The sequence below is a fragment of the Labrus mixtus genome, chromosome 8 (assembly GCF_963584025.1).
Source record: "Labrus mixtus chromosome 8, fLabMix1.1, whole genome shotgun sequence".
NCBI classification, from domain to species: domain Eukaryota; kingdom Metazoa; phylum Chordata; class Actinopteri; order Labriformes; family Labridae; genus Labrus; species Labrus mixtus.
Genome location: NC_083619.1, coordinates 8,868,414 through 9,011,820, shown reverse-complemented (window position 1 = coordinate 9,011,820; position 143,407 = coordinate 8,868,414). Strand labels below are relative to the sequence as shown.

At 40.6% G+C, this 143,407-nt stretch overlaps 7 protein-coding genes and 1 long non-coding RNA gene across 13 annotated transcripts in view; 3 read left to right on the top strand and 5 right to left on the bottom strand.

The window, feature by feature from the left end:
* gpr158b (G protein-coupled receptor 158b) overlaps window positions 1-11,008 on the bottom strand; it is a 77,174-nt gene extending 66,166 nt beyond the window's left edge. Inside the window, exons 1-2 of the mRNA XM_061043430.1 lie at window positions 9,887-11,008; window positions 58-163 (exon numbers count right to left, since the gene is read on the bottom strand). Of these exons, the coding sequence (XP_060899413.1) occupies window positions 58-163; window positions 9,887-10,746 (966 nt within the window). The 5' untranslated portion in view covers window positions 10,747-11,008. The remainder of the gene's footprint in view (window positions 1-57; window positions 164-9,886) is intronic.
* Window positions 11,009-21,930: 10,922 nt separating this feature from the next.
* Window positions 21,931-32,754, top strand: dis3l2 (DIS3 like 3'-5' exoribonuclease 2). Its single transcript, XM_061043433.1, has 21 exons — window positions 21,931-22,008; window positions 22,535-23,302; window positions 23,398-23,528; window positions 23,851-23,904; window positions 24,071-24,172; window positions 24,293-24,461; window positions 24,614-24,678; window positions 25,346-25,575; window positions 25,658-25,831; window positions 26,039-26,118; window positions 26,224-26,336; window positions 26,482-26,589; window positions 27,120-27,353; window positions 27,833-27,912; window positions 28,322-28,505; window positions 28,789-28,875; window positions 28,994-29,141; window positions 29,379-29,509; window positions 29,868-29,972; window positions 30,284-30,388; window positions 30,731-32,754. Exons 2-21 carry the CDS (start codon window positions 22,555-22,557, stop codon window positions 30,830-30,832), a joined length of 3,150 nt encoding a protein of 1,049 aa, XP_060899416.1. The 5' UTR covers window positions 21,931-22,008; window positions 22,535-22,554; the 3' UTR covers window positions 30,833-32,754.
* A 2,864-nt stretch (window positions 32,755-35,618) lies between these two features.
* LOC132978363 (unconventional myosin-VIIb-like) lies at window positions 35,619-66,393 on the top strand. Its single transcript, XM_061043502.1, has 50 exons — window positions 35,619-35,725; window positions 36,026-36,058; window positions 36,316-36,417; window positions 36,542-36,694; window positions 37,536-37,604; window positions 37,721-37,836; window positions 37,930-38,057; window positions 38,473-38,615; window positions 38,818-38,931; window positions 39,032-39,185; window positions 39,595-39,671; window positions 39,766-39,885; window positions 41,009-41,151; window positions 41,235-41,445; window positions 41,568-41,703; window positions 41,793-41,959; window positions 43,708-43,848; window positions 44,963-45,121; window positions 45,307-45,399; window positions 46,387-46,481; window positions 46,641-46,725; window positions 46,866-46,967; window positions 47,394-47,534; window positions 47,647-47,871; window positions 47,960-48,205; window positions 48,300-48,455; window positions 49,681-49,743; window positions 49,842-49,966; window positions 51,113-51,239; window positions 52,735-52,854; window positions 52,968-53,141; window positions 53,259-53,486; window positions 54,500-54,667; window positions 54,758-54,875; window positions 55,227-55,353; window positions 57,105-57,271; window positions 57,396-57,577; window positions 58,549-58,658; window positions 58,979-59,133; window positions 59,756-59,909; window positions 60,008-60,163; window positions 60,963-61,068; window positions 62,510-62,623; window positions 62,865-62,952; window positions 63,029-63,135; window positions 63,233-63,418; window positions 63,515-63,631; window positions 63,719-63,802; window positions 64,372-64,491; window positions 65,263-66,393. Exons 2-50 carry the CDS (start codon window positions 36,047-36,049, stop codon window positions 65,356-65,358), a joined length of 6,480 nt encoding a protein of 2,159 aa, XP_060899485.1. The 5' UTR covers window positions 35,619-35,725; window positions 36,026-36,046; the 3' UTR covers window positions 65,359-66,393.
* A 2,849-nt stretch (window positions 66,394-69,242) lies between these two features.
* LOC132978328 (serine/threonine-protein kinase tousled-like 1-B) lies at window positions 69,243-85,616 on the top strand. Of its 5 annotated transcripts, none has more exons than XM_061043440.1 (22): window positions 69,243-69,834; window positions 71,621-71,742; window positions 72,921-72,989; window positions 73,211-73,249; window positions 73,370-73,445; window positions 74,043-74,086; window positions 74,181-74,264; window positions 74,377-74,457; window positions 74,563-74,655; window positions 74,758-74,868; window positions 75,662-75,798; window positions 75,967-76,158; window positions 76,438-76,504; window positions 77,303-77,400; window positions 77,561-77,642; window positions 77,739-77,830; window positions 77,918-78,007; window positions 79,285-79,454; window positions 80,096-80,231; window positions 80,471-80,582; window positions 80,812-80,919; window positions 83,295-85,616. In XM_061043440.1, exons 1-22 carry the CDS (start codon window positions 69,708-69,710, stop codon window positions 83,442-83,444), a joined length of 2,280 nt encoding a protein of 759 aa, XP_060899423.1. In that variant the 5' UTR covers window positions 69,243-69,707; the 3' UTR covers window positions 83,445-85,616. The 5 variants fall into 5 exon arrangements, with proteins under 5 accessions (XP_060899423.1, XP_060899425.1, XP_060899422.1 ...); XM_061043439.1 differs by having other exon boundaries at window positions 69,244-69,834; window positions 74,175-74,264; XM_061043443.1 differs by lacking the exon at window positions 69,243-69,834 and adding an exon at window positions 69,860-70,776 and having other exon boundaries at window positions 74,175-74,264.
* Window positions 85,617-87,113: 1,497 nt separating this feature from the next.
* Window positions 87,114-93,408, bottom strand: LOC132978339 (Golgi reassembly-stacking protein 2-like). The gene is made up of 10 exons (XM_061043463.1): window positions 93,208-93,408; window positions 92,001-92,081; window positions 90,938-91,141; window positions 90,703-90,789; window positions 90,472-90,602; window positions 89,707-89,839; window positions 89,193-89,316; window positions 88,973-89,080; window positions 88,327-88,449; window positions 87,114-88,092 (listed from the first exon to the last, which is right to left on the bottom strand). Exons 1-10 carry the CDS (start codon window positions 93,391-93,393, stop codon window positions 87,821-87,823), a joined length of 1,449 nt encoding a protein of 482 aa, XP_060899446.1. The 5' UTR covers window positions 93,394-93,408; the 3' UTR covers window positions 87,114-87,820.
* A 3,802-nt stretch (window positions 93,409-97,210) lies between these two features.
* LOC132978800 (glutamate decarboxylase 1-like) lies at window positions 97,211-117,905 on the bottom strand. Of its 2 annotated transcripts, XM_061044113.1 has the most exons (17): window positions 117,629-117,905; window positions 116,537-116,656; window positions 114,584-114,640; window positions 112,866-113,003; window positions 112,011-112,253; window positions 110,178-110,268; window positions 104,833-104,945; window positions 103,973-104,088; window positions 103,609-103,688; window positions 102,891-102,945; window positions 102,664-102,780; window positions 102,514-102,578; window positions 101,876-101,954; window positions 101,464-101,613; window positions 101,201-101,308; window positions 100,929-101,018; window positions 97,211-100,054 (listed from the first exon to the last, which is right to left on the bottom strand). In XM_061044113.1, the coding sequence occupies exons 2-17, from the start codon at window positions 116,610-116,612 to the stop codon at window positions 99,881-99,883; spliced, it is 1,752 nt and encodes a 583-aa protein (XP_060900096.1). In that variant the 5' UTR covers window positions 116,613-116,656; window positions 117,629-117,905; the 3' UTR covers window positions 97,211-99,880. The 2 variants fall into 2 exon arrangements, with proteins under 2 accessions (XP_060900096.1, XP_060900097.1); XM_061044114.1 differs by lacking the exon at window positions 114,584-114,640.
* A 2,212-nt stretch (window positions 117,906-120,117) lies between these two features.
* LOC132978798 (uncharacterized) lies at window positions 120,118-122,548 on the bottom strand. Its single transcript, XR_009673994.1, has 3 exons — window positions 121,656-122,548; window positions 120,788-120,869; window positions 120,118-120,550 (listed from the first exon to the last, which is right to left on the bottom strand). It is a non-coding gene; the product is annotated as an uncharacterized LOC132978798 (long non-coding RNA).
* Window positions 122,549-124,222: 1,674 nt separating this feature from the next.
* erich2 (glutamate-rich 2) lies at window positions 124,223-126,832 on the bottom strand. The gene is made up of 6 exons (XM_061043724.1): window positions 126,798-126,832; window positions 126,649-126,709; window positions 124,946-125,055; window positions 124,693-124,750; window positions 124,510-124,581; window positions 124,223-124,428 (listed from the first exon to the last, which is right to left on the bottom strand). Exons 2-6 carry the CDS (start codon window positions 126,662-126,664, stop codon window positions 124,223-124,225), a joined length of 462 nt encoding a protein of 153 aa, XP_060899707.1. The 5' UTR covers window positions 126,665-126,709; window positions 126,798-126,832.
* Window positions 126,833-143,407: the final 16,575 nt, after the last annotated feature.

The window sequence follows — 143,407 nt, the reverse complement described above, 5'->3', positions numbered from 1 at the left end:
AAATAAAGTTTTCTGTCACTGCTGAAGGATGAAAAACACAATGTAGAACAGACTTACTTCCATACTGGTGAGATTACAGCGATGAGTCCCAGCAAACCAGCCACTGGTGGAGCACTGATCAATGTCCACATCCTGCAGGTTCACATCCACCCGAACGACCCCCCTGCAGACAACAGGAGAGGAAAAGAGGGAAGGAAGAAAGGGAAGGTCAGTCACAGAGTCATAAGTGTAGTTAGAGGGAAAAGTCAGAGAAGTAAGAGAAATCATGAGAAAAGATGCAAAATTTAAGACGAATCTCAGAGAAAGTGAAGCGAGGGGCAGGAGATTCAATAATTGATATGAAAAGGAAGCAGAATTTAATGAGATGGGTGCATGGCAGAGTATGAAATACAGTAAAAATAGAAAATGCAGAATAAGTAGATTTAGAGAAACGATAACATGAAGGATAAAAATGAAAGAAATACATTTAATATATGGGAAAGGCATGATGAGGAATAAGAGAAATGAGGAAAAGTTATGTTGTATAAGTTAGAAGAGTATGAAAGGGAAAGAGTCGAGAGGTTAAACAAATGGGTGTGAGGGAGACAATGAAGGAGCAGAAGCGGAAATAGAGAAAACCAGAATGAAAGAGAAGAAAATGAAGAAGGACAGGAGGAGTGATTCTCAGAGGGAGTGAGGTCAAGAGAGCAAGAAGAAGGAAATAGAGGGTGGTAATAGAGAGAAATGAAGGAAGTCGATCGAAAAAAGGGAAGGAAATTAAAAGTGATGTTAGATTTAATGAAGAGAGAGAGAAGAGTAGATAGAGGTAAAGAGAAAAAGACACAGAAGAAAGGTTGAAGTTCTTTATTTAACAAGAATGTGATGCTGTGAGGCATTAGAGAAAACACTTCCTCCTTACTTTGTGAATAAATAAATAAAAAGCATTAACCGGTATCCAAATGTAATCCACATTAAAACATCAACAGAATGGGTTTGTGGACTACCGTTTTAAAGATTTGTCTTTTTCATTTTGACCAATGTCATGTTGTTTTTGGAGGCCAGAGGTCACCACATTCAGACGTAAGGGTGTATACTTGTTCGTCCGTCTCTTTCCTTGTTGCAGTGTGTTAGCGGCTTGTCAATCACAGTTAGCCACACCTTAAAGTGTCCCATGACTTGAGCCCAATAGGGTTGAGACCAGGAGTCGATCCTGCTATCCGAATGACAAGGACTGTAGCCTCTGTACATGGGACGTCTGCTGATCTCCCACTGGTAGAAACCAGCACAAAATGTAGTTGGGAACTGTTAATTGTTAGTTGGCTATATATTATTTATGGAGATAGACATGTGGCTTCACAAGTAGCTGACTCAGGTATTTTCAAATGTGTTTGCCAGTATTTATGCCAGGTGGTTGAAATGGGCCTCACAATGAAAGGAGTAGAAAATCAAACTGTAGTGTTCCAGCTCAATGTCAAACAGGTAAACAGACAAAGCTAGCAATGCAGTAGTAGCAGACACAGCAGCTGAGGATATTTGTGAAGAACAAGCGGAGCTGAAGGAGAGTAAAGATTGGACTCTCAGCAGCAGGTGCCCAAAAGAAACATCCTGAAATGATAGTAAAGTAGCTCTCTGCTGGACTGCTGGATTGCATTATACATGTAGAGACGTGTTTGTTATTCAGCCTGCTTCAATTGATTAAGTGAGTTGGCAAAAATAATAGAAAAAACATTTCATGTAACAATACAATTTCATAGCAGCACAAACTGCAGTCTCCAAAAAGATCATACATTTATACTGACGCTTCTCTGAAACCGTTTTCTAATCAGAAGATTTCATTATGTAAAAAAATATTGTAATGTGACCCCTTTAATAATATACAACTGCAGATGCACATACGATGCAATAACCAGTTATTTTGCCCGAGCCGTTCAGCACCCAAATGTAAGAGTGCTCTTCAGTGTGTTCGTAAATTCTGTTCTTACAAGAACAAATCCCACATAAAAAAAATGTGATGAATCCCAGAATCTTCTTCAAACGTTCATATGTAGAGTTGTAGAGAGAATGAGGCCCTCTGTTATTTTGACAAAAATACATTTGGCTGTGTTGTTTTATAATTAAAATTAAATACTGTATTGATTCAGGACTTTTTTTTAACTACAGATAGATTCACATGTATTAGTGAATATTTATAGCAGTAGAAAAAAACAACAGTTTATTACAGTCATCTACAGAGTTTATCATAATGAAGGGACATTTCACCCAGAGGAATAAAGGGGCTCATTAATGTGTTTCTAATAGTTTCTGGAGAACAATGCAGCTCTAGCTCAGAGGAATAGGATTTGGCTCGACAAACAACACTTGATAGAGGGAGACATTTATCGTGTGTGGGTGTTTTCATGGGATTTGTTCTTAATAAGAGTAGATTTATGCCTCCATCCTATGGGAAATAATTTAGGGAGTTTAGTTTCTTAATATATATGGCAGATAGTTGTGGTAGCAGCACTCCTGGTTTGGCTTTAGTATAAAGTTTAAAGGATAGCTGATACTCAAGTTGTTGGTTTTTCTCAGCCTTAGGTTACTGTTCAGTAACATTACAGACATGTTGCAGAAAAGTGAGAAAGAAATATTGTTTTCTTTCTGCTTGAAACATCTCTGCACAACATCGGAGCAGTTTGAGTTGAATGAATATAGACAGGTCAGCGATCCACACTGTGAGGTAAATAACTTGAAATACTTTGTAGAGATGTGACTTCAATTCCCCATACATTACATGGTAGTCATTTTCCCTCTGATGTCACGCTAAGGATGGGAAGCTTATATGCTTTTATGATATCAATCATGCTATTTTTATTGTTGTTTAAAAGTCACATATAGGAGGGCTAGTGGTCATTTTCATTCACCCACTTCTCAATTGAATTGTCAATGAATATTGAAAATGAAATGGACATAATCCTGTATTTTTTTTAAAAAACAATACAGGCTATCGATAACGAGCTACCGTTAGACAATAGCTAACAGCATTCCAACCTGTCCTTTGTAAACATTACATTAAGCTAGAGGTCAATTTTCTAGCTAAATACAGCATAGCAGAAATACATTTCTTACCTTAGCCTACATGAAAGTTCAATTTGAGCTTCCTTACATTAGAAAATGTATCTTTAACTTATTTTATATTACCTACAAACTAATTTTCAACATGACATATAGGAAGTTATTTTTTAGGAAACATGAGGTAACATTGGCTAGAAATAAAATTATTAGTTAAGATTTAATAAGCCAGAAAGTAAAGTTATTTATATTTACAATGAAGAAAGTACATTACTAGCTATAGCATTACATTAGCTAGACAGTACACTTATAATCATTAGCTAGGAATTTAATTTCTATAGCCCATTACATGAGCTGGTTAAAGACAATCTAGACAATATTAGAAAGTCATTTTTCAGCAAAAATAACATTAACTATTTGAGCATTTTTATTGCAACACTGCCAGATGTCAATATTAGCTTCAACTTTTTAGCTAATGGTATTATTATCAAGTGATTTCTGAATGCTAACATTAGCTGAGTCAGACTGCAGCAAAAGGACTAAGAAGTATGTTGTTTTAACTTGAAAATATCTACATTTCCATTCAGATTTGAAATGTTTCCTGTCTTTTCTTGCTGGTCAATTCAGAATTGATTAAATAAAAATGCTACGTCAAATATTCATAACATATAACCTGGAACACAAACTATATCATATCAGCTTTTGAGCTTTCCAGAGGCCAATGGGAGCTGTATGAATATAGTCAATACAGTATTAGAGGAGAACTCTGCTTTGGGCGAGTTCTTTTCATTTGTTACTGTAAAGCCTATGTTGTGCCAAGCACAGATCCTCTCTCTCTCTCCGTTTGTGACGTACACAAGTAAAGCATGCTTACTCTCTTTTGATTTACCCTCTCTGGCCAAATTACCCCACCATCAAACAGCCTGAAAATTCATGCACTCTCGTACGTCTCTTATCCTTTTCTCCTCTTTGGTTTAGTGGATGGGACTAACACCTCCATCTGCCCGCTCGCAAGTGGAACAAACAACCATGGAGAGAGGCTTTAGCCACCAGCTCAAGTAGACGAGAAAGAGAGGGAGGCAGAAGTGTGGATACCAGTGACTGACAGAACGACTCAGTGTATATATACCTATATACAGGTCGAGCCTTGATACAGACTAAAAGCAGTAGAAAAAGCAGAGAGATGTGATAGGTGCCATCTGTGGACACAAGCGAGGTAGGCACAAATATCAAGCCAGGACAGACGCTCAATGTTTTATATAGTCAGCTAATTATCTTAAAGGGCATCTGTATTTCTCATAAGTAATCATAAGTAGTTTTCAAGTCTTGCATTCTGACTTCTTTAAGCCATTACAAATAAAAAAACACTGAAAAGTTTTTGTAAACGAATGAGAGCCAAGGTTGAGACATTGCAAGCTTCTATCTCAGATCAATGGTAATGAAAAGCTTCTTAGAATTCAATACACATTCATCATAAGTGACTCATTGTTCCCCAGCACAAGGTAGATGTGGATTTATTACCCCTGCTCTCTCCTGCATCGTTGGAAATGTATTGATGTCGAGAACAGAAAGAGTAGGGGCCTACAGCCACGCTAGCAGCTCTGTCAGGCTATACGCAGACGATGCTTGTGCAAAATGCTAACGTTAGCATGCTAAGAATGACATGCTGATGTAACGCAGGTATTTTTATGACGTTTTTCAACTTGTTTTAATGTGTTAGCAAGCTCACATGCAGAGTACAGCTGAGGCTGGAGGAAATTGAGGTACTTTGTTAGAATGTCAGACTGAAGCTGTCACTCCTGAAAGCTTCTAGAAATTTTCAGGACAGCCTGCCCCTGAAATTTTCCAAAGCTGTTATTCACACTTGTCCCTCACAGTTTGAATTATTCCCTGTCAGACCGGTGACATGACATGAAAAGAATGCTTCGCTCACTCCCACAAGCATGCAGGGAATCTTCCCGGTGAACCTGTTGCTTTCACAAATTTGGATCACCCCAACTTCACACAGAAATTATACCAGGAGGCAAGCAAGAAAAGGTCGGGGTAAAGTTGGCGTGAAGTTGCCTTTTGTTTAAAGTTCAGCTCACCCTGATATTTTTGGAAAATTTCCATTTTGTGTTTTGAGTTTCGTGCATGTGTAATACACCAATATGATCATTTGAATCTAAGGATGGTGTTACAGATGTGATCCTCCACTCTCTCTCTCTCCCTACATTTCCAGACTATCTTCAGCTGTCCTTTCAAAAAAGGCAAAAAAACAAAATTAACCTTTGAAAAAAACATACGAGTCATAGCGCTTTTGATTTGATCATTTGCAACTTTTTAACTATGTTTTTCTATTTTCCAACAGAAATGGCCTTCATAAACTTGCTTGCTTTTGTTTTCTCTCTGGCTCTGCTCAATAACACAAAAATGTTACAATTTATTTTTTTATTCCGTTTTCTTCAACACCTACGGTGAAAAACTATACACGTTTGATTCATTAGCTCTGAAAGCAGTTTGTGCTCCTACATCACACTGATGGTGCATTTTGGTGTTATCGTATCTTTTTATTATCCATATTATCTTGGTTGTTGTGACATCTGAACATTTATGTACTTTGGATTTACAGATGTCCTTGTTCAGATTTTACTTGTTGGAGGAATTAAGCTAGCTTCAGACCTTTTGTCCCCTGAAATATCATCACCTTTGTCCTACTGGGTCTGCAGTCAGTCTCTGTCTGCCTCCCTAGCTTATAACTTTAAATCAGCATATATCATTTAAATATCTCTTTATGGACACAGCCTTTAAATTGGGTCGGATGGACAGTGAGAAAGGGGGAAAAATGAGAAAGAGCTGCTTTGAGGTAGAAAGTAGAAAACATGGTGGATGTGACCCCATCATCTACACTAGCTTATACTTTTCTGACCAAAGCCAAACAACTTTCTATTTTTAGAAACCTTATCACAGGACTGGGATGAGTGGAAGAAGCCCCATAAAAGCTGCAGACCACAACTCACATTACAAGGAGGGGAGTGAGAAGGACAGCAGCTTGTGTCTGACTGTGAAGTCGCTGCCAATCTTTTTACTCAATTAGAGAGTGAGCCTTATCACATGAGCCGCTCTGGTCTTAAACAACCATTTCATTCTGTTTCCTCCTCATTCGTCTTCCTCTGCCGACACCCAAAGTGTTTCCAAATAGTGCCAAGCTACATTACTTTGGAAATAGAACAAAACAATCCCAAATCACAGTTCAGATTTTTCATGGAGCTTTGAAGTAGAGAACACTATACAACAGTTTTCCCCATTGTGTTTGAGATCAATATGTTTACATGCAAGCCCAGCTGCTGTTGGGACTACAGCCATGGGGTTTTAAGGTTTTAAAATATTTTTTTAAATGATTATTTTAGAGGTATTTCGTATTAACGAGTTAATCTGATGGATTCATCATTTTAAGATTGTCTTTCATCAAATATCACAGAATCGTTGAATTATGATGTTATCATTATAGTGGGCCACATATTGCCTTATGTACCGTATTACACTGATTGTTACTCACAATAAGATATGGTACACTGTGTTTCCCACTCAAAGCACTGAGCCCACTCCAATCACTGATGAAGACCATGAGAGCCCTGGAAAAAAGCTGTGAGCTTTTAGACTGCAGGAAATCAGGAGAGTCTGTCTTGTCTTCTCGAAGCTTGGAGTCATTTATGTACAAACAAATATCATGCTCAAGGAAAATATTTGTATTTCACCTTCACACTATCAGCCAAGAAAATTATTTTCTAGCATTGCTTTTTTTCGTCTCCGTCACAAATCACTTGTCACAATGATTTTAACATAGGCTCCAAAAGTCTTCTGGCTGAGCTTGAAAAGTCAATTGTTTCTTTCTGAATGTATAAACTGAATCAATTTAATTAAACTGCATATCATATGCTTAAGTCAACTGTCACAATAGCATAGAGCAATTCTTCTCCATTGGTTAAACATCCTCATCACTTCATGTTGATGATATAAGACAGGACACATCTCAGACCGCTGTAAGTCCATTTGGAGACAAACAGAGCATCAAAAGAAAGAAATGTAAAAGCTGTTGAAGCAAATTAAATTGTCCACTATAAAAAAATGTCTCTCTCATGCAATGCATTATTTGCTATGTAAGCTTCAATTTTAGACCATGAGCAAATTCTGAGCAAACAGTTTTCTCTCTGGTGGTAAATACTTCATCTTTGTCACTGATGAAATGGAAAACAACAAGCAGCTCAGAGGCTCAGAAGTGCTGAACAATACGATTCCTCAATCAGCCACTAAAAAACTAAAGTCCAACACCATTACGCCCCATATTAAAATGCCAAACTTTACCATAGAAATAAACATGTCAGAAGACAGTTTAGGTATCTGTAGCTAGATTTTCTCATCCATACACCTTGAAGGGGTTTCAGTTTTATACAATTAACATTGTGTCTTTCAGAGTAGATTTCTTGTAGATTTCCAGCTTTAACACCAGTCTCTCAAACCAAAACAAAGATTTTATTTGGCAATACCTCCCCCACACAACTTCCCCTCCTCATTCCCCCTTCCCTTAGTGTTCAGACCAAATGTAGCTGTTTGTAGGGCTCTAATTCCTTCAGTTTGGAAAGCCTGTTGGTTCTCTTTCAGCTGTACTCTAGCGACGACACTCCACCATTATGCATCTACAAATTGCGCCCTAAGTGGGCGGGGCTGTCCGTCCCCTGTGTGGTGCCAGGACTAACGGTTGACGCAAAGACAACATGTAATCAACATAAACAAACTGGAGCAAGCACCATCAGTGTGACCACAGAGCTGAGAACAACAAACCCAGGGGGAGTCTGACTTCACTATTTTTAGTAAAGTGAAAACAAAACGATATAGTTAGGGCATATTTGATATCTGCTATATTAATGTTTACAATGTTGCATACTATATCTATAAAGCTATGCATTATTGGGACTTCTTTTGGGGACATGTGGATTCCGCAGCTGTTTGCGAGGTGTTCTTCAGATTCAAGGATTAAACTGAACCTTATAGTTGCACTGATGTTGCTGGTGACTTTCAGAATTTTTTTTTTAAGGCGATTATAGGAAAATATCATGGCTTGATGTTTGGTTTATTGAATTAATTGGCTGTCCAAGAAGTCAGTGCGGCTTGATTGCAGCATTGTATTTATCTGTTGTAGGTATCTCTCTTCCGTTGCTCTCCACTCATGTTCCTTGCCTGTAAGCTTGTTCAGTGTTTATCATACAGCACATTAATTTATTCATGGCGGCACGTGAAGGGAGTCAGGAACGTTGTTGGCTTTTCCCCACTGAGAAGACGTGTGCCAAAGAGATGAGCTGTTACCCGCCATTCACCCGCCCGTATCTCTCTCTGTGGAGATGTGAGTAACTGAGAGGTGAGCCTGACATGTTCCACAACCTCTCTTCGCTTCACAATCTAAAAAAAAAAAAACTATTCCAGTTAATTACAACCACAAATGATATATTGTTCTACAGGAAAATGGTATTAACCTAGCTCATGATCCAGCAAATAAGTTTGCCATGAGGTCAGACTGTTTAGCCTTGATGACTAAAAAGGCGGTCAATAACCAATGTATGATGTCACGATGGATATGTTTATTATCTTTATAGGCTAGGGATGACAAAGTGCAGTGTTTTTCCCAAAAATGTCCTGAGCAACTCAAGGCCACGTCAGGAGCTCCATAACCTGAGAGTGAGTGTCCATGAAGAAGTTATTGATGCAGCATCTTGCTCGCGGACACGTCAACAGGGTTGAAACACACCTGGTCTCACAGCCAACATTTAAGTGTCATCCAAATGAAATGTCACATTTGTTTTGTCTCCAGCTGCATTTGAAGATTTAAATAAACTGTTTACTGTAGGTGTAAGTACATGTAGGTGTTTTTTGGCATCAAGGACAATCTCTCATTCTTGTCAGATTTTTTGATGTGAACAGCTTTATGTGTGATGCATCCATAGACGGATGTTAAGCTTTAATGCACCTGAAATTCACGGATGCTTCTAATGCAGTTAGTGATCATTCATTGCTTATTCATGATTTAATTGATCTTCTCCACACACACTTGGACTGCAGCCTTGAAACATGAGATCCTGATGTGATTTGATGCACCTCACGGCCTCACCCACAAACACTGTGTAAAGCCCGCAGTGTTCATTAGATGGAGGGATGCAGCAGAGGAGATTCACAGCTGTGCTTTGACAGGCGCGCATTTTCAATGAGAAGGGTCTATACCTGCGTCTGTGAAGTCTCTACTACACCATCTGTTTACAGCATCAAGGCAGCAGCTGATCAGGATCCATATTCTAGTTTCATGGTGCATCATTGTCAATCAAATGTGGTTTCGCTTGTATTGATGTTGACCAATTAAATGTGGGATGATTTTGATAGCATTGTTGAAATGTATGAAAAATGTTCTAAAACCAATTTTTCTACCAACTGGCCGATAAATAGTAGTTCTTCAACACAGTGTCATAGAAATAATTATAGACATATAATTAATAGAAAAACACTTACTGCTGATAGTTTGCATTATTTGATTATTTTAGCACTGTTGTTCTTTTCAAAACAATAAACCTAAAGGTAGTTTATTTTTTAAGGGAGCTTCTTAATCATATTAGATGAGTGCACTGAATGGTTCATCTCTGATACTGCAACTGATAGACTTCTCAAGTTTATACTGTCGTCTTAAAACTATGGAACACAATGTAACACGAACTAAAATTTTCATTTCAGAGACAAATAGTTATGTTACAAAACTTGTGAAAAACTATCAGCATGGTTTGCCTTTCTCTTTCTAACATTAACTCATATACAAACACAAACACGCACTTCCTCTCACCTGAACTCCGGGGCAGAGTTGCTCTTCAGCCCATAGAAACCTGCAGACAAGGTGAGCAGCCAATGAGGCACAAACGCCCCGTGCTCACACTCCAGGTACGGAGCGGACCACTTAATCTGGTTCTTCTCCAGGAGGTAACCTCCACCCTGGCTCCCTTCTGCTTCCGGGAGCTTCCTGTGCATGTGTGGTCTCCTACGGTCTCTGAACTCGTTAAACCACTCGGACTCCGGGCTCCTGCTCTTCAGGTGACGGTGCGCAGAGCTGGATAAATCCTGCAGAACCACCTCTTTTTCACTTCTGGTCGCCTGGAGGAAAACGTGCGGTCCTGGGGTCGGCGCGTCCTCGTGGAAGGTGACCACAGCTCTGTGGATTTTGGGATCCCCCTCTAGGATGCTCTGCACCAGCGCGTGGTACCAGTGGATGTCCCTGCGTAGGGTTTGCTCGCGGGACCTGTTGGCCTGCAGGATCATGTTCAGGAAGTTTGTCGCGTGCGCTACGGTGTCCAGGATGCTGTGCAGGGAGTAGTGGGAGGCGACGTGCAGGCCGCCTCGCAGGCTGCTCAGCTCGTATCTACGTGAGCAGTTGACCTGCCGGAGCGCGGTGGAGTCCCCGGTGTGCAGGAAAGCGGTCACGACCCGCGGGAGGTCCTCCTCGATTTTGTGCGCCACCACCGCGCGCTCCGTGGCCGGAACAGGAGGGTAGTACGTCGGGTGGTGGGGCGGCTCCCTGTTGATGTTTTGGGTGCTGTAGACTTGTGGGTTCTTCTCGTCTCGGTCGCTGTCAGACCACTCCACGTATCCATAATTTGAGCCCAAAACGAGCCCCGTGTGCAGGAGCAGCGGGACCACCAGGAGAGCCATAATGTTCCTCTTTACAAGCGCAGGGAAGAAACCAGGGGCACTTTGCAAAGTGAGGCTTGCATAACCAAACCTCTCTCTTTGTTCCTGTTTTTTTTTTTGTATGGATTAGATACTCTTTCAGATGCACAATCCAGAGAACATCCTAAATCTGAAATCCATAATCGCTCTTTAAAAGATTCCACTTCTCGTCTTTTGCTGTTTTCTTCTTCTCCCTCCTCCTCCTCCTCTCCGTTTATGTGATCCAAACTGCCACAACGCAGCCTTTAAGCCTCCTAACTCGTAGAAAAAAAACCAACACCGACTCCTCATCAGTCCGCCATCCATTCACGTGAAGCCAACGTACGATCTCCTCTTACTCCTTCCCGGATAAATCCATGTGAGAGGAGCAGGATGACGAGGAGGGGAGCAAATTGTTCCTGAAGTTCCGTCCCTCCCAATAAAACGCGTAATAGGCCACCTGAAGTGTCGCCCAGCAGCGTGTGTGGTCGTTTCTCACTGCCTGTCAGCTAGAGGTGGGCGGAGCGTGGGAAAGACGGGCGCTGTCCGGTGCTGAAAGTATAGCGCCCGTGGGAAGAAAAGCGAAGGAGGTGTTGATGATGATGGTGGTGATGATGGTGATGATGATGGTGATGATGATGAAGGGGTTCTTGGTGATGAGGATGGAGAAGCGGCCTGTCAATTAGAGTGAGTCTAATTTTAGAACAGAAGAAGAGTGTGAAGGAGGGAGAGACCAACAAGACATAATGATCCACACACCTTACAGTATAATACTGAATACATTTTCTTAGTACAGTAAAGACACTAAAATAATATCCATGCACGATTGTTTAGCCTCTCATCAAAAAAAAAACATCCGTTTTCTAACACACCCTCAAAGTAGCATCTGCATTACCCACTTTCTTGAAGCACTGGGTTTAATACAGCCCATCTATAATTATGGCAGTTTTATAGTCCATGCCATTTTAGCTTGTTGGTTGAATTATTATGTTTTGACATATTTTTCACGTTTTATTTTTTCCCTTCCTGGGAATGAGAACTCTCCTGTTATCTTCTCCTGGGATTGCTCCATTTCTCCCCAGAGTTGAAGGGGTTATTTCTCTTATCCAAACAAAGGGTCTTCTTCAGATACAGGATGTTATCTAAGCCGGTGATGTAATGCCTCTATAGGGGAAGTGTGTGATTTATACAGCTATAACTAAAAATAGAGTTTACTTGCCAAAACCAAAGTGTGTTCGTACCTCTCATTTGAACCACGATTACAACAAGCTGTGCTGAAAACATTATTTAACAAATTTAAAGCACAAGTGTTTGGAACAATTTGGTCAAATCATCATCAGATATGTTTGGGAACTTAAAGTTGTAGAAGATGTAAAAATAAGTGTAATACAGTACAAAACACTGTAACATACAAACATATAGTAACAATGTCAGAGCCTTCTACTGGTATAGGGTTTAAGTCAGGAATGCAGAGTGAGTCATATCGTCATCCTGGTTCAAGCAGCTAGAAGTTTTGTTGTGGATGATTTTCCTCATGTGGACTGAAAAGGTGAATAGTATAAGGCAATATCGTTTATATTTGAAGCTGGTCATTATATTGCAATGCGAAATTTAGATCCGGCAGGACAGATTGAGCCAGAGAATCCCATAAGATAAGCAGAGTAAAATATAGTTCATAAACTTATGAACATATGTCGGGAAAAAAATGACCTCAAACTGCTTGATCTGCAGGGGTCACAAGTCAACAAGTTTGAAGGGCCATTAGTAAAAGTGTAAGTATACAGAGTGAGTAAAAAAAAAAAAAAAAAATACTAAAGAATATATATGAATGTTTGAAAATGTTAAAGAAGACATTGAGCATTGCATGCTGTTTTCTGTGTTCAGATATTTCAGTCTGTTTTTGATTACAATAACAATTACAAGAAGGCTACGCTATTGTATTACTCCCCTTTAACATCCACCAGGTCTAATCAGCAGTCAGTCTAGGACTGTAGGTAAGTGGCCGTTGCGGTGTGAAGCTCGCCCGGGGTGACTCGCAGGCCGTTGCCATGGCAGTGGGAGGTGACGACCGCAGAGTTTCTCCCATCGTGCCCGCTGCAGCCGGCCCTGCAGCATCTACATCTGCTCCTACAGTGATCAACTCTCACACACTCATCAAATCAGCTTTATAGTTAGACTATAATCCTGCAAATTATACAGACAGAAATTCACAGGCAGAAGGATAACTGCTGATGGAACAGATAATAATGAGGAGTGACACATATTTCACCATCACATTTCTCATTCAAGAGCCAAACAAAGTGTGCATGTGATGAGACGGTGAAAAGGCTGCAGAAACAGAGAGTCAGTGCAAAGTATAGAGGTAGCATCAGAGAAAAAAGACATTGTATGAAGTGAAGTGCTTCTGCCCTTTCTATTTCATCCTCTTTTACAAGCTGCACTGCCTCCCCTGGCCTGTTGAATATTTGATGGGCATTTGCCGCTTCATCTGCATGCTTTACAACTCAGCTCAGTACAACCGCAACAGTGAAGAGGCTGCTGTCCCAGAACTTTTTCTATTTTTTTTAACCAATGCTCCCTGTTCTCCCAGAGGTTGCTTTAGGGTTTCCTCAGAGAAAAGCAAAGAGTGGGTGAAAAAGGGCCTGTGTGGAAAAAGTCTATCCTCTCTGGTGCTTTATTTCTGTCTTTTGTACATGCAGGGAGATGTTTGGAACTATAAGCATGTGGAGCTGCATTTAGAGCGGAGGTTACCAGGGCTAAATAGAAATGTTTTCAGCCTTCTTTTTCCAAATGAATGTCTGCATTCAAACATTGACTGGAGGAGCATCAATTATCATTCCTCAAATCAACAAATAAAAAAATCAGACAAACTTTTTAATTCAATCAAAATTCCCACTAAGGCTCATGAAAAGTGGATTGGATCGAAACATATCAAAGTCCAGCCAAGACCATTGATCGTATAAAACATAGCTGTAGTCTCAGTGATACCACCCATTGATTTATGAAGAGGAATTATGAAGCCCAATGATGTCTGCCTGTCTATATTGTAAATACTACCCAACTTAATTATCAATCAGTGGTAGTAACGTGCAAAGAGGTGAAGCTGAATGGTGTGGTTACATGAATCGATCGTTTGGGTGCCAGTATTGCTGTGGGATGTTTTTTTGTTTTTTGTTTTTAATGGTACCTCAAGTTGGACTGAGCTGCACGTTTCTTTTTCTCTAGTGCCCAAGGCAAATTTCCCTCAGGGACAATAAAGTACAGTATATGTAATCTCATTTGAATTATATAATCTCATCTCATTATTTCACACTGTAAATAGCTCCAACATTGGTATGTGTGCTCCTCTTAAAGAAGCAGTTTACCGTCACTGTAGCATCTTGTCATTAAACCCAGATCTCCATCTGTTCTAATACAGAAACTTAAAACAGCATCTGAGCTCTATAATCGGCAAACCTTTTCTTGCTTTGGATGCTGTGAAGTTACAGTGAGATCGTTGATGTTTACCAGCTTGTTTAGATCTGACTTTCTTTAGCGATGATATGCTACTCATGTCTCCTCTGGTGTCAGTTTTATGTCAGCCAGTAAGGAATCAGAGAAGGTAACAACATTTTATGAAGATAAAAATGACAACTTTGTAAAAAAAAAGCTTAATTTTACATTTTATCTCTTAAGTTAAGATTGACTTAAAACGTACAACCGCACACAAAATCCCCTCTCATTTATTTTTAATGTCAAGTGAAACTTTAATGTTTAGTAGCTCAATCTCCATCATTCATCAGAGCCATTCTGAGTCAATCAAACTTTTTTTGTGGAGATGTGAAACAGAATCAGGTCATCATGATTCAAAAAAGAGAAATGGTCGAGTTCAGAAGAATGATTCTTTCATTTTAGTGTAAATTTCATCCCAGTAGCATTTGTCACCCTGTTAAATGTCATCGCTCCAGCTGACGGATTAGCTGCTGCAGCAGCCTGATGAAGAACACCACTCTTAACTCTAACTGTGTTACTTTCAGCTGGTACTCTCTCAAAGGAAGGGCAGTTTATTAACTAATGCTGCTAAAAAAAAATCTTATTTTCTAAGTATCATAACATTGTTCAGAGACAATGGTCTGAGTGTGTGGGGTAACTGCATCGTACCAAATGCAGGCAAAAAAGTGTCTGTTCATGTACAGCTGTGTTTCCTGCACACAACGTAAGAACCAGATTAGCACAGATTGTTTGGCACTTTATTCCAGGCTAAACAGAAATAGACAAACACATTCATTTTTTAATTCTCCCCAACTACCATCCAGATATCCTGCTGAACTTTTCTCATTGTAAATGCACAAATTTAGAACATAATTAGCAGAGCCAGACCGATTAATCGGCCAGCCGATAGTATCGACCTATATGAGCAAATCACTTGAATATCCATATCACCTCAGTTTATCGCAGATATGCGCTGATATTATGAGAATTATTCACCAAAAAGCATCTCATTTGAGTATCATTGTATAACACTAGCAGTTCTCTCTCTGGCTGTCACCAGCAGAGGGTGCTATAAAGATTACAACAAGCATTAATTACTCTCCAGAGTGTCAAGCGGTGACGCACGTCATGTGCAGTTGCTTTCCAGTTGAGTCACCATCTTGTCTTCATTATATCTTTACCACAAGTGTTTGATTACTACATTTTGGGGACCAACCCAATAGATGTCTATATAGATCTATCTGTCTTTAATGATGGAACATAGATCTAAGAAAGATAGCAGATATATATATCGCCAGTGATTTTTTTTTCTCTCCCCAATATCGGTATTGCCCCCCAAAAATCCATATTGATAAGTGGCGCTTACAAGACACATCATTCAGCACATTAACAAGGTCTTGATCTTCAAAAGATCTTTGCTGATGTATGTTGGAGTTGTAAGTTGCTGATCGACAGACAAACAAAACAAACCTCTCAGAGAGCAAAGAGACTGCACACGAGCAGAGAGTTATTAGAGAGAGAGTTATGAATCAATGATCAGACAGGACGGACAGACGGATGGATTGAGAGTCAAACTGGGAGCTTGTTATGTTGCAGCAGCAGATAGTCCTCGCTTGGCCCAAGAATAATGCTTACACAGTAAATCTGGGTATGGCCACACATTAGAAGACAGCTGTGATAGGACAGATCAAAACACACCAACAAGAATGTGAAAACAAAGGTAAAAACATAACTTACTATGCAGATAGGAAGGTAAACACACATTTATAGTCAGCTTCAAAAAGCAATGTGTTTTTCTGTTCTCTGGATTTTAAAAGCTGTATTAACTGTTTTTGCGATTCGTGCCCTTGGTTTTGCAGATTCGGGTTGTAAAATCGTTGGCATGGAATGCAACACTGTAGGCAAGGTTTACAAATCTGTGGGCTGATTACAAATCCAAAAGCATGGTTAATGAACTGCACACAGATTAGTTAACCCAGAATACACATTTACATGTTTTCTGCACTGACTCCAGGGGGCTCTCTGAAGAAGAAGAAGAAAGTGTTGGATTAAATCGGTTGGCAGTTTGCATCTTCTACTTTTATCTGCACCAGTTTTTCTCCAGCTTCCTCCAAACCAAAGACACGCAGAGAAATACTCAGTGTTGCTGTTAGTTAATATACCCCTTCCTCTGGGTGTTAATCATTAGGGATTCCTTAATAATCCCTTAAGGCCATATTAATCAAGTTCAGAATTAGTTCAATGATGTTTCCAACAACTTGAATTCTTCATCCAATTCTACTGTAAGTGCAGTTTAAACATAACAGCAGATTAAATCGTATCATTTTTCCAATTACTGCCTGATCACTGCATCTCTGTGTTACAAACGTGTTGCACAGGTGGGTTATAATCAGAGAGCAGAAGTTTCAACAGACAGCCTGAGTTCTTCTGCTGGTGTCAGATATCCATGAGCATCGCAATGTTATTAATAAGACCCACTGGTAGAGAGGTAACAGGCGCAGGAGTGAGAACGTCAGATCAGATGTTGAAGACTTCATCAACATGTGACAGGTATGAGCGGAGTGTAAGAAAAATAATCTATGCAAAGCTCCTACTGTAAATCACAACCTTAACTGAAGCAATCATTGTGTGTGTGTGTGTGGGGGGGGTGCATTAGTTTTCAAGATATTCTGGCTTCCTTCACAGTGAGACCTGCCAAGCTCATCTGCATCCCCTCAGATGTGTGAAAGCCCATCCGACTACACTCACCTGTCCTGTGTGCCATTGCAAACGATATATTATGAATGAGAAACAGAACAAGTTTACCTATTTACTTGTGAAAGAAGGAACTAGAACGTGGAAATCAGACAGCTGAAAAACATCAAATATTTATCTACCAAAAGTAGTAACTAAAAACTGTGTGGAAGCAAATAATGCATCACTTGCTATCATCTATATTTACAAATTCTGCCAACGCAGGTCCGCATTTTTGGTATTAGAAACGTTCTGGTTTCCATTTATGGTATGAGTATTAGGGTATTGTCCATTAGTGTTTCAGCGAGTGTTTGCTGTATGCAGGAAAACAGTCAAACGTACAGAACACAGTGGCCAAAATCCTGAAAGCCATCATCTGACAAGGATAGCTAAAATGTATGTCTGTCACCAGATATCTGATTGTGAGTGCAGCTAAGAATTCCTCTTTAGATGTAATTTCTCAACATCATTTCATTGTCCATACTCACGTTGGTAGTCAGACTGTTGACAATGGTAACACACAAAAACACACAAAACAAAGTGACAAAAAGCTCTTACACCAGATAAACTCCTCATTTTCAGATGACATTTACATCACTAAGACCACAGAAAATAAACATGTCAGTGGCCATGAATAGGATAAAGGACGAGTAAAATTTAAATTGAATCGTGATGTGACATTGTTTTGTAAGTTGACAAATATGTGATTGCTTATGTTGGCCTGGCTGTCTGATTTCGCTTTACATACTACAAGTGTGGGCATGTGTGAGTGTGTGTGTGTGTGTGTGTGTGTGTGTGTGTGTGTGTGTGTGTGTGTGTGTGTGTGTGTGTGTGTGTGTGTGTGTGTGTGTGTGACAGATCCCTCATGGCTTGTCTTTTGCTATGCAAGCAAAGAAGCCCAGGACAAGTGAACAGACAGGTGTGAAATCAACCTGTCAGGAAAGAGAAGAGAATCATTTTCAGTAAAACCTGACACTTCAGGGCTACATTTGTTAAAACTAAACTAAAAACAGCCATCTTCATATCACCCAAAACATGGTCGTGGTAGTCCATTGATAACTGAGTAGAAAGGCAAAGTGTGTGTGTTTGTCAAAATCAGCTTGAAGCTGCTTGTGAACAGTTTTTAGCTTTTTATGAAACAGACTGAAATTAAGAACGATGCCTCTATGACCTATACGACAGCAAACAAGCCCCTTAGTGAGACGATTATGTGCCACGTTTCGGTGTCAGACGAGGATTTAAACGAAACACAGAATGGAAGTGTCTTTTTTTCCCCCATTTCTATTGGCAAAGATTACCAGTGAATGATTTGTTGGACAGTTAAAAGAATGCAAGAGTACACCGCCAAACCGGTATAAAGAGAACCTGTAGTTTTGTCCGCAGGTGGCTGAGGCATACCGAAGCTGCGTTTGCATATTTCTTACTAATGATGACAATGACTTTATCAGCAGGTGGCAAATTTTAATATGTGAACGCCACAGAAGGCCAAATGGGGCATAAAGACATATCACACTATCTGAACTTATTATATCAACGATTGTACTTTGTATTTCATTACAATTCAAATGGAATGGAAATTAAAATGGAGCCCCCCCTCTCCATTCAGTTTCTAGGTTTTCTGTGTGCCTGTATTATGTGTTTGAGTGCACTTGAAATCCTGACTCACTCGAGGTTCTTACTGTCAGACTTTTCAGATTTTCTGTTCTAGGGAGCTGGTCTTTGTTTTGATAAGTACTCTCCTGACGCATCCTTCTGAGTCAACCTTTGCTTCAATGACTCTACACAGGATCTATGAACTTCAAAGGGGTTTTGTCTGCCATCAATATATCACGTGTTCTAAAGTGTCTCGTGGTGTTATTTAATGTAACCTTACTTGCATTAGATGAAAGTAGTCTGGAATCCACTGAGTCCAAACGAGGTAAGATATGTGCCGGGCGTGTCTCGAAGTGTTTGGAATTGTTCTTTCCCTTTACTAAAGTGTTTTGTAGGGGTCTATGAAATTACTTCATGGCTTTAACCTCACACATGATTGTTTCTAAGATGTCATCATCTAGAGTTTGCTGCTTTGTTGTGAAGGATTCTGTTAAATGAAAGAGTCAGTCTTTTAGTGTTTTATTTAGCAGAATCTGCATCTCTCAATGTCTCAACAAGTTTGTCACCATCATTTGATCTTATAGTCTCTACCTGCCATCCAGATGACATGTTAACGTGGACATGTTGTGAAAAAATCCACTTTCACTGTGTTTTTGAACATATATCTGGGTAACCTGAGTGTCTACCAACCCACAAAATGTGAAATAAACCCATCCATTATTTTGATTGTGGTCTGCATAAGTCTTACAACACAGAGAAAAACGATCCATTTCAACTTTGCTCAACTTGTGATGATGTCACAGTGGGATTCTGATAAAAAAAAAAAAAGTACCCTCCCCTCTGCTGGTATCTCCACCCATGATGTTCTTGTGTTTCAAATACATGGGCCAGACAACAAGCCGGGGGTGTCTGGCACCGTGTAGTTCCTAGAGCACCTCCTCTTTTTACATTCTTCATATGGGATGGAAATAAAGAAACGTTGGTTCAGCGCGTCGATCAAAGGTTCGTAGGTCTCCAGCCATGGACTCCATCCCTAGCCTAGAGCAAAACTTTTGCGCAGGTCCGCCATTTTTATTCTTGCTAGCGAAGGAGTGATGTCTACCGGGAAAACTCAGGGGGGGCTCATTGCATTTAAAGAGACACACACACCAAAACGGAGCGTTCTGAGAGAGCTAGTTTATACAGGGTCACAAACCTCCTCTGGTGCTTGATTCATGTTATATTTTGACCAAAGCACAGCACAGATGTTTCATTTAGACCACAGGGGTAGAAAAGGGGGATAATATGTCCTCTTAAAGATTACTACTAGTCTACCCCCACAAATGTGGAGCAGTGGCGTCATCTGGCCTGGGATTTTTTCTAGCCTCAGACAATTCTTCCTCTTCTCTGTGACTTACAGTTAAGGTTGGACAATAACATAAGTGTATCTACTTAAAATAAAAACATTTTGAAATAAAAATGCTTCTTCGCAATACAAACATTGTATGAATCTGCTTACATGTTTGAATTTCCATCACAGAGTGTTGTATAAATATTCATCAGAATACAGGAATTAAGTGTTGTTTGCTCAAAATGTCCTGTGGGTAGCACCCCCAGACCCCCCTCTTATTCCCCGTGCTTCATTATGTTTAAAATGAACTCTGTACTGTTGTGGAATCGTTGGGCTACCTACAGCCAATGATGCCCACCTAAAAGTTTACCAGCCAATCCCTACATGACAAAGAGGCCTAATTTTCCTTTGCAATAATTCCCGAGCTGTTTAGAATTGTAAGAAGCCTCACAAGAAATATCAAAGATTATAAATATGAGTATATTATGCTAGAATATTGTTGGAATGTGCCAGAGGCCACCAAATTTGGGCTTTTGTGAACAGAATGTTTCTCTAGGGGGGGCATGTTCGACTTTATTTCGTCCTGGGATTAATCAAGTATTTCTAATCCTGACTCTGATGCCCCGGGACCCCCCCTTGCTAGCCACTGGCTGACTTCTCCATGTGTCTGTATCCCTTGCAAGAATAATGTAACTTTGCATCACGCTGACGTCAGCTTAACATACATAGAATTAAGACAGAGGCCTACTTTTAGGAATGAGAAAGCATCATAATAGAGGTTGTTTATTGGCTCAGCCCCTTATGTACCCAGGTCCAAGAAACCCCCCAGGTGTGGAGTGAGGGAGGTGACTCAGGTGTCAGCCAGAATAAAGCCTTGTGTACTTTGATGGAGCTCTCTCTTCATGTGGTGAGAGTCAATTTGACTTTCCCTATGGTCTTGTATAGATGGGTCATACAGAGTTTACAGGCAAAACAGTTTTACATCCACCTTATCTTCAGCTACACAATAGCCAATCACAAACTCTGCTTCATCTCAATAATAAAGAAGGATCCTGGGTTGACAGTCTATTAAATTCCACTGTCAGGCTAAAGCTTGTTAAAAAATTACTTGGCTAGGCCGAATTAGCCTAGTCAGCATTTAAAAGTTTCACAATCAATACAATTACTTTGTTTTAAGGACCATTAAGCAATTTATACCAATAATAAATGTGCAGAGCTTTTGACTTTATACAGTGACATTCATTCAGCAGGTTACTCACGGTTTCATGTCCAGTTGATGGTAGACTACATAGAAAAGTAAGGATCTGTTTTAAACTTCTATGTAATCACAGGGTAAAAACAATGATTAAAACGATACAACTATATCAAAGTGAAAAAGACACTTGTTTTAATCCTGTTAAAGAGGCATTGGGCTCTTGGCGCCAAAGCTGTACGCACTGGTCCTGATTACAATTACGTCATCAATGTGTGCCAATTTATAAATAATTTAGGTAATTTACAGTAGGCCTATGCAATTACTGCAGTAGAAAAAAAAATGAAATCACACTAGTCTGGAATCACATATAAAGGAAATTAAGAAGAAAACTTTTAAATATAAAGAAACAAGAACAATATTGGCAAACAATATATAGGGTATTCTTATAGAGATGGTTACGGCTCCAAATTATATTGTTGTCATCAAATCAAAGTCATTTTGAACTCAATCAAAGACATAAAACTTTCTCTCTCACTGAATGATTTTAATTACTTCTCTTTGAATCATTTGTTTGGATAAGTAACACAATTATTCTGTAACAAGTCTTTGCTGCCATCTACAGGTTGCTTGTGTTCCCAACCAGAAGGTGAAGGCTACCTGTAAAATAATGTATCTGCACGTTTAATTATAATGACTGAACCATAGACTGTGAAGCCTGAACACATCATAATGTCCTAACTAGGCCTAAGGAGATGTTTGTTGAAGCCGTCATAGTTGTGCGTAACAAGACAGTTTAAGTCCCTTTAGTAATGGGACGTCCAGGTTTTCAATTCCGATATTTCCGATTACATCCAAACGTCGCATCATTATTTTCAACGTGACGACGGAGGAAGTGAACGCATCAGCTAACACTTTGCTCTAAACAACAGACACATTACATAAGGTAAAACATTGAATTGTATAATGTTTGAACTTCTATTTTTGGCACTTGTTTTATACGTTTTAGTGACGTTTATCGTTTCTCATTGAAGTGATTGTTATTCGTACATTAAACGGTTAACATTGTCAGTTAACACCTGATGTTTGCTGCAATGCTAATAGCTACAAGCTAACGCCATGTAACTACTATTCACTGTTATTTAGGATAGAAATGTTACAAAGGACTTTATTAGCTTAGTAAGGAAGACAACGGGGTGAAACATCATTTTGTAATTTTACAACAGCTCACGAAAATCCACATTTTGGGGGCATTACGTATCATATAACATATAAAAAACATGATGTAAGATATGAGGAGTACACAGCAACAAGCTGGAGAGTTGTTCATGTTGAGATTAGCCTTTCCTAAGTTTTTCATACTTGGAGTACACTGAAAACAATGAGGCTTGAAGCTACCTTATCTGATGGTAATTCTTGTTCACTCGGCTTCAATAGAAACACTCACATTGTGTGTTGTTTTGTAATTTCAGAGACATCATCTTTCAGCCTCATGGATTCTCCGAGGCACACTAAAAATGCCAACCTGACCCGAGAGCCAAAGAACAACCAGAAGCAGCCATCCGCTCCTCGCCAGAAAGATGCCTATGCCCGGCTTCTGAGCCAGCACAGCAGCAGCAAGTTCAGTCAGTATCTTGAGCAATATGCGAGGGAAACATCTTTTCAGAGAGAAGGAATAGGGCTGAACACACAAGCCCAGAGTGACAGGCTGAATATACCACAGCGAAAGAGGGACCAAGCACCATGCGATTTCTCAGATTCAAGTGACTTCTCCCCCTCATCCATAAAAAGTAAAGGGGAGGAAAGTTCACTGTCCTTGTACATGGAAAAATTGAGCACCCGCAGTGCTTTGCAGGACTGTGAGAGGAAGCAGGGTGTGTCTGACAGACAGCAACGGGGACAGAGAAGAGACACCGCCACAAGTCAAGATGGAGACATCGAATCTGGCGAGGAACTCATCTCTTTGAAACCCAATGACTTGAAAAAACAGCAGAAGCAGCAGAAGAAAAGTAAAGGCTCTAGGGAGACTGACTCGTTTGTCGGACCCCCACAGTCCCCAATGACAGCAAGTGCAAGTGGACAGGAGCAAGAGAAGACGACAAAGTCAAAGAAAAAAAATCCGCCAAAGCACCAAGAAGAGAATAAAGACAGAGAAGGGGCGTCAAAATCTGAGGTTGACCCTCAGATGACAAGGCCAAAGTCCCCTCATGGCAGAGACAAAAAAACACAGCAAACCAGAGGTAAATGCCTGGTTAGGTGTATCTGCTATGATAGTGTTGTTTTGATACTCTTGATCATTTATTTTGAATAAATTAATAATTTGAATGTATTTTAGCTCCTAGTGCCAATTCCCCTGCCGACAAGAGTAAGAACAAAGGAGGGAGAGGATCAAAGAAACAAGTGTTTGAGCCCTACATGACGCTCGAGGAGGTTTCCCATGGCCTTAAAAGAGGAGAGCTCATTCAGGTACAAATCCAGCGTTAGGCTGTATTAATATCCATAAGATTACTTTGACTAGGTGGTCAAACTATGTGGGTGTAAGTTTGTCATCATTTGAGTTTTACTCAATAATTACAACATAAGAAAAACCTCTATCCTGGTCTCCTTTACAATAAATCTAAAAACTCCATACTTGTTGTCCTGCATAGTTTCAGGCCCATTTTACTAAGCCAGACCTTGAATCATGTGCTTCCAAAAAAAATGGTGTGACATTTGTATTTTATTTTAGAAGTTAAACACAAAGCATACTGCTGCATATGTTTCTGAATTCTACATACTTTGTTCGCAGGGTCAGTTAAGAATCAACCCGAAGAAATTCCATGAAGCTTTCATCCCGTCTCCCGTAAGTTTGAATTAGACGCATCATTTTAAACATTTGCAGTGTCCTGTATAATAAATGTATATGTGATTTCATTCTATTGTCCTGTACTCTATCATTGAAAGTCCTGAAAGGTTAAAGTCAACATTTAAAGACGTGCTTGAGACAGAAACCCTGTCTATGTTTTCAGGATGACACCCGGGATATATTCCTCGATGGGATTGTAGTCCGTAACAGAGCACTGAATGGAGACATGGTGGCGGTGCAAATCCTCCCTCGAGAGCAGTGGAAGGTAGACCACATTTACAACCCCTTCAATTTTCACAGCTTTTCAAAGTTTATTTTTATCTCTACAGGATCCAAGTATTGAGTGAGTCAGCAGGATTTAAATGTACTGTACGTGTCCTTTCAGGTTGTGAGGTCAGACACTGACTGTGATGGCACCAGTGAGTCAGAGACCCAAAGAGACAACACAGTGCAGAAGAAAAGCGCACAACGCACCCCCAGGCCTGATGTAGACCAGGGCAGCGACCGAGAGGAACTTATCAGAAGAGTTCGGAACACCACTCTCACTGACACAGGTACTGTACCAGAGTATAAAGAACATAGAAACACTTGTTTTAAATATTACAAATTCACCTGGTTGGTAATGGTAATTTTTTGCTTGGAAGCAAAAACAGAGCAGTAGTTTAACTTGTTAGTGTGAATGTGTCCTCTCTTCTGGTGGAAACAGGAGAACCTCTGGAAGACCCCCCAACCCAAAGATCCAACGGGGAAATTCTCCAAAAGACGGCTAAAGTGAGCTTCTTGACTGTTTGTCCACCTGCATCACCAAGTTAGAAAAAACCACTCAATCATAGGTTTTTCCTACCAGGCCACAATAAAAAGGTTCTATGTGTTAACTATATACGGTATATGCTAAAAGACGAGGCAGTTAAGTGAAACAGTTAGTCTAAATATGTAGAATTTCCCAGTTGGGCTGGGAATCTTAGGGTTTCTCACGATTCGATTGAGAATCTATTTTCTGGATTCATGAATCAAAGTCAATTTTTGAATTAGTACATACTTCAGGATCTACTCCAGTCATCTTTTTTGCTGAGAGTTGGCCTTAGCACTTTGCAGGGAGTGACTGATTAGCCCATCTATTTAAAATCTCAGAAGATAAGAATCTCGATTTTTACATAAATAGTTGTTTTTCCCAACTCTATTTCCCAGTTTTAATCACAACCTAAACCATTTATTTTAAGTCGCCACAAAAACATTCAATTTATTCATCTGGTTCATAATAAAAGCAAGATATTTATAGTCACTGAAGAGCTTTTCTTTGAGAAAAATAGGGTGCAGAAACGATAATCTAAGATCACAAAGTTGCTACCTGATCATTCACTTGTTCATTTGGTTTGCTTGTGCTCAGGACATTTTATTAAACTCTGTCTCTTTGCACCCCTTCTTTTTATTCTACCAGGTGGTGTACATTGTTGAAAAGAAACACTCCAGAGCTGTGACAGGCTTCCTCAAATTCCTGCCAGATAAACCTTTTGCCATGTTCTCCCCTGTCGACCACCGGGTGCCCCGGATTAACATCCCCCTCACCGACTGTCCTGAAAACTTTAGTACCCGCCCAGGCGACTATACAAACACCCTGTTCATATGTCGGATCACCAACTGGGTAGCAGACAGCAACTTCGCAGAAGGGTGAGTGTTGACATTTAAACATGACAACATTATTTACAACAGTAGAACAACTAACCGTGCTCTCTCCTGGTGTCTCCTCCAGTCAACTCGCTAAGACGCTGGGTCAAGCTGGAGAGATCGAGCCAGAGACGGAGGGCATCCTGACGGAGTACGATGTGGATTGTTCTGAGTTCTCAGATGATGTGTTGAACTGCCTGCCCAAAAACCTGCCCTGGACGATCCCACCTGAGGAGATGAGGAACAGGAAAGATCTGAGGTATGGCTTTTCTGTTTGTATTTTGAAATATAAATGAGTTACCATTGCATGCCTGTTTAAAGGCCTGAGGGTCCTAGAGCAACACCTGCAGTGTTTCTAATTGTTGTGCTTATAATTTCAGTTGTCATCCATTGGCAGCAAGCATGTGTACTGTAGAACTTCTTAATTTAGATCATGTTTGATACAGAACTATTTTATCATGCGTAGGACGGAGTGTATCTTTACTATCGACCCTGCGACAGCCAGAGACCTGGACGATGCTCTGTCCTGTAAACAACTCCCTGACGGTAAACGACCTCTATTATTGATCTCAGTGATGAAGATGATTATGGTGAATTCTGATCACAGATATTGATTCGATTGTTTTAGTCACGGCTGTCTCTTTAACACAGGTAACTTTGAGCTGGGAGTCCACATTGCTGATGTGAGTTATTTTGTGGAGGAGGGCAATGCTCTGGATAACATCGCCAGCCAAAGAGCAACAAGTGTCTACCTGGTTCAAAAGGTGAGAGTTCCTACTTACATATAAAAGAAAATACTTAACTTGCTTCATACCGAAAATCACCCATGCATCTTCTGTATTATCAGAACTTTGATTGACCCCCTTTTGATACACAAACCTTTCCTTATTGTCTTGTATCCCTCACCAGGTGATCCCCATGTTGCCCAGGCTGCTGTGTGAGGAGCTGTGCAGTCTGAATCCTCTCACTGACAGACTCACGTTCTCTGTCATTTGGAAAATCACGCCAGAGGGAAAGGTATGGCCATGTAAAAAAAATCATGGACCTATTAAAGCTGTCCATGTTGTTTTTTGCCTTTTATACAAGTAGACTGAATGTGCCTTACATTGAAACAGGAGAAAGCATCAAATCCGGTGTATAAGACGCACTTTTGACACTTATTTCTAAAAGGTTAGCTGCTTCCTGTCTACCGGTATAAAATGCTGAGACACGTGCCGACGCTGTCATTACTGCAAGTGTAGACGCCACCATCACACAGTGCACAGAACTTTGACACTCTTGAAAGTTTGCCCACATTCATTATGTGTTGCAAACGGCCGCTTCACTGCTCAAAACTAGCTGGGATACATAAAGATGAAGACCAGACCATTGTGGAGCGCTAAGGCTGGTTATCTCCACTGGTCTCATGATTTGATCCATTCAGGTCACATAAATTAAAAACCTTCAGGTAAAGAGGATAAACACGGTCTGATGGCTGATTGATTTAGCAGGAAATCTCTCTTGATGCTCCGGGTTGTTATTGAATCATCTTCCATTTCTCCCTCCAGATCCTCAGCGAGTGGTTTGGCCGCTCAGTCATTCGCTCATGTGTGAAGTTGAGTTATGACCACGCTCAGAGCATGATCGAAGCGCCTGAGAAGATGTTCTCTGCTGAGGAGCTGCCTCCGGTGGACCCTGAGCACCCCATTGATGAGATCCATCAGGCTGTGCTCAACCTGCACTCCATCGCCAAGAACCTCCGAGCTCAGCGCTTCTCAGGGGGGGCTCTTAGACTGGATCAGGTTGGTCCTGCTGTTTATCTTTTCTATATCAGGTGTGATGGAGCATGAAGGAAGTGTCTCAAAGAAAGTATCAGGCTTCACAAATCCCGACCAGAATTAGTGATTTAAGATTATATAAAGATACAAATTCATCTGTGTGATATGAAGATAGGACAACTTTCAAATAAATGATGAAGTCAATTGTGTAAACTTAATAAAAGCTAAGTCATCTTATTAAAAACTCAATTATTTGTTATTGTCAGTTATGACAAAGTTTAAAAAACAACACAGTATATGTAATAGTTGAATAACTGTTTTGCAGTCTGTTTGTATCTAAAAATGAGAGAGCTCCTTTTAGATAACATAAAAGTTATTTGAAAAAGATTTAACGAGAGTATTTGAGCTAGCTGAGGTGTGATATAAAATCGTCCCATGATTTCAGAATGAATGGTAAAACCCAGATTATTGGATTCATTTTCTGTTTCTTGTTTTGAATTTAGTTGAAACTGTCATTCACCCTGGACAAAGAGACCATGATGCCTCAAGGCTGCTATGTTTACCAGTACAAAGACAGCAACAAGTGAGTAACAGACTGGTGTCACGTACATGCCTACCTCTGTGTGCAAAGTTCAGGTGAAACATCATCCTGAAACTATCTGCAGTCCTTTATATCAGCTCTCATTCCTGTTTACACTATTTAACTCTCAGGCCCAGCCCACACATAGGAGGGATTTTTTTTAAAACATGAATGAATCACGTCCTCACACACTAAGTTCTCAGAAACATCTTCGTCCAAATAAAAGTGTACTATACTAAATACAGCTGCCATGAGCATGCCAAGTCAACAACACTTTCCTTGACATGTGAACATTTCATTTACAAAGTTGTCACCTAAAATCAAGTTTACATGTGTACAAAAGGCCAAAAGGAACAGAAAAATCTACTTTAAAAAAATATCGGCCTATGGATATAATTTCTGTGTTTTCCAGGTTGGTGGAGGAGTTCATGTTACTGGCCAACATTGCCACAGCCAACCACATCTACCACAAGTTTCCCCAGCTGGCCATGCTCAGACGACACCCTCCACCCAAAGCAAAGATGGTGGATGAGCTGCAAGAGCTCTGTGACCAGCTGGGCATCAGCATTGATCTGTCCTCTGCAGGAGCGCTCCATGTCAGTAACACAACAGATGTGACCCGTTCAGACAACGGGGAGACGAGTAGAAAATGTTTTATCCTCAATAAGATTAGATGTTCTTTAAATGATCAAATGATGAAGTTATTACATTTCTTGTCTATTGAATGTCTTCTAGCTCTCTTACTTTATCACAAAAGGAAATAGTACACGTTTTGCGCTGACAGAAACTTAAGTGATCGAGTTTGTGGGTCTTTCCCTCGAATGTTTGAGACATATTGTCTTTGTATTAATGCCTCAAATGTGCTTTTCTGACATGCAGAAGAGTATCAACACGACTCTTGGTGACGATGAGTACACGGCGGCCAGAAAGGAAGTCCTCACTCACATGTGCTCCAGACCCATGCAGGTTAGAGCTCAGTAACTCCTTCTGTTGACCTTCTATCCATTTGTTAAGCCTGTGTGGAATACATGTGTTTTGTCAACCCAAGCTTTTGTTGAATGATTGTGTCTTGGTGTTTTCCCAGATGGCGTTGTACTTCTGTTCGGGTGGACTGAAAGACGAGAAGTTATTTAAACACTACGCCCTCAATGTTCCTCTCTACACTCATTTCACATCACCCATCAGACGCTTTGCTGACATCGTCGTTCATCGGCTTCTGGCTTCGTCTCTGAGTGCGTACCTTCCCTACCAAAGTCACGAAAACACACACACACACACACACACACACACACACACACAACAGTGTGCCCTTTTTGTTTCAAACAGTGATGCTGTTGTTGATTCAAAGAGAACAAAGCAGCCTCAGATCTCTCATTCAGTTAACCTGTTGTAGTTTTTGCTGCTGTGTTTTCTTTTTGTTTCTGCACTGAGGGGTCCTTTCTGATAATAACATGCGTGTCTTCGTGCAGAGTGTGGACCTCATTTGGGGCTGTCGACAGAAGAAGTCCAAAAACAGGCATCCCAATGTAATGACAAGAAAACAATGTCAAAGAGAGTCCAGGAGCTCAGCTCGGAGCTTTTCTTTGGAGTGTTTGTGAAGGTTGGTACCTTAGGAGTCCGTCAGAGTGAAACACATGGAAAAAATAGCATAACATTATCTTTTTTATTGTCATCTTTGTTAAAGTTGTCATGATTCAATGATTAGCTTGGACATCAAAAACTTGATGAACTTTTAAAACCATATTTAAAGATGTTATTATCTCATAAAGAAAGGATAAGTGTGATGTCATTGTTTCCCTGATCATCCTAAGTGTTAAATAAAAACTGCTGTTGGACCTTCTTGCGCATCCTCTTCCCCAAGCATCATTTAGATATAAAATAAGTCAGTTTCTCGATGCTTATTCAAAAAGTTGTTGTTACTACCTTCTATGAAATGACATGTTGTTCTGTGTTCACAGGACTGTGGTCCTCTGGACTCTGAGGCCATGGTGATGGGGGTGCTGGATCAGTCCTTTGATGTTCTTGTTCTCCGATACGGAGTTCAGAAACGCATCTACTGCAAGGTCAGCTCCATCACACGCCCACTAACAGGGAGAAGTTTCAGTCTTCATTTTTTACATCTATGCACATGTTTGCAGTACAGGGACTGTATTTGATATTCTTATTATTAGTGTCATTCAACGTTTTCGTTAATCTACGACAAGCACATCATTTAAAACCAAAAGAAAGTTCATTTAGGAAAGAGAAATAAGGCAGTTAGTAGTATGAAGGTGTGAAAGTTTAGAACAAAAAAAAATCTAACAGGGGGTTTCAGACGTAGGGGAAGGGACACTTAGATCTGAAACAGTTTCAAACGGTTTGTTTCCACCTTCAGTCTATTGCGGGCCTGGACTCATTCCACCATCGTAAGGTGGGGAAGAAATCTGAGCTGACTCTGGTGTGGACATCAGAGGACCCAGAGAAACCTCCTGAGGAGCAGGTGAGAACCACGCATGCTGAAAGATGTGTGCCAAATAAGAACATGCTAACAGTTCCCTTTACAGTAGAGTGTCTATGATAGGTAAGAGTCTATTAAAATGCCAACCAATAATATATACTTCATATATGACTATATCCAAATATCTTAGGGTTCATTAGCTTGATGTAACTTTGTCCACATATACAGTTTAGATTGTTTTATACAGTTAAACAGCACTTAAGATGCATTCAGATCACAGACATGTAGCAGCTAGCTGAGGTCAGGATGCTTCAAAGGTGTTTTTGTGAAAGCATATTGACAGAATGTGTCGTTTGTAAAAGGAATATATTTTTTTCTTTCCAGGTCATTTCAATCTTTACATTAGTGGAGGTGCAGCTCAAAGCAGACGAGGCTCCGATGAAGTACAGCGCTGAGCTGAAGAGGCCTGAGGAGACCAGCTCCTAAACACTTCAATGTGCCAAACCGTACACAAACACCGTTACGGACATTTTGGATTGCACTCTTTGATAAGCTGTCCTGTAGAAATGACTTTAGAGCCAGTATTACTGTGGTGAGCTGGGAAATCACTTGAATGCCTGTTGCAGTGTTTACTTACTACATTATGGTCATAACTGCTGCCAACATCAAACTTTTACAAATAGTTTCAAAGTTTCTGTAAAAGGGACGTAAGGCTGCTCTTTGCTGTCATTCACTTGTGATAGATGGAAATCAAAGTTTAGAGACATGCATCATTTTATGCCTCAACATCACAAGTTGAGGCATAAAAGGAAAGACAAATTTTATTCCTCAAAAATTAATGAGAAATAATGACGTAAAAAAAAGGTCAACTTTTATCTGTATATGCTTTAAATCACAGGTCAAGTGATTTAAAGCATATCCAAATAAATGTTGACCTTTTTGTGTGTTTCAACATTTAAATACTACTAGCTCTAGCTAAGCTTCTATTGTCTCAGCAAAGGGGCATGACTTAAGTTGATTTTCAAAGTAAAAGACTCTGGTCTAACAGTGAGGCAGCACATAAATGTTGACTCTGCTGTAGTAGACTTCTTCAACTAGTGAGGATTGTTTAAGTGTGACAAATGTTGTACTACGTCTATTGTTTAAACTGACTTTTAACACGTTTACTTTTAGATTGATTACTTTTTTCTGATTCAAGAATGTGTAGAGATCCATATTTGTGTTTGCAAAGCAATAGTGAGAGAGTAAACCGCAGTACTGAAGTTTATTTATGTGTAGCCATCATATACGATTTAGAGAAACTGAGGCTACATAGATAGTTGCATTAGATGCAGGGCAAAACAACATTTAGATTGAAACGAAATAAACAGCCAGGTCAGCCATAAGTTATTTTACTGCTCTCTGTATTTATATACTTTTATTGTAGAAAGAGTTTCAGAGTCTTCAGACTCATAAAAGGAGGAGACTCTTAATGTCACGGTGATGAAGTACAACTCGGAGGACTTTTTGTCATTTAATTTAAATAGTTAAAAAGTGGCTCTCATAGATATAAAACAGTGTTGTAGTCTAATCTGAGGTACATGTTCTGTTTTTAGAGTGCCTATCAGGACTCCTCTTATTAATATATATCAACTCATTGTTACTGTTTTTAATGCAAAACATGGGAATGACTTGAATGTGATTTGCTGCTGAAATAGTTGGTGGCCTTGGATCTTAATGCGTTTTATTTTTGTTCATCTTAGAAGTGCTTCCAACTCTTGTTTGTGTGGGTTTTTTTAATGCTCAGACCTGATTTGTGCAGCACAAATACTTTATGGACCTCACTAATATCAACTGTGAATTCAGCCTTAATTTAGTCGAGTGACGATAAAAGCTAAATATCAGTGCTGCTGCACATTTAAACTGATTTGTCCTGTTTTTTTGGTTTGACTGAGTCGGAGTGCCTTTCTTTTTCTTACTCTCACATTTTAGTTTAAAGGTTTTATATAAAGTCATAGGCTACAGATTAGCGGCTCAGTCTTCAAAAATATTTTTCTGTTATATTTGGATATAAAATCTATTTCAGAGGTGTTTGTTGAAATCTTCAAGACAACTAGCTTAAGTTTGGAGGTTATTTTGATTTCCAGGGACTGACGGCATGCCATGAGCTGTAATTTAAACCAATAGGTGAATTGCTTTGCAGAACTATTATGCTGACTTTGTAGGAGGTGGCTCTGCTTTCTATGTATGTCTCCTATTTAAAACCCTTAATACTAAATTCAACTTTATAGTCACTGTTGTTGTTTTTGTTTTCCGAAGTTATACTGTGACATGTAACGTCAAAGTGCAGTTGTTCTCTGCTTCACAACATACTGAGAAGTAGACGACTGTCTATGTCTGTAGGAAAATAAACACATGAAATCCATGAAGGGGGAACTCACGACTGTTTTTCCTCTTAGTGCTGCTCTGGTGATCCCCTATTCACAATCCTGTGGCACTGCCCTCCGGAGTTTAGTTTACATTGTGACTATACACAGTCTGTTTTTTCATCTTGGGAGTGTCCTTAATCAATCAACCATAAACATACTGCACCAGCATGCTAGAAGATATCGAGTCAGGCTTTCGTCACAGCTGATTATCCTGCCTTAATTACACGTAGGCCTACTGTATAAAAGTGGGTGAAACGTCAAGCTCCTCAAATCTGATGAGGTTCCTTCTGGAGGATTTCATTAAAAGTGTGTTTAGTGTTCCATACTGACATCTAGCGTCTAGGCTACTTGAATTTTGAATACATTTAAGTAAACTTTGCACAAGTCTATATGAAATATCTACATGACCAAAGCTTCTTTCCATTCTCTGTTGCTAATATCAACATCAATGAACCCTGTGCACAATAACCAGCATTGACAGAGTTAGCAACTAGCTAGAGAACAAGAATAGCATTAAGCTACCACAGAGCCATATTTTTACAGCAGGACATTCTGTAGCTTAAAAAAAACTATTAGATGAACCCTCTGTACACTAACTACCTTTCCACGGCAGCAAAAGTTAGCAACCAAGAGAACACATACTGTATAGCATTAAGCTAGCTTTGCTATTAGCCATATTTTCCCAGCAGAGTAGGCCTAAACCTGTATTTTTAAGTAGACACAAAACAGCTATTAGGCCTACTTATGTTTCATTTGTATGCTGAAAGTTTAAGAAAGTAACTCATGATGCTCTGTGTCAGAATGTATTTTTTGTAGTTTTTTTAAGTGACTTGGTCATTTTTCAGTCATGGATAATTTTATCATTCAGCATTTTATCATGAATCAATTGGCATTATGAAATTGTATTTGTATTGTCTAGAATGCATGACCCTGACTGAATCCCAAGACTCCACAATACGAGCGGCTGCTCTCCCAGTTTGGCAACAGGGAGGAAGTGGACCCCAACTGACGCTGTACAACAGGCAAAGTCAGCTCTCAGTCAAGGGGACATAGTAGGTCAGGTGCTTGTAGTAGCAGAGGTCGGCACCAGGTGGAGGCAAAAATATGTGCAAAGGCTCACAGTTCCAAGCCGGGCCAATGGACGAGATGGGTAAACCTGGAGCATCAAAAAAATCACATGGAAGGATGTTTGGGATATGGAAGGAAGCAGTTCAAGGAAGTTTCATCATTAGAGCCACCTATGATTTTCTTCCCACTCCTAAAAAGACCCAGCATGTCCACTCTGTCAAACACCAGGAACCCGTAAGACACATCCTCACCGGCTGCAAAACAAGCCTCACCCAAGGACGTTATACCTGAAAGCACAACCAGATCCTCCGGCAACTGGCTCTAATCCTGGAAGGGAGGAGGGCTACCACCAATGCACTCTCTCCCCCAACCTCTGGCTTCTAGTACACCACTGCCTTCCCAAGGCCCAAGGAATCCAAACGTGAGAAGGGAAGCATGCCTATTGGATGCAGCCAGGGATTGGAAGATGCAAGTCGATCTTGACCAGAAGATTTCCACCAGAAATTTTCACAAAAAATCTGAGGCTGGATTTGATTATGTGGTCAGCCTCGCTAAAGTCCCTATACATTGTGGAACTACCTGTGCCATGGGAGGCTGCAGTTGGGGAAGCATACGAACGCAAGAGGCCGAAATATTCCGATCTAGCAGCCGAGGCATTACAACAGGGCTGGAGAATGCACACCCTGTGGAGGTTGGATGCAGAGGCTTTTTTGCCACGTCTTCCACCAGGCTACTGCAAGGGATGGGAGTCCAAGGATAGGCCCTCCATCACGTTTATGGCTCTTGCTGTAAAGAAAGGATCCCAACTGGGCTGCAAGATGACCATCAGCCTACAGGCTGGGTAAAAGCAGAGGGGGGGGGGGGGCTCTGTAGATGTTATGGGCCTATCAAGGAAGCAGGGTGCCCACCTGATGACCCCAATGAAGTGATTACCCCTACCCCCCATTCAAGACATCTTAATTTCCAAGTACTGTAAGAGGGATTGTAAGATCAAGTCCTATGAGCTCAACTATAGTGTTGACCTGTCTTTGTTTGGAACAGTAGCACACAATGTTTACAAGAGTTTTTGTTTCGGGTCCTTCACTACCTTTCATATAATTTCTTATCAGCTGAACACTGACACCAGCAAATAACAAGCAGTGACTCCTATCTCAGTCATGTGTACTGATGGAACTCAAGCTACTTGAATTTTATAGGAGTTCAGATAACAAACCTTTTCTTATTAAAGGGAGGTTTCCCTTAAGGTTTGAAGTTCAGTTTCAAACCCCTCACTGGCAGTTTAGTGAGACCATTTCTATAGCGCTGGAAGACGTGACTAATCTTCAACAGAGGAATCCTACAGGGTATTACTCATAATATGACTTGATTGATAACCCCACACGCACAGCCAATTAAGTCTCACCCCTTGAATGTAAAGGATAGTTTTATCGAATATTAAATCTTTATTGCCGTGACAAACAGAGATTCCCAGCAGTCTCTTGTCTCTCATTTACACAACCAAAGTCCAAAGGCCGCATATATATTCATTACAAAACTTACTGGATGGCCATCTTTGTCAAGGCCATGTATGGAAAGATTTGTTAGATAATTTATGATTGTGCTGTTATTGGTTTAAAACAGTTGTTTCTAAAGGTTACCCCAACAGATAGAAAAATAAATGAGGCTTGGACAACACCCTCACCATGACAGGACAGATTCCCACCTCTAGGTAAGAGATTGGTTTCTATTCCTCTTCCTTTCCCTTACACTCCAGTTCAAAGTCAAAGTGCCATAAAAATCTATCTGTCAGCCCTCAGAGAGCTGTGTATTTCCTCCTTCTTCATTGAGACGGATTGAAGAGGGTGACGAGACTAACAGCAGCTCCACAGCCTGACCGAGTGGTGTTAATGAAGATCAAAGAATCGTTAGGTAGACCTCTTAATTGTTTGGTTTGAGTGACTTTTCTTTAATCTGTTGATACGATATGAATTCTACAATTCTACAATTCACTTAGCAGACGCTTTTATCCAAAGCGTATATTAACCAGCGTCACTGAGCAGAATTGTTGTCTCTGTAATGAAAAACCAAAGGCGTTTGGTAAAATCTTCAATTATAATTGTCTATAATTGTGATTAGCTGAAAGTGTAACTGAACATGTTTTGTTGGAGTTTATTACGTTTTGTTGAAAACTGCAGCTCATCTTTTTGATTCTTTGTTTAGGGAGTAGGACAGTGAGAAACCGGAGATGCTAAGAAAGGTAAGTTTATAGAAAGCCTCTCAGTAGGCCCACTGACAGTAAAATTTGTGAGTGCGTTTTTCTATTATAAGAAAATTTTTGAATCATTTAAGAGCATATTTCTTTCCTGGATGTAATTTCACATTTCCCTGCTGTAAGTCAATCAAGGGAATTCATGAAGGATTTTATAACATTTTCAGATTTTTTTAGACATTTATATTTAATATAAATATATATATTATATAAATATATTAATATTTTGTGCTCTGAATTTTCAGGGGGAGTGGGTTTGGGTGGACTCCGACATCGGGGTCCCCATTGGAGCCAGGGTGAAAGTTACACCGTCAGGCCAGTGGCTACTGGTGGACGATGAGGGAAAGGTAAACGCCCTTTGTTGACTAAGATATTATTGATACAGTGTGCTTTTCCACATTAAGCATGATGATGAAAACTGCTTCCACCCTACGTAGATCTTGTATAATTTCTCTCTTTAACCTCTCCCAGGAGCAGAGTCTGTCCCCGGAGCTGGAGGCCTCTCTCAAGATTATGCACCCAACATCAGTAGAGGGTGTGGACGACATGATCAAACTGGGAGACATGAACGAGGCCGGCCTCCTCAGAAACCTGCTGCTCCGACACAAACAAGGCAGCATCTATGTAAGCCCACGCACAAAAAAACCTACCTGTCAGCTGACTTTTCACCTGATAAAAGTCTCAGGGAGTTTTCAAATGATATGATCACTGAATGACTGACTGACTTGATTTAAGCCTGATAACTGTAAACTGTGAAAGTGTTGTCACTAGATTGAGCTACATTATCTTAGGTACGTTGTTTTTTGCGTTGAAGTCGAGTTGGTGCTCATGCTGCTGCTACATTCATTTTTAAAGGGCTAGTTCAAACAAATCCCACAGTTTTTCTCCTCAGAAATTGGGTACGTTTATTTTACAGCTTTGTCCCCACCCCTAACAAATGGCCGTATGTTATTGTATTCGTCTAAGTGTGAAAAGGTGATGGTAGATACATTTGATCATAACATGGTTTTCTAGATGCAATAGAGGACTAACTCAGGATAATTCTCTATTTTTACTGGAAGGTTTTTATTATCCTTCATCGCCCACCAGGGTGTTGCCTGGATAACTTTTATCCCTGATGATGGCACACCACTGATTATCATGGGTTACATGAACATCCACACTGATAAAGCCCAGACAACAGACTTCCTAGCTCTCCTGTCCTCATTAGACCTCAAGCAGGTCTCCACGCCTACTTACAAAGCAATAATGTATACCTGATTCTGACTCAGAAATGCTCCACAGTAAATCTTAACTGTCACCCCTCTGCATCTATCCGACCACTTCTTGGCTGCAAAAGCAAAAAAAAAATGTTTTGTGTGTGATTTGATTGACCTGTTCTTTTAAGAATCACAGACTGAATGACGTAAATGAAATGTAATTTAAACCTGATTTTGCCTAATGCTATTCTTTTCCTAAATGTAAGACCTACACAGGCTCAGTGCTGGTGGCCGTGAACCCGTACCAGGATTATCCCATGTATTCAGCTGACCAGGTAAGGCGGGCACTAACATACAAAGCATATTCATCCCTAATATTTCACTTTTGTCTCTGGAAAAAAGTGGAAACTCTCCCTCAAAGGTTACAACAATTTGATGTGTTTTTCTTCAGGTAAAGTTGTATCAGGGTCGAAAGCTCGGAGAACTTCCTCCACACATCTTCGGCATCGCTGAAACCTGCTACAGCAACATGAAACGCCACCTCAGGAACCAGTGCTGCATCATCAGGTCGGAAACAAATCACTTCTGTTCACTGCTTTTGATTAGAAATTGTGTCACATTTTATTTTCTCATTAATTGCTTCATTTTTTTCTCTCTCAGTGGGGAATCAGGAGCAGGGAAGACGGAGAGCACGAAGCTGATCCTTCAGTATTTGGCAGCGGTCAGCGGAGAACTCTCTGAACAGCAGATTGAACAGCAGATCTTGGAGTCTAACCCCATACTGGAAGGTAGGACATAAAAACAACTGCACTAATACCAGGACATTCAAGCAACAGACAAACAATGCCTGCAAGTGAAACAGTGTGAGTCCTCGAAAGAAAAAAACTTTTTAATTCTTTTTATTCAAATTTAAATTTGTTTAATCTCAGGAGAAATTCAAGGTTGTTGTTTTTTCTCATAAACCTCTTCAATCTCGGAAAACATGTTTTTTCTCAAATCCCTCCAAACCAGAATTTCTTTTTGGCTGAATAAGCCGTTTTGCAAAAGAAGTCAGACCACTCACACATTTTTCAAGTATTTAAAAAACAAAAATGCCTTTTAAAATCTGGGCCTGTGCCGCTCTCACATCCTCTGCACATGAATGATGCACACAGACACAGAATGAATAAGTGGTTGAAAGTCCTACCTGTTTGTCCCATACAGCGTTTGGAAATGCTAAAACAATCCGCAATGATAACTCCAGTCGCTTTGGGAAATATCTGGAGATATTCTTCAGTAAGGATGGAGTGATTGAAGGAGCTCGAGTGGACCAGTATCTGCTGGAGAAGTCTCGTGTCTGCCATCAGGTGAGGCAGCTTGGCTCCTCTTATCTCTCTCAGAGCGAACATCTTCTTTCTAAAGCTGTAAAACTAAACGCTATCTGTGGCAGGGCTGGGCGAATAAACATGCTGTTATCCTAATCATGCAGTGTGGGTAAAGCATAAAAAGTGACACCTTCAGTTGATCTTTCTGCCACATGAACACGTACTTCTCCTTCCACCCTGTCAGGCCCTGGAGGAGAGAAACTACCACATGTTTTACTGTCTGCTGGCAGGATTAACAGCAGAGGAGAGGAAAATCCTTCACCTTGGAAAAGCCGAGGAGTACAGATTCCTCACTAAAGTATTTCAATCTACCTTCAGCTCATTGTGTCTCCTTCACCAACCATAAAAGTTTAACAACAACAAAACATAACTGGAGTCTTCCCTCTCACGTGCTGCAGGGCGGCTGCATCCGGTGTGATGGAAGAGATGATGCTAAAGATTACGCACATATTCGATCTGCCATGAAGATCCTGAACTTCTCTGAAAGCCAGTGTCAGGAAATCCTCAAGCTGCTGGCGGCCATTTTGCACCTGGGAAACATCTGCTTTGAAGGTGAGTGTATACAAATGTGACATGTATGTGTTCATGTTTTCATAACCTGGACGACATTCCTCTTTCATTTCATATTTATGAATCTTATTAGTGTGGCTCTCCAGTGAGAACAGACATTTCTGTTGGTTGATGTGAAGATAATTTAGTTCATTATTTACTGACTGGTAGATTAAGCTTAATGAATGTTTAGTATGTTAATCATATTCATCATCTCAAAGGGAGTGCATGTAGCACTTTTTATTCAAATATATAAAACATAAGTTTGATGTATAAAGTACCTTAAAGTCAAAAGACTCAAGACCTTTAAACTGCAGATCAGCTGAGTTACTCTCCAGATCTCACTTTGCTTCACTCTTTACTACTTTGTTGTTGTTGTTGTGGTTACATTTGATAGTTTTTTTCCATCCAGCAAACACACAGAACAACCTGGAAACCAGCGATGTCAGCAAGTCAGAGCACTTCAGCATCGCAGCGTCACTACTGCAGGTGAACACTTTGTTAGCCCACGCTCACCGTTTGTTATCTGACACGAGACGCGATGACTTTTTCAGAATTCAACTGAGCAGTTTTTTGTCTTCAGGTCCAGAAGTCTTCTCTGTCCTCGAGTCTGACCCATCGTTCGTTCATGACGAACAGAGAGCGAGTGACCAAACCTCTGAGCTGTGAGCAGGCCTCTGACTGCAGAGACGCCTTCGTCAAGGTAATGGAGTTCACTATGTCAGTAAATCAGAGTGTGTTTCCTCGTTAGATCCTAGCTCCAGATAAAAGAACCTTGACTTTGTAAATGTTCACTCCTGCATCTTTAGTCCCACAAGGAAGTGTTTGACTTTAATACAGCATGACGGGACTCTTCGTGTTTGATTGCAGAGGGAATCATTGAATTGTTATACTTCATACAGCTACACACATTTACAATGCATTGTGTATTGACCCATGAACCCAACCCTCAAGAATCTCCACTTTTACTAGTGTTACAACCTGGCTGACTCCTTTGATTAACAAACTTAAAGCTTTTCATATTTTATGTGTTAACTATTTTTAAAACCTGTAAAATGTTCCCAAGCTTGAAATATTTTAACTTTTTTTGTGGGTTGATTAAATACAACACCAATTCAATCCATTTCAAGCTTCTGTGGGGAGTTTTTAGCTGCGTATGAAACAGAGTGAAATGAATACTGATGTATCATTATGACATACAAAAGTATACAAGTCCATCACAGAGAAGAATGATTTGTTTTCTATAGAGTTACTTACTGTGCGCTGTATAAACCATGGTACATGTGTATGTTTAAAGAAAGCAGGAGAAGATAGCTTTGTTGAATATCATGACTTACACATGTACGGGACAAAATCAGCAAAGTGATCAGAGGTACTGCTTTGTCCACAGGGGTCGCCAAAATCAAAACAAACCAAACTTTGAATTTGCACTTACTTTTAGTGTCAAACTTTAAGGGGGAGGGGATTGTTTTGCAAGGATCTGCAACACAATGACGTATAAAGATACCGAAGTTGAGGGATCCAGGGATAAAAAAAACTCCAGTCACAGATGCACTTGATTACTTTTGTCAGTTATCTTTTTATCTGGACATATAATGTATGTTCAGAAAACTTAGTTTAGGGGTTAGTGCGTTCGTCCCTATGTACAGAGGTTGTGGTCATTTAAGCGGGCAGCCTGGGTTCGAATCTGACCTGAGGTTCCTTTCCCACATGTCTTTCCCCTCTCTGTCTTTCTCATGTTTTCTGACTGTATCCGCTGTCCTATCTGTAAAGTAAAGGCATAAAAAGACTTCAAAAAAGACTGCTGTTTGTGTCGGATCTTTCAGGCAATCTACAACAAGCTTTTCATTTGGATCGTTGAAAAAATCAACAGCGTGATCTATAAACAGTTGATCAAAACCCCCAAATCCTCCGTCCTGTCCATTGGCTTGCTCGACATCTTTGGCTTCGAGAACTTCAACACCAACAGGTCAGGATAGTTCGTGACACATCTGTGAGGCTAATCACAAAAAAACCTTCAAACTGATCAAATACCTCCCTGTCATTTTACAGCTTTGAGCAGCTGTGCATTAACTTTGCCAACGAAAAGCTGCAGCAGTTTTTTGTGGCTCACATCTTCAAGCTGGAGCAGAAGGAGTACCAGAAGGAGGACATCGTATGGAATAACATCAAGTTCAGCGACAACCAGAACATCCTGGACCTGCTGGCTGGACAGGCCTGTAACCTGCTGGCTCTGATTGATGAAGAGAGCCATTTTCCAAAGGTGCTGGAGCTTTAATGGCTTGATTTTTCATCGATACAAAAACAATATATGTAAAAATCTGCTGGTTCAGTCTAATACTAGTACTTGTTTTTAAATTCAAAGTATTGTTTTGTGGCTCACAGGGCACAGACTCTACGATGCTGAACAAGATGAACCAGCAGCACAGCGGGAACAAGATCTACATCGCCTCTAAAAGTCAACACAACACAGATTTTGGTATTCACCACTTTGCAGGCGTGGTTTACTACGAATCTGAAGGTAGGAAACAAAAATTAAAATAGAAGACTAAAGAGCCTGCTGCTGCTCTAAAGTGATAGGTTATGCTCCTTCTTCTTTTTTGTGTGAAGGGTTCCTGGAAAAGAACCGAGATGCCGTTAGTTCTGACATCATCAAGATGGTCGACGTCTCCACCAATAAGCTGCTGCGTCAGATATTTGAGTCAGAGCTCTCAACAAACGGAGGGAAGATCGGTAACAACAAGAAGGTCATCATGACACCTAAGAGCTCACTACGGGTATGAAATCACAGCCTCAGCAGTAACTAGAATCAGGTTTATTGCTGGCTAGGTTCAACAAGGAACTGGTCTGGGACTTCCTGGTACTAGAACAATGAACACAGAAGTAAAATAAAATATAGTAAAAATCTAACAAACAGCAGTTCTTCTACTGTCAAGGAACAAGATAGATATAACAATGTTAATATGTACAAAAGGTGTAATGGAGGAGCTGGAAGTTGGGTAAGAATGTGCAAGATGATGGTGAACGCAAATCAGACAATTTCTGACAATACTTGAGATTTATTTAATAAATATATATTTCACTTATTTTAACCTCTAATGCCAATATTTATTAAAATGTTACAGAGTGCATGAGGGGTGGCATGCGCCCCCTTTCAAATCTTATCGGCCACTCTAGGTGCCACCCCAGACATCCTTAAAGGGGCTATATGTAACTTTTCGCCCAATAATAAGCGAACGGTTAACTGATGTGAAAAAGTAGATGTTCACTGTCTATCTGTGTTGCTTGTATAAAAGTTTCCCGGGGTCGTATTTTTGGCGAAAGCTCCAGGAAGTGACATTTTATGCATGTTCTCAACGTCCTCCTCACTCCGCTCCGCTTACAGAGATCAACAGTACAAACTCATCACACACTCCTGCTCTCAGCCAGTGCCTGCCGAGACTGTCGTTTGTAGGATGGAGAATGAATACAGACACAAAGACTCCTTCACAGACTTCACATGTGTATAACCACTTACCTCCTCTGTAAACATTATGCCGGTGAAGATTCAGTTTTTCGCGGCCGATGATGATGCTCGTTTGTGTACGTACGAGCACGTATGACTAGCGCGCGAGGGAGCGAGCAACAGGTTACTGGTTCAGTTCGCCTAACGGCCATGCGGTATCGCTACATACACAGTATTTTTGAAAGTTACATATATGCCCTTTAACGATTATTGGCTGTTTGCCTCACCCAAGGTGGGACTTATGTTGAAATCCACCATTCAGGCTGTGTTGCAACAAGCAGCTCATAGTTTTTAGTCTGCACATGTTTTTTTTTGCAATTTTTAAAAAATACTTTAAATCATGACTGTAGACACACATATTGTTTTGCGTCCTTAAAGAATTAAGCTTAGAAGACGTTTATGTTACCATTACCTTGTGCTACTTAAAAGTCCATGTGATTAGTGCAGACAGAAGGGGTGAATAAAAGTTCTTCTTTCATGTGTGTGCACACAAACTTCCGGCCACCCATGCGCAAGTCGGTGCCCCAGTTGGGCCACCCCAGTCCAAAAAGTCTGGACACGCCCCTGAATGTTACAAAAACACTTTTGTATTAGAGTTACCTCCGCTGTTATCCGTGCAGATCTAACCGACTGTGAAAAAGTGACATTTGTACAATGCAATGATATTGTTTTGTCTCGTTTTCCTTTAAGTTCCTCTTGAGCTGCGATAGCAACTACAACCTGCGATAGAGTTTAATCTTATCCGATCTTATCTTATCTTGTGTCATCTTGTGTCATGTTGTGTCATGCCGCCTTTCTGGGATGGAGAGATAATGTTATGATGATAATGTTTCCTGTTTTTACTGGAACTCACCTCATTTTGAACAGAAGCCATTATCTTACAATCAAATGCTAGAATTGACATTTATATATTTAGTCTTAATTGTAATAAGGGTAGGGTACGTGTATTGATCATGACACTGGTGTGACAGTTCTACTGTGTTCCCGACATGGCATCATGATTTTCTGTCTTCTGCACAGTCTCGGACTGACGGCAGAAAACCAGTGCTGACACTGAGTGGTCAGTTCCGTCAGTCTCTGGACTCTCTGATGAAGGCTCTGTCCGCCTGCCAGCCCTTCTTCATCCGCTGCTTCAAACCCAACAACAAAAAACAGTCCGAGGTGAATCACTACTGCTACTACACTGCAGAATAACAACACAGAGTAACACAGCTGCTATTTTAAGCATGTGTATTTATACAGGGATGTATAATTTATAGACTGTAAAAATAATGTATGAAATGAGGAAAGTAGTGGTTATGTAAGTTTGCCCTTGTCTTTTTCACCTTTGGTTCCCCTGTAGAAGATTAATTTTCCAGTCTGCCTCTCAGCCCCTTGACTATATGGGTTAACAATGAGCTCTTCCTGTTTGTTACCATAAAGCAATCGAGCAAATTTCCTCTAATATAAACCTTCTAACAAACAGTGTCGGGTTGTTCCCCGGAGTCCTTCCTTGCCGCTTTTAATTTAGTCAAAGTTATATTCCCTCCCTGGTTTATACTGGCTCCAGCGAGGGTCATGTCAGTCTGTCACCCCTGCACTTTGGTGAAGATGTAAATATCCTGACATCTACTGGATGGATCTCCATCATAGTTAATGTGGAGGTTCATGCTCCTCAGAGGATGAATCCCTCCTCCTGAATTTCATTTGTAATGCCTTTAGCATCTCAAAGTTCTTTTTAGTTATCCTCTGAACTCTCTTAAAATCTACTTGATGGGATGTCATAGAAACTGATACAGTCATTCATGATCCCAAAATGATGACTCATGATGAATTTGTTCACTTTCTCTCGAGTCTTGGAAGTTGAGTTTCATGAAAATTTGGTCAGAAACAGTCAACAACTCGCAATTTATTTTCTTAATTTTCTCATTTCTTAATATCCTTTGTTTTAGTTTCATATATCCCTAAACTTAAGACGTTCCCATCGTCCTCGGCTGTACTTCGCATTAATCTTTTTTACCAATGACACTGTCAGGGAAACTGTTTTAGTTTGCCGTGGTGTTAAATTCCAATATATTATATTTAGAGCTGTGGTATGTGACTATTTTACATTTTTACAGGGGAAGGGGCCAATTAGGGTGATTTGTTTCCTCTCCCTTTTAAATAATATCACAGTAACAATAAGCTGATAAAACCGTTGGCTTTAAGACGTGCTTTTGCTGTTCCTGAGACGAAAGAGGTCAAAATACTTCTCAGGCCCACTTATCCACACTCATCGAACTCTACTCTCGTCCAGCTGTTCGACAGAGAACTGTGTATTCGTCAGCTGAGATACTCCGGTATGATGGACACCATCCGCATCAGGAAGCTGGGATACCCCATCCGCCACACTTTAAACGAGTTCCTAAAGCGCTACAGGGTGCTGCTGAAGACCACCGTCTGTGACCCCAGGATGGTTAGTCCTGTTTATATGATTCATAACAATGTGGACTGTTGATTTAAAATCTTAACCATAACTGTCAACCAAGAGAATTCAGCCCCTTTCATTATTATATCTTTAAAGATTGGTTTGCATCTTTGGTGTCTTGACTGTCATTAGCGTCTTTCCATCAACAAATAAACTCTCTGTTGTTTCTGCAGAAGTCGGCTGCTGCCTGCTGTGAAGCCATCTGCAGGACAGTGATTAAAGGAGAGGACAAGTGGAAAATAGGCAGGACCAAGATTTTCCTCAAGGTGAAGAAAACTTTGAAAATAATTTCTCAGTTATTTTGATGCAGCAGAACATCACTGCACAGTAATTTAAAAGACAACAACATAGTTTTGGGCTTTAAAGCCTTTGTTTGCATAGGACAGTGGAAAGAGTAGGGAATCGGGGAGAGTGAGTGGGGGAAGACATGCAGGTATTGAGCCACAGGCCGGATTTGAACCCTGGCCGCCATCTTGGGGGACTACAGCCTCTGCACATGGGGCGCAAACTAACCATTAGGCCTACTACTACTGCACAGTAATAGTGAAGAATGTTAAAATATGAAATCCTCTGCTGATATTATATTCCCCTGAGTTGATTTGTGCTCTGTTACTTATTACTGCATGATGCACCTGTTACTTTTTATTTGTGGTCGTTAAAGAACCAATATAGAGAAGATATCTACTAAATTAAATCATAAAATGACCTTATGATGTCATCAGACATTAAGGAAACATGCTGTTGAAGTGCTGGCTTCTCTGACAACAAAGCAGCAACCAGTGTGTCCTCCTTCTGAGTTTAGATTTCAGTTCTGAATGGTCTGTTTTTGTTTTGACCACAGAAGGTAGGCAGTTTTAAGGAACCCCCAAACTGCTCTTTGCCCCTCGGTTTGCCAGGCAAACTGCAAACCAACAGGTGTTGCAGCGATGGAAGTGGGCAAATGAACAGATATTTCTATCCAACCTAAATAGCCTCGGAATTGTTCTAATAAGCTCCACGGGTTGAAACGTGGTAGAACTGGGCTAAAAATTGGAGATGCTTTTAAAAAAATGGAGAGTAGTTAGAACGCAGAAAGGTTTCTAGACCCACGCAGAGATGGCTAAACACTGAAGCTTCAGTGTACCCATTTTAAAATCTAGGTGTCAAAGTTGCATATTTCTCCTTTAATCTTGGACGTATGTAATACATAATTTACAATAATTTTCCTGCCAAACAGAAAAGTGTGAATGTGTATTCCTGTGTCTTGACTTCAGGACACTCATGATGTTTTCCTGGAAAGACTGAGGGAAGAAGAACTGAGCAGGAAAGCTGTGGTGATCCAGAGGGTCATGTTGGGCCATAAAGACAGGTGAAGAAGAGATATGAGCTGTGATTTTAATGAGGTCATAGGTACAATGCATTATCTTTGTTGACAATATGCCAACAGGGATGGGTTTGCTTACATTGTAGCTTTGGATAGATAGATGTTATTGTAACGATAATATGCCCCTTTTTTCTGTCTTTGCAGGAAGACTTTTCTGAAGAAGAGGAGGGCAGTGTTGGTGCTGCAGAAGAACTGGAGAGCTTACAGACTGAAAAAAGCAGAAAGAAAGGTCTATTACTTAACAACCTTTTATGAAACTCACAGATTGTAACTGACGTAACGCTGCCTCCCCAGATCTCTGCTACTATAAGAGAACTTATCTCAGGGTCCACTGACCTTGTCCTTTGTTTCAACTTTCACTCCAACCAGCTCCAGCGTGGCTACGACCGGCTGACTGCAAAGATCCGGAGTCGGATGCTTCAGTTTCACTACCTAAAGCAGAAAGAAGCAGCACTGACAATACAGAGCCAGGCACGTAACATAGTATATGAATACAGTGCTTAAACATATCAAACAATTCTAATGATTTATGGCTTTATTTCTTTGGTATTAAATATTCTGATACTTTTTTTGACATTTTTAAATGATCCAAATGATTTCCCCCCAAACCTTGTTACTTAAAAGTAGATAACGATGTAACTTGTATAATTTGCTGTGTGCTATGAACTATATATTTAATTTTTGGGGGGGGTTGGGGTACTTGGGTTGGGAACCGGAGTGTCGCATGTTGAAGTCTCGATCTCAACCAAGTCTGGGAATTGGTCTGGTAGCTGGAGAGGTGCCAGTTCACTTCCTATGCAGCTACTTTTCCTTAGATCTATTAGAAACAAGAACATTAAGGGACCTCCTTCTTACTAACTCTTTAATAAACTAATTAATGATACTGATTAACTACAGGTACGAGGCTACAGGTCCAGAAAAGAGTGGGAGCAGAAGAGAGAGGCGGCCATCTTGCTGCAGGCTCACACCAGAGGTCTGCTGGCCCGAAGGGAAGCTGACAGATTGAGGAAGGACAGAGGAGCTGCAGCTATTGAAACTGTAAGAAACCCAGTGACTGACAGGGACCATTCTTCCTGTTTTCCAAGGATTGCAACCAGTTCTTTTGTATTCTGTATGTAAACATCACTCTCTCCACCAAACCTCCTCACAGAACTTCTTATTACTCCAGGAGAAGGAAAGACAAGAGCAAATAGCTTTGAAACTTCAGCAGCGTCTTCAGCAGCTTGACCTCGCCCTAGCTGAAGAGGAGTGTGAGTCAATCGATGAGCAGGACTCCGGGGAGCAGGATTCCGGGGAGCAGGTGTATGAACGTCGTATACCCACTCCTCCTGTGGAAGTGGTCAAACAGGAAGCATTGAAATCAGACGAATTTAAGGTAACCCATAATGTGACATCATTCATATCATCACATATTAAATGTACTGACAAATAACGGTGATATTTATCATTCTTTTACTCTTAAGAAGAGAAGAAACCTGCTAGAGCTGCAGGAGAATCCCTCGATAAACATCAGTCCAGCCTCAAACTCGTCGACCCCGACACCATCGACGAGAGAGGAGGACGAGGATGACATGTTTGATGAAGACAGTGATCAGTTTTCTTTCTACAAGTTCAGCGTACAATACTTCCGGGGCGACGCTACACACACACACATCACGCAGAGACTCAAACATCCTCTTCTGCCTCACGATGACGAGGGCGACGCGCTGGTGAGAGCTTAGAGAAGAGAGAGACACACAGATTTCTACTTTTTCAATCTTTTGCCAAATCTCACTCCTACCTCTTCCCCTTGTTCTCCTCCAGGCATGTGTGACTGTATTCTGGATTATTCTGCGTTACATGGAGGACATGCCAGAGCCCAAATCTATGGACGGCGTGTCCCAAGCCTCGAGCACGATCTCACGCGACCTTCCTCACAGGAGAGGCCGCAGGCTGAGCAGCCTGGTGGGACTGGACCAGGTAACAAAGTCTAGTGTACATCAGGAGTGATAATTCAAGTGCATGTAGGATTGTGGAGGTTGCAGGTCAATTCTGTTATAGATAATGAGAGTTTATTGAACGTTTACTAAACATCAGAGTTCATTTTGGCAGCTATTTGAGATTTAATCTAAGTCTTTAGTCACATTTGAGTAATTTCCACCCTTCATATTTTTAATCATGTTGAGAAGATGACAACTCAATACATGTTTTTCAATTTTAGCTTATTAAAAGTCATTACAGTGTTCATTCCTTAAAGTCGATACCTTTCTCGCTTTAAATGTCATATATATTGTTCTCCTTTTCAACAAGTTTAAATAAGTCTCAGAGTTTCCCAAAACATGTCGGTGAATTTTCTTTTTTTAAATCCACTCTGATCCTGTATTTGATCACGCCTATGAACCCCTCTATTTCAGACCTGTTCAGAACAGGCTGTTTCTGTGTCTGTACCTTTAAATATGTAAATGAGCTGTTACTGACCACGCCCCTCTGGAAGGGCTTGGGTTGCTCTGGTTTTCTCACTCCATGTCCGATTGTTTACGGTGAGAAGGCAGACTAAACACCTAGCTGAGGGAGTGTCACCCACCTGGGGGAGGGGTTACTGCCCTTTGTGATGTCATGAAGGCAAAATCTCCAAACTGCCTGTTTAAGCACACATTTTCTGAAAAGTGGAGAAGGCTATTAGATTCTATAGATTCAAAGCATGAAACTGTTTATTTGATAAATCTTTTTTTTTTTAAATCGAAGCCTTAATCTTAGAGAGTTACACATACTATGATACCATCCAGACATAACTCACTGACACACACACACACACACACACCTCTTCTCTCTCCTGCCTTATTTTGACACACGGATTGGATGCACAATGTGAGACAATATCACAGATTTTGAGTGTCCAGATCATCAGTCCTGTTTCCTCTCGTAAACAAATACAAAACATCTGTCATCATATTTTTTATTATAAAAGATCTATTTTTAAATGATCATCGTCTCAGCTCTCTCGTGGGAAAAAGGTAGTTTAGGAATTTGACTTACTACTTGATTATTTATTTAGTAGGAGCAAGTATTTTATTCCATGTTTTGTTTATTCTCTGTGTGAAGTACTTTGTGTTTCAATAACTGTTTAAAAGGCCTTTAGAAGATCATTTCTCATTGTTTCAGTGATTGCTCAGTCATCAATCATCCCCGTTTTTTCTCTCGATAGAAAATTCTGAGGAAGAACAAGAAAAAGCTTGGAGGAAGAAAAGCTTCTACCATTATTGAGGAGGTCAGTGCTTTTGCTGTTCACCATTTACTCACTATTTCTGTGTCAATTGATTATGTGTGATCGAGGCTGATTGCTCTTTCCCTCTCGTTGTTCATCAGCCGGAGGACCTGACAGAAGACGAGGACGTCATGATCGGAGAGGGTCCTAAACTACATCGGTACCTCACGTCCCAGGAGAAGCTACACATTATCATTGGCTACGCTCTATCCAGACGAGACATGAGGTCAGCATGAGAAAAGAAATACACTTAAAGCACACGCTGACATTTAGATAGAAAGTCTGTACACAATGGAGAAAAAGCCTTGAAACATCAGATTTCATTAATTTCCTCTTTTCCGCTTTCCAACGACATAAAACACAACACCAACTAGTATTATTAAAGGGGCGAAATAAGTGACCGAAACAACCTTTCCAAACTTTTTTTGAGGAGTTTATATAAGAGTTCTGAATCTTTTGACATGGATCAAACTTAAACGCACCTATTTAACCGCGAGGACGTTCAAAACAAAGGGTATTTGGGCACTGTAAGCCTAGTGGTTAGTGCTCGCACCCCATGTACAGAGGCTGTAGTCCTCTAGGAGGGCGACCTGGGTTAGAGTCCGACCTGCGGCTTCTTTCCCATGTGTCGTTCCCCACTCTCTCTCTCTCCCTGATTTCTAACTCTATCACCTGTCCTGTCTCTAAAATAAAAGCCCAAATAAATAAACCTTTAAATTAAAAAAAAGAAAGAATATATTTTGCTCAATGGGCTACGATTAGATTTCCACTTACCTTTTTCTAGTGCTATGATTGACTCTTAAATTGTTACTTCAATGAAACAGCAGTTTTTAAAATGTATCAATGCTTCAGATAATGTATTTACAGTATGAGATATCCAGTTTGCTTTATGCATAGTGTCTGCTACAAAGTAAAGTATTTCTTAAAATACAGTGTATTGTGGGAAAATAAATACTTATGGGGGCTGTGGCTCAGTGGTAGAGCTCCTTCAGCTACATGTCCGATGTGTCCTTTGGCAAGACACTTAACCCTGAATTGCTCCCACTGCTTCGTGGCATATGAATGTGTATGAATGGGATTAGTTACTTCTGATGGACACAACAACCTCTGCCATCAGCGTGTGAATGTGTAGGTGTGAATGTGTAGGTGTGAATGTGTAGGTGTGACATGCGGTGTATAAATGCTTTGAGTAATCAGAAGATTAGAAAAGTGCTATACAAGCTCTAGTCCATTTACCATTTATGAATGTCGTATTTGTTTCCATGAAAAAAATTCAATAATTCTACAAATAATTAGCTGATTTATTCAAGAAGATGGCTGGCATTGATTGTTACTGTTTGTTCCTCTCCTTCTTGTTGGTTTCTCGGTGTAGGGACGAGATTTACTGTCAGATCTGTAAGCAGCTGGTGGAGAACAGGAACAGGAGGAGCCGCTCCCTCGGCTGGACTCTCCTCTCCATCTGTCTCGGGATCTTCCCCCCGACAGACCTCTTGATGAAGGTCAGTCTGCAGCGAGTCAGTCACACAGAACCCTCTTAACTTCATGGGGTCATTTTTATTTGACTCTCTCACATGTCACTCTGTTCCCTGTCAGGAGCGGTTTCCTCTTTTATCAAAGATGGATTTCATAGGACGATAAACACAACCCCTACTCTAAACAGTTCACACCCACCGGCTGTGTTGATTCGATCAGAGTCGTAGAGATGAGATAAGACGAAAACACTAGATAAACGAAAGATAAATACAGCGATAACCTTTATCATTGTTTATTCGTATCATCTGCTAGAAACTGAGATTTACATTCAATCGAATATTCATGTTCAGGATCTCATTAGAGCGTTTACTAAGTACGTAAGTATCAAAGTCTAACCCCTATTTGTGAACTTTAAAGAGAAAGGAATCATGTACCACGCCTGATAAACTTCAACTTAACAATATACAAAGACAGAACAGACTAAAGGAACTCAACATACGCTCAACCCTGATACACTCTCTTCGGTGCCGCCTGTTGATCACTCATTTATTTCAGCTGATACGTTCTCATTTATTGAGTTTATTGTTTCTGTGTTTGCTTCTTGTTTGTTGTGTGTTTAGTCTTCCATTTGTCTCTCTCTTTGTCATAGCTGTTACAGTCTTTGTTATGGTTTCTGTACAGCAGCATAGTTAAAAGAAAAACTTTAGATTTCAGCATTTTCCATGAATCAAGTCACTTCTCTTCACTCGAGTTATTGAAGCTGAGATATTGAGAAATTGTGTTGTTAACAAGAAACCAAAACTCAGGCTGTTATATTTTATTGAATATGTTAACATGATGATGATGATAAAAGCCAAACAAATACATACAAATGTCAGGCATAGTTGGAAGTTGTCCGTGTGTCCCAGCAGCTCAATTTACTAAATAAAAGAAGAGACAAACACTTAGTTTAATGGGTGACTCTAAATTGCCCGTATATTTGGGCTGGTTGTCTGTCTCTATATGTCAGCCCTGTGGTTGACTGGTGAACATTTCAGGGTGTACCCCTCTCGCCAAATGACAGCTGGGATCGGCTCCAGCAACCCTGCGACCCCGAACGTGAAAAGCCGTGAAGATAAAGGATGGATTGATGGACAAACATTTAAGGCAGGATTAAAAAAAACAAAGCTAACACTCAACCAGAAAGAAACAGTGTTCAAGGTCTTTAAATGTGCCATTGATGGGGGGTTGAACTTCATGTTTTATTTTAGGAGAGACTGGAGCACAAATGAGTATTTCAGTCTCACCCTGTTAAACCCTGTGTGTCATGTTCAAATATGTCTTGTTTGACACGTTCGTTATTGTGAACAGACTTATAGAGCTTGTAGCCACAATCTATGAACAGATTTCCATTTAGTGAAACAGCTCTGACATCACACGCGTTGAACAAACACGTTTACACAGAGGTGTCAAAGTACAGCTCGTGTCCTTTCTCTCACTTGGCCTCGTCTTTGATTGACCCTTTCCTCCTTTGTTCCGCAGTATTTGGAGAGTTTTGTCCGCAGAGGGCCGAGTGGTTATGGAGCGTATTGTACCGAGCGCCTGCGTCGTATACGAGCAAACGGTGAAAGACAAGAGCTGCCATGTGTCAAAGAAATAAAGGTAGAGACACTGAATCACATTTTTGTCCAGCTTTTATGGTTACTTCTCACCCGCCTTGGGTGTTTTTTTGATGTTGTTAATCCTGTTTCACCTTCCTTCCTATTCTCTGACAGGCTGCCACGACCAAGGAGCCGTTAGACGTGACGGTGACTGTGATGGACGGCCGCTCCGTCACTCTGCCTCTCGACTCAGCCTCCAACTCTGCTGAAGTCTGTGAAGCCGTGGCTGACAGTATCGGCCTCAGAGACACTTATGGATTCTCCCTGTACATCAGTGTATTTGAAAAGGTGAACTTTACTTTCTCCACTCGTCTCATCCATCCAGGCCCTTTGAATCATCTCCCTGACTGTTGTCTAATCAGTACTAAGCTCCAGTATAAAGAAATGCTGTTCTTTTGCCTCCAGATGTGGTCTCTGGGCAGCTGTGAGACCCACGTGTTGGACGCCGTGTCTCAGTGCGAGCAGGAGATGAAGAGGCAGGGAAAGCAGGAGAAGGACGCCCCCTGGAGTCTCTCCCTCCGCAAGGAACTGTTCACACCCTGGCATGACTGCTCAAAGGACGAGATCAGCACGGATCTGATCTACAGACAGATTATCAAGGGGATTAAGTCTGAAGGGTACACCAGTGAGAAGGTGAGACTCAGAGGGGAAAAGCTTTCTGAACTAAATGTCTGGAGAAACACTAACAGCTAATGTGAAAGGAATAAAGAATTGTTAGGTCATAGATGTTGTATAAAAAATGCATAAACCTGGTTATTCTTATGGTAATGTAAAAGGAGTTCCTGGGAGGTGCAAACCATTTACCTCCACTCTGCTCTGATATCTGTTCTAGCGACCTTCTGACCCCTTTCGGTCATTGTTGGGGTTTTCTGTCCTGACATTCTTCTGTTTTAGTCAACTTCTACTTTCTTCTTCAGCTGCGTCAGGCAGCAGAAAAAGGCTCTGTTTAACCAACCTTATGCTAGTCATTATTCAAAATTTACTTTGAGCAGCTAAAAAGCAAACTTACTTTGAACGAAGTGGAGCTATTAACAGATTCTTCATGTTGTAACAGGCATTAAAAATAACTGTACAGAGCAAGTGAATCCTATTGCTGATGACTTTGTTTGCTCAGTTTCATAACCAGATAAGAACAACCTCACAGCGGAGGCGCTGCTTGTCAATAGGCAAGGCAGGCAACTGCTCGGGGCCCCAAGGGCTGACAGACTTGAAAGCCGCAGCAATGTGCAAATTTTGCAATGACAGTAGGAAACCTCTCAGCGGGGGCCCCATCTGACAGCCCTCCCTCTCCACGCCCTGCTAAGCATCACGTGCATTTTTGCTGTGAAAAGTCAAGTTTTTCGATGAAAGACGGCGAGGGGAAAATGAAGAGGAATTATCTGTGTGGGGGTGGAAAAAAGAAAGAGGAAAAAAGAGTAAGCGTCGGGACTCTAGCAGACATGATGGGGATGAACGCTGGTTGGAGGGGCCCCCAATGAAATTTTGCCTAGGGCCCCGACAGACTCTAGAATCGCCACTGCCTCACAGTGGCGATTAGGTGGTTGTTGGAATCCAGTACCACCACTTAATGTGAGGCTCAGTTGTTTAGGTCAGCACCTTTCCTTCTCTAACATCACTGTCCAATCCCAAACATAAACATCTCTCAGGAGGATGAATACGTCCAGATGGCGGCGAGGCACTACTACATCCGCTTTGGCTCCGTTTACAACAAAGACAACGTGCAGAAGGTGGTCGATGAGTGCATCCCCACGCCGCTTATAGAGAACAAATCCATGACAACGTGGGTCCAACTCATCAGCGCTGCACACTTACAGGTACAGTGAATATTCATGTACTTTTAGCTGAGGTCTTACATTATATATAACAATGCACCTCAGGTTCGTTCTAACTCTGTCATTGTTCAGGGGCCTTATGTCAACGGGCAGCATACGTCAGAGAGTGTGAAAGGAGAACTGGTGGACAGCGCCCAACAGTCTTGGCCCATTTACTTCTCAAGGTTTTATGAAGTCACGATGATGTCAGGTCAGTCGACATACACGTGAAACATTTCAACATGCCTTTGTGCTCGTAGGACTTTAAATGGGTTTGTTCTTTCTATGAATGTGTTGCTCTTCTCAACTTTGTAAAAAAAATGTTTTAATACTGCACATGGACTTCTGTGAGAAAACTGTCACCGTGTTTGCTATTAATCAATAAAATATGTACCTGTTGCGACACATTCTGCTTATATTCTAGTACATTGCTCTTTTAGAATACTCCTGGCATCCTTAGCATCCCCACAGACATTCTGTGACCAGTTGCAGTTCGAGAAAACTGCAGACAACTTTCTACTTGGCTTCTGACACAGTTTTTTCCCCCCACATCTGTCCACAGGACCTCCTTTGCCCAAAGATAGGTTCTTTGTGGCCGTCAACTGGAGCGGCGTCTTTTTCATGGACGGTACAGACAAGAGACTGCTGGAGCTTCCTTACCTGGAGGTGAAGGAAGCACGCTTGACAAGGTATGGAGAGCTTGCAGGGTCTTCTGCCGATAAAATATCGTTTAATATAAAGATGATGAGAATAACTTTTTCATAGAGCACCTTTAAAAACACAAGATGAGCTTTAGCAAAAAAAAGAGCAAACACAAGATACTAAGAATACAGAACAGAACCCAAACAACATGGCCAATCTGTTAATACAATGTCAATCAATCTTTATTTGAATAAGACCAATTCATAACAAATTTGATCTCAGGGCACTTACAAAAGGAGCAGGTCTCGACCTTACTCTTTGTTGTATGTCATGAGCACTAGGCAACATCTTGCAAAGTTACAGTGACAAGAAAAAAACGTCCTTAAAGAGGCAGAAAGCTGGAGCAGAACCAGACTCATGTTGAACAGCCGTCTGCAGAAACTGTGTTGGACTTGAAAAATGGGTTTGAGGGAGATGCAGAACGCAAGAAAGGGGCTGATAGAGACAAACAGAGCAACAAAAACAACAATGAAAAAGATAGATTCATAGCTACAATTTTGGTAATAATGGTAAAAGGTATGTGTAGTATTAGCAGTGTGACGGTCACTGCCTAACCTTTATAGTCAGGCGTCCACTAACTGGTTCTGTCCGAGCACCTGGGCCTGCAGCTCTCAGGGCATAAAAGCTCAACCCCAGTGTGGCTCTCTCTCTCTCTCTCTCTCTATCTCTCATGCCACATCACATCATCCCCCACCATCAGTTACACATGTCGGTCTTTGTTATATTTTGCTTCACAACATCCCACTCTTCATTATGCAGCACGTCTCCACATTCACACTACTGACTCACTGACAGACACACTCCATGTTTGCAGTTATATGTTCGATGGTTTACCTTTTCACAATAAACAAATATTTTTATTTGCAGTTCCAATATTTGTCACGGACATCGTGCCCGGTTATGACACCGGTAACAGCTAATATTAATGTTAGCAACTGTAATGATGACGAAACGGGAAGGACTGACATAGATTATTAAAGCAGTTGAACTTTTATGATACTGATAATCACACTTAGAATTGGCCCGACAACCATCTGACTTTTCATAAGGAATTTTTAATCAAGATATAGAAGAGTCCTTCTGCTTAGAAGTTAACGACACTCTCTTGTCTCAGGATGACATAATGGAGGTAAGGAGTTCAGGAGGTCGACACTTTGTTTCTCAAAGCTTCTTGCTGTTTTTATGATGTGAATATTGTTTTTCCTATGATGTGATTTTAAGGCTTGTCTTTGTCATTTTTTTTTGTCCGTCTGTATGAGCTGCCACTGACGACGAGCTGCTAAACCGTTTTTTGGTCTATTCTATATATTCGATTCTGAATATGGAGGTCATAACTGCAGACCTATTTGTCTAAGTGATCTCCAATAAACTCATATTTTTTCAACTCAGGTGATAGAAGAAACTGTGACACTCGCTTTTTATTTCTCTGCTCCTTCTTTTCCTTATTTCATGAGCAACACTCCAGCTCTTTCTCCTGCTATTGTTATCCTTTCAGACACTATTCTTTCCTGCACATGGAAACAATACACCGAAGAATCCCCTAAAGTACATGTGCCTGTTTTGTGTTACTGAAAATTTGACTGAAAATGACGACATCACATGAAAATAAGTCTACAAGATAGGTTTTAAAAAGTGTTTCACAGGATTTCCTTGATTCTTCAGGCCTCGTCTCCTGTTTGTTTTCAATGAGCTTTGAAAGGTTTATAACAATTAAATCTGATGCTTTGAATCTGTCCAGTGACAACCATTTGAGCTCTCAGTCAGTGAGTTTGACCACGATCAGAGGAGAATTTGTCCTGACGTCTGATAAAGCTTCGGACATGGCAGAACTCATACAGAAGAACCTGGAGGGGCTGAGACAGCGCTCGGTGTTTGCTGTGGTTCAGCAGGATGCCAGTAAACAAGGTAAGAGACTCACAGCATGTTGCACTGCAGGATAGGAGCCCTGAACACACTTGTAAAGTCGTTTTATTTAACTTATCAGGTGTTAACACATATTCCCTGGCATCTCTCTTTGGTCCTCCTTCAGGTGACCCAAAGTTCCTGGTGTGTAAACGAGGAGACCTGCTGCTGGTGGAGAAAGATGAAGACTATCCTCCTAAAGACAACTTGATCAGAGCGACTAATCAGAGGACCAGCAACAGCGGTGCAGTTTATATAGATGCTGTGCAGTTTCTGCCAACTCTCAGCAAACCCTCGGAGGAAATGCTGGTAGAGTCCCTTTTTTCATGTCACACCTTTTAATTAGCATTCATTGGACCAAGAGGCTCAAGTGATTGACAAAAGAGGGAGACAAAGTGTGTTGTTAACAGCTAGAATATCAATATTTGGCACATATACACACCATAGAAATTAGGCATAACAATAGGAAAATGTGAAACGAGTTGTATCTTCAGCCGACATGCATTCATACATTTGATTGACTCCAATTATCTCGCCTTACTTTCTAATTATCTGGTGATCAAAAAGCTTGTTTTCTCGTAGTAGCTGTATCCTTTTCTTCAAAACAAGACAATAGGCTGGGTCACTGTGATTGGCCAGAACACGACTTGCAGTGTTGCCAATCCCCACACTAATTCAGAACCAGAAAAACTTAATCTCAGGGGGAGTGTGTGTGTGTGTGTGTGTGTGTGTGTGTGTGTGTGTGTGTGTGTGTGTGTGTGTGTGTGTGTGTGTGTGTGTGTGTGTGTGTGTGTGTGTGTGTGTGTGTGTGTGTGTGTGTGTGTACAAAATGTTGTATGTCCACTCTGGGTTTCAATACAAGTCAATACATAAAAAGATACAGTATGTGTAGCCGGTGGCGTGGTGGTTGGTGTGTGCGCCCCATGTATGGAGGCTATGGTCCTCCAAGCGGGTGGCCCATGTTCGAGTCTGACCTGTGGCTCCTTTCCTGCATGTCATTCCCCGCTCTCGCTCTCTGTTTCCATACTCCTTCTGTCCTATCTCTCCAATAAAAGCACAAAAAAAATTACAAATAAATCTTAAAAAAAAAAAAAAAGATTCAGAATTTAATATATTTAAATTTGAGACTTGATTTGAGTCTATTGCGGGTCACATATTCAGAGTGCACATTACAGACATGAAGTTATTGCAGTAAATGTTCAGATCTGTGTTTGCAGCAGTGTGCGACAGTAACATTTCCCTTTTGTGGTGTAACTGATGAACTGATTCTGACCAAACAGGAGCTGCTCAGTCCAGGCACAAGGAAAACTTCCACAACACAGAACATTTCTCAGAGAGAGGAAACAGTGGCTCCTGCCTCCCTCAAAGAGTTTGCACTGGAGAACTTCAGGTAAAAATATAATAAGAGTCTTTTTACATATTTAACAATCGCCCAACTATTTATTTGGTGTAATGTATAATGTGGAATTGAAGAGGAGGAACATTTGACTCTTGTGTATGTGTAGACTGCTGTGTGTTTCTGAGTGTCTCTTGTTGTTTATTGTTTCATTGTCTAATGATTGCTGCTCTTTGTGGCACTGTTGTTCATGACAAATTACCCTCAGGGTCAATAAAGTTTATCCTTATCTTCATCCAACAGTCATTTTGACATGCACCTTTAGTTAACTTTAAATGAAATCCAGGATATTTTGTGTGCCCTCCTCCTCACAGGCCTATAGGTAAAGATGTCGGTCGACAGGGTGCCTCCAGAGCGGTCGGCAGGGAGAAGCTGTGGGCATGTTCCAAAGAGCCTCTCAAACAGCCGCTGATGAAGCACCTGGCCCGCCACTCTGACCTCAGCAACCTGGCATGCAACGCCTTCACTGATATCCTTTAAAACACATGTTCCATACACATCCCAGTTATGGTTACCGCTATTTTGTGTTGCAAAAAAATCACTCTTTCACACCTTTAAATTTGGTGGCGACAATTCCCTAAACTTAATGGTTTGTTTTTCTTAACATGGAGAGTTTTTCCAAATATCAAACTGCCTGTAATCTATACTCTTTAAAATATGTTGTTTCTTTCATCAGATTCACATTTAGATTCGCTCTATTTCCCTCAAGGGGAATATTGATAAAAACAATACAATACGTATTAATTGCACTTGGGATGAAGGAGATCGAGAGTCTTAGAGTCTTCCACACCAAATGCCCTAAAACCACAGGCTTAGGTAAAAAGCGCAAACTCCTTCTGAAGTGGATGATTCTGGCAGTCCAGTATTGTATAAGCCCTAATAAAGACCTGCCTGTTATTGATGTCCAAAAGTCAATAGCCTGACACCTCCCTGAAATATTGCTGGCTAGACGTTCAGGTCTATTCTTATTGGACAAGTTTAGGTTTCCAGAGACGATGCAATAATACAAAAACTTAAAATAAATGTGTCTAGAACAGATAAGGGGACTTTGTTGGCCCCTGCCTACTGTTTTCTTTAACCTTTGCTGCTACCTATCCTGAAGTACATGGGCGACTACCCCATCAAACAAGCTCGCAGTCCTCTGGAGCTGATCGACCAGATCTTTGGTCCAGCCACGAAGCATGAAGCTCTGCAGGACGAGATCTACTGCCAGATCATGAAACAGATGACAGGAAATAACAACAGGTACTCCCACAGACTCGAATTACCACATTTAAAAAATAAAATAAAATCACACTAAAACAGATGCCAACATTCCCAATCCTCTTTGCGTTGTTCCTCAGGTTGAGTGTGGAGCGTGGCTGGCAGCTGATGTGGCTGTGTACTGGCCTGTTCCCGCCCAGTCACAGTTTGATGAGACACACTCAGCGCTTCATGGAGTCTCGACCCAGAGAACATCTGTCTTTCGACTGTCTGCAGAGGCTGAAGGGGATGCTCAGGTCAGCATGGACTTTAATACAGAAATCAAACTTGAGACATAACGAGATTACGGTGATTATTGTATATCTTATTTACATCAGGGAGCAGAATAGGTTTGAAAAGTTACTCAATGAACCAGTGATTGTATATAGAGATGGACAACACGTCTCCATCTCCTCCTGTAGTACAAAAATGAAGCTAAATATCCTCAGAGATTGGTGCTGACATACAGCACTGATGACATGACATCTCACCCCTTATCTGAACCTTAACACACATTTAAACGACAAAGATCCCTCAGATCAGAGAAGAACTAACTGTGATGACAGGAAGAGGAGAAATGTATCTGCCTGTATTTCAATTATGCAGTTTGACCCATGTCCTATAGTCAACATAGAGGAGGCATGGTTTATGACCTATACTGCAGCCAGTCAGTAGAGGGAGCGCCAAATGTTTTGACTTCACTTTTTGGGAGCTGTCATGTCGGCCATCTTTTATTCAGTCTATGATATAAAGGAAGGGAACTTTGTAAACAGATGTAAGGTACAAATGAAGCTGATGAACTAACAGTTTATGATAATTAGATTTGTATTTTTGTTGTTTATATTATGTTAAATGATACACTCACAACATAGTATTAACCTTTTTAATTTCCTCTATGAATTAAATGATATAAATGATGGGTTTAAAATCAGTGATCTTGATTTTTACCTCAGATCTTAGTTTGGGTTCAAGCTTTATTTCCATAAAAGTAGAAAAAAGTGAAAGAGTGTTTATGTGTGTTCTCAATACATGAACCTGAGTGCTTTTTACCTGCAGTAAGGATCCCAGGAAGCTTCCTCCTCACATGGTTGAAGTGGACGCCATCCAGCAGAACAGCACGCAGATCTTCCACAAAGTCCACTTTCCAAATGATACAGACCATGTAAGAAACTATTTCATCAGCCACTTTAATGAAGTGTCCTTTTGTGTAAAGACTGCTGATTATACACTGAGTGACTCTCTGTTTCTTTTGACTCGTTCTTTTTTATTTTATTCAGCCTTGAACAGAGAAACACAAGCTAACACTATTTCAACTATATATCTATTTTTAGCTTCCAAATCTTTTTCAATGTTTAAGACTCTGTTCGAGATTTGGGGGAATTGTGCTCATTTTAATTCAAGAAGCATTGTTACCATCTTGTGTTCTTGTTTAATATGAAATACTGTAGCAGCTGATTTGATTGGCTTAACACAAATACATAGTGAGGAACAATTATTCCTAGTACTGTCCAAGGGTTAAAAAATCCACCTGCCAGAACTGTATGGTTTTTGGTTTATGGTTTAAAAATGGAGTTTGGTTGATACTTTATCTTTCCCACGCTGCTTCTGGCCTCTGTGAGGTTATCAGATAAACACACAATAATTATTTATTTACCTTGGAAGAGCAGGCAGGTGGATTTATAACTTTCTCAGATAGAGCCAGGCTCACGTTTTCTCTGTTTTTCTTTATGCTAATGTAAGATCTATTGGCTGGAGTTTTAGTATTTACAGTAGAGTCATTGCTTTCTTCACATATTTTTATTAGATAGAAAACCTTTCTTTAATTAAATACCGAGACTATAAAAAAATGGACGAATCCTCCTTGTTTCAAGCCGATGCACAGGAGGCTTTAACCTGCATTTTTTCGTATGGCCAGCAGAGGGTGCAACACTGTTTGCAAAAGTGTTTTGACTTTACATGCTTTATTACCTAATCCAACATCAACATTAAAAACAGGGCATGTTTCAGGATGTGGCTGCCTGTGATTGACAAATTGCTACCACAGTGACCTCTCAACCAGGATAGAGATGCAATTATACACATTCATTCTCTCTTCCACGTCTGGCTGCAAAATCACAAGATCAACAATGTGTCATTTCCTTGAAAAAATGTAGTGCAAGAACCAACAGGGGACATCAATCGGCACAGATGTTTACTTCTGTCATACAGTCTTCAGTTAGAAATCAAATGAAGAGCATTTGGAGCGGCAGTAGCTCAGTCTGTAGGGACTTGGGTTGGGAACCGGAGGGTTTGCCGGTTCAAGTCCCGGTGCGGACCATAATATGGAAGTTGTTCTGGTAGCTGGAAAGGTGCCAGGGCACTTCCCGAGCACTGCTGAGGTGCCCTTGAGCAAGGCACCAAACCCCCAACTTCACTGGTGCGCTCTCTGCTTAGCAGCATGTAGCAGCCCCACTCTGACATCTCTCCACCAATGCATGTCCAAGATCCTGTTTGTGCAACACAACCTGAATTTCCCCTCTGGGATTAATAAAGGATATCAAAATAAAAATAAAAATTTGATTCTATCCTGGGTGTCTGACTCATCATCCGTTTCTTTCATGCAGATATTTGAGGTGACATCGACAACCACAATCAAAGAGCTGTGCAGCACCATTGCCTCTCTGCTCAGACTGAGCTCAGCTGAAGGATACGGCCTGTACCTGAAAACACAACAGCAGGTGAGGTTCAGTAACTTCAAAATGAATACATTATGAAATATATGACATCTGTTCAAACCTTACATTACACTGTGATGTGACAGGAACAAAAGGTGGATTTTAATACATGTCAGTCATTTGACTGATTTTGAAGAGACGTTTAAGACAATGAAGTCGTACATTTTAATATCTTGTCTGCCCAGACTAGAACACACAGGGCCATGCTTCTCTTCTGTTTGACATGTGTGCTTTTAATTCTAAGGTCACGAGCATTGAAGAGGAGAAATATTTCTTTGACAGTTTAAGGCAAACATCAGACACTCCAAAGAAAGCAAGAAAAGTGAAAGAAGGTATGAATCATGGTAACAACTCTTTTTATTCATGTCAATGATACTTCACATTTGTAATTTGAATATTGCTTCCCAGGCGCCCCGACCAACACGCCCTACCTGGTGATCTTTAGGAGGAAGCTGTGGTTCAATGTGACTCCAGGGAAAGACCTGATCGCAGACCTCACCTTCCATTTCCCACAGGTATTCAACCAAACACTCTCTTCATTCTCACATATTTCACTCGTTTTAGAAATGCGCCATCGTGGTGATACATGACTTCTGTTTTACCTCCGTATAGGAACAGCCAAAGTACCTGCGGGGATACCACAACTGCACCAAAGAGGACATGATCACTCTGGCTGGGCTTCTCTTCAGAACTCAGGTGGATTCAGACAGGTCGCAGTTCGTCATGATCCCGAAAATGTTGAAGAGTCTGGTTCCTGCTGACCAGCTAAAGCTCATGTCACCTGAAGAATGGAAGAAGGTACAAAACAAAGATGGATTAGAAGCCGGGTGGTAACATTTTGTGTTAAGTGTAACGGATGTCCATTGATTGTTTTCTCTGTTTTTTTATTTGCAGCACATCATCTCCTCCTACAACAAGCAGAGCGGCATCACAGTTGACGAGGCCAAAATCGCTTTTCTGAAAGCCATTTCAAGCTGGCCCACCTTCGGCTGCGCCTTCTTCGAAGTCAAAGTGAGTCATAAGGACACAATGAGAGTGAAGAAAGTTGGTCACAATTTTAGGAAAATACTCAGGTCATAATCTAATTTGACTTTGCAGCAAACATGTGAATCCAGCTACCCAAACACGGTTCTGATCGTCGTCAGCAAGCAAGGTGTGAGCCTAATAGACCCAAAGACAAAGGTATGTACCACGTTAAGCCTGAGGATACAAACTCTAATAACTAGAGCTTGACCCATATATTGTTTGGCTGATATGGCTAATCATTGGTATCTCAGTTTCAGCATATTTATTTTCATGTTTTGTTTTTTTTTCCAATTAATTTAATTCAGAAACCAATGCTGGAATATTTTCATTATGTAGTTTGTCCAGCAGGAGATGCTCTTAAAATTAATGTTACTTATTATTTTCCAATCGTTTTTGTTAAGAAAGACCTGTAATAAGTCCTTTTGTTTAGTCCATTGACACTAAATTGTTGCACAATCCAGATAGAACAGATGTATGTTTTTCATTTAATATTAAACATTCTCTGTGTCTGCAACCACACTGCTGTCTCAAGGGATGTTTCCTCTCAAATACCAAGAATAGTCTCAAAAATCTAAAACCAGCCTGCTATAATATACATAATGCCATGTTGTTGTGTGATAGTGAAGTATTCATAGTCAGGACATATTCAAAGTCTCATAACTGTGTTTATTTGTAAGAAACAATGATAGCTTCATTTGAAATTAATGAGGCTGTGAACCTTTCAGGAGCTGCTGGTCATGCACCAGTATAAACGCATCACAGACTATTACAGCAAAGGAGTGTCCTTCCAGATGACCATTCGCACGCTGGTGAAGAGCGTCACTTTCACCTGTGAAACCCCACAGGTGAGTGCCTTTCTGTCTAGTTACATTTATAGAGTCCAAATATTCCCTGCAGCAGAAGAGTCTGGAGTCATCATAGAACCTTTAAAAGCATTGCATATGTCTTTGAGTTCGCTGATTGAAAAATATTTCATATAAAAACAACAACTTGTTTTTTAAACCATGGATGTTCAAACTCCCCTCCCTCTGAGGCACCTTCCTTTTCTTTTTGGCCAACCCTGACTTCTTTGTCTTTGTTGATGTTGTCGTTGCCAACATCTTCAATTCTTGACATATTTGCCATCCAAGAGATGCACCTGAAACATGAATGACAACAAAATGATACAAATCACCATGATTACCTGAAGTATCAGATATAATGCTGACTTTTTCATCTTAAATACCTGTTGAATCTAATTCAATAAACCCATTTTTCAACCCCATTTTACTATATTATCTGCCACAAAATGTCCTTAAATAACACATTACCACAATCCAGTCAGTATTCCTATTCAAATATCTGTAACAATATGATTGTTTTTCTTGCTTATCATTTTTAAATTTACAAAAGTATTCATGAAAATCACATTCTTGTGAGTGATAGACAATCCCCTTTTTTTAATGGGCCCTACAAAGGTCATATGTTGCATGCCTTCTGCCCCCTAGTGGATTATCTTTGCACTGCATGTATCTGGTTGTATTCCTCAGGTTTTTCAGGAAAACAAATAATCTCAGTGAAGATGCAGAGTTGTTCATGAAATGTGCTCTACATGCTATTTTGTTCCTTTTTTTTAGGCCAAAACGATGGAGGACCTCCTCAGATCGTACGTCATCATGTACGAGAGGCAGAGGGAGACTTTTCAACACCGGGCCAGCATGATTTTCTTTTGAGGCTTGAATGGTAAAGAATAGACTGACCTTAGATGTAATTCTTATCAAATCTGGATCAGTGTTTGCACAATAAAATACTTATAAACTTTGAATTACAAACTCTCCTTAATACAGATCATTTCTACAGAAGAAAATAGTGACTGACTTGGTTTTAATCATTTACTTGTGCCTTTTTTGAAACTGTTGAGTGTCTAGAAAAAAAAAACATTTGATACGTTTCCTTTTAATGTGTAGTCAGTTGTCTCTCATCCAGAAGGTCAGGGGTTCGATCCCCAGCTCCTGCAGGTATGTGTCCAATGTGTCATCCAGCAAGACACAAAACCAAAAGTTGCTCCTCCTGCTTTGTCTTGTGAATGTGTATACAAGGATTAGTTGGGACATTCTCCACTTGTCCTGCAGGTTGTCTCGCAGAAGTACAATTAGATTTTGATTATTAGCCTCACATTTATAGTTTGATTTAATTTGAGCAGGCTATAATACTTAATTTTTTGTTCAATAGACAGAAATCTGCAGTCTGGAAAACTAGACCGTTCAATTTAAAGCAACAAAATTGCCGGATTGTGTTTATAATAAGAATTGACATTTGAAAACCCTGGACAACGGATTGGTTCTTTTAAAGGTTTGCTCTTATCTATGTTAAGTATTTTTGAGTAGTAATGGGATATGAGGTGTGCAGTGAATTATAGGCCTCACTTAACCAGCATTGTACTGCACTGTAACTACAGAACTTCAATAATTGGTTGGCCCAAACCAAAAAATATACATAACAAGTTTTGTCCTTGGTAATATATGGGAAGTGATATCAAGTAATCCATGTGAATATGTTTAGAAATGTTTCATGTAGCCCAATTGTAAAGTGTGGGGGAACCTTTATAATTTGCAATTGCTTGAATGTGAATATGGAAAAGGTGTAGAAAATTCTGTATAGAAAAGAAACACGTGGAAATTGAAAAAGTACTTTATTTAGAAAAAAAGACAAGTTCAGTGGAAAATAAAGAACCCTCTTACATGCTGTGCAAAAACATGCTCACAAAATATTGTACACTTTAATCCACTTCTTTTGTCTGGCAATGTGAGTGTATCTCAACTTTAAACATCTAGATAATATGTATACTGTGTCCAGCTAGTGGGTTTTTCGGCAGAAACGTAAGTGCGCGTAAGTGTTGTCTCCATGACAACATTTTTTTTTTTTAAACGGTCGACACTGCTCTGTATACGTTTTACTTTGTGTTTTATATTTGTGATAATTTTTCCCTTCAATATGAGCGTCCAACGGAGGACACTTCTACTTAGTTTGGACCCGGAGCTGGCAGGATGTGAGTAAAGGGCCCGGGGGAATAGCGTAAATTTCGAAAAGAACACCGGCGGTCAACAGCGCCTTTCTCGGTAAAAAAAAAAAAAAAAAAAAAAAACACAGCAAAAACGTTGAAATCACTCTCTCGAAATTTACAGGATATTTAAAGGTAGCACGTCTTGTGTTTATCCCGGATGTCCGCTGTCGCACGGGAAGTGACGATTCTTTCGACCAATCAACAGACAGCAGTGAGTCTAACTCCACCTTTCAGAGTCGGATCGATTCTGTAGGTACCCCAACAGAGGGGTAGCAAATTACAGTCATCCCAAACGATATGGTAATGTCTATTTATACAGTAATGTCTATTATATATATCTATGTCTATAATACAGTAATGTCTATTTATACCGGGGGTGATTTCCTTGACAGTAATCTGTTCAGGAATGTGAATTCGCCACAAGTAAACAAAGAAATAAGTCAAGTGGAGAATTTTCACAACAGATATTTGACATATGTTGGCAGGAAAATAACATACATTTGTTAGGCCTATTAATAACATCAGTTATAGCTGAGCTGTGCATCCAGGCAGAGTGGTTCTAGTGCTTTATTGACATGTTATTAATGTTAGAAGTTTGCCTGCTATGAATAAGCCGTATTATGAACTAAGGGGATGAATTGAAATTAAAATTAATATTAAGCCTACATGATATGATTCTTTGAGTGATATAGTGTCAAAATCAACACATTTTAAGTTACATTTCAGCAGATATTATTACTGTTAGGTCATAGAACTTTAAGTTAAAGGAGACTTCACTTATTTCACTATTAAATGTGGTTAAACCAATCTTTCCCTAATTATGGTTAGCCCTTCGAAGAAGTGTGATGGTGACTACAAGAACCGAGAGAGAAAGAAAACTGTATCAGCTGACATGTATTATTGTAAAAGTTGAGTTCTGTGTTTGGTTATCAGTTGTAGCTAAAACTGATTCCTTTCTTGATTTTTTTCTGTTCATAATTAATTTTTTAAACTGATAGAGATAATATCAAACTAATGTTGGAAAAAAAAAACATATTTTCTCTTAAAAAATACCTTTTGCTGACTTTATTTTTACCATGTAGTTAGAAGTATTAAGGACAACTGTACATAAACAAATAAACAAATTATTAAAGCCAAAAACAGTGTCTGAGTTTTTGTCACATTTTGTTTATAATTTGTGAATCTCTGATGTCTTGTGAAAGTAAATGACTGCTACCTCTTGTCATCATTGTTATCTGCTACGGTTCTATTTTCTACACTCAAGCTGGAGAGCCAACACTGCACATTTTCCATCTGACATTTGATAGATGCTCCTGCAAGTACATCAGACTGCTGCTTTAGTATCAATCACCCTTTTCCTTATAACACAACTCACATTTCAAACCTGAAATGATGTCACAAACTCTGTGTGTGTGCGTGTGTTTACGTGTGGAGATGTGTGTAGTAGTGTAATGTAGTAGACTGCTTATACAACCCTCCTCATTGCCTGTCAAGACTATTGCTCTGTTACCATGGAAACCATGTGACCAAAAAAATCAGGTTACCATGGGCAGGTGTATATGAGGTGCAGAATGATGGTTTGTGCCTCAGTCTGTTTCCTGATGCAATCCGACTGCAAGGAGAGCAGAGGTTTGACAGACAAAGACCCTGGAACAGTGTTATAGCTCTGTGTCCTCATCTGAACCACTGAAATTACTTTTTTATTATTACTGAATAAACACGTTTTCTGTTTCACAAAATACAAACAGCTTGCCGGCTGTCAGCTCACTGTCGGGGCTGCAGTTTATTTATTTTTATGCAAAATAAATGTTTTACATTTTGAAACGGTAGAGTGGAATGTAAAATTAAGATGTAGGCCAAACAGTTGATCTGTGTGTATGTGTGTTTTGTGTATGGTGTCCTACAAGAAGGCAAAGGCATTTTGATGCACTGCACCAAATTTGGAACAAAAGACCTTATAGCCTAGACCACATCACTATCCTCCCACCTGCACCTCCCCCCTCAGCCCCCCCACCCCCTGCAACTTGTATTTCAAGACTGAAAACAGCACAGTGAGACTACAGCCCTACCTATGCATGAACAGACACACAGCATGTGCATATACTGTATGTAGACTACTGTACATGCATACTGTACATACTTTAATTGTAACATGTATTACACACACTACATGAGAAATAGGCAATCAACAAAATTATATATGTATATATTTGTATAATTAATATATTTACTAGTAAAGGAACAAACCCTCTCTCTCTCACACACACACACACACACACACACACACACACACATAGCATATATCTACATAGGCTATATAACGAATTATTTATATATTTATAAACGCACATTAACACACACATGCATACATAACAGTCACAATAATTAACCTAGCTTGTTTCATGCAAGTGTTTGTGTGTGTGTGTGTGTGTGTGTGTGTGTGTGTGTGTGTGTGCGCGCGCGCGTGCACGCGCGCCGTGCAAGTGTGCTTTTTAGTGTGTGTTTGTGTTTTGAGTCGTTCTTCTCAGGCAGACAGGAACTTTCGGCCATTTTTTTGGGGTGTGTGTTGTTGTCAAAACAAGAGCTGTTCTCAGGTCGTCGCCGAGCTGTGGCTTCCAGTGAACCCGGGGCTAGTTTGGAGGAGGGTAAAATGATCCCAGATCAGTGTCTGTGTCGGTGTCATGCCATCCCCCTCGCGCTACTAGGTGAGCGCCAGCCTCGCGATAGCCTCGCCTACAAGAATCAGAGCTCCGCTCGCGAACTGGATGCTGACAGGCGCGCGGTGCGGTCATCATGCAAAGGTTACATTGTATCCGTTTCAGCGAGTATCTGAAGAAGCCGCTCCTCCACAGGACCTGCACCGGTCACAACATGAGAGACGTCTAGCAACACTCACAGGCTCACACTCACGTTTACCGGACTGTTTGACGACAGCAGGTGTCAAATGATGGACGCAAGTTTGGGATTTCCGCGAACGGCAGAGTGTACGCTGGCTCCTCTCGGCGGTAAAGTGGCTTCATGAGTGTCCAAAGTAACAGTGGAAGTGGTGGTGGAAGTTTGGAGGCGACGCCATCTTGGTCGCAGCTCTCCTCGTCCCCAACGATTTCTCAACAACCTATAACGGCGACCACAAAGAGCAAGGAAGGTATATTAGCCCTCCAAAAGCACAGCCGACTCTTGTTCTCCTTATACTGAACTCTTTGGAGGAGAAGTGGACTATTTTAACCGTGTACAGCTGACGTTTGTTGAAGTAAAAAATGGATGTCAAGTTCACTGATGCCGTGAATTGGAAGCCAAACGTCAGCTGTCAGTTCAGTTGATGGGAAGTCGAAGTAGCAGCAAGCTATCCTGTTTGCACAAAGGCAGCGCTAGCCTGTTGGCTTGTTGTTTTTAATGCGATAACAATGTTGTTTTAGCAGTTTGTGACTGTCAGCACCCTTTCTGCATCTAGTTTAACAACGGAGCTATGCATGCATCCATTAATGCATTGCAATGCATGTCCCTCCTGCTGTAAACTTGAGAGCAGGCCCTGGTTTTTACCTTTCTACACAGTTTGCATGCAGCTGTTTACACATTGTCGACATGTTGACACTTCATTTACTCTGATAATGCTGAGTTGCTGGATGTGGTGTGAACATCTATATGCAAAAGGTTGTAATCACGACGCTATGTTTTTAAGTTAGATAATATATTGCGTTACATGCATGTAGATGGTGATAGCGTTAACAAGACTGTTATAACGACGGTATAAAGTTTATTACACTACTGGGTGTTGAAGCATTGTTTCTTAAACCTGAGAGTCTTAACACCAAAGTACTAAACTATAAATGAATGCAATAATATGTATGTCTAGCTTTATGTATTAAATACCCCAACTCAGTCCCTGTCCCTGGTTAACCTCAAAGGCCTTGTAGTGAGCTCTGTTTCACTGCCGGAGGGTTTCATAATGTCCATTATGCCTTTTAGGGCTCACCCCTGTGCAACAAGCTATGTAAAGATGACAGCCAGGAAATGTCCAATAAGGAAGCAAACACTTGCAGCAGTAGTCAACAGGGAGCAGAGGACCTGCATGTGTATGAGAGTGAGTGTGAGTATCCCTCCCAGGAAACCAGTTGTCATAGAAGAAGTCCCAGTAAGGGAGCATGTGTTCAGCCTGCTGCTTGTGTGTGAGTCTTTTTATGCAGAACATAGTGGCTCAGATCTACAGTGGTACCTCAAACATCTGCAAATGTGGTTAACTACTGAAGAAACTAAAATGTGAAAGTAAGCATTTGCTTAGCCTTATTGGTTTGTAAAAAACAAGAGGTGTGAAACATTCATTGAATGATCAGAACTTTAAAATACTGATTCTGATACCTGAATTTGTGGATCTATGGTATTACTATATACTATATACTATATATAAATACAGCTGGATAATGATTTGTTGCTATTGTGCTCTATTTGCAAAGCTTCAGAGGTGTCGAGATTCCTAAATATCACAGACTATTTTAGCACAGTGTAATGAGGCCATTGTGACAGTTATGGGATAATAGAAAAGCCGGTAGAAGATTTTTGTGTTGACACGCTCGGAGACTCCGCCCGGCCTCTGCTCTTCTCCCTCCTGACTTCCAGGAGGTACACTGACCCTCCTGGGTTGAATTAGAAATGCAGTGTCACTCATTAACACGGTCCGCCGTCATAGCATGAAAGTGCATCTCTCAAAGAGCTACCTGCTGCCCAGCTGAATCAAATCCATTTTTCTATTTTTATCCTCTAATCACTCTAATTTTCTGTAATCCTCCCACAGATATTGCCTCCGCTCTCTGAGTGCTCATTTTTATTCCTCTATAGCAGTGTTGTCCCAGGAAAAGTGTTAAAGGCTCCATTTCTCTGATTCCTTGCTGGTAATGGTGGTGATGTAACCTCACTTTGTTGTTCCCTCATGCCAGGCCCCATGGAGGAGCTGCACAGCCTGGACCCCAGGAGACAGGAGCTGCTGGAGGCCAGGTTCACTGGAGCCGTCAGTGGAAACACTGTAGGCAGCACTGGGAGCACCAGTGGAGGAGCTAAGGTAACCACAGCACACAATAGAAAACTCCTACTGCATACTGCCTACTTTAGGCTCAGACTACAGGATTTTAAAAATCCTAAATAACCTAAAAATCACGTAGCATCTCATTAATGGACACCCATTCGATATATTATTCATTCTACTCTGAAACGAGACACACCACAGGAATGTCTATACCAATAACACTAATAACCAAACAGTACATGATATTATTGAGATTATTCTGTATGATGGAGGGAGCGACCAAACCTGTCATGTGATCATGTGTGATTTAGCAGTGAAGAACATGTAAACAAAGACTAAAACCGGCTGTAGTGACGCTCTGTCGTGAGAAAAGATCAAATAAATGTGTAAAAAAGTGTTTGGGGAGAGCCGTACACACAGGTTGTCGTTTTTTCATCAAGAAATGGAGATGTGAATTGAACACTATGTTTTATGTCAACAGTAGCATGTTAGCCAACGTTAGCCTCTGGGGCTAGTATGTTGTTTACTGTTGCTCTGGCAACACTGGCAGCAGTTCTCTCTCCTTCCCCTTGCTTTCTAAAACGAGGTGTTGTGCTTTGTTTTGGAAAGCATGGATGTAATATTTAAAATTCTAAACATCACACGTTTGAAATGATGGAGACAAGGAATGAGTGCGATTAGTCGACTAAGCTTTTAAACGCCCTTGCTTGTCGACACCAGAATGACTTGTCGGTTAAACTAATTATTAATATTTTGGCTCATGAATTCCTTCAATGCCAGTTAAATGTTGTGTTTAAGCTGTAAAGCAGCCACCTGAAACTAGCCGGGGCTTTAGCTCCAGTTAACGTGCCTTCTCTCTCAGCTCAGTGGACAGATGGCATCTTGTAGAAGCAGCTTGCGGGTTGGCAGTTTTTTGATCTAGAAAATGGAGGTAAAGTTGTGTGTAGAATGTGTCAGGGTACACTGGCACATGACCACTGGACTGGAGCGTGCTAACACTGCTAAGATTAGCCACAGTCACCAAACCAATTGGGCATCGATCACAGAGGCTGTGATCCCTCTCTGTCTGAAAAGATGACACAGCTCATCACGACAATGACTACCGAAGATGTATATTTACGTAACATCATTGAACCTAGATAGCACTGCACACATGCAGACAATATTTCATTTTGTACTCTTCACTTCCTTGTACATTTCTCATTGTTTTGAAGGGGCTGGCGAATGAGTCCTCCAACCACAGCTATGGCAGTCTGGGCTCATCCAGTGACAAGGAGTCGGAGGTAGAATACACACACACTTAAACACACAGTTTATCATTTCTGTTACATGTATGATTTATTTTGAAAGAGGGGGAGACATACACTGAAATTGAATGTTATACATATAATACCAATGAAGCCTGGTCAGCCATGGCTGCTTGTTTGTCAGCACTTTTTTTTTCTTCCCACTCATCTTTCCGTCTCTCCCACTACCTCCACCTCTCCTTCTCTTCTCGTCCTAGAACTCTGATTTGAAAAGAGGGAGCTCCCCTGCCTACTCAGTATGTACTCGTTCTTCCTGCTGCTTTTTCTTGCTGAACAACAGCCCTCAAACCAGCGTTGTTAGGTAAAACACAGGGGATTTATGCACTTTTTTCCTTCTGTCTCTTCTTTATCTGCAGACCCCGGAGAAGAAGCACTCAGAGTCGTCCAGGGGGAGGAAAAGGAAAGCCGACACCTATTCAGAGAGTAGTCAAGGTATAACTGACAACTGAAGAAGAAAAAAAATTATGTAGGCGTATAGGTTGTCAAAATGTTTCCGATACTTCAGTACCTTTTCGGTATGACGTGTTTTAAAATGGTACAATCTCTGATTTTTTGATGATCGATAGTATCTAAAAGTAGAAAAGCTTAAAATCAACTACAGATCTTCAGTCTTACTTGAACACAAAGTGAGAGAAAAGCAAGACAAAGAGAGAGCAGTCATCATAGGTTGGCAAATACTGATGTATCTCAAGTCCTATCATAAAGAGGCAGAAGTTACATTTATGTCTCTTACAAACAGAGAGCCAAGGAGGTGACAATGTTTAAATAGCACAAATACATTGGGAATGTATCCCAACGGAAAGGTTGCCTTTGTGTTTGTGAAATGTTGACAGAGTGCAGTTTGACTGCAGTTTTTAGAAACAAGAAATAAATGTGGGATGCTTAGGACCTCTGTTTTTGTCTCTCTGTCGCTCTATAAAACAGGCATTGATACAATTTTATTTTTCTTGTATCATATTGAAGTTTAAAATTCTGGTATCGTGACAGCATTACTTATGGCATGCATTAAATCTGAAATGTTCTATGCAGGAAAGACGTCCACACGTGGGCCCAAGATCAGTGACTACTTTGATGTGAGTATTGTAGAAGCTTCCCTCCCTCCAGTCATAACCATTGCTCTCATTTTGAGCCAGATTTTTAATTTTTGGTGTCTCTTCAAAGTTCCAGGGTGGAAATGGTTCCAGTCCAGTGAGAGGCCTCCCGTCAGCTCGCCGATCTCCGCAGAGCTCCCACTCCGCCCCTGGCTCAATCGTGAGTATTTCCCCCACAGTAGTATACCTCAACAAAAAGCTTATTTTCACACAAAGTCAAAGTAGGTCTCTGCTTGTTATTACAAAGTTGAACAATGCCTCTTTGACTGCAGATCCGGCAGAACAGCTCCTCTCCTACCAGTCTATGTTTCGGGGAACACAACCCGAAAGCCTCCTCCAGCAAGTGTGTGCAGGTAACACGACACACACAGGAAACACTCACTTTTTATTTTCAAGATTCCTACATTTCATTTTTATTAATACAGCTCTGGTCTGGTTCCTCTCTTTTGATATGTTAGACCGAGTTAACGGGCCTGAAGCTTGCTGCTCTGGAGAGCAACAAGAGCCTGGACCTGGAAAAGAAAGAGGGCCGAATAGATGATCTTCTCAGGGTGAGTTCAGCATCAATACACCTGATGTTTTAACAGGATACAGGGTCTGTTGGCAGGTTTCCTTTGATTTGATCTCTGTCCCTTATCATTTCTATTCTACAGGCTAACTGTGACCTGCGGAGACAGATAGATGAACAGCAGAAACTTCTGGAAAAATACAAGGAGAGGCTCAATAAGTGCATCACCATGAGCAAGAAACTGCTCATAGAGAAGGTATGTGTCTTTACACACAGTCACCCTTTTGATCGATTAAAGAGCAGCAGCATATGGTTGTTTTAAGACACTATATCCTCTTTATCAAGCTCTAACCTTAGGTTAAGTTCCTACTCCACATGCAGTAGAATAGAGCAACATCTTTCTAAAATGATACGTTCTCTGGTGTTGTAGCTCCGCTTCGATCCAACACTCCTGCTGTTCTGTCTTTGTAAATCTCTGTACCCTCCCCCTGTTTAAAAGCTGCACAGTGGTGTTGCAATTTACAGCCTGCCTCTCATAATGCATTACCCTTACCCTAAAGTGTGTAATATTGAAATATTCCTTAAATGGGGCTTTGATATGTCTGGAATTCATTTAGAAATAAACGTACCTACCACACCTTGATTCTGGGTGGAGATGTAACCTAGAGAGTAGTTGGTACAGGTATGGGCCTGTAACCACAATATTTAGTTTGTCACTCCTCTTTAGAACAACTTAAGAGCTCCTACATGCACGTTAGTATCTCTTTATTTTCTTATCCTGGGTTGGATCACTTTTTAGGGATATGACAGGTATGGAACACCTCTATACATGATCCTGACAAAAACCGGGTCTGATCATCTGTATGTAGTTGTGTTTTGAGTTCTTACCATCTTACTCACCTTATTCTGGACCAACAGGGATGTACAGAAACCTGGGTGTGATCATGCACAGCAAATACTTTGTGTTTCCAGTCATAAAAAGGATCCTACTGTGCATGTGAACAGACTTAAGATTGTAATGTCTCATCTCTGCCTGTTTATGTGCTCAGAGTACCCAGGAGAAGCAGTCGTGTCGGGAGAAGAGCATGCAGGACCGTCTCCGTCTCGGTCACTTCACCACTGTCAGACACGGAGCGTCCTACACAGAGCAGTGGACCGACGGATACGCATTCCAAAACCTGATCAAGTAAGAGGCTGCACATGCAAAGTTTCCCTCCAATCGAATACATTTCATTAGATTTCTTTTAGTTATTGTGTAATGTTTTCATGTTCCCTTCAAAGCCAGGAAAAAAAATATGTTGAACGTTTGTTTGTGAACCTCTCTCTCCACCTCTGTGCCGTCTTCTCTGTGCAGGCAACAGGAGGGCATCAACCAGCAGAGGGAGGACATAGAGCGACAGAGGAAGCTGCTGGCAAAAAGAAAGCCTCCAAACCCTGCGTCTCCCTCCCTCTCTGTCGCCTCCACCTCCGAACCCAAGCAGCGCAAAACTAAAGTTGTCAACGGCAACGACTCTGACCCCTTCCTCAAACCGTCCTTACCGCAGCTGTGAGTACACAGAAACATCTACAGACTGTTAGTGTGGAAGATGCTAAAGCTTATAGCTTAATGAATGAGATCAGACCCTGATTGTATTGCTTTGATTTTAAAAGTCAAACATTATAATCTTCTTTTAGATCCTTTTCTCTGTGAAATTGGACGTTAAAAGATTAATAGAAGATGATTTCGAAAAATGACCACGACTTCCTTAGAATCAATTTTTCCCAATCAAGCTAATGTGTGATTTTTGTTCTGTTCTGGAGTTTCTGATGTGTTGTTGTTTGGCAGACTGACCCTCGCTGAATACCACGAGCAGGAGGAAATCTTCAAGCTTCGCCTTGGACACCTTAAGAAGGTCAGTAGCAAAATATGATCATTCAACCAATCAAACAATCGATATTTTGTGTTCTGAGGCATGACCTATCTAGAAACAGCCAAAGTGTACATTAAAACACTGAAGATGATCATTAAAATTATGTTTAAATAGTTTTTAATGGATGCCTTAAATTATATCCATGGTTCTCTCTCTCTGTGAGATTGGACCCAAAAGTGCCTGAGAAAAAAAGAGTTGTAAAACATCTCCTGCGCTTTGGAGGGGTTCTGAATGAAGTGTTTCTTATGAAGGAGTGCGCTGGAGTAGAGTCGTTTATTCATTTTCAAACACAGTGGGTGACAGAAACACACCTTACACTGGTGCCTACCGCCATTAAACAACAAAACAAGAAGAAGTGCAAAGTTAGTTTAACGTGTGGAAATGCAACTACAACACCACATGAGATCTTAGTTTTTCACATTGTGGACAAAAGGCTTCCTTGTTGTGTGCAGAGTAGTGCTGGCACATGAAAGCATGAAGCCATCGAAACTGAAAAGTAACTTAGAGTTGAAACACACTGCTCATTAAGACGTACCTGTTGACTACTTACGAAGACGACTGTTTGTGGTGTCCATATTCTGTACTTTTCACATCGTCTCAGGTCCAAACTGAAAGATTTTTCATTCAATAAATATGAGTGGATGTTTTCAGAAATTCGCGAGTTATTATTATGGAGATGTTGGTGCGTCCTCCTGAGGCCAGTTTAGAACCACTGATTTATATGATTGCATGCATTTTCAAATGTCAAATCCTCCATCTTAAATGTTGTGTTTTTTACAGGAGGAAGCTGAGATCCAGGCCGAGCTGGAGCGGTTGGAGCGGGTGAGGAACCTCCACATCAGAGAGCTGAAGAGGATAAACAACGAGGACAGCTCAGCGTAAGTTAACATATCAAAGAGGATTCAGTGTTAGGATTGTTTACTCTGGCGTAACAGAGGATGTCTCTTGTACTTAAAATGTGTAAAGTTCAGAACATGGTGGTGCGATATGAATCCTTGTTGTAGTTAGCCAAAAATATTCTTCTGCCTCATCTTACAGGTTTAAAGACCATCCCACCCTGAATGAGAGGTACCTGCTGCTGCACTTGCTGGGCAGGGGCGGCTTCAGTGAAGTTTATAAGGTAACATTTGTACGAGTGGACTAGTTTTAATGCGCTCCTTCTCTCTCTATAAAGTATATTTAAAGACCAATGTGTGTTTTTTCTCATCAAAAACAGGCTTTCGACCTGTTTGAGCAGCGCTACGCAGCAGTTAAAATCCACCAACTCAACAAAAACTGGAGGGAAGAGAAAAAGGAAAACTACCACAAGTAGGTCTTATATGCACACACACACACATCCCCCCCGCAAACCAGTAGGACACACAAACTCTTATGTTGACATTTATTTCCTGCCAGGCATGCATGCAGAGAATACCGGATACACAAGCAGCTGGACCATCCCAGAATAGTCAAACTGTACGACTATTTCTCCCTGGACACTGACACGTGAGTGACCTTTGACCTCTACAAGCTGCAGACCTGCTGGGTCAACACATCCTGCAGTTGTTTCTCACTCAGCTCTGTCTTAAAGAGTGTTTTTTTACATTTAGTTTGAACAATATTCAGGATTCAGTAAATATACCTAAAAAAACAACAACACATTGAAAACAACACTGCTAAGGAGTATACAACCACTTCTAAAAGTACTCGAACCTATTAGAATATAAATAGCTTAGATAAAAAAAAAAAAAAACAGGAAATAGAATAAGCAGCATTCAGTTAGCAACAGAGTCATTCAGGTTATTTGTGTCTAAAGTGCAGTGTAGTTAAATTAAACCCCAGAGGTTCAGCTGAAGTGCATCTACCCAAGAATAAAAAAAGAATGCTTTTAGAACGTCAATGTATCAACATGGACATGGCTGGGAGGGGTGGGCCAGGGGGGATAAGACACGCCCACTCATTCCCTCTTGCCATCATCATCAGCTGCATCATCATACGGTCTATGCATCACACACACATAAATGGAAAGTTTAGCTCGGCCATGAGCGTCAACTCAAGAAGCAGCAATGACATTTGTGCGACAGAACTGTTGTTTCTGTCTTCTGTAGGCCATGACTACGGCGGTCCAGAGCTGCTTCAGTTTGAACCGTTAGCACAGGCAGCGAGTGCAGAGACAGCCAATGCCGAGGACAGGGAGGGGCAGGAGAGGACTAGGGATGTCTCTGAATGTTAGATGATGCTCGTCGGATGAGTTTAATGCTTTGGCTTGGACATTTTTAAACAAGTAGCCCTGTTTTTGCTGTTTTTCACAATCGCCCATATTTAACGGCAAGCTGCTTAGATTTGTTTTCTATTTATAACCGGTGCTCATGTGCTCACCACACTAAGTTCTCTTTTGCTAGTTTTAGTGGCACCACATACGTAACCTGCCCCCACATCGGCCAAGAGTAAAAATAAAAAAATGTATTTGCAGGAGCTGGGTTGTGTGAAAAGGGCTTTAAAAGCAAAAGGACCCTGTAATGAAAACTGGCAAAGACACTTAAATCTTTTTGACATACATTTTTGGCATCATAGATTGACTCATTATCATAGGATTATTTTTTTGCCTGTTCCTTCCTGAGCCCGACCCCCGTGGGGATGAGGCAGAAGTTTTCTTAAAGACCTTAATATTGGAAGAATAGCTGATCATTCTTCTTTTGGATCAATAAATAAACAACAGTATATGATCTCTGTAAGAGTAAGCACAAGTTGCAGGTTCTGATCTCCATGTGTCCCTCTCTCAGGTTTTGTACGGTCCTCGAGTTCTGTGAAGGAAACGATCTGGACTTCTACCTGAAACAAAACAAGCTGATGTCAGAGAAGGAGGCTCGCTCCATCGTCATGCAGATAGTCAGCGCCCTGCGTTACCTCAATGAGATCAAACCGCCCATCATCCACTACGACCTCAAACCAGGTGGGCAAAAAGCTTTAGAATGAATCACATATGTAATAAAATTTTGATATGTGCAATTAGGGCTGGGCAGTATTTTGAGTTTTGAAGATATGAATATAACTTCAGAAGAGATAAAGGGTAAGGCAGTATAGTTTATATCGATGTGGTTTGTTGCATTCAAATAAAATGATTCGTTACTTCAGTAGAGTTGCCAGTTCTCATATTCCTCCTCTCACTGTCTGAGCAAAACTTAAAAACCACAAAGGAACATTTTTACATAATTTAATATGAATAATTTTTATTTAACAGACAGGTATTTTATTTTCACGTCATGTTTCATGTACATGTTGACATTCTACAGCTGGCTGTTAATAAAAGGGCCTGTGTGAGATTTAACAGCATGAGGACTGACTTTGCTTTTGTCATTTCTTTATGTACTACTCTTAGGTTACAAAATATCCGGATATGATTTTTGGTCCATATCACCCGGCCCACTGTGCTATAGCTTCTTGAAGTAAGGCCGTTAAGGTCCTTGTAGTCGCCATAAGTTTGTCACCATTGGGTGTATAATGGGACTGGAGGGCTCTGCATATCTAGTTAAGTGCAGTAGGTGATAGTGATTTAAACCTGATCTTGTCCATAACAGTGTTTGTGTTTTACAGGTAACATCTTATTGGTGGATGGCACAGCATGTGGAGAGATCAAAATCACTGACTTTGGCCTATCGAAGATCATGGATGACGATAACTACGGTGTGGACGGGATGGACCTCACATCACAGGGAGCGGGAACCTACTGGTAAAAAACACACACACACACACACACAGATCAATGACTCTCACTCTGACACAGAAACCTGGTTGTTACTTCTCTTTATGATCAAAGTAAAGCTTCCACACGAAACATCATCTTTGTTTCCATATATAAGAATATTTTTGATTATGCTTCTGTCATGACTATGGGCAGTGGACCTACCAGTTATAGGCTGTAAACAAATATGCAAGAGCTCTATTACATTGTGTTTGTGTGTGCTGCAGGTACCTTCCTCCAGAGTGTTTTGTGGTGGGGAAGGAGCCGCCTAAAATCTCCAACAAGGTGGACGTCTGGTCTGTGGGAGTGATCTTCTTCCAGTGCCTCTACGGACGAAAGGTAAGACGCCAAAATCAGACCATAACACATTGTGTACACCTCCAGTAGATTGTTCAATGTGGACTCTGACTTTGTAGGGTTACTCAGGTTGATTCTCTGAGGCTTTGCTTTTAGTTGTGGCTTTTTGTTTTGTTCTTCAATTTATTTATTTTTTTAGATTAAGGTCAGTAGTGAAAGGCGTGTTAATGCTGTATGACTGATGGTAATTTGATGTGTTTTGTTTTTCCAGCCGTTTGGTCACAACCAATCACAGCAGGATATTCTCCAGGAAAACACCATCCTCAAAGCCACAGAGGTCCAGTTCCCCGCTAAACCACAGGCTAGCACAGAGGCCAAGGTAACACACACAGACATGTATACACACATGTTTACACAAAGGCCAACAAGCCTGTTTTACTCTAAACATCCTGGGAATTTGTCTCCGCCCCACTTTGGGTGAAAGCGATCCATCTACTGTAAAATTTAGTGAGTAAAGCTCACTTTTAATACCTAGCAATATTCCAGTATGAAATTCTGAGACGGTCCCGGTATGTGCACGAGTGCAGCCCCATTCATTGTGTATTGCAAGCAGCCGCTTCTCTCTGTAAAGCGTAACGAGAAGCACAACAACCTTATGACCTGTGACTCTTTTTAAGAGCTATTCTCTCTCATAAGGTCATAACCACATTTTTAAAGAAAACAGTGTTATTGTGTTCAGGAAATAAACCCTGTGGAGCACTGTTTGTAATTGAGGAGTCTTTTTAATCCAAGTGAAAACAACAACCTCTGTACATGGAGGGCACAATATAACTGCTAGACTCTCCGGCAGCCCTTGTTTGTTTTTGTTTTCAGCTTTGATGAAGTGCTCTCTTAAAGTCACTGACATATTTATGAGGTGTGATTTGAAAAAAAGCATTTATATGTTTGTGAATAATGTGGTGACAGTCTACAGCGTTTACTGTTTGATGAATTAGGAAAGCCACAAACACGACACCGGTCCCACAGTTTACCACGTTCATCTTCTCTGCTGACGGCCCAAAGCCACAGTATTCCACTATCTTGCTTTGCCTTGGTTGGAAGAAAATCACATATTAAATGATGTTTTATTTAAAGGCAGACTGTGCAACATTATACACATGCATACAGCAGAAATCAAGTATGTCCTTTTTAAATATCTCTCTGAGTCATGACTGTCTACAATGAGTGAGAAGTATGAGTCCATCCAGCTGTACTGTTGTCTGGGCCGTATGTCATATTTACATGGACGGGACGGCCTTGTGTATAAAGCTGTTTCAGTAAAGTACTAGACAAAAGAAGAATAACACAGCCTACTCGCTGCTTATTTGGATATCACTTAAATGTCTTTAGATCACGGCCATTCCGTGTCAATTTATGTGCAATATGAAGCTAGTTAACCAAAGTGTGCTAGCATTAGTCTGCTAACACAACAATGCAGGCCACAGGCAATTGCAGCTCGAGCAAAGGACAATTTTGTCTGCCACTTGCGCTTAATGGTGCTTAATGATGGTGCATTCTAATTCATAACTCCTTTGTGGGGAGGGGTTTGAGGTGTGTCGCTAGAGGAGAACGGAGCCTTCAGAATAGCAGAGGTGTCACCAAACATAAGTTTGTTTTGGTTTAATGCTGGTGCTCAAGGGCGCCATCTACTGGATCAAAAAGTTGCACATTCTTCCTTTAATTATTTGATGTGCAAAGTGCTACGCAGAAGTATTTAGACATTGAGCTACAAGTGTTGTGTAATCTATCACCAGCACTTCCACAGTGCTTGTTTTAACCCGACAGCAGGGGAGTGATATATGGGGGCCTTGACTGCTCTCATCCATTAACAACATTGCCATGTTTGGAGATAATTATAACAGAGATATTAAAGCTGGGGTTGACATCTTTGCAGAAACCAGGGAACAAAATATATAAATTCTGCCTCATTTACAATGCAGCGCTGCAGGATGAGGAAACATTTGGGAGAGAGCACAGCTCATCTGTCATTTTTTAACAACACTGACCTGTCTTCCTCTGCTGTTCTCATGTGACTTACTCGCAGGCTTTTGCTTGTGTTGGACTGTTAATGCGGTTTCATATCAGATCTGGTCTTTGACGTAAGAGCGTTTTATTTCTAGACTGCTGTGAAAAGAGAATGTCTTATGTCAAATATAACAAAGTCTTCTTTAAAAAATCACCTCCCAATGCTTTCAAGGCACCTCCAGTCAGACAAAGACACCGAATGTCAGACAGTTGGCAGATATAAATGGTCTTACAGTATACGTCATTGTTTTGCCCAGCCCTCGGAGGCTGAACCCTACTTTATTGACATTGGTTTGTTTCAACACTGAAAGGTGTTTTAGATATTGACTTTATTTAGAGATAGGACAGTGGATAGAGTCTAAAAGAGAGGGAGTGGGGATTGATGTGGGACAGGTCTGAGGACTGCTCAGGGGACTATAGCCTCTGTACATGTGGCACGCGTATCAACCACTAGTCTACCTGTGCCCCCACTTACTATAAGTAAGTCCCAGTGCCTGCAAACAGTATGGCTATCCGAGAACATGTTGACACATGCTGGTATATCAGGATCAGCTCAGATGTGTTGCTATAAAAAGAACACTTTAGAACCGGTCTTTGCAGACAAAAGGTGCAGCATCACTCCACACAAACCCACACACAGCCTGCAGCTCATTTTATAATCTGTTCCCTCCTCTCTGCTCTGTTCTGCAGGCGTTCATCCGCCGCTGTCTGGCCTACCGCAAGGAGGACCGCTTCGACGTTCACCAGCTGTGCTCAGACTCGTACCTCCTCCCTCACATGAGACGTTCGAACTCTTCGGGCTCCCTGCAGCCGTCCGCCTCCTCTCTCCCCACCTACTGACTTCCCCTCTCATGTGACTGACAGGACTATCCGGCCACGCCACCGGCAGGATTGTGCAGGTTTTTGTCTTCGTTTAACCTGAGCTGTTCCTGGATGGATACATTAGCAACGGAGTAAAAGTAAATGGAAACGATGGAATAGAATGAAGGAATGGGAGTCTACTGTGAGGAGAGTTTTGCCCTTGAACTCAACTGTGAGAGAAAGGGGGAAAGAAGAGACCAGGATAAAAGAGGAGGAATGAAAAGAATTGAAAGAAAGGCTTGGAAGTGTTTAAACAAGACGAGAGAGAAAATCTCTTTATGGACTTTACTTCATAATCCAGTAGGAGACATTTAAACATCCATAGTGGTTCCTAGAGGCCATCTCCTCAGCTCTCTTAGCTCTAAGTGGAGAGAAACACCTTGCATTTCTTCAACATAGAGCCGCTGTTCTTGATGTTCTCTTGTTGCTAATATGAGCGTCGTGTTGAGAAGAAGAGGGTGAGCAGCCGTGTGCAGAAGAGGAGGTCGAGTCTCTGCACGTCAAATATGAACTTCACGTTTAAATCAACTCCTTAGTCTAATGTTATGAGGCACAACATGATGGTAACGTGTCATTGAATTAACCCTTAACTTAAAAATCATTTTGTAACTTTCCTGGGACTTGACTAAAAAGATAAATGTTCCAGATTAAATATCTGGGCTCGATTTGCACTTCTGGTCCGGGTCGCGATGATCGGCCTCACACACATTTTGGCATGAAGTTCTTCAGCGCGGGCTGGTGTCGCAGTCCTCCGTTCACTTTTACGTTGAAATGCGAAGCAGTCCAGATCTGCTGCTGGGTTTACAATAAGTGGGTCTGTAAAATCTGTCTTAATCCATTTTTGTTGTTCAGATTTAGAGTCCAAATGTTCCAAAGAGCAGCACCATGTCGAGCTGCCCGCAGAGAGTCGGACTGGATCAGTTACCGTGCTGCAAGGACTCAGAGTTCAGTGTACATTTCCTGTGCAGGAGACATTACTCACTAGCAAATACAACATAATGAGGCTTTTCTTTGCTTCTCGATGTCTCACTTCTCTTTGTGTTCTCAGTTTGCTGCTATAAATGTTGCTTTTTAGTTCCTAACGTGGGGGTGGTTTCTGCCTGGCATATGTGTGTACTTGAACTGTGTTCAGGGGAACGTTCTCCAGAGCCCCCCTATCTCTGAAACGGACCCCCACTGTGCTGTTTAAAGCAGGGAGCTTCAATACATTCATCGATGTCCCTGTGGGTTTTTGTTTACTTTCATGCACGAGTCTGAAGCTGTTTTCACACAGGCACTCCTGAAAACGTCTAGAAAAAGACAGGACAGCCGGACCTGGAAATCTTCCGAAGTTGTTATTCTCACGTGTCCCTCAAAGCGTTTGCTGTGGGACGGCGGGGGGGAGTCTCTGGAGACAAGTCAAGAAGCTGAGGTTGTAATGTTTACAAGATATCCAAGATGGCAGACGCAGCAACAGAGTTTGACACTATGCTACAATGCTACATGTAATTGGACAAATTCACAATATAAATGAAAGAGTGGAAAGAACATTCTGGCGAACAGAAAGGATTATGAAGTAGCTTCCTCACATCGCACCAGTCTCATCATATAAACTCCATCACCCCTTCCCACTTGTTCACACTGAGCTTTCCTGCTACGTTCACACATCGGCTCATCCCGACTTCATACTGAATTTTTACAAGGGGGCTGGCAGGAGAAATCCTGGATAAAGTTGAGGTCTGTTTTCAATCAATCATTCAATTCACCTTTTCAGGAGTTGTGTACATGTGTGAAAACTGCACGGCAGACATCATATGGAGCAAGAGCTCTTTGCTGTGGGGAGTGGCCACACCATGCCAGGTTGTTGCAGCACAATTCACTGCAGCTCCTAGTCAAGTGGAAACATCCAAATGTTGTCGTCGTGTAAATAAAACTCTTCCCTGCACGCCGGAGTGACATTTGAAACCCTCTCAGATGTTAGTGGGTGCAGGTAACAGCAGGTGTAGGTGTCTCTTCTCTCTGCGCTCTCACCTTCTTTACAAACAAGTCTTAATCGATTTTCTGTGTGGAGAAAACAAGGTGTAGATTCAGCAACATGACAGGCAGATTAAGCTACAGGAAGTACCCGCTCACGACTTGCTGCTCCTCAATAAAAGAAAATCATGAAGTGAATGTGTGCACTTTGATAAAGTGTTATTTGATCCACTGTGGTGCAGTGAGGCATAAAACAAAATGTCACCACTCCTGTCTAGTTATCATTGTCTCTCTTTCTCTACATAGGAAATGGGAGCTAGCATCAAGTGCATAAAGCATCTGATTATTAATGTGCAGACGGATGCAATCGCAGCCATTAGGGAGCTTTATGCTGATCACATCTGCTGGGGGAGAGAAGTGCTGGGTCCTGTCGTTCATATGCAATAAAGATCGCCTTACAAGTCTTCATTCCTGCAGTGTGACCCATATTTCCTGTGGAGCGTTATGCAACGAGATGGAGGAGAGGAAGGTGATGATATCTGTGTGTTAATGAGGAGGAGAGACTGGCATATGGAAAGTGAACACAGCTGCACAGACACCATTTAAACAGAGTACTTAGAGGCTTCTTCAGAGATGGATCTGATGCAAAAGCTTCCGATGGCCATAGGAAAGTCAACAGGCTTTGATTATCACTATGTAAGATCACATCTACAGCCAGCAGAGGAAAAGACGCCAATCAATTGAATCTTTACAACAAACAGAATGCCTGATTCGCACATTTCCCACTGTTCAAGACAAGAGGTTGCCTTTAAATATGACTGAACTTGAAGCATAGGTGCATCTCACAAACGTTGAATTTGATCCTTTTAGATGTATTCAAAAGGGGGGGAAATATAATTTAGTTAGAATAGTTTCTCCTACTGGACTGCTACAATTCAAGTCTCGACTTGATTTATGGGATAGAGGGCATGAGCCTACAATTAGGAGTGATTTATAGTTTGAAGGATTCAAAAGTAAACAGCTGTCATAATTAGGTGCTAGTTGATGGTATCAATCACATTATAATATACATCCCTTCTAGCAGACACCCAGCACAGAGGACATCAAATAAATCAGGTTGAGAGGATCCTCCACCAGAAAACTTTGAGCATAAAAGGCCCACTGTCCTTCCATTTGATGAATTCTTAGACTCCAATTAACAGCTGTTCTGATGTTTATTTCCTCTTGTCCTCTTGGTGTCTTTAGTTCTTAGTAACCTCTTTATTTGTATATTTGGAACCAAATCACATCAAGGAGAAGTGAATTACTTATGAAGTGTATTTGTGTGAGCGGGCTGAGGCTGAAGAAGAGCAGACACATCATAGACTATATAAAATCACACAGAGGCATTGTGTAAAATTAATTTGGCTTTATTGCTCGCACTGTGCGTACTGTATACATTTTTCAGAAAAGTTGTTACAGTGACACCTTGTGGCTGAACCGCATCATTACCATATCACCTAAGCTGAGCCAAGAGGAGACTTGCTGTGTATTGAATAACTAAGTTATACTTCATTCAGTAGCTCATGCGTCTTTAAACCTCTGTCTCCTCGGACACGGCCTCCAGGCTGAAATGTCCCCGTGTTACAGAGACGTGCTGTAGAGTTCTGAGACGTACAAAAAGGGACAGACTAATAATTTCACAAACACAAAAGGTGGTGCAAAATAATGCAGATTCATTCATTGGGAGGAGACTTTCATACAGTAATTCGAACAAAAAAAGCAATACAAAAATCAAACTATTTTGGTCAGGGGGTCTATTAACTAAAAATAAAGATTATATGTTAGGACCGGACAAACAGAAAGAAAATCTGACATGGATTTATATTTAGTTTACATTTGTTTTCAATACAGCAGTACTTTGATATTTTTGTCCTGACATGTTGGCTGACCTTGTTGTAGCCATTGATTTTGTATTTCTAAGGGACGCATTATGTCGGTAGTACTTCAGTAAATGCCTTGTCATGTCCAGGCCTGTTAACATACGCTGGTCAGATATATATATATATATATAAAAAAAAAGGAGCACGTGAAACAGAGAGGGGAAATCTTAAGACAAAGTGTGAAGTGAACCACAAAGCGAAGAGTAGACCTCTGCCTCCTCTTTAAGTAACATCACTCCGAGACACTCTGGCAATAAAGACATGTTGGTAAGAGCAGTCTACATCCGTCCTCCGGTCTTCATCGCTCCACACAAGCCTTCCCTGGAGCACTCTGACCTCTGTCTGTGTGACCGAATGCAGCTGTCTGTCCGTCCCCTTCAGCCAAATAAATAGAAAAACAGAGAGAAAGACAGACGGGAGAAAGAGAGAAAACCGGGTGTGTGTTTTGGTTTGATAGTAGGTGGGATTTTGTCTCCCAGGTTACGACGATAGTGTTGTTTCTGTGGGGGCTGGCGATTCGGTTTCGTTTGTGGAGGCAGTTTCTGACGTGACTGCGGGGTCAGCAGCGGGCTCGGGCACAGGAGCTGCTGTGACGGTGACCGAGGCTGCAGGAGCGGTGGTGGAGATGGGCAGGAGGGGGGCCATCCCCTGAGGGAGGAGAGGGGGCAGCTGGGAGGGCAGCATTGTGGGTAGAGGGGGTAATGGGGCCAGACCGGGGATGTTGAGGGGTGGGAGGGCTGCCAGAGAGGAGACTGGTGGAGAGAGAAGGAAACACCAAATTAAGTTATTTTGATGGTACCTTTGTAAGAAACTGTAAAAAATAACCTCACAACAGAAACTTATTTTTTAGTCACTAAAAAGATAAAAAAAAGTCTTGTCTGTTAAATGAATTTACCACTACAATCAACAACCCTTTAGCTTAGCTTACTGTAGCATAAAACAGTATAATGTGTGCAGCTGGAGCAGAAGTCAGGCTGTTTATTTACCTCCTAAATGTGGTGGTAAGGTGCTGCTGCCTGGTAGTGACACAGCACTGAGGTCTGGGAGGGGCAGGTTGAGGTTGGGCAAGTTAGGGAGCGGAGGTAAACCGGCTGGGAAGGGCATCAGTCCTACAAACACAAACACAATGACACCATGACACAATGAACCCATGACACCATGACAGGGTGTGTTGTTGTTTTTTGGCATTAAGACAGCAGACAATTTCTGACATTGTGAATAATAAGCAAATTAAAAACAGATACGATCATGATTATCATTAGTGATCGATGTTTCTTCTTATTGAGAAAATAAAAAGACTTCTGACTGAAGGATTGTCTTTCAAAACAAAGTGTGTGTTCTGAACTAAGACTTGATTTTGATATGCAGACTAAGAAACACACAGTAAGAAGAGAGTAGGACTGCAACTAACTATTATTTACATGATTTATTCTTCTGATGATTATTTCCCTAATTCATTAGCTAATTTTGTGCTCTTCAAAATAAAATCAAAAAAGGGTGGAAACAGCTCTTCATAATTCTGCAGAACGCAAAGGAACATCTTCAAATGGCTTCTTCGCTCCTACCAACATATACAAGTTTCATTTGCAGACTATTGTGTGTTTTAATGTGTCTGTTCGAGAATGCACCCACCTGGTAGCGTAGTGGAGGGGTTGAAGGCGGTTGTGGCAGGATTCAGTGGAATGAGTGGGCTGGGGGAGGGGCCGCTTGAGGAGGGGAGCAGAGGGACTGTGGGCAAACCTGGAGGATGACACAAGTAGCATGTTAGTTCACAAAATGTGGAACAAAAAAACAAAAAAAAAAACATTTGATATTCTAAAACCAAGTTTTAGGAGTGAATGGACAATCATACCCGTCTGCAGCTCACTGGGCATGGTGGGCGGGGCTGTGCTGATTGACAGGCCTGACAGTGAATCCTCAAGGCCAGTGGAGACCGCAGGTGCAGAAGGAGGAGGAGTCACTGCTGAGAGCTGGACCTGAAGGAGTTAAAGAGAAAAGTGTTGGAGAAAAAGATGGTGCTGTCAGAAAAGGTCACATTCATCAAAGCGCTCAATTAACCGTAATGAGCAGCTCTCCGTCCCTCTGCCTGCTCTGCTGCATGTAGAATGAGGAAACTTGCATTTATAGTGTGGGAAAAAGAGTCTTCCATCTGTTCAATGTCACGCGCGCACACACACACACACACACACACACACACACACACACACACTGCATGCTGATAAGTCAAGTTTGGGCTGTCACAGGAGACCCCAGCTCTCAGGGAACGTCTTTGTAGAGCAGTTGCACAACAATAGTAAAGAAAAACGATATCAGGACATGAGCAAAACAATATAGAATAAGTACTGATCTAAATAAACTCTCCTGACCTCAGTGAATCCATCTTTCAGCGGACTGAGGGGCTCACTGGGAGAGTTTCCGGGGAAGCTGAACTTCTTGCCCTCCTCAAAAGGCCTGGTGGGAATCCTGTGAAGGTATCCGTAACCAATCCCACATCCAAGGCTGAAAAAAAAAAAAAAAAAAAGGTTTAGGATTGAAACTTGACAAACTGAAAGATGTTCATTCAAACACATTTGTAATTAATCGGGTTCGATACCCGTTAAATCTTCCTAGACCAGATCCATGACATCCATAACACTGGCTCATTATGTTGGCCCTGGTGTTTCCTAATTAAACAAAAATTGGCAGGAATGTGCATCTCATCACCTGCATACAGTATGTGAGTTTATAGTCATGCATAATGGATAAGACAAAGAATGAGACAAGCCTCTAGCTATAATTCTCACTTTGTTAATCCAGTTTGGGTTTTTATTTTCACAGTTATTTAAATTATTGATCATCATGATGTTTTATAGCAGTTGTCAAAATATTTTAGAAGCATTTTTTTGTATTGGTTTACTTCCTCTATCATCTCAAATGCAATCAATAAATTAAACACTGTGACACACACAGAAAAGAAAGAGGATGCGGAATCTCTGTTTCTTTTTCAGTATTCATCTACACCGGTCATGACGACAAAGCGCATGTTGTGTATTTCTTCTGACATTTCTAAAATCTGGTTTACTCTTGATTGTTTTTTTTTCAGAATTCTACCCCAGCTTTGACTGTATAAATGTGTTAAGGCCTTTTCTTACCTGCCCTCTCCTCCCCAGGCACCGTTGGGTGTGATGATCACCTCTCTGCAGTTATCTGTGTCTGTGTTGTACACATAGAGCTTCAGGCCTTTCCCCTCATGGCTCTCTATCAGAGAGAACAGATCTTCTGACTGCAGATTAAGACACAACAAGGAGAAACACAACCATTATTATCAGGTGGAAAGCGTGCACGAGAAACAGTTTGGAGCATCTAAAGTTCAGATAAGCAACCTCATTCATAACAGTGTCCGCTCCAATGATGTAGTCCGTGTGCGGCCGCAAGCCGGCCAGAGCAGCTGGGGAATTTGGCTCCACTTCCTGGTTGACAGAGAGAGAGAGAGGGTGAGGGTGGGTGAGAGAGAGAGAGAGAGAGAGAGAGAGGGTCAGAAACAGAGAAAGGGTGAGAATAAGTGAACAAAGTACCACCGGACCCCATTCAACAATACTAATCAGCGGGATTACTTACCAGCACATGCCAAACATTCTCATTGGCTCCCTCAAAGCTGCAGAAACGAATGGAGACACCAAGCAAGCCCTGACCCCCCCACAGGTTACTGGGGGTGACTGTGGACTCCCGCAGCTCCAGAGTCTTGGAGGAGTAAACCAGCATCTTTACTGGTTTCTCCACACTGGCTTTCAGCAGGTCTTTCAAGTTGTCGTTGTCCTTGTTCTGCAGCGAAACGAGAAGGAGGAAAAGATGAAAGACATGACACATGCAGTCTGATGTGACTTGAGCTTGGACCAGCTGGATGCTAATCACAGTGAATCAGCAAAAACCTTGAACAACAGATGCGATACTTTGGTATTATTGAGATGTTGTAAGTGAGGCAGCACATTTCCCCCTTTATGAGTCCAATAGCTGAAGACTGATGGCAAGTTGTGATACTTCCTGTAACTTACTTCCTAATGTCAGAGGTAGAAACTATGGCTGCACAATGAATCTTATTGGGATAGGAGCATTCTCAAAAAACACAAGTCTGAATTTATCGCAATAAATAAAAAAAACACAAACATGCAGTCAAGCAATGCTTTCTCACTCAGCATGTGAACATGTTAACAGTTGTACAGAGGTCTGTGTATAGTGACTGTGCATTCACACCATAGTGATGCAGTCAGATGAAGCTAAAGCTAACAAACCGCTACCCTCAGATCAATTCGGGCCAATTTAGTGGAGAAAAGTTTGGGTGTTTATTTTGGATTGACATGTTGCAAAGACAGGAAAACAGAAGACAGAAATTTAAACTGCAAGTTAGAGCTAATATGAATTCTTTATTTTTGTTTATTTATATCAATTAATATCGTTATCCCAACAATGTTATCACACATCACATATTTTCTCATAAGGTGCAGGGTTAGTATAAACACACAAATAAAACATATCCACTGCCACAAAGCTTTGCATCTAAACTCTGATTTAATAATCAATATTGTTTTGTATACTATGTATTAGTATGACTTATTCTAAAGATATGATAAGTGTTGAAATATGTTCTTTGACTACTACAGGTACAGCTGTTGGCTTTCCTTACCAGTCTGGTGTTGTTGATGGAGACAATAAAGTCAAAGAAAGGCTCCAGTCCTGCACGGTGTCCAGGTGAGTTCTCCTGAACCTGGGTAAAAATGAGAGAAGGTTTGAGCTGCAGCTGGATCGCTGACTGTCCTCTTCTGCTACTCTGACATTCTCTGACTCGGGGCAGCAGTATCTCAGTCTGTAGGGACTTGGGTTGGGAACCGGAGGGTCGCCGGTTCAAGTCCCGGTGCGGACCAAATATGGAAGTTGGTCTGGTAGCTGGAGAGGTGCAAGATCGCTTCCTGAGCACTGCCGAGGTGCCCTTGAGCAAGGCACCAAACCCCCCACCCACCACCAGCCGGGGGCGGCTCCGTCACCCTGACATCTCTCCATTAGTGGATCTCCAATAGGATCCTGTTTCTGCATGTGTGTGTTCATGACTTACAGAGTGTAAAAACTGAATTTCCCCTTGCAGGGATCAATGAAGTTAATCTTAATCTCAATTATGTTCAGTTAGTAAAATGTCAACAACAGATCATTACATTAAAGAGGCTTTTACCAGCAAATGTTTGACAACTGTGAATAAGAATAACTTAAATAATCTGGTGTATTAAATATTTCCTTTCAATAAATTAATCTACCAAGCACCGAACTGGTGCTGTACTACATTGAAATGTTTATGAATAAACTCTGTATGAACCAACATAAAAGAAAGCATTGTGATAAATGTCTTTGTGATGAGTCCAGACAAACACCTGTCAGGACGTGATTTGGTGGATTAGAGTAAATGTTCATTGCTGTGGATGATTTTATATCTGTGACGTTACTTACAAATAACTACATGATTAAAGCTTTGGGTATAATACCTGACAGTTGTTGTCAGATGATACAAACGACAGGGAGAATAAACACTTCTTGGTTGTATTTACAGCTGTCATTCAGAGGAGGTACGTAGCTTGGGTTAGCTAACCTGCTACAATGGCTAGCTCTTTAGCAGCTTGTTTTCTGGACTTGAAGGCAGCAGAACATGTAAACATGAGGTTCAACGATAGGTCACTCAGACACAACGTTACAGTATGGAACATTTTTGTGCAGCGGTGTTTGTATTTCCACAGAGGCCTCAGCGGTCATCCCCGGCCTCTCGTCAGCACTCAGAGCTGGGGATTCGCCTCTGAGCCGATGCTAAGCTAACAGCTAACATCAGACTGTATAAGATGAAAACTCACCCGGAGGACGTGGTAGCCCTCGGAGCCTCCGCCCGGTATCTCCACACTCTGTGCGCCTCCCATGTCTCTCCTCTTGTAAGGCTTCTTAGGGTTTAATAACAGCTTGTTGCCCGGCAGAGGTGAGATGTCTGAACACTTCCACACACCGGGTACACGTCGCCGAACGGGTTGCAGGGTGATGCGCATGCGCTGTTACGTGGCAGGAAATAACGCCTTTTGCAATTTCTTGTTTATGGTCGGTGCCTTTGTAACTATTTTTAAAAATAAAAATCTCAAGGATTTATCTTAATCAATGTTATAAATCTTTATAAAGTGGTCTTTTTTTTATAGAATTACTGTTGACACTGAAGTTATCCTACATCATTTAAATCCCTTTAATGTAGACAGAAGACTGTAATGAAATCCTAAATGTCATATTGATCAAACTACAAATTTATAAACGTATTCTGACCATAGACAGAATATTATGATATGATATTATGATATTTAAAATAAAAATTAAAGCCAGTTTGTTGAATAAATATGTGGAAATATGTCAGTGAGATACTGTTTTGTTTCGTGATGCTGTAACAAAAATGTATTGTGATATACTTTGTACGGTGCATAATGAATTGGTAAGGAGGACTTACAATGGGGCTGTCAGTGGCTGTTTGCCTGCAGCCAATTTAATTTAATTTTAATTGTTTTTGAATTAAGTGTTCTGTTTTGTTTTAATTAATGTTTTGTGAAAGAGGGGCAAATATTATAAGATTAGTCTTCTTTCTGCTCATTTCATTCAAAATTTGAGATTTCTTAACTTTATTGTTTCTTTGAATGAAATAAAATTGACAAATAAAAAACAAATAAATAAATAGACTGTAAATAATAAACTTCTGACATAGCAAAACGGAGAGACCTGCCTACCACTGCACTTCCCTTTACTCAGGCCACTTTCAGCTGCTACATTTAACATTTCATGATTTAATTGTGAGCCAGAGCTTTAATGAAGTTTGCACATATTCTGTTAAAAACATCTGCACTAATTTAACACTTACTGACATAGACACGCTCCTTTACAAAGACCTTAATTAGGTGCACTGTAACATTTCTCAGTGGCATCACTTTCTGTTGTACCTTCAAACAATCCCAGTTGCAAAAGTAGAAGAAAAGGAACTCTTTAGTTGGACATTTTTAAGTACATATACATATATATACTGTATACTGTGTGTATATATATATATGTATTTTTTTTTAAATACTGTATTAATCCCTGAAGGAAATTCTGGTTTACACTCTGTTATTTAGAGACATGCTTCTCACACACATGGCCCCGAATCACACACATCACAAACAGGACCTGTGGACATGCATCAGTGGAGAGATGTCAGAGCGGGGCTGCTACACACTGCTATGCAGGGAGCGCACCAGAGAAGTTGGGGGTGCGTGGCCTTGCTCATAGGCACATCAGCAGTACTCTGAAAGTGCCCTGTCACATCTCCAGCTACTTTCCGTAATTTGGTCCACATTGGGACTTGAACCGACGACCCTACAGACGCCGCTAACATATAAAGCTTTGGTTTAAACGTGCATTGTTTTTGAAAATATATTCTTCAATGAGATATTTTTTGCAAAATTTTAAAAAATAAAAATTTGGCTCAGTATCATCCACTTTTTCTTATACTCAGACAAACAAACATAATCACTGTAGGAAGACAAATCTAACTCGTAAAAATGATCTATCGGACCATAATCTTGTGTAATTAACACCTATAATGTGATATCATGACATGTTTCATGTTGTACTTTTTACGTTTCATTGAAGAAAAACTTCTTGAAAACAATGCACATGTTTAAACCAAAGCTTTATGTATTTTAAAATCTTAAGGGGGTCAAGAGTCAAGTCTGAACAGGCTTTCATGATATAATATCTGGGACTCGTATGTTGAACCACTCTGAAGAGGGAGGTCATAGTTTAGCCCTGGAGCCACTATGTTATTGTTGTTTTCAACTGAAGTGTTTAATGTGACATTTTTATTCCTGACCTCATGGCCCACAGTGCAAAGCTATGAATACAAAATCCAGCTGCCCTCTGCATAAAGAAACACACTAGTTATTCACAGTGAGTCATTCCTTAAAGATGACTGCCTAGGCATGGACGAAAGACACAACTCTTTGATGAAGCTTTTTGCTCATCTCTGATCTGTTTCACATACTAAAATGCTTTAGACCTCTTGGATCACTTTTAGACGACAATTACCATCAATTGTGGAAATGTTGTAGTAAACAAAAGAGTCCAAGACAGGAAGCACATTGTTATTGGCAGTGCTGCTTCATGGTTCATCCTCCCTGTAAAGCAAGGCTGGAGCTTTGTTTCTCATGAACACTTCACTTTCATTTCCTATGTCAAGGAGATAGTCTTCAGGTTTAACTTGTTTAACCTCTCTTACAAGAACATGCTGTTTATTTGATTTCCTAATAAACATCATTGCTTGTTTAATGTAGCTCTATGGTGTCTGTTTTAATATGTATATGTTGTGTAGGAAAAAAAGGTCAATAAAAAGGTATTTTCTATTCTTCAATTTAATTCTATTCTAGTTTCATGAAATCTGACCTGCTGGCTTCATTTAGACCTATCATACATCAGGTTTTCGTTTTGTATTCGTTATCATGAATATTAGTATGATGTTTGTGTGTGTAAATTTATAAAACTTTATTTAGCACTTTAAAACATAGCCATAGTTTTCACAGGATATATATTTTTTCGGACGGACATTAACCACCAGGGGGCGTACAGAGCACATCACATCCTCATAGATGAGTTTTCTGTAGACGTGAAGCTTCACTCCTCTACCACCCTTCTCTTTGATCTTTCTTATGGCCTCCGTGTAAAGGTTATGAAACACTGTAACTGATGTATTAGTTTTTCAATGAAATGGTGGCTGAACCAGATATCATACCCCAGGGTGAGTAAAAGCAAAAAGACAGGAGAGTTGGGGGAGGATTCAGAGATGGGTCAAATAATGAAAAATATGAAGAAAAAGAATAAAGAAGTGAACGAGAGGGGTTGAGGAGGGAAGAGATGACGAGATAAGAGGGGATAAATTGGAGGGGAGAGGAGAGATTTAAGGGGAGAATGGAGAGGTTTACACTGGAGAACAGCCAATCCAACACACAGCTGGAGGCCAAACAAAGCCTTCTCAGGGATGATTAGGCAGAGAGGCAATAATGTATATCCCTCTGTGTGTGTGTGTGTGTGTGTGTGTGTGTGTGTGTGTGTGTGTGTGTGTGTGTGTGTGTGTGTGTGTACTGATAGAGGCACTATGCTGTGGCAGAGTGGGATTATAGCCATAAATGACATTTCTTCATTTTTGTACAACACGTTTGTGGAGTTTCCAATAGGCCTACCAATTCTTCTGATTACAGACTCTGAAAAATGTGCATGCTATTGTTATGATGCTCCGTTGGCTAAACTACAAATACAACATAAATATGGTGACATACAGAGTGAGTATGTTAACAATGATATTTGGCTCAGCCCATTCCTCAGAAGGAATCCTATCCTTAAAACAAGATGAATGGAAATAAGCTAGGCTAATGTTAGCTGCCTCTTTTAATGTGTTGACTCATGATGAGAATCAGAACAATCCTCATGTTTAACATGAAAATACTTACGTTGTGCTTAACCAGCTTTTACAAGATTAACTACAAAAACATGTCAGCTGTTACAATAGTGGCTGAAATTGAACTATTTGACCAACCTTAAACTGTAAGCCAGCAGTGCACTCTTCTTTAAAAAGTAGCTGCTAGTGGTAGACATGACTGAAGAAGAAACGTGTCAGTACTTTGGAGGGCTAAAAGTTGATGGTATCTGATCAGAGTGTAGAGAACATCATCAGATTTTATACTTTTAATATCAATACTGATCTTTAGTGGAGCCACAGGGAGAAACAGCAGTGTGTGTGTGTGTGTGTGTGTGAGAGAGAGAAGAGGAGATTTTCATGGTCATTCAATAAGTCCGACTCAATTTTTCCCTTTAATAAACTTTATTTAAAGATTTTTTTTCTCCAGTTGATTCTGTTAAAGTGCCGACTGAAAATCGTTCCCTTACAGCTGGCTTCATCAAAAACCCAGATTGTTCACATACAGGAGTCATTGGCCACGTACAGTACACAGGTTACCTTAAATATGATTTATACAACTGTGCCATTCACATATGGTCCCAAGATACCATAAATACTTTGTTAATATAAGTCTTATATTATACTGCCATTGGTACACATCCATTTACAATGGAAGAAAGAAAGGTGAACATTGTGCAAAGACACAAACAGGAACTCTGGATACAAGATATTCCATCGAGCTCCCATAACACTGAGAATACAGGTAATATGTAGAACAGTTAATATATTATATTACAGTAAATGCATCAGGATTTAAACAGATACAACAACCCTTTCTTCACAGTCTCGAGAAGAGAGTACATTCTCACATCCTTGTGCTTTTCTTTAAAATAAAGGAACCGGCACGGCTGCCAGAGGATTACACAGACTTCATTCTTAATCTCATCAGAAGGCCGTCTCTAAACATTCAGTCAGAAAGACTCACAATCACAGAAAGAAAACACGATAGAAATTTGCATTGCAGTCGAGGGTCAATAGGTCACATTTTACAAACACCTATAATCTATATGAAGTTCTATATGAAGGACAATGGATTGTTCTCTTTCTTTGGCTGACAAAATCACTATAAATAAACGTCCTTTAATTACATTTACAAATGTATTACTGTGTAATACACATAGAGATACATTTACAATAAAATACCTGAATCTGCAAACAGTGGAAATTCAATAAATATCTTATATAATCAAATATCTTAACAATGTTTATAGACACACATGGGTATCACATGATTGCATGAAATAGACAACGAGCCAGCGTTTTACACGTTCAAAGTCGTCACAGACTCGGGAAAGCTGCTGACATTTTTAATCTTAATCTAAATCTTCTACGAGGAAATATTGCAGACTTTTCTGACAGGTTATCTTGCACCTCTCAGCTTGATACATTTGCTACCTATGGTGTGCACATTAGGTCATAATAAGCTTATTTCATCACACTGTTAGCCTAGAATACACAACAGATACACTCAGTGTGCCACATGCACACACACACACGCACACACACGCACACACACACACACACAGTTTATGGGACATGTACACGGCTTATGTGCACTGAGATTAAATATAATATACAGCTGAAAGCACCAGTCATTCAATTTTGTGAAGCAAATATATGATAGAGCAGAATAGTTGTATTTTATCTTTTAAATGTATATTTTAATCATAATAATGTGTTACAAGGACCCACAAATTAGTTCAAGAAACATTGAAAACCACAAACAGGAACAGAGCCAAACACATGAAAACAAACAAACAAAAACAACCAGCTAGCAATAGCAGTAATCACATCTAGCAAATATCGCAAAATAAAATCTTTCATATATTATTCAGTTATATTTGATATCCCCAAACACGTTACACTAAACCATTCTTCTTTCAGGAGTATTACTAATGAGGACCTCCAATGTGATAATCTCTCCAATGGCGAGATGGACATACGTTGTTCATATCACACTGTGACATCACAGGGCTCTTTGTCAAACCATTTCTGTAACACTGTGAGGCGTGCAGCGTACCAGGTAACTCTAAGAATGTAGCTGTAGCTACAGTCACAACAGAAGTCCAGCCCCAGAAGGATGTCAAACCCAAATATTTTCTTGATCTCACTTTGGATTTACAGAAACTTGTCAATTTAAGACATGACTGCAGAAGATGGCCTGAAGTGCCACAGCTGTATTGATGAGCACATAGGCTCATATTTACATCCAGTAACTGGGGTCACTATGGATTATCTTATTGTGGGTCTCATCAGGTTTGTTAGAACATGTTCTTTTTTTCCCTTCAATAAAATCTCTCTCCACATCCTATCATCGAGACAGGACCTAAAATCTTCACACCAGGAAGTTTTTAAAACTAGGAATGTTAATGAACATCTGATCATATATATATTAGAATTTTCTTCTTTAAAGGATACGATTTAAATAGTATCGTATTAGGCTGATTCTTGAATCTTTGTCTTCACTCAGGAATGATTTCAGTCTCCCTCAGACACAATCCATACCAGTATATCAAAGAATAGTTTTATAATGATTTTTTTATAGTATGAATCTGTGCTTTTCTCCCTATTAGTGTTTGTTCAAAAACCCACACAAGCACGCGCACACACACACACACACACACACTCAGGCACACACACACATTAACAGACAAACTACATTGGACGAGAAACTAGATCACACACACATTACAACACACACATACATCAGAGTGTGTTTGTTGTACCTGGAGCATTCAGATACTTATTTTTATATATACTTGGTCTATAGGAGGAACTATGCAGGACGAGCGAGTACTGAACTCACAGTGTCTCTCTCTCTCTGTTTCTCTCTCTTCCGTTGACTTCCGAAAAACAGTCAGGATGCTTCAGGTAAAGATAGACGGGATGTAAAGAACCTACGTCCTGTCGTTACTCTGTCTGCAGCACTGTGAGTGTTTTTTCTTGTTAAAAATACATCAGATATAGCTCATAGTTTCACCTTCTGGCCACTAGAGTGGCGCTGGTGGAGACCTCTACAGGTCTTGACCCAGCCTCTCAATCTCATCAATAAGGAAGTCGATGTCAGACTGAGTAGCAGCAGGGTTGGAGATGACCATACGGAAGAAGTTGACTTTAGTACCCTGAGGCTGGTAGCCCACCATGGTGGTCCCGGACTCCATCATCATGGCCTTGATCTTTGGCGCTACCTGTTGAGGAAAAGAGGTGCTAATTAGGGCTCTACATCCCTAATAAGAGCTTTCTCTAGCATGTATTTCACAGGGACACTACCAAAATGAAACAGTGAAGCCTATGCTGAAACCCTGCATCTTTCTAATGGCCAGCAGGGGGAGACTCCAATGGTTGCAAAAAGAAGTCGTCTTGTATGAAAACAGGTGCGAAAATTACTTCGCTTCTTTGTTGATTTATTAACTTAGTATGCATGTTCCCTTTAAGTATATGGCCTTAATGCTCATTTAACAGAGAATTATGTTTATTTTGGAAATCATCATCCTATTTAGAATAAAATAAACTAAAAAGGGATCCAATGGCAGCATATATAGAGAGAACAGAAGTGGGCCAAGACTTGAACCTTGAGGTACGCCAAATGTTTTCAGTGCAAGGGGAGAATTGATATTGATATTTTATTAAGAAAAACATCTTAGGGCTGTTCCGGAAATGCAAAGACTGGAATGGATATTTGTGTGCAGCCCAAGTCCCAGCAAGGACTGCTCGCACCAAAAACATTGACTGCCCTAATTTTAGCTTGTCACTGATCTCCTTTAGGATTCCAATCCTGTATTTTCGGAAATAGGGAATGCCTCTTGGAGTGATCCTTGGTAGGTTATTCACACATTTGCGTATTATCAAATTATCTTGACTTATCCATTCCACGTCTCTTCACATGAAAATGGCCCCCCAATAATTTTTTTCACATGTTTCCATTGCTTTGCTCTCTTTGATTCAAGCATAGATCACTAGAAATGTTCATTTTGAAATGTGCTTTATAAATGAGTTATTATTATTAACCTCGTGTATCTATATCTGTCACAAGTATTGGAAAGACATTGACAGGTTTCTTACCCTGTGGAGTTTTTCTCGCCGTTCATCACCCTCAGGCATTCCTCTCAGGCCGGGCGGGATATACCAGAAACAAACATTGGTGTGCTGAGGCTGCAGACAGAAAAAACCCACAATAAACCATAGGTCATAGGATATATGGATAATTCCAATTTGCCAAATTTAGATTTTGTTTATACCTGCCAAATCGGGTTGTGTCATTATAGAACTTCAAGTATATAACACTTTCTTGAGTGACTGAAAATAACATTGATAAAAAGTCTAGAGAAGCTCACCACTCCATCGAACACCATCTGATATCCCTCCCTGTTCTTGATCTTGTTGTAGAGGTACTGGGACAGGTCCAAACACTTGTCAATGTGCTGTTCAAACCCGATGGTGCCCTGAGAGGAACATTTCTTAGTCAGCAACAGTTAGAAAATAAAAACATGACACTGATGCTACAGTGTCTGCTATTTAAACATTATGATATATCTAGTTGGTTTAAATACATTTTTGTATGTTAGTTAAAGTCATCACAACCACCAGGCCATCTCACCTTAGCCTTCCACATGAGCCAGAACTTAAAGATGTCGACGTGTCTGCCGCATTGGATCGCTTTGTCCCCTGTGTCGTATGTGACATCGTACTGTTTGTCTGGTTGGAAGAGGTAACCTGCACACATGGAGTTACAGCCTGCCAGGATTCCCTACAGAAACAAAGGACACACAGTGTTAACCTTCGAACCCCTTCTTCTGCCCCATGGCGTGCAAGCACTATGTACAACTTTCACATATTACTAGTGCTATGAAAAGCAACATTAATATGGACACATACTGCATGTAAAGCTGTCTTATCAAAAGAGACGGTCCTATTATCATAACAATTCAGACAGTAGAGAATTAAAGGCAATCTTATCTGCAAAGGCTGTGTGTGTGTGTGTGTGTGTGTGTGTAGTGTGTTTCCTGTACCTTCTCTCTGACCAGGATGGCAGAGCACTGAAGTGGGACGCCCATCATCTTGTGAGGGTTCCACGTGACAGAGTTCGCCCTGCAGAAATGTAAAATGTGTGTTAATTTAAGGCTTTCCAAATCACTGACTTTCACTCCATAGCATGCAATATTTGTAACACGATATTATTATTATCACAATGCAATGATGTAAAAAAAAGTTGTTAATCATTTTTAATGTCATACTAACTGTACTTAGCAATGTGGTGGACATAATGTGAAGTCGAGCACAGCATGAACTACAGTCCTGACATGACACTGATGGTTTCTGATATTTTTGTTGTTGATGAAAGCAGAATGAATGGAATAAGAAAACCTGAAAACTACTGACAACACTGTCCCTGACAACACAGCTTATTTTGGCTGATATGACAAGACTATGCAAAAAAGGCTAATTCCTTTTACTGCAATCATAAATTATTTTTAGGTGAGGTGACCCTGTCTCATAGTTGGTATCTGTGTAATGCTGTACTTGGTGGAAAAAGGTTTTTTTTATGGTATGAAAAGCTTTTAAAACTGTCTTATTTCACTGAAGTAGTTTCACTGGAGACGTTCTTCACAAACTATCAGAAGCAACCTTTCTGTTCCCATTCACTCACCTCTCAACTCCATTGAGCTTGTGGCGATGCTTCCTGGACATCAGCAGTCCACCACCCCACGCTCCCTGAGGAGACATGGACACAGTATTAAAGCTACGATCCCACTATTAAAATACCACTTCAACAACTGATCCTATGTCAGGTACTCACATCAACATGGAGCCACAGGTTGTATTTCTCACAGATGTCAGCGATCTCATTGATGGGGTCAAACGCACCATACACTGTAGAACCAGCTGTGGCGTTCACAAACAGTGGAACGTAACCCTGAAGAAAAACAAAAACACATCACAATCAGAGGGAAACACATGAGGGTTAAAAAGTGAAAGTAAATACAGAAACAAAGACAATAAGGACAAAAGAAAAATGGCACTCACCTTCTGTTTGGCATCAATGATCTTGGCCTCCAGATCTGCAGGAATGACTCTCCCTCTATAAGAACATAAACAATCATACTATCAGACAAGATGAATTAGTCTCCTGATTTTCAAGACATAGTTAACACACAATATTTAGCTCATTAACTGTATACCTTATTGCTTTTTTACTACCTTCATTTTCTTCTTTCCTGTCTAATGAAGTCATTAGTCTAAAAAGCTGCTGTTAGGCTCCTCACAGTTGCACAAATACTCACATATAACACCTATTTTATTCTCCCTAAACTGGCTTAAATCCAGGATTTCAGGGTTTTCCCAGTGCACCTGAGTCAAGTCTTAAACCTTGAGGAGTTCTTGCTCTCCAGTCGGTAGCCCCTAAGCTTTGGAAAATCTCTGAATTAACCTGAGGTCTTCGTTTTTTTAATTATTTTAAAAAGAGCTAAAGCCCATCTGTTTACAAGAATTCAAGCAGCATGTGTTATTTCCTGTGTTGTTTTTTAAAGTGTATTATTTAATTTTTTTGATTTTAACTTCAAAAGTCTGTTTCCTTTGCACATATTTTCCCAGACTTTATTCTCACTATATTTTATCTTATTGATCTCTTATATGGCTTTTGTAAAGCAGTTTATATCTTGTGTCTGAAAGTTGTGATACTTAAAAAAACCCTGGCTTGTTTGCTTTCAGATGTAGCTTTGAATTTCAAAGTTTAGTTTTCTACCTCTCATCTGTGCGCAGCAGGATCACATTCTCCGAGCCAAAGCCCAGCGCAGCTCCAGCCTTCTTTATGGAGTAGTGGCTCTGTAGGGACAAAATCAGGAATATGATTAATCTCAGATTGAAACAAAGGAAACAAATCTTAGACTAATTTTCTAAATTGCAATTCTTTATAGACAATAGCAGATATGTCAAAAGCTAAAAGAATTATTCGCTGAATTATTATTGTTCCTATTCAATGATCTCAATCTACATCCAGTGAGGTGTGTCGCCTGCTGTGTGTGTGTGTGTGTGTGTGTGTGTGTGTGTGTGTGTGTGTGTGTGTGTGTGTGTGTGTGTGTGTTCATTGTGTGTGTGTGTTTACATACATGTTCAGATGTAAAGAGGACAAGGCGAGGAGCAGCAGACATGCCCTTGGTCTTGACCTCAGGGAAATACTTGTAGCGTGCAATCATCACGCTGTACATGTTAGAGATAGCGCCCCCTGTTGAGCAGAGACACAAACATCAGCACCATGGACAGCAGCTATAACACCCCGACTGATGTCTACATAAGAAAAGCAACATTTTGACAGAAATATCAAACAGCAGGCACATCTGAATAGTTGAGTACTGAGTGCTGGACAAAAAACCTCCAAAGACAGAGGAGTCCACACAGCAAAAGCTGCTCCAATTAACATTTAATGGGAATTATCACCAGACATGATTCATGTCTGATGAAGGGCCACGGCCCGAAACCTTACATGTGGTGATAATTCCCATTAAATGTTAACTGGAAAAGCAACATTTTGACCAACATGAAATAACTACTTCAATATGTCTTAGCGTTGGAGAAAAATAATAAAAAGAACACAAGATAGAATCCTAATATATTTTTCAAAGTATGATAAGCTACTATTCAATACCATATGACACACCACAATGCAGTGTGATACACTTCAATGGTATAATATAATACAACACAATGTGAGATGATAGACTTCAATGCTATTTGATTCACTACATTAAAATATTATGCGATACGATACGACATAATAAAATATGATAACAGTATGAATGTATTGTCCCCTTTGTGAAATCTCTATTGGATGCTTCTCCTCAAAATGATTCTGGGTCACAAGCAGGGCAGTGCAGCCGACAGTAGGTTAATAGTTTCATGATGGGGCCATTAGGCCTCTGGTGAGTCCCACCCTTCATTTGTTAATGGCTTTTGTTATTGGTGGGCTAACCTGGTGAAAAGATACCGTCTCCCTCTCCGTCGGGCCAGCCAATCATCTCTCTCATTTTCCTCAGAGTCAGCTGCTCCATCAACACAAACACTGGAGCGATCTCGTAGGTGAACCTGTCAATCACATCACAACATTCATCAATAAAGCTTGTCCATCAAAATGACTGCGACGGCAGAGCCATTGGAAAGAAGAATGAAAGAATATTTTTATGCATCACACATAAACGCAGATTAGAAAGCAGCACAGCACACATACACACTCATTGGTTTTTTCATTAGCTGTTCTATAATTCTACCCACAGAGCACAAACTGCAGCTTGTGCTGACTGAGCTAATTAAAAAGTGTCTGATAGGCAGCAAACATTCATATTCAAATGCTTCCTAAAAATCACTCAGAAGTTTAATTAAAGCGCACAAAGCTCTGATAGCTATCTGTCAATCCTGCCAATCTCTGCAGCAGGCCTGAATGGGACTGATTTGAAGGCTGAGAGGATATACGTGTGTGTGTGTGTGTGTGTGTGTGTGTGTGAGAGAGAGAGAGAGAGAGAGAGAGAGAGAGAGAGAGAGAGAGAGAGAGAGACAAGAGAGAGTGTTTTAAAGAGATAACGGCTTCTGTTGACCTAAAAGAAATCGGAAATTGAGGAAGACACTACAATTGTTAATTTAATTTCTATCATAAAAAGAAAGAAACTTGAGAAGATTATAAGGAAAAAAATTGTTAAAGACATAAGAAGCAGGAGAAACATGCCATTTGCTACTTAGAAAAAGATAAAAATCCATCTTCCACATATCCCTGTGGTCTTATTAAAAGTGACACCTGCCTCCAAAGAGGTTAAAAGAGAATATCTAGAATAGAAAAAGAAGAGTAAGTCTACAGCTGATGGTGTACTCTGTTCAGCTCCAAAGAGAACTGGGATCAAGTTGATGGAATTAATAGCTTGTTTTCATAGCCAACCATACTGGCTTTGTTGTTTTTTCTAAATTGATTAATCTTCTAAGTCAAATATTTAGAATCAATGACAGACCTAATTATTTCTCCTCTCTTGTTTTGTTCTTGTTTCTTATTTGCTTTTTTCATGTTGTTTAAACAATAAAAAAACAAGTTAATCATTGGTATAAAAATACAAACTGGAGTCCTAGAGAAGCTAAAGTCGATCAAATGTGTCGCAGAAAGCTCAACCCTTCCATCGAGGCCTCTTTCTACCTGACAGTCCATCTCACTGCCTCCCACTCACACCCTCAGGACTGATCCCCGTTTGTCCCGCTCATAATGAGGCCAGTTATACAACGCTCCTCCACTCCCACCAGCACCACCAACACCATCTGAAACAACATTAACAGTATCTCCTCTCTTTTTTTGATTCCTCTTTGGGTCTGAAGAGGATCAAAGGAGTAGTAGTTCGGCTAGAGATGCGGAGTGGGGGGCTGTAGAGAAAACAAAGCACTGAAGATAACAATGACCGAGGACAACAAAGGAAGAGGAGGGGTGGAAGCAAAGCAAGAAAGCTATAGAGAAAATCAAACCAGAGAGCAAGGCAAAAAAGAGGCTGCAGAGAATAGGATTAAAAACGAGATTGAAAGCCGAGGTAAAGCACTGGACTAAAAGGAAAAGACAAGTTAACAAGTTTATGCATCTTTCACAGAGGCAAAAGGACGACACCTGGAGGTTCCACCCATCACATATTCTTAAAATCATTTCGTAACTTATCCATAAGAGTGAAAGATTCATCTATTTAAAAAAAATCACAAATCTTGCAAAATTGACATATCAAGAATTTAGAGCAACTGTGATGTATGGCAGGAATGGTGTTAAGAAGGGTAAACAAATACATATTGATAGTATTGCTTTCTGTTAATCTGAAACAAACAACTGTACACAATCTGAGTTTCAGCAGCTCCTTATCTGAATAGATCCAGGGTAAGATAGAGATGTGTATGCACAGAGAAAGCATGTTAACTGATTTATCAGAGATGCAGACAAAGCTTATTGGGCTCACACCATAATGTTTTGCAACTGCAGAAATGCCAGGTTAGGTGCAGGATAATATTGGTTATTATAGATGTAATCCTTTCCCAACAATTCCCCACAGACGCACATCACAAACACACTTTATATATATATAAAAGCACAAGGACAATACAAGGCCTTTAGTGGGTTAATTTAAAGGCTATTATATCTCAGACTTACTGTTTGGTGTCCTGATTAGGGCGTGTTTCATATTGCAGATATTGTCCATATATTTAACAATTACAAAAGTACCATCATATCCCATATTAACAACTTGCTTCGTGCATTTTCTCCAGTGAAGAATAGATAGACATTGACCTAAAGCGGACGGATGAAGAGGTAGGGAAGAAAAAGACATTTTTCTTGTGTAATTGTTCATGGTGGGAGCTCAGCCACAGGATGGATTTGAACGCAACATTAGCTTCTCATCAGCACAGCCGATCAGATTGTGACCGCTGGGCTTCGACTATGTTCATCCCAGGGTAAAGCCACAAAGAAGACTAAATGTCTCATTTTGAAGCATCTCCCTGGCTTACATTTAGACATATTTTGTTCTGTGATTTATTAAAATCAGGCTCAAAGTAAGGAAACAAATATCCTGGATGTTTCCCTTCCATTTCATCTTCAATGACATGTCGGCCACATCAGAAAAGGGACAAAACCAACGTGCCTTTTTAAAATTCTCCTTCATCCTGTGAGTCATTTCACGCTGTAATGACAATAATGGTGATCATTATCACAATCAGAGCCAATCATTGGTCTTTTCAGGGTGAAAATTACCCCTCAGTCACCTGCCTGTCTCTAGGGACGGCCCCTAAATGCCCTTATTATCATCATCAAGGGCACTCGATGTGTGTGATTCTGCATTTGATTGTGTGTGTGCGTGTGTGTGTGTGTGTGTCTGTTTGAGACTAAGCCTCTGACCCCTGAACACACTCTCCTCTCAGCCTCTCAAAGGAGCACTGAGTCAGTCTGGGTCCACAGGGACAATGGAGCCAGAACGAGACTCCGCAGGGAGCTGCAGAGCCAGTTTCCTCTCTGTGACAGTGTTTTCTGTGCAGCCGGAGGACATTGTGTGTCAGTGTGGGGCCCAGCTGGCCTATCTGCTAAGACCAGCTCACAATGAGCTAGCAGTCAATGGACTGGAAACACTGGCTGCTGTATCTGGGACAGCCAGAGCTGGTGTGTGTGTGTGTGTGTGTGTGTGTGTGTGTGTGTGTGTGTGTGTGTGTGTGTGTGTGTGTGTGTGTGTGTGTGTGTGTGTGTGTGTGTGTGTGTGTGTGTGTGTGTGTGTGTGTGTGTGTGTGTGTGTGTGTGTGTGTGTGTGTGTGAGCGCGTGTGAAAGTGTGTGAATTCAATGGCCCTGTCTCTTCGGGCATTCTTCCAACCGGGAGATGAGATGGGAAAGTTTTTCCAAAGAGGAGGGGGTGGTTTGCACAGCTAATGTTTTGAGAAATGGGATATATTAAGTGTCTCGATTTTTCTTCAGCTCTTGGTTTATTATCCTGGCATTGATCTTTTTTTTGGCGGTAAGACTCTCAGAAAGAATAGTTAGAGAATACTGAATGCTTCATTTGTGTATAGGAGAAAAGTATATTTGCCCTTTCCACAGTACTTAATCGTGTTTGTTCCTCTTGAGGTAAACTGGTCTTACTGTCTTTGCAAAGCAAACTCTAGCCCATCTGTTGTATCCCTACATTTAAGCCTCTGATTCTGATTGATCGGATTCCGTTATCTCGCCTTCAGTCTGTAGCTTAATAATTGTCACATCCTGGGTATCTTTTCTTTTTTTTAAAGTTATTTTTTGGGCATTTTTTACCTTTATTAGATAGGACAGCTGAAGGGGAACAGGATGTGTTGGTAGGTGATAGCAGGGGATGACATGCAGCAAAGGATCAAGGTCAGATACGAAACCCAGGGCCGGTCTGACGAGGACTATAGCCTCTGTACATGCAGCACGTGACATAAACGCAGGGCTTGAGGTTGAGTTATTGTTGTTTTTTCAAGCAGAAATATGAAACATCCTCTATTCCAAGATTCTTGATTGTGAAGAATTTTTGCTTTTCTTTACTAATTGAGTATTTTAAGAGTCTTTCTTGATAGAAAAATACACATTTGAAGATGTCTCATATGATTCTGGAAAGGGTGATGAGCAGTTTCCCTTGTTGGAAACACTTTGGGGAAAAAGGGATCCCTTCATACGATAAAGGAAACCCGACACAAGACTGCTCAACATTATTCACTGGTTAGCCGCCATAAGGATCCTAAGGATTGTTCATTTTTGGACACACAAAATAAGACATTAAGAGATGCCTCCTTTCCTCTAAGGAAAGCTTGGTGAGCATATCTAACAATTTTTAAGTGTTAAAGACCAAATTATTCATCAATTCAATGAGAGAGTAATCCGCTGATCAAATGAGACGGACAGTAATCATTGGTTCCAGCCCTTCAGATAAGTGATGTATAATCTCACATCGAGTCTTCACATTTTTAGAAGAGATAAAAAGAAGACATTTAAAGACATTTAGGGAAGGTTTCATGAGCAGGTTTCAATATTTTAATAATTGAAGAATTCAACAATAATGGAAAAAAATGATCAGAGCTTTACAGTGCTGAACATTTCCTACCCTGATTAACTCTTAAAAACCTTCTTTATACTTTTGATATTGCTCTAAATCAGCACATAACATTTCCTTTATTTTGACCTTTTCTTGTTAACTCAAATGAGGAAATCAACTTAGAAAATGAGTTATTTATCCGTCCCTCCACTGTGAGTGAATGGTTAACTGGTTTACCCTCAGCAAAGACAGATTTGTGTGTTTAAGAGTGTGTGTGTGTGTATTCTGATATTGCACAGTAGTATTGACACTTTGTGTCTTACGTTCTCCCAGTAATCATAACACAGAGTTACAGCTTTATTTACAGGACGTGTGTGTGTGTATGTGTGTGTGTGTGTATTCGTGTTGTCGATGTGGTTCATGCCCTCTATCAGACGGGGCCACCATGTAACTGTGACCCGAGATCAATATGCAATCTAACCACCCCCGAGGCTGGGCTGCTTCCATATAGAGCACGGTACAGTGGCAGCCTGCCGTCCGTCAATACAGCGTCTCTACAGGACAAAATAAACACTTTATATACCGATTGTGGAGCTGAGAGACCTCTGTGAGTTCATATGAAAATGACTGGAGGACATTTCCAGTGGCCTACAAATAGGAAATCTCAGCTGGCCTGTCATGACATATAGAAGTGTTTCCCTGGTATACATAATAGTTATCAGACATAGTGTACATGAGCACAAATAAGGGGCATGTACTGGTTTTTATCTTATGACTTACATGTTGGTGTTAGCAGTGGAGGTGAGCCACTCTCCGGCGAGTCCAATGATGTCCAGACCAGTAGACAGCTGGTTGAAGAAACGTGGGTGACCTGAGCACAAAAATATAAACAGGAAATATCTTAATGTCCTACCTATTACCAGAGAGTGAGGGCATCATGTTTTATATAGAGAAGACACAAGAAAGGCAGTCTCTCATAAGCTAAATGTGTTCCATTAAAGCTCTTTTGAAAACCCCTACTTAAAAAAAAGTTGCAGCACTACAGTAAATCTTGATGTGGTGATTTTAAACGGAAACAGTTTTGAGGAGGGTTAAGTCATGTCATCATGTCTGATTTTGAGCTTTCAGAATGTACTGTGATTTATTGTCCTCGAGCTTGTGTCTTGTTGTTTTTTCTATCCATGTTATGAAAGATTTCTTTTCTGAAGCCTCTGATGTATTTGTTGTTTTAAAGGGCTGTCTACTCTATAGGATCAACATTGCAGGCTTTAAAGGCGGATGTGGGTTTACATGCTTCACATTAAAAACATTTAATAACAATAAAACAAGTCTGCCTTGTAAAGAGTCCATAAGAACATGAATTAAGGTATATAAGGACTTAAATGTCTTGCATCTACATATTAATGAGAAAAATAAAATGAACATTAAGAAGCAGTTCTTAAATAACAGTAAATTGTCCATATTTCATGTTTGTATTCCCCTGGTCAGCCATGAAACCTGGGGGATCTGACATTGCAGAGTGTACCATAATTACACTGGTAACAAGGCTCTATGACAGCCAGTTAGACTCTAAGGTGCCTGCACACACCGGCACCGTCAACACGCCCCGAGCCTAAATGCAGTCATGGGTATAAGCACGGTGTGGTAGTGGTGATGTACAGCTCCCATTATAAATGTCTGAAACACAACGCCATATAGAAGCTATTAAAGGTCATTTCTAATAAAATCTTCAAATGTAAAAAAATACACTATAAATGTTTTGTGAATATTAAAGGAAAAGAATAGGAAAGAAAGGTTTCATCACCAAGGACAGCTCCTTCAGTTCAACTCCACGACATTCAGGCAGGGAAATGTTTTTAAGAAGCACAAGAAAAAACTATTCTAACATCTCCGGAGAAAAAGTGGAGTTGAGTTGTAGACACAGCGGACCCTCTGTGATTTATAAAACCCAAGGGGCAGTTTGAGCACTGTCGTTTTTAACAGCTTGAAACAGCCGTGTTAGGATCCCCTCAGGCTACACTTGCTTTAATAAGTGGATGGGGAAAGAAAAGGGGGGATGTCAAGAGAATTACCAAGGGGACAATAAATAAGGCAGTCATTGTAATGGGCTGTACACTAACTGGAAACAGCTTCTTCTTCATTGGTTTGTGCTGAATTCCCCTCCTATTAGTATAAATCTACATAACAGTGTTACATCTTTATTAAAAATGTATTATTCGAATAACCTTTGGAGATGTAAATAAAGTAGATCTAGGTAAATCATTTTCTAGTAAAATAAACAAGATTGTCTCTGGATTACAATGTGCATGATTTGCATGATTGTGATCAAATGAGACATGTTCATAGGAATCTTTGTTTGACACCTTGGGAGATTGAAATATCATAGAATGAGTGTAAAGTCATTTTCATGCTCAAGGTGAATGTATAATAATGTTTATGATTATATGTTGGTTTGCAGATTTAAAAAGCATTTTTTGAACTCAAAGACTTTAAGGTTAACTATCCTGTAAACCATTCTATTTAAAAATAACACCCCACAATATGAATAATTCAAAAGGCCCTAGCTTTTCTAATCATATTCCCTCAGCTTTGCCTTGAAGGTGTCCAACCTACCTGTCCGTACCCCGTACTTGAGCGTGTCCCTACAGTCTACCAGGATTTGCTCCAGGGACTCTGGCTGGTCGGACAGCTCCAGGTTGAAGCCCTCCATACCCTCCAGAAGCTGGTGAGGATGGTGGAAGTCCAGCACCTTAGTGGAGCGGTCAAAGGTCTTCTTCACATAGTTGGTGAGGATTTCAACAATCTCCAGCAGAAATTGTATGGTGGGCTCCTCTCCATTTTTGGCTGGCAGCAGGTCTAAGGGGTAAGGTGACAGGAAACATAGCCTGAATATAAAGCCTGGATTTTGAGGCCTCTGCCTATCTACCAGAGCATTTTAATCACAAGCAGTATACCGACTGGACTTCAGAAATTTGTGGACAATGGCCCCTCTTATTATTTTCTATATTTGGCCAGTGACCTGTGATAGTTAGTAGCCTAACTGATTATTACTCAATGTGTTTTATTAATCTAAACCTTTCATTTTATGGCGTTTTATCAGAAGAAAGGCAAGTACCTCAAATAACATAGTTTTGTAAAAATATAGTTTGCAGACAAAAAATGTTTGTGTGCAAATTCTAATAATTTGATAATGGTTAAAACTTTTATATTTCCAGTTGATAAATAAAGACAAGGTTATTAAATAGTATGGGGGTTTCTGGTTACTGAAGGTTCAGCTTGGAGGAGTGCTATTATTTACAGTTAAGCGATTTTTTTCAGTTTTACTAAGTTCGAAGTGAACAATAAAGATGTTACAAGTTTTCCCCTTGAACTAGCTTTACGCAAAAGTATTTAATTAAGGATATCAACAGAGTAGCATGACATGTAGCAGACAACGTAAATGAACATGAGCTTGTTTGTAGCTATCACCTCTAGCGAACAGGTTGGAGAAGTCGGTCTCGGTGAGGCGGAAGCGCGCGTCTCTGTCACTGTTGTCGCACGAGAGCAGGTTCTTCTGCCCCGCGAGCCTCCCCTTCTCATCCAGGCTGTTGTTCTTCTGCAGGAACCCTAGGGTGTTACACGGTGAGGAGCACGAGTTATCACCAAACACCTCCATCACAAACACGAAGAAGGACGCACTTGTGAAACCAAAATTTGTTTAAAAACTGAAAAAAAAAAAATTAATAAAATAAGAGGAAATAAAGAATGTAAAAAAAATAAAAAAAATAAAAAAAAGAGGCAGCTCGTCAAAAAATATCTGTGATGTCTGCTCTTAATGGCCTGGATTCTGTCATCAGTAATGCTTTTATGTTGGAGGCCAAACCTAGAAGGACTTTTTATCTGAACACAGAGAGAAATAAGGTGCACGCCCCGCACTGTGACGTCACGACCACACCCCTGTCAGGAAGCACCCATGAACTTCACAGACTGGCCGTGTCGGTGGGCAGGAAACCCCGCGGTGGTGACCCTTCCACAGCCGATAAATCCACACCGTGTAAAGAGGGGTTAATGAAGGAAGCAGAGAGCCCCACAGCAGTCTGAGCCCGCAGGGCCCGAGTGTTTTAGACCTCTATTTCTGGACGATAATGTGTCTGTGTGATGGCCTAATGTTCGGCTCTAATTGTGCGCGAAACACGTGGAAGTCACACATCATTGTTATCTGCAAGCCCATTAAACATTAACTCTCATTATTTTTCAGTGAAAACTCTCAATTCTCTGATCATTAAATCCTAGATTACACATTTAAAATCAATAGGCTCTGCGAGACCCTATAACTGCCACGGCCTCTGTGTAGGAATATTTCCATCCAACTTCCATACCAGTCCATTAAAATGTCATCAAGACCAATCAAATCTATCAGTCGATTCCTCATTTTCAGAAATGAAAATTGCAAACATGTTCGATCTTCGGATCTGAATTGATTTCTGCCTCAACAAACAGGCCTTTTTTAGTCGACCATCTTTGCAAAGCCGCAAGAAACACATATTATGCTACCCCATGTTTCTGTTGTTGTTTTTGAGGCAATAAAGAAACTCATTCCATAAAACGATAAACACAACTTCCCTTCAGCATCATATCCGATTTTTTTCTTCAGTGAAATACACAGGCCCACTGTCATACAAATAAAAAATAAGCCCTTGAAGTAAAAAAAAAAAAAGATTATATTATTATTAATGAATTGTGAAAAAACACTTTATTTACCGGATATTTAAAGGCACATTATGTGCCTCTTAACCTAGCCTATATTTCTAGGCCTGTCTGCAGGACTTTTTCTCTTGTCGTGCTGAAATGGAGGAGACAGGGGAGGCTGAGGGGCGGTCGGGGGCGGTGAGACGGGGCTCTCATCATCAGACCTACAGGCTAATGTCCACTGACCTTTAGAAGATGGAAACACACAGTGACAGTCTGTGTGTTTGTCCTGCTCTAGCAGCCTTTATTGTGGGCCATTTCAGGCCTCCACAGTGGCTTTTTTTATTTTAAATGACAAAATGCCAAAGGAATTGAGGCACACATTTAAATAAAAATGTAATATTATGGGGACATGTTACCGTACATTGACATATGCTTCCCCCAAATGTTTTGTCTTTGTGGATACAAATATTGCATGTTTAAAGAATATGAACGTTTTATGTGCACCGAAAACTTACCACAGATCTTCATCCCCAGTTTCCGTGTGCATCCGTGCATCCACGCGTAATCGTTTGCTAAAACAGAATGAACGTTTTGAGTTTGTGTTTGTGCAGGCCGCGGAGCGACGAGGATGGGCGGTGATGGAGAAAAAGCTGCATGGTGGAGCACAGAGAGCACAGAGGAGAGCGAGAGACGGGCGGCTCTTGGCCAGGTGTGTGAACCCCTCAGGTTGTCTTTTGGGATATTTCTATTCACAGTCTGTTTTTCATTATAGGCTTTTTCTTTTTCTGTCGGGCTCTCATCCACATTTTTTATTTACCACAGTGCCCACTAATCATGAGGGGATGAGTCTGATAACATTTCCGATTTAAGTTCAATCAATAGGCGCCGACAGAGGGCCGCACGGCACACACCCAGCCAAGGGGCGGAGTGGAGTTAACGCCCGTGAAATGAGCTCACGGAGGAGGGCAGGAATTAATTGAGTGAAACACAGTATGTGACTGCAGCGAGCTGCTAATGTCTGGAAGTCTAGATGCAGAAACTTATAGAACAGGGCGTCTCATAACATGCACGCGCACACACACACACACACACACACACACACACACAAATACACAAAAAGCAGAGATGGAGCAGAGTCAAGGCGAGTGTAGCTTTACACCTGATGGAGAACTTTCAAATCAGAAACAAGTATTTAAATTCGCTGAAGCAATTTCACTGCGAGCAAAAGAGCTCGAGGGACTGAGGCCAAGGCAAACACACTGAGACAGGCACGCGCACGCACACACACACAGTACACAGTACACAAGCCGCGAGGCGTGAGATGGAGCGTGGCGAAGAGATAATGGTAACATCCAGCAGCAGTATACCAGCAAGTCAGACACAACAACAACTTCTTTTTAATGGGCTGCTCCCGGTACAAAGTCACAGCTGAAATAATTCAGGTTTCTGTACAGTTTTTTTTTTTTCGATCGATACCCAAGGGCCACAAATCAAAGTCTCAAAAAAATATTCAATATATGAAAATTTATTAAAAAATGAATTGTACATCCCTCCTCAGGAACTATATTGCCTTTGACAATGGCTGAAATGAAAACCCTTAATTATTTCCCGTGTTGCGCTGCAGATGGCTGCTCAAGTGCGCAATAACGGGCTCCATTTTGTGAATGTGACAAAGGCTCGAGATGATTAATTAACCCACAGGTTAGTTTAAATACATTTGGACTCTTTGAAGAAGAAAAAATGGCAGAAAATGTTTTTATAACATCAGCTGATCTAAACAGACTTCAGCATCGAGGGCCTAAACGCGTGCTGGGAAAAGAGATAAGATTAATTATGATGGGGGGGGGGGGGGGGGGGGTAGAATCATTCATTTAAATGCTCAGTTTTTTCGAGCATTTATCTGGGACGAAATCCCTCAAAAAAATAACGGTTCAACCCAAACCCTGAAGAGATATAAGAAGAAGAAAAAAATATCAGGGATTCGTTTTTAAAAATGCGTATTTATTATCACAATATACTAAAAGCCATCCCATAATTTCTTAAATAACAATACTTAATAAGATGCTTCAATTGCACATTCTATATCTGGGCCAGGTCGGCTGCTCGGCGCGCTCCGCTGACTCGCAGGCAGCGACAGGCAGCTGTGATGGCTCTGTTTTTAACCGGAATGATTAACGACGAAGCCCACACAGCAAATGGCCCGGGCGAGACCAGCTTTTATCAGACGGAGAAGGAGGGAGAGAGAGGCAGAGGGGGCAGACAGAGGCAGACAGAGAGGTGTGAGAGGGGGGGGGGGAGGTTTTATCCCTGGCTTTGGCGACAGATCGAGCTGCATGAGTGTCTCTGAGCAAGGCACCGATTCAATGTTACAGCCTGCGCGCTCCGGAGAATCTGCCCTCAGGGGGGGCTCGATACTGGAGCACGGGGGTATTAACAGGGAGAGGAGGAGGAGGAGTGTGAGGACATACTTGTGGTCGGGGGTCTTAAATTAGCAGAGTTGGGGTCCTGGTCCCCGCCGCTGGCTCTCGGTTCAGACGTGGCCATCACTCCTCTCCTGGTGTCTGATCTCCAGCTGGGAAATAATTCAACTGCAAACAAAACGGTGCACAGTTAGAAGAGAGCAGGTCAGACAATCAAATCCACAGCGACAGCCAATATGCATATCTCAATAACTGCAGTCAGCTCAAACGTGAGCCAGGATTTAAGCAGAAAAGGATATCACCTCCACCATGCGCCACCAGCAGAGATGTATCCCCGGAGGAGGAAAGCTGGGTGGACGATGAAACAAGACGCGCAATTTGGAGAGAATTGCGCACGACGCACCAGCATTACGCACACGAGGATAAATAGGTTTGGTGATAACGTAATGCCTCTGTGGGTCCATTCATTTTAGAAATAGCCTTTGTTATTACTTTGAGTCGGTTTGCAATAAAATATTGTGACATTAATGTGAGGGAATTTTGTTTTATCAGGAGCACAGACTTGTAGAAAATAGATGATAGCACGTTTGGGTGAGACGGTTAAATATCAGTAACTCAGACGGTAAAAAAAACATTTTTGATTACATTTCTGAGGCTTTAAACATGGGAGATTAAGAAAAATCGATTCACCTGTTTAAATGTTAAGGAAATTAAGTAGACGACTGAAAGGTTGTTTTTTTTTTTAAATCACAGCAGAATTCTAACAAATGTGATCTCTTTAGACATTTTTGGCCAAACTGCAACTCTAATGTCCACATTCACCAATCATCTATTGACTCAGCAATCAACATTTCAATTAAGTTGCTCTTTGACTGAGAATATCCTCCTCATCATCAGTCAATGTCATCCTGATATGAGAGACAGACTGAACAACTAATGGATTCCTCCTGTCACTCATTTTGGGGGCTGCTTTTTCTCCAAGATTCTTAACAGATTTCTTCTGCTAATTGTTGCGATACATTTCTATCCAAAATAAATCCAAGGTGAGGATCTATAATCAGGACGCGCGTACAACAATCGGCTGTCTATTTCTGGAGAATCTCAAGCCTATAATTTAGGAAGGCAGAGGAGGCGTCTTACCGGCTCACAGGTTGTCGAGTCCAAACTATAACTGATGTTCCAGTTGGCCCCCAAAGGCGCGACAAGCAGCACAATTAGTCCAGAGGAAGAGGCAGAGGAGGAATACCAACAGAGCGCGCTAATAAAATCCCATCCAGCCGCGCGCGAGTGACCCTTTCTTCTCCCTGAAGAATATTTTTTTATTCGTTATTTATACGTGAGGCTCGCGCTGCCCATTGGTCTCTGTGCACGCAGGCATGAGTCACAGCCTTGCCTCCCTGTGACGACTAATGAAGCTTTCCTGACAGCCTCAAGAAGCCTAAACCGTAAGAAGGAAAAACACCAGTGACGTACACCCACCCTGCTGTGTGTGTGTGTGTGTGTGTGTGTGTGTGTGTGTGTGTCTCCAGGTGTGTGTGTGTGTGTGTGTGTGTGTGTCACAGGATGGAGGATGGAGACTTGAATGTGAAATGTGTTCTGATTTGGTAACATAGAAGTTGACCTTGGGATGAAAATCAGCTGGTTTAATTAGCTTCAGTAACAGATGTATTCTAAAGTTAAACCTGTGGCTGCTTTATAAGATGCTTTCATGACATTTCATCTTTTCTTTCAACACAATAGAAATAACCCATTCATCCATGCAGGTACAGACTGTTAAATTCACCTTCCCCAGGTGACAACACTGCATGCATCATAATTTGTGACCTGCACCCTTTTTATAACCTTGACATGGACAATAACACTAGGACATCAGAGTGAGTCCAGCCTGGCGGGCGTTGACTTTGTGTCCTCTCCGTCTTCCTCCTGTCTGTGTCTGTGTCCTGGTCCACTGAACGAGCAGCCATTATGTTCATTCAGTCACTGCAAATTATACCGCTTTTATCAGATGGAGCTTAGAGTTTCTCTTCTAGCAAGTCATGCGTAGATACGACATATAAAGATGAGCTCTGCCGTGTGATAATAACTCAAAATATGACAGCTGATGGCTTTTCTAAGGGATGGATAAGATGTGTGTTTTAGTGTAACCTTGAAGGTGACAATACAGTGGCTATATTATCACAGGACAAACCACATTTTGGCACAAAAAGTTCATCCTCATCAAGACAAATCTTTTCAACAGCCCACACCAATTCTTCCTGGATTTAAAACCTTGAATTGTATTACTCTCAGATTTATCCATTTCATAATAATGTAGAAAGATCACTAGTGACCAACCTATTTGAAGCATATACTGTATATAAGACAGTGCTGTAGCCTTAAACCTGCATTTTCCTTATAACCAGATGAAGGAGGCGTTATTTGTTGCAAAAATTGCATTGAACCCAAGCATCAGCCTCTGTCAATAAAAAAAGGAAGCTAATTTTGAAGTGCGAAAAAAAAAACTGCAGTTCCCAGAGTGTCCACTAGAGACTGGCTTCAAAAGCCAAAGAATCCTCATTCAGTCCCATATTAAAATGTAAATATTTACAGAAAAATAAATACTTATTTACAGCCTGAAAAAAACTTGATCTGGTCTCTATAGCGCACTTCTTTATTGGCTCACAGCGTATGGGGGGAATATTTTCACAACACATCCGTTTGTCTTAAATTAAGTATGCAAAATTAGGGGTGTGGTCGATTTGATTGACAGGAGGATTAAGGCTGGCCTCAGCTCCAGGTCTGTTTCTAGACTGATTGAAAATGAGTTGGTGGAGATAGTATTTCCAACATGGCGAGCGCCATCACTTGGCTTCAGAAAAGCTCTTTAAGAAAGGGTGATGACAATGAGACAACGTCCACATTGAATACAGTCTATGATTGAACCAGAAGAAAAAACTGGTGATTTCTCAGTTGTCTTTTTTTTTACTTCAGTAAACATTTTCCCAACAAGTTGACGGTCTAAGATCTAGTTCTAAGTATTTTTCAGTAGTGACACACTTTGTAATTATGATCACAGAGTAAATAAAGCTTCAGGGTTTGGCCAGCTCATGATTGTAAAGTTGCTGTAGGGTTAACATACCAAGCAGGATAGTTTGTTAAAATTCAGAAAAATGTAGTCTTAACAGTTTGATAAAAGCAGCAAATCCTCACAGTAGAAATGTTCAAACCAGAGAATGTCTGCTATACTCCCTGACGAATCAATTTGTTACATCAAGTCCGCAGATTGATTCTCTGGACTGACTAATCAGAGTGTCTACATGGACTTGGTTATGAGCCTCATCGCCGTTATGATCATATTCAGGATATGGTGTTTACATGAACACAGAGAAACCCGGTCATTCATATCCCTGTATACATGATAAACACTAGTCTGATTACTGCATCTGATTTGCGCAAGCACCTATGATGTTTATTCTTTACAACAAAAACTGTGGCAATTAAGAAATCTGAGAACAATGAGACCACTGTGTCTTATTGTGGGCTTAGCACTATGAGTGGTGGAAATGGACTCATTTTACTCGGGGAACCGTGCCCGGGTTGGTTTGCGAGGGTGGGGGCCGTGGAAACACATTTTTAAGGAATAAGAACTTGAATCGTTGCTTAATTTATTGAAAACAGTACGATAACACATAATAAAACAAGCTTACATACGTTACTTTGGTTGTACCTCAATTGATTTATAGCAATTGTTGTTTTGTTGATGAACACCTATACATGATAGTAGTTACAATGAAAAGTCCGACATGTAGTATATTAGGCTGTGAGTTGGACTATATGGTGAGCCTGAGAGAGTTCTTTTGTTGTTTCTGGGAGATCAGAGAACCCTCCACTCCTCTGTCTCTGCTGGGATGTTGTAGGTTGAATCTTTCTGGGTCCTCTCCTCCTTCTCTCTTTTGATCAATCTGGCTGTAGAGAGCTGTGATGGAGATCCTGAAGTCTGTGGAGGATCGGACATTTGCGGCTGGTCGGAAGGAGTTCATCCTCCTCTCCCTCTGTTGGAGGCCCACCTCATCAGCATCCACACTAGCACAGTAAAATAAAAAATACACCTTTTTTAATTTGTGAAGTGTAATTACTAATTTGACATTACACGTTAATTTAGAAATAAATTCACATGTAAAGTCAGCCAAATTAAAACAGTGCTATTTGAAAGTTGTCAACACAAATGGTCTGAAGATGTTTGTCTAAACCAAAATTAAGAAACCCATAATGTGATCAAAACAACATATAACCCAGAGGCCGATGTGACCTTAGACTCACCAGATCTCAGAGGTCTGTCTCTGCTCAGCTGAGGTGTGGGACCCTTCCTTTGGCAGTGGAAACAGGTTGCTTTCATTTCATTCTAGAGGAGGATAGAAAGTTTTCACTGTGAGATCTGGGTGAGGTAGACAATGAAATGCTTTTTTTTTTGTTCTACTGTCCATTCTATCATTATCTGAGGTGTCAGCTTTTCTGTTAAATGTCTGAAGACAGTCCTCAGTTATCTATGTCAGGTGAAGACAGACTGAAGTACTTGTTCACACATAAGTAGTTTCCGATCGCTTAATTTGTGGTTAATGCCTTCGAATGTCGCAGGAGGACACTTTATGTTTGATTGTGTTGAAAGTGATTTCTGTTAAGATTTGGTCCGTCTGTGTTTGACATGTACAGTGTATCTTCTTTTGTTCACTGCTCTTGTTTGTTACATTTTTCAGTGTTTTGTGAGATCATGTGGGCTGGCCACCCTTTGGTGTACGACTAACTAACTAAAACACATGTTTTTGTTAAAAACACAAACAGACACATCTCCTGAGGCCTAACCCCCCTCCCTTTAAAACACCTCTCACTCTGACACAAACGAGGGATACAAATCTATAAATCACTTGACAGTAGTAGTTGATTTATTTCACATCTTATTGACTTCAACCATAAACTAGACACCAGTCACAGTCGGTTTATTTTACATCTTAGTGATTTACTTTTACCACTCTATAATGGTCTTTAATGGTCTTACATAGAAAACTCAGTGTTATTACAGAGAGGATGCAGGTGTCCTTATGCAATAAACAACAGATCTACAATGTCAATGAAGTTTCACTATTCTATACATCTCTGAATCATAATCTGGTCAAATAAAAACATGACTTACTTTATTTGTGTATGCACACATCTGACTCCGCTGATGCTGGCGGAACCCCAGGGGGGCGTGATGAAGAGTCAGCCAACTTTTTTCCTCTGCAGCCTGTGTCCTCCACTCAGTAACAAACACTCACAGCAGCCCAGCCTCTGAACCAGCGGGTCCCGCAAAAAAAGTGTCAAAGGAGTATTTAGTTCATAAAAACGTCGCACAGCCACTGATGTCAATGAGATTGTGGGTAGCTCTCAGTACAGCCTACCTGAAATCGCGAGATGAAAACAGTACTGTGGACGCGCTCCTATTGGCTGTAAAGGTTGTCACTTGTTTTGTGGTGCGTTCAAGCACATTGCATTATGTTCGTTTAAAAAACGACGCCAATGCACCGGCCTACACAGCTTCATGCGAATTCCCTGATACACAAACATGAACTAGATGTATTTTAAATCGCTGTTACCTCCCGACGTTCCCCCCATGTACACCCCTGAGCATTATTAAATGCCAGCATCGCGTTGCAGATATGGTGCATCCAGCTCATTTCCAGCCCCAGGAGAAGAAAGCGACATCAATTATTACACATGTCCTCACCTCTGACTTGTGTCAGCCTTTCACCGCGTAGTACAAGGTCGCAAAGGGTGAAGATACGCAGTCGTGACTGGTATCGTAATAATGCTTCTTCATTATTGTGTAACTCGACCTGACTTGCTCCATCGTACGAGTTGGGAAACCGGCGTCCTGTAGCCACCACAGACTTCAATACGTCAGCATTTCGATGCTTTCTTCCATCTAAACTTCCAATTATATTTAATTCGTTTATTAACGAAAGACACAACTCAGTTTCTTCGTCGCTCCAGAAGTAAGACGCTCCCGTTGCCGCCATCATGTTTGTTTTGCAGATACGTCACGACTTGGTTGAGTCCGCGCCTGCGCAGGTCGTCGGCAGCTGTCACATACCGGGGTCAGGTGGCACAGATTGTATGCCGTTTTATTTAGGTAGAAAAATCTCCAGGTAGAAAAATCGGGCTGCTCAAAATCGGGATATGGTATTATCCCAGTTTCTGACATCCGGTTAAGATGTTTACATGCACAACACAAAAACGGGATATTTAAAGCCCGATACTCATGTCCATGTAAGCGTCCAGTGGTTCTCTACCTCATTCACTTGGACAAAGACTCATCTCTTCGAGATCTTTGGCAAGTGGGATCCGCCTGATTTAAAATTTTTACTTTGATTTTTGGTGTGATTATGAATCCAGCCCTCAATGGTTGATGATTTTTGTTTCCATTGACGGTCACACTATCATATTGTTCTCAACAAACTATACAACTCACAGAAGATCTTCATCTTCAATTATTCGTTCATCAGAATCTGATATGTCATTGACTGATTGATTTATTTTATTGGTGAGATGACAAACCAGTGACATACATGACAAACAAGAAGAAATAAGAAAGAGAAAATAAGAAAAATACGTAGAAAACACTTAAAATACATATAACAAGGTTTCCAGTTGAGGTATAGTAGTGGTTATCTACAACCACATTATTGTGTATTGCAACAATAACACCACTGAGCTGTGATTGAAGTGTCGGAGCAGTGTTTTTGGAGCAGTTTATTTAGTGTCCTTTGGTCACTTTCAGGCCAGTTGAACAGCAGAAGGTGACAGTCTGAGTATCAAAGACTAAATTTATCCTAACATCCCGCTACCTATGATGACAGTTTAGATACCACAGCTCACAATGCTTTTTTTTTTTTTTTTTTTTAGATTTATTTTGGGCTTTTTGTGCCTTTAATGGAGAGATAGGACAGTGGATAGAGTTGGAAATAAGGGAGAGAAAGTGGGGAATGAAATGCAGGAAAGGAGCCACAGGCTGGATTTGAACCTGGGCCGCCCGCTTGGAAGACTATAGCCTCCATTAATGGGGCGCGCACACTAACCACTGCGCAACCAGCGCCCCACAGCTCACAATGCTGACCTTGATCTGAGACACACAAGGTCACGGTCTGACTACTGGTTTAACCACTGGTTTAAGCCTCGGGCATGTTCAGTACTTTTACTGGTGATTTACCGGTATGTCTTCATTGTCGAAAGACTGTAACTAATAAAGTCTTAGTGGGTATGAAGTGTTGAAGCTAATTGAGAAGGAGGTAAATAGCCTCCCAATGCTAATCTGACTTCTTGTGACTCTCTTATAGTGCCAGAATGACCAGAAATTCATCTAAAAGTTAATTCTTACTGCATCAAACATTCATCCTCTTTAAATAAATGTCTTTCTAAAACTATTAAATGTACCATAAAGATATCAAATGTCTAAATCTTTAGCTTTATATTTCTATATATATTTGTTCATTTCTAAAGTTAAAAGTTTTTGAACTAAGGAATCAGCTTCATCAAAATAAAGACTTTATCTTTTAGGTTAAATAGGAACTGAAACATTATTGTAATAACATCTCTTAATATGTACAAAGATGACTTCTGTGGATAAAAAATAAAACAATCTTTCAAAACTAACACGATGCCATCGGAAAAGATGCTGATGTAAATTAACGGAATAGAACTGCTCAATTTTGTTCAACAGATTTATGTATCATTTTCAGAAGGACACCGTTTGTGTCTGTGCACCTGCTTTTCTTCTCTATCATCATCATCATCATCATCTGAGGGCGGAGAAGAGGAGCAAGATGAAGAGGAGCCGCTGGAGCTGTGAGACGACTCCTCGTCACTCCCAGAGTCATCGGAGTCATCATCATCATCATCTTCCTCGCTGCTCTGCTTAGCCTTTTGCTCTGATGGGAGAATTAATGATACACATTCATGTTTTTTTTTTTTAAGTGTTGGTGTTTGTTTACAAATGTAGGAACTCTCACCTTCAAGCAGCTTCTTCTTGATCAGTGGGAGAAAGTTGGAGGCCTCAGGGTTTTCTGGTTCATAGATGAGAACTGGATTGAGGAGGGAAGAGACACCGTTGGCTGATTTATTGACTGACAGATATACACACACACACCCACATACACACACACACACACAGGAGACAGATGCAGGATACTCACTCATCTGACACAGTTTACAGGCCAGCTTTAAGTCTCGCTTTATCACAGCTCTGAGGAACTGAAACAAACATTTACTCTTTAACGTCAATTCATCACATTAATACAGAATATTTAAATATGCTGAAGGCAGAATTGACAAAAAGTAAGAATGCATGGGATATTTATGGGTCGATAGGAAACAAAATGTTGCTTTAAAGCCTTTTCTCAACAGATCATGTAGTGTGGAAACACTGACAGTGATGGGTCACTTTACCTCCATTTTCAGCTCCACTGGCACCTTAATGTCTTCATCCTCGTCACCCTCTTCCCCCTCATTAGCTTGATGATGCTTGACTTCAGGGCGGACATCATGTCGCCTTCTTCCTGTCAACCATTATAATCATGATCACTGTTACTGTCAACAGCAAAAAAAACTCATTCCCTCCTTCATGTTTCTTTCTTTCTTTCTTTCGTGTTTGTCAATAACAACCTACCTGTTTGTGTTGAGACTGTGTTCTGTGCCGTTTTTAAGTCTTCCATTTTCAGCTCATCACCTGACACTGCGGCCTGCTGTGCTTTTTCTTGAACCCTGAAATTCCAGTGTTCACTTATTTCAAACTGTCAGTTTGGAAAGTTAAATTTCTTCACCTGCTATGCTGTATTTTATTCTGACTACAAACCTTGGCAGTATGTCAATGGATTCCTTGAGTGAACACCCTAAAGGAGAACAAGAAACACACAACAAATTGATTTCAGCACGGAGACAATGGCATGGAGTTAACTATTCTAGATAAAGGTAAAGGTAAGCATGATGTGTGACAGAAATAGCTGAAACTGTCTGTTCATGACATTGTAAGAAAAACATTCAACTTAATGTTACTCTTCAAGTCATGACACAGATAGCATAGCAGAACTCCAGATTATACAATATCACCAACATGCTTGTAGAATAATCCTAAATGAAACCAAATGCTTACAAGTGCAAAGTTTGATATACCTATTTTATAAGATATGAAGACAGTCAATTTACATTCTGAGTTTATTGGTTTACCAGGCCTATATCTTCTATTTCTTAACAGTTCTGTTCTTTCTTTGAGTCAAGGTGTTTCACACCTAGTTTGTTCGCACTGGTCTGACTCATGTTGCACAATTACCTCAAGTTTGGTCTGTGTTTAAACAGAGACATTTACAAGCTGACCAAAATGTGTGACGCACAAGAAGAATGTTTTCTAACTAATTCAAAGAAGATAAAAAATCCCCAAAGTAAACAAAGACGAGAAGACTCCTGCCTGGCTGAACCCAAAGCTCCAAAGACACTTTCCAATTTCAAAATACACAGACAACTACACAGTCTACATGGATTGATGTTGGCTTTGGTCATCAGTTTTCCCTTTGTTTCTGAGGAAGTTGGTAAAAAAGCTTTTAAAAAGCTCTTATTCGTAGACTTCCTCATCTTCAAACTGATTGTGTATGTTTTCAGTAACATCAACACTGTTAATGTTTATTTTTCTCTGTGTATAGACTGAGCCTCTCTCCTCTAAGGTATCTAGTCTAGAGTTGTAGTTTAGTGTGGTATTTATTGTCTTTGTGTTGTCCCTCGATTTGTTGTTGTTGCTGTTGTTTTTTGTTGTTTGTATTTTTTTTGCCTGTTTTGTCTGTTCTGTGTTATGTTTTGTCTTTGTTGTACTCTTGTCTTTGTAAATGTCTGTTTGGGACCCCCTTGAAAAGGAGGTGATACACCTCAAGAGGCTTATCCTAGTATAATAAGTACATTTCTAATTCATTCATCACTGTAGGCAAAAGTTACAGTTTAAAAATGAAGCGCAACTGTGGCTCCAAATGAATATGTTGATGTGCTGGAGTCTTCGAAGGCACTTATCAAGACAGTTCAGGAGAAGGCCAACGATAATCCTCCTGCAGTATATCACTAAGTGAAAGAGTATAAGTGAGATTCGTTTTCCTTTCACCACCACATACCGTCTTCACTCAGCATGTCCCCACTTGGCAACTCAGATTTTTGACCTTTGTGGCGAGAAACCTTAAGAACAGAGAAAATGAATACAGTACTACATCAAACCGTGTTTCTTTCATTCTAGTTTTGAAGAAGTTTATCTCAAAATTCTCACCTGCACAGAACAAGGTGGTACATATGCAGGAGGACTCCTGCTTGATGAAAGAAGTCAAATTAAGGATACAAAAAGTTTATTGTCCATGTTGTGTTATTAAAGAAATTAATATTTGCTCTGATATGACTTTACTTACCAAAGTTTATCAGGGCCTGCCTTCCCCCCAACTTTGTCTAGAATATTTCCTTGATATTAAACGAGCAACATTAAATCACATAATTGGATAATTTGTCTGGATATGATGTTTTCAACACTGACTTGGAGTCTTAATAGCTTCTTACCAATGTTTTTGTGCTTCTCATTATGAGAAGAGGTGACTTCTGCTGACTACATCCAGGTAGTAGAGATGGGGAAAAAAATATATATATTCAATGTCAACGGGGAAACATAAAGTTGAAGAGTGCATACATGGATAATGCATTTACATCAAAGAAATCAGAAATTAAATTTAAAAAAATCCAGATGAGTTAATGATTTTTATTTTACCTTTTTCTGTGAACCAGTGAAGGACTTCCCCAAACACTCTAACCTTCACAGGAAATAACAGCATTATTTATTACTCTGCTCAGGCTCCATTCACATTTTAACAGGTTTACAAAGTGTGACCTTATTCTTACAGTATTCCTTTTTAGACTATTTAACTATTTGAGCTTTTCAGTCTTTAAGTATATATGAATTCAATTGGTTTGCTGAAATAAAACTAGTCGTGCTGAATAGATACTCCGTCATTAGCTTGTTGTGTAGCTTAGATTAGCAGGCGGCTAAATACGTTGTAACTGTTAGCATCCTGAACTCATGTTTACTTTATCTCCTAGTAAACTAACCGCTGCTCACCTGCTCATGGTGAAATATGAAGAAATTGCAACCTCAGATTAGAGTTAAAGCACCTATAAAACTCCACTGTGCTTTAAAATGAGGTTGTCTCGTTTGATAATAAGATAACAAAAGCTAGAAGCGACCAGACGACTGGACCATATAAGTTTACGGTCGTGACCATAACAACAGAAGAACGCTGAGTCCGTGTTGCCTTCAAGTGCTGCCGGAATTATGTTCTTCTAATAATTTATTTAAATTAATTGAATTTAAGGATTTGGTCATCTTGTCAGCTTATTGAAGCACTGATAGAGTTCGGTATATTTTCTTTTTATAAAGATAATAATGTGTTTCTGTTCTCATGGCCATGGGCTGTTTAACTTTTAATTATCCCATTTGGCTTTATAGTAGCCTATGTGTTTTTTTTTTTCAAACGTGTAATAATGTGTCATTTGAACAGAAAATTTACATGATATTTGTCAGTATTATGCTTCCTATTTCCCCTTCAGTTTGTAACTTAAGTGTAGACCTGTTTGGCCTTTGCAAAATAAATGCACAAAAAAGGGTCATGTATCATAATGCAGCACTTAAGCTCGGAAAAAAAAGGTTTGAATGGCTTTTCTTCAAAGCCCTTCTTGCACAGAGCTTAAGTGCCTCTGCCCACCCTCCATGTCGGCCATATTTCATCCAATAAGTAGCTGTTACTGCTACATTAGCTGTGCATGCATCGAATGAGCTGCCTTCAGTCTGGAATCTGCATTAGTGTGTGTGTGTGTGTGTGTGTGTGTGTGTGTGTGTGTGTGTGTGTGTGTGTGTGTGTGTGCGTGTGTGTGTGTGTGTGTGTGTGTGTGTGTGTGTGTGTGTGTGTGTGTGTGTGTGTGTGTGTGTGGTTAATAGGTTCCCCTCAGCACTTATTGTTTCACGGCTGTCTTTTAAACTCAGGGAGATTTAAACTGACGGTCAGACTGTCAGGCTGAAGACTTTCCACAGAGAATAAATAAGCTCCTGACTGACAGGCGTGTTTTTGTGCTGACAGAGTTTGAAGGACTGTTTAGGAAGCTCAGGTTAGTTTGGGCTGTTAAATGTGCATGTCTCCTCTTTACCTCCCACTTTTTCTACACAGTCACATACACATACACAGCAATTAGGCAATGCAGTGAACTTTCTCAGACTGAGTCCTCCTTCTCAAGCAGAGCAACATGACACAAATGTGTGTTTTGAGCAAGTGTGGGCATGCTTCTATGCAGACTGTTTTTCACAACAATATAAAAAGGAGAGGAGCTGATCTTATCCGAAAGTTTGCCTTTTCTAATTGTATTTTTTTCAGTATAACATTTGACCTTAAGACTTCAGTTGCACAGAATTCATGTTTCCTGTGTCATTTCTCTCAACTTCGAGATTGTGGTGGAAGTTATTTAGATTATAATGTAAAGACGTCATTAGATTTATTCACTGTTCTCTAGTGTCAGTCAGACCTGACAGAGTTCAGCTGTGATTAGAACACCAAGTACAGCTTAGAGAGTGTCAACTGTTCTTCCTGATATCTGCAAGGATGTTTGGTAGACTTGTTGTCTGCTCCAGTGTTATAGACATCACAGATTAGTCTAGGTGGGTCAATGTGACCCTGATAATGATAATGTCTTTTAGGATGTATGCAATGCCTTTTGAAAAGTTCAGCAGATGTTATTGAGCAAGACACGAGTACAGATGTGTGATGTTGAATCATGTCTCCTTATGAGTATTCTTCTTATGTATAAACTTTCCTAGGGGAAACACTGACTGTAGGCTAGATGACGCCACATGACTCATATTAAGCCCCGCCTACTTCAAACCATGAGAACAGTCAATACAAACATAGAAAATACTAAAATCCCTCTTGTGAAATTACACAGACTGTTGTAACTTTGGAGGAAAATGTTGATGTTATAGGCTTTCGCATTACATAGCTAAAATCAAGACTGTGTTCAGTAAAACAGGTTGAAACTACAGATTACAATAAATAGACAAATAAAGATTCTTCCTTTAACTGAATCTGTTGATGTAAAATGTCAAACTCCAAGGTGAGACTTGAGCTGCAAAAGCTGCTCTGACACTGTCACCTTGTTTTTATGGAGACCCAACTCCACCCGCCTAACACCAGACGGACGAGGAGAGAGCCACAAAATGAAAACACACACACACACACACACTACACAAACTGCACCCGCAGCCCATCAGGCACACCTGCCAGAGAGGCTGGATGGGAAAATATATTCCACACAGACGACATGATAACAGAATCATTTCACACTCCAGTGATCCTCTGCTCACTCTCTGTGTGTATGTGTGAGCCCATCTATGTGTGTGTGTGTGTGTGTGTGTGTGTGTGTGTGTGTGTGTGTGTGTGTGTGTGTGTGTGTGTGTGTGTGTGTGTGTGTGTGTTAGTTTGCTGTTGGGTTGTGTGTGCTCTTGAGAGACTCTGCTCCTCACAAATTTCCATATGATGAACCCTGGGGCCGTCACAGTGCGGGACAGAGGACAGGGAGACACATCACAGAGCTTCAGGACATCACAACGTTGTGTGTCAGGCGTGTGTTTCTGTGACTGAACGCCGCTGAACATACTGTTCCCAGAGCAGCATCATTAACAGGGATCAGCGTTAACAAAACGAAGCAGCGTCGGGCTGTCATAATGACTTCATCACAGACGTGGGCGTGTGTTCTCTCCTCTCCATAAGTTTGTCGTTGTTGTGTTTTTGTGTCCTCGTGCTCACGTGTTCATGAAGCATCTATGCAGGTCCGTCAGTGGCTGTGTATTAGCGTCCTCATGCCTCGCAGGCTCTGGCAGGCTGGAGGCTAATAATAAATGCAAATTACAATCAGAGGAGCATATCGGACCTGGAGAGGATAATTGCTCAATTATGGTCGTATGTGAGTGTGTGGGGGTGTGTGCTTGTGTGTTAGAGTACGGATGGCTATGTTTTTCTTGTATAACATACAGAGAAAAAGATGAGATGGAGAGATGAAAGAAGAGAGAAAGATGTGGGGAGAGAAGAAGACAGGGAGAGACAGACATAAAAGAGAGAGAGCGTAAGAGAGAGAGAGAGAGAGAGAGACAGTCAAACAAAAATTGAAGAGAGAGAGATGTAAAGGGAGAGGGAGAAAAGAGATATCAAGAAACAGAGAAAGTCATCAGAGACAGACAGACAGCATAAGGCAGGTGCTGACGTCACAGTCAGCGTACATAACAGGGCATTTGAGGTGTCACATGTATTGATTTATCTGTTGGACAAATTTCTACTTTTCCTGTACGATGGCCAAGTGGGGCTAATTAAAGTGTGTGATGTAAGCATCACAAATCAAAACAGAGAAACAAAGACCTACTTACCATGCTGCTCCACCATGTGGCTGTCAGTGTTTGAAATCCAAAACTGTGTCAATAATCTGCAAATTCAAGGTCGTCCACGGAGAAGCTTCTCTTTGAAACGTCACTATTTTCTCTCATTTGTTAAGATCCTAGTTAGCCTTACACATAAAGAGGCGAGAAGTTCTTTGAGGTCCGAACACACCACAGTCAAAAAACAAAACAAATTCAACTAATGACAGCAGCTCACAAACAGAGTTTAAACAAAACTGAAAAAATAAGCAACATATGGACGCCCCTTTTAGCCAGGACTAAGACTAAAGTTAAAAATATAGCCTTTATGATGTATATCTCCTTAATTTTAAACATGCACATGAGATATAACGTCATATTATGAGATCACAGTTAAGTACAAAATTAGATTAAAAAAAAGCAGACTGTTGAGAATATCAAAACATTAGACAAAAGTTTGGAAATTATGAGATACATAGATTGAATTATAAGAAAATACATTCAACTTTTGAGATAAAAGTTGAGATTAAGGGATAAAAATGTGTTATCTTTGGAAATGGATTTCCTGGAAACGAAACTAGATAAAGTAAAAAAAAACGTACAAAAGCAAAACTCAGGAGGCAAAAATGAAAGAGTCTTTAGTTGGCCAAATCTACGGCCTTAAAAGTCCAGGCTTGAAACAAAGGAAGACAAAGGAAGAGGCAGAATCTAAGGCAAGGTCAGAATGAAGATCAGGGGGGCACCCTAAGCACAAAGTCAATCTGTCAGAGTCAGGTGAAATGTAGCACAGTACAATGTAGGGCTAGTGAGGGAGCTGGTGAGGTGTGTGGATGAACAGGTGAGGTTATTCTTAAAACAGGAGCACCCTGGGGCAACTCTTTACACACACACACACACACACACACACACACACACACACACACACACACACCGTGAAGTGACTTTGGATTTCAACACCATCATGTGCTGAAAACACAGCAATGGTGGACCTACATTACAACAATCCTGAAGGAAGGAACGTACCATATTCAAATCAGAGGATATGATTAACCCATAGTCTGCGAATATGAACGGCCGAAGCCTGAGTGACGGCGCCCATCTGTTAGTTGAGACCACCACCCATCTGGAAATGCTTTTTCAACCTTAGTATTAGTCAACCCAAAACAGGATAAGAGCTGGAGCTGAGGCTCCTTGAAAAAATGCTACACCCGCCTGTCAATCAAGTCAGACACACGCCTTACTATGCATAACTCGCAACGTTTTACAAAATCAAAACAGATAAGCTATGAAAGAAAAAAAAACGTACAGTGTGTAATTGGTAAGCAGAATGGATTAGAGCTTGTATAGCGTGTTCCTATATCTGACGACTTAAAAAACAACAGTAAGAAGGTATGTTTTGCTATTTGCGCATTTGGACGGAATTACTGTAAAATGAGCATGTGCAATGAGAAATGACCTTTTTTGGCAATTTGGCAATTTGCTTAAGTTTCATTACTGTAAATCACCATTTTGCTTAGTGTACATACGTGATGTGTCACACAGGGAAAAAAAACAACATGTAGCAACTTGCATTACCACCTTTTTGAAAAAGCTGTCACAAAATCAGGGTGATAAGGCCGCAACAAACATGGGTTAATATTGACAAAGTAAAACAGAGTGACAACCAACCCTGGTCTCCCCTATACTGATTTGATACACACAAACACGGAGTAGTAACACACGCTGTAGTAACACACGCTGTAGTGACACACGCTGTAGTGACACACGCTGTAGTGACACATCAGTTGTTTTCATTAGTTCTATTAAATCACTCACTTGTTTGAGTTCTCGTACCAGGAGCCAAAGGGTCTCACTGCTAATCTTTATATCATTACACATGCTTTGCTTTTAATGAAATGTATTTAAGAGGATGACTCCTGCCTTTGGGCACTGTGTGTGTTTGTGTGTGTCTGTGTGTGTGTGTGTGTGTGTGTGTGTGTGTGTGTGTGTGTGTGTGTGTGTGTGTGTGTGTGTGTGTGTGTGTATGTATCATCATCAGTATCTTTGACTTGGTAAGCACTCTTTCGCTTCTTTTTCTCTGCCACACAGCTCAGTGATGGAGTCAGCCCATCAGTCTCTCCTTGAGCTCATTCATCATTTCCTCACTCATCAGCTCTGTGTTTCTTCATTTTCTGTCCTCACTCCATCTCAGTCTCCCCCTCAGTCATCGCACATTCCCCCATTTCAAAGATTTGTTTCCTTTCTCACCTCTTTCTTTCATTCCATCCAACTGCTTCCTACTTTTCGGTCTTTTTCTTATAATATTTTGTGACAAGGTTGTTTCTGTTGGCCGTCCATCCATAGAGAAGATCTTTCCATGAGACAGCCGCTCACTTTATGAACTTTTTCCAGAGTTAAAAAAAAAATAGATCCATTAGTTTGAAAGGATAATTGAAAGAAAAAACCCTTTGCAACAAAACGGCAGACCTGGGTCAGGCATTCTTTACTTGGTAGTTAAAAATCTTTGAAGTTAGCTCAGTATGAAAATGAAAGAGTATAACACACATATTCATATATAAAGTGTGAGCCCTTCAAAAGTGCCAAATCATGGTTTAAGTGTCTAAAGGTGCCGTGTAAGGGTATAGATATATACAGGATCCTTCAGTATCCCGATCTAACAGAGATCCACAAATATTAATTTTTGATATAAAGATTTCAGATTTTCTTAATCAGCACCTATATCAGCAGTTTTGGGAGGTTTGGAAAATAATAATAGACCAGACCAGGAACTTGATTTAGGGATGCAACATATTTGATGATCGGTCCGCATCTGTTAGACAACAGCTTACATTAGCAACCACTTCCTAGCTTACATTGCTGTAGCTGGGAAGTAATCTATAGCATGCTAACATAATATTACCAAGGACTTAATGCATTCTGCAATTAATGCATCATTTCCTGTTGTAATGTTTAACACTTCCTAATGCTAATGTTAGCTTCCTGCCACTTCCTAGCTTAAGGTTGATAGAGGAAGTGGCTAATGCAAAGCTAGCTTTTTTATTTACTCTTTTTTGTCCCTTTATTTAATACAATGACATTTACAAAACAGAAAAACAATTACAGAAATAGCTGATGGATTTATTAAAAAAAAACAATGGTGGAATGACCATGAAATAAGGTCAAATACAAAAAAAGACAGAAGTGATTGAAACAATCTGGACTGGAATGTTAAGTGAGATGAAATGTTTGAACATAACAGAGAAAAAAAGACAAGGAGTCAGGTGAACAGGGAATGGAGCACAAAAGAGCAAGCTCAAAGACTTTAGAAGAGCGAGGATGTTGTTACAGCAGAATAAAGGTTTTTTGATGTTCCAAAGTTAGCTGAAAAATGACCTTAGATGTTTTAAAATGACATCACATCTCCAAATTTACTACATTCCCTGTTTATCAGATGCTGATCAAATAAGTTCATTGAAATTGAAAGTTTCCATCAAATACTCAATTTATTGGACTCACAAGCTCTATCATAGCTGTTAAAAATCACAACATTTGAGCCTCCCACCCTACGCACGATGTCCCAGGAACATGGATGCCGTGTGAATATGGTCTATGTTTTTCAGTCTCTCTCTCTGCAGGTGAACAATGAGGCAATTTGAGTGACAGCTGAAGCAGCCATTTGAAACCTCACGGAGAAGATGGAGAGGCCCGAGCGTGCGGTGGCAACAGTTCGGCTGCATCTTCCTCCGGTGAGGTGAGGGGGGAGATTATGAAGATTTATTCCTCGGGGCGCTCCTACGGCCCTGGCATGATTATGATACCATAACACAAGGTGCCATAAAGAAAACGCTGTCGGCTAAATGAAGAGCGGAGCGCTGAAATGTGCTCGCCATTATGCGATCAATCTCACCTGTCAGGTGCATAGCCCTCGATCAAGAAAGCTGTCACTGTCAGCTGTTGCCTGTTTCTGCCCTCCTTTCTTTTATTTTTGAGTGTTTTTCTGGTCGTTTGTGCTCGTGTGAGTGTGTTTCTGGGTCATTTTGCCTCTTTTCCCAGGCGGCCACAAGTCTCCCACCTACAATACCTCATGTGAGCGTAGATAAGAGGTGAGGAATTACCAAACATGTCGGCCACATGCGGGCTGAGATCACACACACACGGCCCCCCTCTAATATTTCACAGGGAGGAAGAAAGGGACGCATACATCATCCTGACACAGCCCGAATGGAGAGAGACATCCCTCCGTTATCTCCACACACACACGTACTGTCAGAGATTTATAGTACAAGGCTTTAATGGTGCCCTCACACACCTCGCTCTCTCTGCTCACACACACAAACACACATCCATCTATCATTCACCTTCTTCTTCCTCTGTTTTCCTCTTCTTCTCCATCTCTCCTCTATCTGCTGTCCATCTCACATCTGCCTTTGCTTCTCATTTCTTCCCTCGGCTTGCTCTTTTCTTTCCCTCTCTCTTTCATGACAGCTCCCAATTCCTCTTCCTCCCGCTCACTTAATTGAAAGTACAGTAAAAAAAAAAAATAAAGATGTCAAAGTCTGGTTCACACAGGGTTTCCATCATCTCTGCGGTGGAACATGCTCACACTGTAATACAGATGTGTTTTTATAAATAGCTTAATGTTCCCAGTAAACAGCATGCTGACAGCCATACATGACTCTCTAATAGGGAGTGTTAAACCTTAAACACAGACCGTTTACCCGAGTGATTTATAGAGACTCGCCTGCAGCCGAGAAGCAGGGCTGATCTCCTGTTTACCACCTGTAAAAGTTCCTGATGTCTCGCTCATGTCATGCAGGTACTGGCTCAGATTTGTAGGTATACCACAAAAAAACCCCATGAAAATCCAATGTTTTCCACGTTTCAAAATAATGCATATATATGATGTAGTGCATTTCCAGCATTTACATACGTGGCTTTGTTGTATTTGGCATGTGAGTACATGTTTTGCTCTTGTGAAATTCTTGGTATCTTTCTGTACGGTACAAACATCCACATCAAGGTTGTTGTTGCAACTTGACGAGTTCAAATCTGTCATGCATCTTTTGAGTAAACTGCGATCTGAAGTTTGTTTGTTTGTTCACAAAGATCTCCATTAGCTTCTGTGTTCAACAGTAGTTACTCTTCCTGAGGTCTCCATATTTACATTGAAAAGATTTTGATCTTTGACAGGACAGACAGCCCATGTGAAAACATGGAGGTGATTCCATCAGTGAAACCAGTTTGTGGAGATAAAACAAAATTCATTCAAAATCAAATGTATGAGATGCACTCCAATACATTATGATTATGAATGAATGGCACAGTGTTGTTGCATGCTGCTCATGACTTGGGCTTCCTCTTTCTAAAAGGCTGCTGATGTCACAGTGACGACGACCTTTGCGTGACTCCCAACATCTCTGTATGTCTGTAACATTCTCTCTATGTGAACGGATCAACACGGACTCTTCTTTCTTCATTACTTAATGCAGATCAGAGGTCACTGCAAGGTCACCTGAAGAAACATGCTCACTCTTTTCTGCCATCTGAAAGCCCAACAACGACTCAACAGTTTTACAGCCTAATAATCAGAATTCATCATCCAGGTTGTGTGTGTGTCTTTGTTTTAGTGTGTGTGTGTGTCTGTGTTTGGTGTGTGTGTGTGTGTGTGTCTGTGTTTGGTGTGTGTGTGTGTGTGTGCGTGTGTGTGTGTCAGACTGTAACAGCTGTCTTAATGCAAATCAATTGGCTGCAAAAATCATAATCCATCATCCATTTTCTGCTCTTCATTTTCACCTGAACGTCAGATTTTGTATGCAAAGGGAGTCCACACTTTCCTACAATCCCACACACACACACGCGCGCGCACACACACACACACACACACACACACAGACACACACACACACACACACACACACACACACACACACACAAACACACGTAGGCACACACCCTCTCGCCCTTCAACACAAACCTATAATTTGCCAGATGCAGCGAATTGCTGGTTACTATGGCAACCACATTGAAGAGAGTTTTCATTCTACTCAATTTTGGCTGCACCCAAACACACACACACACACACACACACACACACACACACACACACACACAGACTCACACACACTCACGGAAGCATCATGTGATCATGGATGAGGCTCTGAATGGGGGAATGAATCAAAAACCTTCCCTGCTTCTGCAACCAATGGATGTTGACTTTATGTGATGAAGTGACGGGTGTTCATGAACATGTGCACATGAAGAATAGGAAACACACACACAGAAACACACACAATGGAGGGAATCACGAATATGTATGAGGAAAGCAGATTCTCTAAGCGGACACTAACGCTCTATGACAAGCTCAGTGACTCAATGTATACAAACACAAACACACACACACACACACACACACACACACACACACACACACACACACACACACAAAGGCACACATATTGGTACTCTAATATATTAGATGCAAATACAAACTGATTAAGAGTAAAGAGTGTATAATTCAATTTTTGAAAATGCCACTCTAAGATGTTTCTCGTCGTAATCAAAAGACGAAACCTTTAAAACGCTGCCGCTTCTAAAATAAACCCCAAGTCATCAGCTCCACCAAAAAACTGTGTTTTGTGCTGAGCCAATGAAAGAGAGGCAGGGGATTATCACACACACACACACACACACACACACACACACACACACACACACACACACACACACACACACACACACACACACACACAAGGAGCTGTGTCTGGTTGGGGCTGATAAGAGGAATTTTCCTCCCCTCAGGGAATCAAGCAAAAGGAAAACACGACAGAGGGAGACGAGGAGTGAGAGGGCGACACACGGGGGAGGAGTAGGGGACGTAGGGGTGGGTTGCTGGGGGAGGTAGGTGGGTGACTGTTGAGAGTTGAAGCAGCAATCGTGAGCTGCATTTACAGTAACACTACGTCAAATGTAATTTATAAAGCAACGAGTGTATCCGGGTGTGATCCTGTTTGACTCTTTACATGCTGCTTTAGGAAAATGGCAGATGATCAATAAAGAGCATGTAGACACACAAACACACACACACAAACACACAAACACACACACACACACCTGCATCCTCCACCTGGTCAGTTCATTTAGTGACCAGGTTTTTAATTAGATCTAGAAAACGATACAGAAATGTGGGTTTGTTTGATTGAAAATCAAAATAATGACCATTGATAAAGGTTTTATTTCAAAAGATTTAGAAAAATCTTTTAATCCAATGATGAATATTTCAGACATATATTTTTTTAAACAAGATAGGAATACTTAGGAAGTTCTAGGGATGACCTTGGGGTGCCCTTCAGTTTGTCATTTGTCATTCATGTTTTTGTCAGAATCACTGCTTGTGGGTGTCTTACGTATGTCTGACGATTACCAACCCCAACAACGTCAGACGACAAAAATCCATTCCTCCCTGCCTCCATCTTCTCATCCTGTCAAGCTATGCAGCTCTGGATTTAAACCCCCAGTTAGCCTTGCAGGGGCGTGAAGCTCTGGCCAATCAGAAGCCAAACTGTGTGGCAGGAATTTGCATAAATCTGCATGGCTAATGTACTGTGCAAATTGAAGGAGTGACACTGTGACTTCACCTTTTCTCAGCGATAATGAAACACAACAGCTGACCTTAAGCTGAAAACGTAACTGCCTGATAAATCCATTCATTTGCCTTCCAGTCGGACTGAGGGGGAAATAAACTGCATTTGTTTGTGTAATTGCCCATGAGCAGAGAGAGATGAAGGGGAAAGGGTGTGTATGTGTGGGAGAGGGAATAAACAGAGGAGATAGATGAGTCTATTAAAGCAGCAGCTAATCCAGGCTATTAGCAGCAGAGTGAAGGAGTGTGGGAGAAGAGGGGACATACGTTGGGTTAATGGCTCCAAATACAGACCTAAACGCAGCACAGGACTGTAAGAGACTATTATGAATATAAACAAGGGTCGCCGGGAATTATGGGGCTTCTGTACACTTGAGGTGACTCTGAACGTCCCCCATGATCCTCTTTGTTACGGTCTTTAGTATAAATTCTAAATCTGACAACTCTTACATCCAATCATTAATGATCAATTAGCACACAAACAATTCTAAAAACCCTAGCTGTTGTAATGCCAAAAGTAATTATCATTCCACTCTGAGGATCATCTGTACAGGAAAAAATGACCAACGGTAACTAACTATCATGGTTAGGGTACACTTCAAATAAACATGAAAGAGAAATAATCTGGATTTGTCAAATAATGAAATAAATGTGTTTTCGTTTCAGAAAAAAACAAGAAAGACAAAGACAAACGTGTTTCTGTGTTAGGATCTGAAATGTGCCATAGATTTCCTCTCTTAGTCAGAGTCAAGTCAAAATGTCCAAACTCTTATGTGGGTAATGGACGGAAGAATCTATCAATCAGAATCGTATTCATATAAAACAAACACAAACAGGTGTTTATTTATCTCTCTCTATGATGTCCCATTTCTTATGACCTTTTCAAATCATTTCTGATGTTTATTTCAGCAGATCTTTTTGTCTCATACCATATTTAAAATCCGGTCCACAGATCATACTGCTGACTATGAGAGGTCCACTCTCCTCCTGGAAACCACAAAAACTCTTCTTTAGGGGAAAACAAGGTAAAACAGTCAGCGGGTTTTATTAGATCAAGGTAAAGGTCAAAGTCAAAGACCTTGGCAAAGTTAAACTTCCATCATTATTAGTTTGTACAATTTCTCAGATTGAACCACTTTTAGAGAATTTCCTATCACTGAACAACCTTCCTCTTTCAGCTCTTTGGAGACCTCGAAAAGAGAGACCTGCTGACTTTGCAGAAACCCTGAGGAGGCCGGATGCTTAGTGGACAACCAGGAAGCTCTATCCAAGGTTAGCACACACACAAACACACACACATTCATCACGAACATCAGCAGGTGTGCAGGTGTTGCACAGTTTAAGGGTAACATTTCAAAGAACAAGTGTCTCCGCAGTAGGAGGATTAGCCTGAGGAGTGTCAGTGAATTATGGGAGATTTGTGGTGACGTCTACTGAGATTTCCTTATATGGTGTCGGAAAAAAAAAGAAGAAAAAAAATCTCAAAGCTGGATTTATGGGAATAAACGTGACCGTTAAAAATATGGTTCTGGAAAAATACAGTTATTTTTTGCGTCACTGTGATGTGTGTGTTTCGTGTAAGCGAGTCTCACCTCTCACAACCTGTCTGCATGCTGATTGGATGAGCAGACAAGTAACAGCACATCCCCCCGGCCAATCAGAGCGCAGCATGTCACATCCATCGTCGTGGTGATGAGTCCAATGCATTCAGAGCTGGAGGGTGTGAGGAGCAGAGAGAGAGGGGGCATGGTAAACAAGTAGGACAAACACACACACACACACACACACACACACACACACACACACACACACACACACACACACACACACACACACACACACACACACACACACACACACACACACATATCTAAAGAAACACACACATTAACCATAGTGGACAAGCCTTCGCTTCCCATTAAGTTCAGTGCTGGCCTGAGGACGAGGTAAAAATACTTCAGCACAAAGAGATGGACCATAACAACACCAGTGAGTGAGTGAGTGTGTGTGTGTGTGTGTGTGTGTGTGTGTGTGTGTGTGTGTGTGTGTGTGTGTGTATGAGATTGTGATTTTAATTGGAAAGACATAATAAATAAAATGGTGATAGTTCAAATTAAATTAAGGAAAAAAAACACATCATTTGACAAGAAGTTAAAATAAGTCTAAACAAAAATAGTGTAAACATGAATGAAACTGTAACCAGTATAATTGTAAAGAAGCGTAGGGAAGCACACTTGTGTAATCTATTGACAGTATATCAAGAGTTTCTTGTTATAATAAGGATTTCCCACCATCTCAGTCGTTCTCCCTTAGATGGAGAAGAGGGGAAAAATACAGGAAGTGATGGTGGTTCCCTCTATCTAGGACATGCGTGGGTGTTTAAACCCTTCAGCATGAGGAGGCGGCTCATGACTTCATAGCCCTCTTCACTACTAAAAACGTCACACTATGAATGTAAACTGACACAATGACAAACAGTATATGGAGGCAAACACAGACTCAGAGGTAACGTTCAAACAATCAGTCGTTTAATCCAGGCAGGGGTTCAGTATACCATGAACCAGGAAATAAATAATAAAATGAGCAAAAAACACAAAAACCTAAAGCTTGTTGGAACCCCTGTCATAAACCCGCCTTTTCATTTTAAAGTTTGTCTTTCAAATCTTAAAGATTTTAACCACTATTTGTCTCTATACTATAAATTGGGGATAACAAACGTTATATATATATAAATAGTCTTAACATGGTTATATTTTTATTAAAAAAAAACTTGGGTTGGAAAGAAGACAGAGATAAGATGATCTGATTGTGGGAGGAGCAGAATATGGAACAAGGGGGTCAGATATGTAACTGGGTGAGGTCATGCAATGGTTTGTTTGTAGGTAACAGGATCTTGTAGTTAATTCTGATTTTGACTGGAAGCCAGTGGAGGGATATGCAAGAACAGGAGAGTAATGGGACCAATGGCTGGTTCTAGTTAAAAACATGCTGCTGCATTTTGAACATGATCAACTGAGACATGTATGAAGGGAATTACAATAATCTAGACAGAAGTGGGGGGAAAAAAAGTTTATATGAATGTCTTTAAGAGGAGAGCATTGATCTGATTTTTGGTCAAAGATGACCAGTCGTTACAGTGACAGCAATCTTTTCATATAACTTATAATAAGTGAATTAGAAATAAAAACTCATCCTTTAGGGTAGTTCATACATTTCAATGTGTGCATTTATGTGTTTGCTATAGGGCTATTCTGTAGAGCAAACACAGAGTTATGTAACTGCCCATACATCCTCTGTCACAGACTGTACTGTGTTTATATTGTGCCCAACAGTCCCCTTTACTTACTGCCATGTCTTACAGTCATACAGACACACACACACACACACACACACACACACACACACACACACACACACACACACACACACACACACACACACACACACACACACGTATATCTGCACTGTGCACAACACCAGTCAGTTTATGCTCAGTGACATTAGAACAATGTTCCTGAAGTCACTCATTGTGTAGAAAACAAGCGCTCCCTATTTAGCTGACACAAAAGCATTATATTCAGTTTGTACCAGAGGACAAAAAACAAACAGAGCAGCAGAGTGTGTGTGGGCGTGTTCTTTTACATGATGTGCACACATGAAAGACGGATTTTGTCACGCAATTATTTGTATTTATAGTTACAGCTGTTTTCAACAAATACTACATTCATTTTATTCTTATTTATTTATGTTTTTATGCCTTTAAATCTCTGCACTAAGGTCAAACAAATGTTTACAGAAATCGGTACGATTAGATGCAATGCGATGTGATACAATGCGACATGATAGGATATATAGGATAGGATATATAGGATATGATTTGTCCCCTTGAGGAAATTTGTCTCGGACTCCAGTGATGGGCAGCCTCCACAGCTGCATCAACAAATAAAAACAGACAACAATGTGCATGTAAACAATTTATATTGCACATTACTTATTGTAGGAGCTATTTTTTTTTGTTAGAATTCAGTTTGGTATTTAGTTTACCAATATTTGTATGATGTTGTTTATTTAGTTATTCTACACGTTTTCTTTATTTAAAAAATATTTTTGATAATCTTCTCTTTTGCTAGTAATTTATTTAGTAAATTTAGTTTTGCAGTAATATTTTTGTTAGGTATTTGGGTAACACTGTGGGCACCTGAGATAATATAGGCAAGAGGCAGGTAGAGGACCAGCATGCACCTGGGTGGGACAATGATTTTTTTTACTTTATGTATTGACCATTTGATTATGTTTGATATACATTTATTTAGATTTAAAAAAAAATAAAAAAATAGCCACTATTGCACAAGCTCTGCATAAAAAAAACACAACAAAATAAGAGAAAGAAATGAAAAGAGTATCATGACCTTATTCCATGACCCCTCCAGCCTTCAGAAACATTATTTTTGATCTATTTATTGAACATGCATGTGCATGAATCTACACATGTCGACGGGTACATATACATGTTTTTATGCTTCTTTAGAGTGAATTGCTGCCAAACAAAATTTCCTTGAATTTGAATTTCAATGTCAATAACGTGTCCATTTATCTTAGTCTAGTTTGTGTCCACTGCTTCTCTTTAATAACACAGCTGTTGTCTCCTCCCTCATTTTGAACACCAAACACAGATATATCCCCTCCTCTTCCCGCTCTGCTCTGCTCTCCGGCTCTCCTTGACAAATCACCACATTAAAAATGGCCATTTTTAGGCGAAACACACTTCCCTCTGCTTATTGGTTTCAGATAAAACTGCAATATTTCCATTCATCTATTTCCGTTT

What these genes read in the sequence shown, in the direction of transcription:
- dis3l2 (XM_061043433.1), top strand. Translation starts at nt 22,555, where the DNA reads ATGGATTCTCCGAGGCACACTAAAAATGCCAACCTGACCCGAGAGCCA. An exon ending in AAAAACACAGCAAACCAGAG is followed by an intron (nt 23,303 to 23,397) that starts GTAAATGCCTGG and finishes AATGTATTTTAG; the next exon opens with CTCCTAGTGCCAATTCCCCT. An exon ending in AGAAACCTCCTGAGGAGCAG is followed by an intron (nt 30,389 to 30,730) that starts GTGAGAACCACG and finishes TTTTCTTTCCAG; the next exon opens with GTCATTTCAATCTTTACATT.
- LOC132978363 (XM_061043502.1), top strand. An exon ending in AACCAGTGCTGCATCATCAG is followed by an intron (nt 37,837 to 37,929) that starts GTCGGAAACAAA and finishes TTTCTCTCTCAG; the next exon opens with TGGGGAATCAGGAGCAGGGA. An exon ending in AGTCTCGTGTCTGCCATCAG is followed by an intron (nt 38,616 to 38,817) that starts GTGAGGCAGCTT and finishes CCACCCTGTCAG; the next exon opens with GCCCTGGAGGAGAGAAACTA.
- LOC132978328 (XM_061043439.1), top strand. Translation starts at nt 69,708, where the DNA reads ATGAGTGTCCAAAGTAACAGTGGAAGTGGTGGTGGAAGTTTGGAGGCG. An exon ending in CCAGTGACAAGGAGTCGGAG is followed by an intron (nt 72,990 to 73,210) that starts GTAGAATACACA and finishes TTCTCGTCCTAG; the next exon opens with AACTCTGATTTGAAAAGAGG. An exon ending in GAATAGATGATCTTCTCAGG is followed by an intron (nt 74,656 to 74,757) that starts GTGAGTTCAGCA and finishes TCTATTCTACAG; the next exon opens with GCTAACTGTGACCTGCGGAG.
- LOC132978339 (XM_061043463.1), bottom strand. Translation starts at nt 93,393, where the DNA reads ATGCGCATCACCCTGCAACCCGTTCGGCGACGTGTACCCGGTGTGTGG. An exon ending in AGGGCTACCACGTCCTCCGG is followed by an intron (nt 92,082 to 93,207) that starts GTGAGTTTTCAT and finishes ATTTTTACCCAG; the next exon opens with GTTCAGGAGAACTCACCTGG. An exon ending in CCATCAACAACACCAGACTG is followed by an intron (nt 91,142 to 92,000) that starts GTAAGGAAAGCC and finishes GTTTCGCTGCAG; the next exon opens with AACAAGGACAACGACAACTT.
- LOC132978800 (XM_061044113.1), bottom strand. Translation starts at nt 116,612, where the DNA reads ATGGCCACGTCTGAACCGAGAGCCAGCGGCGGGGACCAGGACCCCAAC. An exon ending in AGACGGTATCTTTTCACCAG is followed by an intron (nt 104,089 to 104,832) that starts GTTAGCCCACCA and finishes TCTGCTCAACAG; the next exon opens with GGGGCGCTATCTCTAACATG. An exon ending in CTGCTGCGCACAGATGAGAG is followed by an intron (nt 102,946 to 103,608) that starts GTAGAAAACTAA and finishes ATGTTCTTATAG; the next exon opens with AGGGAGAGTCATTCCTGCAG.
- erich2 (XM_061043724.1), bottom strand. An exon ending in CTGTAAACTGTGTCAGATGA is followed by an intron (nt 124,582 to 124,692) that starts GTGAGTATCCTG and finishes TCCTCAATCCAG; the next exon opens with TTCTCATCTATGAACCAGAA. An exon ending in CAAGAAGAAGCTGCTTGAAG is followed by an intron (nt 124,429 to 124,509) that starts GTGAGAGTTCCT and finishes TTCTCCCATCAG; the next exon opens with AGCAAAAGGCTAAGCAGAGC.